The following is a 120581-nucleotide window of genomic DNA, read 5'->3' on the forward strand; positions in this document are numbered from 1 at the left end:
TATTTTATATAAACTCCAGATCTTTATACCATTTAACTATTCACACGTTCAGTTCGATTAGCATAAATGTGCCACTGCCATGTGTCTTTGTGCCTTTTTCAGATTTTAAACAGTTTTTAACATGTATTTGATCATAATGTTCAAATCCTCTTCAACATACAGTATTTCACTTCAACTATAGCACTAAATGTCAACTAGTTCTGCATGCTTTCAAAACACATCCAGACTTTTTCAGTTATAGGCTTATGCTCAAACGTGATCATACAAACATCAAAATGTTCAGCTTTTCAAGAACACGCCTGTTTCCATTCAACCTGTGTGGTATGTACCTGTTATACTTTTTTTCATCCTCCTTCAACTCTAACTGTACATTCACCTACAGACACTGTTTACATTTATATTCAACTTTTTTACTGTTGACAATTTGTGATTAATTGCAGTTCACATGTTACACTTTGTTTGGAAATTTTTCAGCGACACGATTAGTTTGAATGGCAGAATGTTGAGGTTACTTAAGAGTGGATAATAACAAACATGTGTGTGTCTTCCAGCGTGCAGCTACTGGTCCTACCAATCTGCCTGATGTTTTGTTGTTGCTTTTTGTTGCTCTGTTCTTTTCTCTCTCCCCTTTCCACTCACCCCAACCGGTCGAGGCAGATGGCCGTCCACCCTGAGCCTGGTTCTGCTGCCTATGGCTTTGGATTGTTGGGTTCTCTTTATATATCTTTATAATCTTGACTTTATTCTGTAAAGTCCCCTGAAATGACTTTGTTGTGAATTGGCGCTATATAAATAAAGTTGAATTGAATTGAATTGAATTGAACATCGCATCACTGTACTTCCTGCACTTCAAATTTCATGTTAATGATTATTTTTTCTGCTCTTGTTCTGCCAATTTCACAAATTGAACATTAAAAATGAAGAGAAACGTGCTGCCTTTCAGAAAATATGCCTCTCATTATGATTAGACTTGTACCGAACTGACTGAAAGCAATAAACAAGCAGTGACACACCCTCTATTCCCACCTGTGTGCTTGCTTACTGAGTGTATAATGGGATGTAATTGTTTGTAAAATGAACAATAATTGAGCTGAGATATTGCACACCTGCATCTCATTAGCATCTCCTCTGTTAACCCCCTTACTGAAGTCTGATGTTACTTAATCCTCTGAGATGAAAGGATCATTTTCCTTGTAGACCACTCTTTCCAACACATTTTAATTTTGACTTTTTGATAGTTGTAGAGGTGATCTTACTCGAATCTGATGCTCCAGCAAATACTTCACTCCACTAAGCTAAAGTTTGACTTTTTGTTCTATCTCTGACATTTAAATGATAGGAAATCACATTTTGTTTGCCAATAAAGTAATTTTTTTTTCAGTTTTCTGATTTCAGTGAAGGATGTTTAAGCTAGAAGTCCATTGCTCAAATAACTGAGTCAACTGGAAGATCACTGTATTTTTCATCAGAGACTGTTGAAAGGTTCCATCCACCCATCCGTGTTCTTTCACTTATCCAAAATTATACAATGTTACAGATTTAAGGTTTAGCGAAGACAACTTCAGGGTAACATTACGTTAAAAAACAGCTATGTTTTCGGGTTAGGCACAAATACTTTACGGTAAGGTTAAGTTAGAAGACAAATTCCATAAAAACAAAATGCTACAAAAAGTAACAACGACAGACACACATTTGCTTCACATTGTAAAACAATCATCTATAAGGCAAAAAACATCTCGCACTACAGTCAAACCCCGGTCTCCAGTGAAAAAGACCTGTATCTATTTAAGATAACTTAAACAGTTCAGATCTTCTTGTAAATCCGTAAGGTGAATACTTGTTCTCCCAAAAACATTGCAAAGACTCTCACTATAGTATACACACACTATTAAATTAAGATAAGCCAGACTCTCCAAACTAACTATGAATACCAAAGTCTATAGGTGAAAGCCAATAGCTTTCAAATCAAGGACATGGCAAAAAGTTATAGTGTAAAAAACATGACAAAATAAAAACGTGACAGGAGAATCATGACAGTAATTCTGGCCATGACTGAGTGGTAAAAGTGTAAGAATATAAAGTGCCTTCAGTCAGAGTGCTCACACTGACCTCTGTCCACCACAACATTAAAACTAGGTAGTGTTATTGTTGGGATTGATCAGTGTATCATCCGTCCAACATTCTGTGGGTCCAACCCATGATGGACCTATGCACAAGAACACCGATGAGGTCATGAGAAATCCTGTTCAGACCCACCTCAATTAGCTCTTTTCAAAGCAAAAGAGCAACATTTCTGGATGAACCTCATCATTTTTAGTATTAGAAGTTCCATGTATGCTCATGCAGAACAGTAAACAAATCAGGCCAAGTTATCTACGTGCTGCACAAGCAGGAAATCCTGGCATCACCAGTTTATTATATCATCTTAGGATAGAAGAATGATTCAATCTGCCTCACAAGGGGCACCAAAATAAATGTAGTAATATAAGTAATCAATATGAATACTGACAATAGGCCTTGCACCAGAGCATCACAATAATGTAGCAATAATTTCTTATAAATAAATTCTTGTTATAGGGCACCAGGCCATTTATAAGAAATGATCACTCTGTTAAAAATAACAAAATACTTGCAAATTTGCATCGGAATTCCCATTTTCTTGTTAGACAGCATGTTAGGCCATTGGCTTTGGTGCTAATATTTGTCATTCTAAAATCCATTAAACTATGCTAACAATATTTGACAGCAGTATAAACTAACTCACTTCCTTTTCTTGTGTCAATTATCATATGCATTACTTTGAGCTGCCAGCAGTCTGGTGTCTAAATTGCTTGTTATGTCAAACGTTTTAAAAAAAAGACTGTAATTTCTGAGCGAGAATGGCATTGAGGACATTTTTCAAGTCAAAGGGGCAAGACACTGAACAATCAAGTTGTCCCCAGTGTGTGCTGCTAAGTTGTCTCTTTGGATGAAAGCATCAGCAGAATCACTATTATTAAATGCAGTATTTCATGCATATGAAAGTATGAATCATTTTTAACACATTTATTTAGGAGGAGTTCCTCTCCCCACGTTAAGAACTGGTAATTTACAGGAAACGTACTGTACACACACACACACACACACACACACACACACACACACACACACACACACACACACACACACACACACACACACACACACACACAGACTACAGCAACTTTATACAGTAAAAACACTTGCAAGCATTTGCGATTATTTTGCTGTTGCTCTAGAGAGGAATAATTTGGGTTGTGGATTTGTGTCATCAGTTTTACTTCGTTACAAAAGCCTAACACACTGAATATAAATACATCAACATTTCACAGGTGCAGAGAGGGAGGAGACACTATGCGTTTTACTCATGATACCAGTTATAACTATTGGAATCTGCAGGAGATTTTTAATCAAGTTTTTCTGTGTATTATGACTTTTTTTTATAACATATTATGACATAGGTATCTATGTTAACAGGGATTGTTAAATTATGTTTATGAGGTACGTTAAAATGTTTTGGGGAATTTATTGTACTTTATTGTGAAAGCACTTTAAGTTGATGCTTATTCAGACTTTCAGGTAACAGTTACTTTTAATATAATATTTCAAAGGCTCAGAACAGCTGCATCCATGCGTTGGTACCTGTGTCAGCACACTCGGTGGCCCTCCTCACTTCTTTCCTTGCTGCTTCTCAGTATAATGGGCAGACAGAGGAGCCTGGTGTCGGTCAAAGCAATAATGTGCTCTGTGTGGGACACAGCAAGCAACGACAGCTTCTCTCAGGACGGAGATGTGATTATTGGTGGACTTTTCAATGTGCATTTCATACCTTCAGTTATAGAACGGAGCTTCACCAAGCTGCCTCGTTATGAAACTTGTACTGGGTAAAATTAAATCATTATTTATTTTAGTTTGATGCTTGGTGGTGATATTTCTCATTTGATTTAATATCATCTGTACCCTTTTTGTCATGTGGTCTCAGTTTAGATCTGGAGCCACTGAAATATATGTATGCTATGACATTTGCGGTGGAAGAAATCAATCGTAACAGCAGCCTCCTGCCGGGAGTGAAGCTGGGATACCGTATATTTGATTGCTGTGGTCGATACCCGTGGGCTCTGAAAGCTGCAATGTCAATGGTCGGAGGAGACTCACACAGCTGCAGCTTAACTGATTCTACAGCTTATTCTGCAGTCAGCTCTTCACCTCTCTCTGCGGTTTATGAACAACCTGGAGATACAGCGAGTATGATTTGAGATCATGCAGAATGCAATCAGCCTTTACCACCCCTGATATATTCATAGAGGCATAACATTTTATCTTTATTTACTGTTATATCCAATGCTATTATTAGGTGATCGGCCTGTTCCTTTGCTCATTGGTGAATCCTCGTCTACAATAGGGATTATGTTGTCCAGGATCCTGGGGCCTCTGTCTGTACCAGTTGTAAGTTTTTTTTATTGCAGAAATGATTATGATATTTTACACACAGTATTCATAAAATACACTCTCTCATTTATTCAGATCAGCTACATGGCTAGTTGCCCCTGTCTGAGTGACCGGCGTCAGTTTCCTAACTTCTTCAGAACAATCCCAAGTGATATTTACCAAGTACGGGCCATGGCACAGCTCGCTGTACGATTCCAATGGACTTGGATTGGGGCTGTTCATGAAAACAGTGACTATGGTCATTTGGCAATTCAGGTATGTTTTTTTTTTCTGTTTTACTAATACACATGTATTGCCTTTCTTTAATAATAATAAATAATATAATAATACCCATAACAAGATGGAATATGTTGGTATTCACATTTCTATTTAAGGCATTTCAGGAAGAGATTGAGGGGAAAGGAGTGTGTTTGGAGTTCATAGAGTCTGTTCGCAGAGAAACTATTATGAATGATGCCAAACGTGCAGCAGTCACCATTCAAGCCTCAACTGCAAGGGTGGTTATAATCTTTTGCTGGTACACTGATGTAAAGAATTTGTTTCTGGAACTGGCCAAAAGAAATGTGAGCAACTAACTTGGACATAAGTATAGCCTAAGGATATAATGTTTTAAAACAAAATGTCATGTGTGTTTCTTATTGTAAGTTATTACAGTGTTCTATTTCTGTAGGTGACTGACAGACAGTTTGTGGCCAGTGAGGCCTGGAGCACCAGTGAGGATCTTCTCCAAGATGCTGCTATTTCAAAAGTGGCAAGTGGTGTTCTTGGTGTGGCTATTAGGAGTTCAACAATACCTGGATTTGAAAGTTATCTCAGACGTTTGCAGCCAAATCTTCGTCCTAAGGATCAATTCTTAAGAGAATTCTGGGAAACTGAGTTTGGATGCAGTCCTGAAACTACCGAATCATATGAATCGACGTTTTCTTCATCTTCCTCTTCCTCGTCCCCCCTCTGCAGAGGCACAGAGTCTCTGGAGGCAGTGCAGCATCCTTTTACAGACACGTCCCAGCTGAGGGTGTCATATAATGTCTACCTTGCTGTTTATGCTGCAGCCCACGCCCTCCACAGCCTTCTCTCCTGCCCCAACAGTGACAACCCTCCTGGAAACAACTTCTCCACTTGCATCTCTCCCAAAAACATCAAACCCATAGAGGTAACGACAATTATCACTGTTAATAGATATTTATGTAGATAGACATATAGATATTGATCCAGAAGTAAACTCATAAGAGCAAAAAAAGTTAATGTTAGAGAAACTGAATATAGTAAATGCCTTTGTCTTGTTTGTCAAGTTTGAAATGTGATGTTTTTCAATTCTTGCAGTTGCTGAAGCACTTGAACAATGTGAACATCACCACACCACAAGGGGAAATGTTTCATTTTCAAGGAGCTGACATTCCAGCAAAGTATGATCTTGTCAACTGGCAGAACAATCCTGAGGGGACACTGAAACTTGTTTTGGTTGGTCATGTGGATGGGTTTGACATCCAGCTTAATGAGTCAGCTATTCAGTGGAGCACAGGATCCAGTCGGGTATCGATTCAACAAAATGTGGGAAATTATGGACAAATTGCTTTTATCAATGTTAAGAGAAGAGTTTGAGAATATTATTTGTTTTTCATTTAGGTGCCTGTGTCAGTGTGCAGTGAGAGCTGCCCCCCAGGTACCAGGATGGCCAACAGGAAAGGGGAACCAGTCTGCTGCTTTGACTGTATTCAATGTGCTGAAGGGGAGATTAGTAACAAAACTGGTGAGGAAACAGTTCCGCAATATTGCAAATACTGATGTTTAAAACCTTAGTTTTTCCCTTTCTAGTTTATTTTCATTTCCCTTTTTCCACCTCTTTCCTTTTCCAGGTTCCCTTCAATGTGACCGTTGTCCATTAGAGTTCTGGCCCAATGATGAACAAACTTCCTGTGTCCCTCGTCAGCTGGATTTTCTTTCATTTAATGAAACCTTGGGCATTACTCTGACTACAGCAGCTGTGTCTGGTGCCACAGTGACAACAGCTGTGTTTGTGGTGTTTCTCTGCTACCGTCAAACACCTGTGGTAAGAAATCAGTAAATTAACAGAGAGTTTGTTGTATTTAATGGAAAACTTTTATTCAATTGTATTAAGATATTTACCAAAAGTGTGTTCTTGTTTAAATATCTATGTCTCTGTTAACTTATCACTTGCAGGTACGAGCCAACAACTCAGAACTGAGCTTCCTGCTTCTTCTATCACTGAAGCTCTGCTTCCTGTGCTCACTGGTTTTCATTGGACGTCCATCAGTTTGGTCTTGTCGGTTCCAGCAGGCAGCTTTCGGGATCAGCTTTGTACTCTGTGTTTCCTGTATCCTTGTAAAAACCATAGTGGTTCTAGCTGTTTTTCGCTCAGCTCGACCTGGTGCTGAAGCCTTGATGAAGTGGTTTGGTCCAGGCCAACAGAGAGGAAGTATCTGCATCTTCACCTGTATTCAAGTACAAACAGTGTATTAATTCAGTTGTAACATCTTGTTCCATATAAAGGTCACTTTACTTGATAGTAAATAACAACACTGAAATGTGTCTACCTTGCATACAGATTATCATCTGTGCCATATGGCTGTCCCTCAGCCCACCTGTGCCTAAACAAGATCTGGATGTCCATGGCTCAAAGGTCACCCTGGAGTGTGCCACAGCTTCCATGGTGGGATTCTCACTGGTGTTGGGGTACATTGGTCTTCTTGCTTGTACATGTCTCATTCTGGCCTTTCTTGCTCGGAAACTCCCTGATAATTTCAACGAGGCCAAACTGATCACTTTCAGCATGTTGATTTTCTGTGCTGTCTGGGTGGCTTTTGTCCCTGCTTACATTAGCTCTCCTGGGAAGTATGTTGTTGCTGTGGAGGTTTTCGCAATCCTGGCCTCTAGTTATGGTTTATTGTTGTGCATTTTTGCTCCAAAATGTTTTATTATTCTTCTAAGGCCTGAGAAAAATACTAAGAAACACCTGATGACCAGATAATTTTCCTAAGTGACTTGTAACTATGTTAATTTTTTTTTTTTTATCAAATTTGTGGATGCAAGGCTCCCCTTAACTCTTCTTGTGCAGCCTGTCTTGCCTTGTCCAGACATCCTGCAAAAGCTTTTGTGTTTGTTTTAGTAAAAAACAACTTCAAGTCAGTTTCAAGTTTTTGTGTTTCATTAATTAAATGAAAAACAAGTCTCATTTTGCCACAAATAATTATTGCTTACATTAATAAGTAAACAACTCCAAACATTTTTGCTCTTTTTAGCCACAATATGTTAAATTAACAATTGTTCTCCAGGTACAATTTACGTGCACTTAGCAAAGATTAACTAAAATAAAAATAAAAAAAAAATTTTTTTAACCAGGATTTGATGTTTTCAGCTAATAATTGTATTTGTGACTATATTTGGACACTATATGTTCTGCACTTATATAGCGCTTTTCTACCTATTGGAACTCAAAGCACTTTTCACTGCTTCTTATTCACCCATTCACACTCACACACTCACACTCTGATGAGGGAGCTGCTATGCAGCTGGCCGACGCTCGCCGGGAGCAACTAAGTGCATAGCAACTCTTGCTCAAAGACATTTCGACACTTGAGCGGAGGAGCTGGGGCTCGAACCAACAACTGAAGAATTGGTGGACGACCGTAGTCCACTTCAGTTTAACCTTGAGGCCTGACGTCATTATCTCATTCCGCTTCACTGGTGAGTGTTACACAGCCATTAGCTTTGATGCTAATGTTTGCCATTGTAAAACCTATTTAACTATGCTAATAAGATTAGCACTCTATAAAAATATGCTAGCCACAAAGCTAAGATGCCAACAACAAATTCTCACTAACATGCTAAATTCTTTAGCCATATAAAAATATTTTGCCCTTAGTTGATGTCAAGAATATACAAAGACGAGTTTAAGTTGTAAAGCAGCAGTTTGTGGGGATTTGATGCACTAGAATTATGTGTATGCTATGACATTAGTGTTCCCTCAAACACATATGACCTTATAACCCTGGTTCTGGCCTCTTCCTACTCCTTTCCAGTCTTTTTTAAAAATTGGTTTGACTTACAATGAGTGAATTACTGCAATTACACAAACCAGCAAGATTCTTTAGCTCATGAAGTCACTTTCTTCTCGAGGTGCCAAGGGCCAAACACAAACACCAGGTGATTAGACTTTGCTAAATCAGCCTTTAGCCTTAATACCAAACATAAATACAACATTTCACATGCACAGAGGCCGCGGAGGTACTGTGTGCTTTAGTCATAATACAAGTGAAAACAATTGAACTATTGAAATGTTCTATTTTAATCAAGAAAAACTTTTTTCTGTATATTATGCCTTTTCTTTTTGCAGGTATCTATAGTAACAGATATTGTTAAATTGTATGTTGTATGTTTATGAGGTATGTTACAACTTTTTGTTGTACGCAACAACGCATCCATGCATTGGTACCTGTGTCAGCACACCCGGTGGCTCTCCTCACTTCTTTCCTTGCTGCTACTCAGTATAATGGGCAGACAGGACGGAGATGTGATTATTGGTGGAGTTTTTAATGTGCATTTCATACCTTCAGTTATGAAAGCTGCAATGTCAAGAATGGAGCTTCACCAAGCTGCCTCGTTATGAAACTTGTACTGGGTAAAATTAAATCATTATTTATTTTAGTTGGATGTTTGGTGGTGATATTTCTCATATGATGAAATGTCATCTGCACCCTTTTTGTCATGTGGTCTCAGTTTAGATCTGGAGCCACTGAAACATATGTATGCTATGAGATTTGATGGAAGAAATCCATCGTAACAGCAGCCTCCTGCCGGGAGTGAAGCTGGGATACCATGAATTTGATTACTGTGGCCGATACCCGTGGGCTCTGAAAGCTGCAATGTCAATAGTCAGAGGACACTCACACAGCTGCAGCTCCTCACAGACAGCAAGTATGATTTGATATCATTTATTACTGTTTCTATTTGCTGCCAACTGACATGAATACAAAATACAAAGTTTATCCTCTTTTGATTTTATATCTGATGTTGTCATTAGGGGATAAGCCGTTTGCTTTGGTCATTGGCAATACCTCATCCACAAGAAGCATAATATTGTGCAGAATCTTGGGGCCTCTCTCTGTTGTGAGTTCTATTAACTTGGAAAATAAACTTCTGAGCCACTTTTGTTTTCAGACTACATAAAATATGTTATATATGATGATATGTGTTCTCAGATTAGCTACTTGGTTAGTTGCCCCTGTTAAAGTGACCGGCGTCAGTTTCCCAAGTGATATTTACCGAGTACGGGCCATGGCACAGCTGGCTGTACAATTCCAATGGACTTGGATTGGAGCTGTTCTTGAAAACAGTGACTATGGTCATTTGACAATTCAGGTATATATTTTCTATTTTACTAATACCAGTGTGTTGCCATTGTATACAGTAATATGAATGTTTGAATATATTGGTATTGACTTATGTATTTTGGACATTTCAAGAAGAGATTGAGGGAAAAATTATGGTCAAAAGTTTGGCAGCACGGGTTCCACAACATTTGTCATAAACAAAGTTTTGTTTTGGTTTGGACCACAGTACAACATTAAATTTATAAAATCCATTATATGAATACATGGCTAAAATAAAAATATTCAATGTTACCGGTGTAACAGAGAATCCAATCCAACTGGCTAGACAAGGCAAATGGAGCCTGTTTTGGCTCTGCAACACTCTCCTATGTGTTGAAGCAGCAGATAACTTGCTTCTTTGTACGGAGCTACCTCTCAGGCTCCATACAATTAATAATTGCAATTAACATTTAACCACATGTATGTGTAGTTTGAACGTGCATGCTTAGTTTTGAGCCTACGTTGATGTCAGAAAACCCCAAATAAACGAAAAGCCTTTGAGGGTTTTTTATTAATTAAACAAATATGTTCAACACTGTTCAAAGAAACCAATTAAAGCCCAATATTGCCATAACATACCTCTGCTTGCAACTGTACTGGGTCTGTTACTTACAAAATCAGAAACGTGCTTGTAAATGCATTTCTTTTTATTCTCATCTCTAAAGTAGGCTGGGTGCTCACTTCTATGGAGAGTAGCCCCAATTCTAAAATGAAACTATCTCCACTGTGGACTGATAAATATATCTATAAAGTCTTTAAGATTATTTTAAAACCTTTCCAGATACATGCAAATCCAAACTTCTCAGTTGTAGGTGTTTTGAGATCTCTTTTTTGGCAAGACATGGCTCACATCTTGAGATGCTGCTTGTAAATAGCACACTATCAAGTTCCAAATCCATCTCAGATTGAAAGGCTGAACTATTTAAAATGCCTTGGCCAATTTGGCCAGGTGACTGACAGACAGTGGCCTTGGCTTTTGACTCTGTGGACCTCCTCAGCACTGTCCCTGCTCCTCGTGGGGCTTGTGGGCAGACAGCTGGGACTTAAGGTGGGACTGCAGGGTGTTGACACTGTGACTTGTTCTCTGTGGGGTCCATCGAGTAACCAGAGTCTCTTCCAGGATGGAGATGTGATTTTTGGTGGGCTCTTTAATCTTCATTATCAAACTCCAGCTATAGACCACAACTTCACTCAGCTGCTGCATTTCAAACCATGCACTGGGTAAAATGTTGTGAGTGTAGTGTAATAATGACAATACTTGTGGCTTCACAGAATCAATGAAAATCTTGTCTGATGTCACTCTCCTTCTTTCTCTCTTGTGGTCTCAGTTTAGAATACGCTCCCTTGCAGTATATGTATGCTATGGTATTTGCACTGGAAGAAATCAATGATAATCCAAACCTGCTACCAGGTTTAAAGCTGGGCTACCATATGTTTGATTGCTGTGGTCAACCACTGTGGGCTTCCCAGGCAGCACTGTCACTAGCAGGAGGAGAGAGCAGCAGCTGTAATTTAATAAGTGATTCTGGTGAGTTTGGACACAAAAACAGCAAAATGTGAAATAGTAAGTGTTGCATCTTCATTATGACAGAAAAGCAAGATAAAAGGGAACCAAACATTTAAATATTTTTCTTCAAGTCACAATTCATAGAGGTTTCAATGCTGTCATTAGGTGATCATCCTCTTCCACTGATTATTGGTGCAGCTTCATCAATAACATCTGAGATACTCTCCAGAATTTTGGGGCCACTCTCTGTTCCATTAGTGAGTATTGCTTTGAATACACTGTTTGCACTGCTTCTATTATTGGTTTGTGTTATTTGTTATTTATGTCTTTCAGCTTAGTTACTTATCAAGCTGTCCCTGCCTAAGTGACAGAGTCCAGTTCCCTAACTTCTTCAGGACCATCCCCAGTGATATTTACCAAGCCCGAGCCATCGCTCAGCTTGCTATACGTTTCAATTGGACCTGGATTGGAGCGGTAGTAGAAAATAATAGTTACGGCCACACAGCAATAAAGGTATTTCCATTGGTGTTTAAAGTATCTGGTATTGAAGCATTTAACAGAATTTTTTTGTCACTGCTTAAGTATTTCAAACACACTCTCCACTGATGTGCTCATAATTCCACTGTGTTTCTGGATTCCTCTTTCTTTATTCATACATGTCAGATATTTCAGGAGGAGACTCAGGGGGCAGGGGTGTGTCTGGAATTCATAGAGACTCTCAGTCTGGAAAACATTTTAAATGATGCCAAACGAGCAGCACTCACGCTCCAGGCCTCGACTGCAAAAGTGATTCTGGTCTTTACCTGGTATACAAACGTGAGAGAACTGTTTCTGGAACTAGCCAAGATAAATGTGAGAAAATCTTTTCATTGAATATAATAAAATAATATGTAAGAAGCACTTGTTGTAAACATCACAGTGTTTTAAACAAATAACAATTTGTCATCTTTCAATTTATCTATCACCAGGTGACTGACAGACAGTTTGTGGCCAGTGAGGCTTGGAGCACCAGTAGTGATCTTCTCCAACATCCAGTCACTAGAAAAGTGGCAAGTGGTGTTCTTGGTGTTGCCATTAGAAGTTCAACAATTCCGGGATTTGAAAATTATCTCAAAAGTCTGAACCCATTTCATCGTCCAAGTGATGGGTTTTTAAGAGAATTCTGGGAAGTTGAGTTTGGATGCAGTCCTGGTGCCACTAATCTCCATTCATATTCCTCTTCATCCCTCAAATCTCTAACTTCTACAAAGAGGACAAGCCATCCATCAAATATTTCCACTTCACCTCCTGCAGATAAGTCTCTTCAAAAAGCTTCCCTATCAGCCTGCAGTGGGACAGAGTCCCTTGAGAGAGTGCAGAATGTCTTTACTGACGTATCTCAGCTAAGGGTGTCATATAATGTCTACCTTGCTGTTTATGCTGCAGCCCAAGCCCTTCACAGCCTCCTCTCCTGCCCTGCTGACAACAGCTCCACCTGCTCTTCTCCAAAACACATCAAACCCACTGAGGTAAACACATAATAATCACACATTCCCTGAGAGTAATAGTAAAAATACATTGGTGACTAGTGTTATTTTACAACATGAGCTGTTTCAGTAGTTTGATCATTTTACAGTTGTTGCAGCACTTGAACAAAGTGAACTTCACTACACCACAAGGGGAAGAGTTTTACTTCCAAGATGGTGATATTCCAGCAAAATATGACCTGGTTAACTGGCAGAATACTCCTGAGGGGACACTGCAACTTATTTTAGTTGGACATGTTGTTGGCTTTGACATCCACCTTAATGAGTCAGCTATTCAGTGGAGCACAGGATCCAGTCAGGTATCAAACAGGAAAATAATTCAAGTAATGCAAATTTTGATTGATGGATACTTTGCTGTTTAAGTACATTTATTTTGTGTTTGAAAATGTGTATCAATTTTTTAGGTGCCTACTTCAGTTTGCAGTGAGAACTGTCGCCCAGGAACCCGGAAGTCCAACAGGAAAGGGGAACCTGTTTGCTGCTTTGATTGTATCCCATGTGCTGAAGGGGAGATTAGCAATAAAACTGGTGGGAAAATTACAATGTGAAACATCAGAAACCAAAGAGCTTCTAAAACACACTCACAACTACATTAGAATATTTCTGCTTCAAATTATTCTGAACCTTCCATGTACTTACTGTGTCTTTGTCCTTCTCCTGTTTTCTCAAACAGGTTCTCTTTACTGTGACCAGTGTCCATTAGAGTACTGGTCCAATGCAAATCGAACTGCTTGTGTCCCGCGTCAGCTTGACTTTCTTTCCTTTAATGAAACTTTGGGCATTACTCTGACTACAGCAGCTGTGTCTGGAGTTATAATGACAACTGCTGTGTTTGTGGTGTTTCTTTGCTACAGTCGAACACCTGTGGTGAGAACCTAAATGAATTTAACTTAAATTAACCTAATTAATTTTTAACATTTTTAACAAATTCTTATTGTGTCACACTGAACTATAAACTGGACTAAACATGTTGTAGACAAAAGTATATCACTTTTTACTTGTAGGTACGAGCCAACAACTCAGAACTGAGCTTCCTGCTTCTTCTATCACTGAAGCTCTGCTTCCTGTGCTCACTGGTTTTCATTGGACGTCCATCAGTCTGGTCTTGTCGGTTCCAGCAGGCAGCTTTCGGGATCAGCTTTGTTCTTTGTGTTTCCTGTCTCCAAGTGAAAACCATTGTGGTCCTTGCAGCATTTCGCTCAGCTCGGCCTGGTGCTGAAGCCTTAATAAAGTGGTTTGGTCTAGGACAACAGAGAGGAAGTGTCTGTCTTCTTACATGTGTACAGGTACTCTTTAAGTTTTACATACATACAGATGTTTGACTATACTAAATTTTCGATCAATTTAAATGCATTTGTTTTATGCAGATCATCATCTGTGCTGTATGGCTGTCCCTCAGTCCCCCTGTGCCTAAGCAGGATTTGGGTTTCCATGGCTCAAAGGTCACCCTGGAGTGTTCCATGACCTCTGTGGTGGGATTTTCACTAATTCTGGGTTACATTGCTCTGCTGGCCTGCACCTGTCTCATTCTGGCCTTTCTTGCCCGGAAGCTACCTGATAATTTCAATGAGGCCAAACTGATCACCTTCAGCATGTTGATCTTCTGTGCTGTCTGGGTGGCCTTTGTCCCTGCTTACGTCAGCTCTCCGGGGAAATACACAGTTACTGTGGAGGTTTTTGCAATTCTGGCCTCTAGCTATGGCCTTTTGTTCTGTATTTTTGTTCCCAAGTGTTTCATCATTCTTTTAAGACCTGGGAAAAACACTAAGAAACACCTGATGTCCAGGTAGAAAAAGAAAATTAACAGTGCATTCAAAGAACACTTCTGAGCATTACATTAATATGAGCATATGTAAGTCAGTACTGGGCTGTGCAAATTGCAGTAGTTTTTACTACGTTTTCTTACACATTTTTAACCAAACCTCAGATGAATACATTTCTCCTTGTATAAATACACCAAGCTATATACATAATTTGGAAATCAATGTCTTTGACCATTTCGGTAAAAGTTTCTTAACATAGAACTTTTAATAATAAACATCTATATTTGTTTTTCCAACTTGTCATATTTGAAAACATATCTAACCAGAAATAAATTCCGTATCTACTAACATGATTAGCATCTATTCATCCAAGCATTATCCACTGCATATCTGGCGTAGTGTTGTGTTCGCAGTAAGCTAGCGTAGATATCTATCACTCCAGCCACCTTCTCTAGCTCCTCCTGGAGGATCCAGAGATGTTCCCAGACTTAGCTTGGTGCATGCTGAAAGTAACGGTCTGATGAAACCAACAGAACCATATCATCTTCAAAAAGCAGGGACATGTTTCTGAAGTCACCAAATCATTCACTCTCCTCACCTTGGACTTTTTGTAACAAGGGGCAAACTAGCTGAGGCCAACTCCAACTGGCTGACGTGGCAACACAGCCATGTGCATAAATAACTCCATACAGAGACACACAATAAGAGAGTCTAAATTTGACCAGTATGAATCCAGTAAACAAAGTAAGTGACCCAGGGTGATAAAAACAAGGTAACAGGGCATAAGCTGACTTAATATCACTTTTGGCCAGCTTGGGAACAGCAACAATTGGAATGACGATCAACCAGGAGGCAGGTCCAGGGGCAGGCATAATGTCGGCCGACTCCAACACAGGACTGTAACTTGGTAGACAACCCAGAGACAGATTCAGGGACAAGCAGGCTGGCTGGTTCAGGAACAGGCAGAGCTTCAATCAGTCTAAGGACAGATGCAAGAAAAGACTGAAGAACCCATCACCCATCTCTCGCTTCCATTTCTGGCCAAGATGTTTGAACAAGCAGACACCCACATCTGATTCAAAGCTCTGACTCTCACCTAAAGAGCCTTAAAGGTCTACAATCCCTCTCACCTATTGTACTCTGCAAACGGCATGGCAGCTGATGGTCCCTTCACCACACAGCAAAACATCCATAGCAAAGCTCAGTGATGAAATGATGGAACAAGCTATCGAATTCTGCATGCTCATTAGCCTCACCCCCAATATTCAAAAAACTGTTGAATACAAAACTCTTCTGCAACTTTCTCTGCAAAAAATATATCTGTCCTATCTTGCACTCGTCTCTCTAGAACATTTCATTTCATAACAATTTGCTTTATTGAGAAATGTACTTCAAAAGCCACCAGCTGTATATATTGCTCCATTAAGTAGTCCATCTGCACACACAGCATAAAATTAAACCTTTATGTATTCTGGATGTTGGGCTCACCTTCAAACAAATTAATTTATTTCCTTTCCAGTCCACAATAAATATGGATGAATGAATAAACACCCATGAAAAAGTAAGATGAGCGCTCACTCAAACCACATCAAACATAAAGGGCATTAAACTTTTTTTTGTCAACTTTTAATATGAGGCCCTGCACAGCATGCCAACCTCATGCTAAGAGGCAGAGAAGTCCAAAATGACCCAGCACACTCGGCAACAGGTGCTTTTTATTACCTCATCATACCTGTAAACTGGATTATTATCCTAACGTGACCACCTTCACCACATCTATCAGAATAACCTGACTACATCATGAAGCATCTGGAAGGAAGCAGCCTTTCTAGCCACAGCCCTGCACTAGTGCCCAGTAGAGGGGGTACCAACCCAGCCTTCACCACATTTGCTACAGGGTCTGTCTCATCAGCCACCGCCATGCCAGCTACTGTGTCGACGCCTTTGACTCCTTTGGATCTAACGTTGGCCCTCTCCCTTTCAGCCTTCTCTGACCCTGTTGCCACTGCTTAGCTATTCAGTCTGTAATTCTTTTATCTTATCACTCGTTCTTCAGTCTGCCCTTACTCCCACTTTATAAGTCTGCGAGCCCCATGCTGCTCCTCCAGAGAGGGTATGTCTTCGCAGCTAGCCTCTTGCCTGTTGAATGATGTCAGGTCTCAATTACGTTGATTGCCAGGTACAGTACTAGTATTTCTGCACATTCAGCTGGGAGAGCTTATCTCGGAGTAGAAATGGAACGATTGCACTGAAGGCAGAGCTGAAGTCAACAAACGGTATCCTGGCATATGATCTTAGGGAGTCCAGATACTGCACGATGAAATGGAGGGCCATGTAGGGAATCCAGAAGACGGTTTATAATGTCCTTGAGGTGGGTTAAGATTTCATGACCACAGAATTCAGTGCAGTCGGTCTGTAATCATTAAGTCGCATGATCCTCACCTTTTTTGGATGCAATTTTATTTTCATTTTGTGAATTGTGACAGATAATACTTTTGGGAGTTTGTTGGGCACGGGCCATTATAAAGATGAATGGAATTTTACAAAAATGTGGATGGACTTTTTCCAAGGACGTTTTGACATTTGGTTGGAACTAACTGACGTAATCATTTATACGGTAATGAAAAAGGGCGGAAGAACCTATTTACGAAACCAAACACAACCCAAAGACAGACAAAGACACACATTTCTCACCTATCAACACAAAGACTGAGAATCTAAAATTATTTACCTGTTGTTTTACAGCCACTGCTGAGAGAAGTGATTTGGGAATTGTACACGTGTCATCTTGTTTACTTGCTTGCAATAATGCTTACAACTATTATAAAAGCCCACATCAGCTGTTAATCTTTTTAGAGGAGGAGGGGTAGGCCAGACCTGAGATATGTCGCTAGGTGTTGATGCAAGTCATTTATACTGTTTGATAATAAATAGTTGTACTTTTTGAATAATCACTGTGCACGGAACAGTGTTTGTCTTAAGATGAAAATATCAAATTTTTCCTATTGTATTTGACTGCTGTTTGTCTGTGAAACAAGCTACCCAGCAGGATATTTTAAATGTCCAGAACAGCTGCATTCATGCGTTGGTTCTCCTGGCTTTTCACTCTGTGGACATCCTCAGCACCGTCCCTGCTCCTCGTGGGGCTTGTGGGCAGACAGCTGGGACTTAAGGTGGGACTGCAGGGTGTTCAGACTGTTACCTGTTCTCGGTGGGGTCCACCAAGTAACCAGAGTCTCTTCCAGGATGGAGATGTGATTTTTGGTGGGCTCTTTAATCTTCATTATCTTACTCCAGCTATAGACCACGACTTCACTCAGCTGCTGCACTTCAAACCTTGCACTGGGTAATTATGTGACTTGTGAGGTATGACAGTGATCGCTTTTGTTGAAAGAAATAATGAAAATCTTGTCTGATGTCACTCTCCTTCTTTCGCTCTTTGGGTCTCAGTTTAGAATACGCTCCCTTGCAGTATATGTATGCTATGGTATTTGCACTGGAAGAAATCAATGATAACCCAAACCTGCTACCAGGTGTGAAGCTCGGCTACCATATGTTTGATTGCTGTGGCCAACCACCCTGGGCTCCCCAGGCAGCACTGTCACTAGCAGGAGGAGACAGTGTCAGCTGCAATTTATCAGATGATTCTGGTGGGTATTAAGAGGAAATATCCAGAGGGAGGTTTAGTTAGTTGGGTATCACTACTCACAGCAAATAATAGCATAGGAAAATTATATATTATTATGATTTATATTTTTGATTTGTCAATGCTGTTATTAGGTGATCATCCTCTTCCGCTGATTATTGGCCCTGCTTCAACAATAACATCTGAGATACTCTCCAGAATCTTGGGGCCACTCTCTGTACCTGTAGTGAGTATTGCTCTAAATAAACTGTTAACACTGTATTCTTGCTTTTATATGTATCATTTGAGTTTTGAACTGTAAAGGAGTTTACAGTTTTATGCTTAACTTAGAAACTAAAGTGAGCAAAAACATAACACTTGTAAATAGGTCAAAAGCTCTGCACTGTATGTGTATGACCATGTATGCTTCCTAAAATATTGGCATATTTGTATACAAATTGTGTAAAAAGTATTACATTTAAACATTTGTGTGTGTGTGTTTGTGTGGTACACACTTTTATGTCTATCTTTCAGATTAGTTACTCATCAAGCTGCCCTTGCCTAAGTGACAGAGTCCAGTTCCCTAACTTCTTCAGGACCATCCCCAGTGATATTTACCAAGCCCAAGCCATCGCTCAGCTTGCCATACGTTTCAATTGGACCTGGATTGGAGCAGTAGTAGAAAATAATAGTTACGGCCACACAGCAATAAAGGTATTTCCATTGGTGTTTAAACTATCTGGTATTTCCTATCAATATTTGTTAGTGACAAAACTGCAAACATTGTTACACTAAAGGACTAATGTCATGTAAGTATATGAAGCATTTAACAGAAAGTTTGTCACTGCTTAAGTATTTCAAACACACTCTCCACTGATGTGCTCATAATTCCACTGTGTATTGTAACTATGTTTCTGGATTCCTCTTTCTTTATTCATACATGTCAGATATTTCAGGAGGAGACTCAGGGGGCAGGGGTGTGTCTGGAATTCATAGAGACTCTCAGTCTGGAAAACATTTTAAATGATGCCAAACGAGCAGCACTCACGCTCCAGGCCTCGACTGCAAAAGTGATTCTGGTCTTTACCTGGTATACAAACGTGAGAGAACTGTTTCTGGAACTAGCTAAGATAAATGTGAGAAAATCTTTTCATTGAATATAATAAAATAATATGTAAGAAGCACTTGTTGTAAACATCACGGTGTTTTAAACAAATAACAATTTGTCATCTTTCAATTTATCTATCACCAGGTGACTGACAGACAGTTTGTGGCCAGTGAGGCTTGGAGCACCAGTAGTGATCTTCTCCAACATCCAGTCACTAGAAAAGTGGCAAGTGGTGTTCTTGGTGTTGCCATAAGAAGTTCAACAATTCCGGGATTTGAAAATTATCTCAAAAGTCTAAACCCATTTCATCGTCCAAGTGATGGGTTTTTAAGAGAATTCTGGGAAGTTGAGTTTGGATGCAGTCCTGGTGCCACTAATCTCCATTCATATTCCTCTTCATCCCTCAAATCTCTAACTTCTACAAAGAGGACAAGCCATCCATCAAATATTTCCACTTCACCTCCTGCAGATAAGTCTCTTCAAAAAGCTTCCCTATCAGCCTGCAGTGGGACAGAGTCCCTTGAGAGAGTGCAGAATGTCTTTACTGACGTATCTCAGCTAAGGGTGTCATATAATGTCTACCTTGCTGTTTATGCTGCAGCCCACGCCCTTCACAGCCTCCTCTCCTGCCCTGCTGACAACAGCTCCACCTGCTCTTCTCCAGAACACATCAAACCCACCGAGGTAAACACATAATAATCACACATTCCCTGAGAGTAATAGTAAAAATACATTGGTGACTAGTGTTATTTTACAACATGAGCTGTTTCAGTAGTTTGATCATTTTACAGTTGTTGCAGCACTTGAACAAAGTGAACTTCACCACACCACAAGGGGAAGAGTTTTACTTCCAAGATGGTGATATTCCAGCAAAATATGACCTGGTTAACTGGCAGAACACTCCTGAGGGGACACTGCAACTTGTTTTAGTTGGACATGTTGTTGGCTTTGACATCCACCTTAATGAGTCAGCTATTCAGTGGAGCACAGGATCCAGTCAGGTATCAAACAGGAAAATAATTCAAGTAATGCAAATTTTGATTGATGGATACTTTGATGTTTCACTACATTTATTTTGTGTTTGAAAATGCGTGTTAATTTTTTAGGTGCCTACTTCAGTTTGCAGTGAGAACTGTCCCCCAGGAACCCGGAAGTCCAACAGGAAAGGGGAACCTGTTTGCTGCTTTGATTGTATCCCATGTGCTGAAGGGGAGATTAGCAATAAAACTGGTGGGAAAATTACAATGTTAAACATAAGTTACTTTATCAGCTCCCTCTCCCTAAAGGATGCCTTCACTGATTTTGAACTTGCTTTTACATTGCAAATTTGCATTTGACTTCCGTATATCAAAATATATCTGCTTCTAGCTGAAAAATGCCTCGAGATTATATCACTTGAAATGAGCCTGCAGTTCAGATTATGTCATCTTGTTGCTCAGACTTTGGAGTTCGTAATCATGGTCATCCTGGTTTTCCAGAGCTCCCCCACATGACATCATCTGAAAGCCTAATGATGAAACTTTCACCGGGTGACGAGTTTTTCAGCTAGAAACAGAGGAATATTTCAATATAGTGAAGTCAGAGCAAATTTTAAAAGCATTAATGTACATTTACAGACTAAACTAAAGCCATTGAAAGCAAGCTCAAAATTGTTGAAGTTTCCAACAGGAAAGGGGAACCTGTTTGCTGCTTTGATTGTATCCCATGTGCTGAAGGGGAGATTAGCAATAAAACTGGTGGGAAAATTACAATGTTAAACATCAGAAAGCCAACGAGCTTCTAAAACACACTCACAACTACATTAGAATATTTCTGCTTCAAATTATTCTGAACCTTCCATGTACTTACCGTGTCTTCGTCCTTCTCCTCTTTTGTCACACAGGTTCTCTTCACTGTGACCAGTGTCCATTAGAGTACTGGTCCAATGCAAATCAAACTTCCTGTGTCCTTCGTCAGCTTGATTTTCTTTCATTTAATGAAACTTTGGGGATTACTCTGACTACAGCAGCTGTGTCTGGAGCTGTAATGACAACTGCTGTGTTTGTGGTCTTTCTTTGCTACCGTCAAACCCCTGTGGTAAAAATTATTTTAAAATACTTTTTAACATTCTGTGAATTGTGAATTGTGAATTTAAATCTCTGTTTTTCACTTGCAGGTACGAGCCAACAACTCTGAACTGAGCTTTCTGCTTCTTCTATCACTGAAGCTCTGCTTCCTGTGCTCACTGGTTTTCATTGGACGTCCATCAGTCTGGTCTTGTCGGTTCCAGCAGGCAGCTTTTGGCATCAGCTTTGTACTCTGTGTTTCCTGTCTCCAAGTGAAAACCATTGTGGTCCTTGCAGCATTTCGCTCAGCTCGTCCTGGTGCTGAAGCCTTGATTAGATGGTTTGGTCCAGGCCAACAGAGAGGAAGTGTCTGCCTTCTGACATGTGTACAGGTACTTTAATTTTTACTTTCTTACATATGTTTGAGTATACTATGATTTTCATCAGTTTAAATACATTATATTTTAATCCAGATCTTCATCTGTGCAGTATGGTTGTCCCTCAGTCCCCCTGTGCCTAAGCATGATTTGGGTTTCCATGGCTCAAAGGTCACCATGGAGTGTTCCATGGCGTCTGCGGTTGGGTTTTCACTAATTCTGGGCTACATTGGCCTGCTGGCCTGCACCTGTCTCATTCTGGCCTTTCTTGCTCGGAAACTTCCTGATAATTTCAATGAGGCCAAACTGATCACCTTCAGCATGTTGATCTTCTGTGCTGTCTGGGTGGCCTTTGTCCCTGCTTACGTCAGCTCTCCTGGGAAATACACAGTTGCTGTGGAGATTTTTGCAATCTTGGCATCTAGCTATAGTTTACTGCTCTGTGTTTTTGCCCCGAAGTGTTATATCATTATTTTAAGACCAGAGAAAAACACTAAGAAACATCTAATGGCCAGGTCGTAAAGAAAATTAATAATGCTTGCTCAGAAACCGAGTATTTAATTATCAGATACTTTTAGTTAGCTATGTGCTGTAAACATATTAGTTGTATTCTTGTCTGTTTCCAAAAATAAGATAGATCCAAATAAAATACATGCAAAAAATAAATACAATTTTAAAAGTGATTTTTTTTAGTGATGCTCTTATATTGGTTGCATTATTGCTATTTTTTAGAAAACTTTAGCTCGATATCTTTTAGGTTCTTTTTTAAGGGATTTTAATGAATTTACTGTATCAACACACAACTATCCACTGTGCACCTTAATTAAATGGCTTGCAAATGACACCAAACTGCTACAAAACAGCACATATAACTTGGTATGATGCCTGTTATTTAAAAAAGACAGATTACTGTGGCTCATCAATCCTATAGCTCTTTGTAGCTTTTCAGCAATTCATGTTTTATTCTAAGATTGCATTATAGCACTTGTAGCAATTGGATTTGACAATATGAGAAAGTAGAAAGCGGATAAATCATTGGATTAATGTAGAGTGATCGTGAAAAACATCACCAAGCATTTGGTGATAAGTTACTTTATCAGCTCCCTCTCCCTAAAGGATGCCTTCACTGATTTTGAACTTGCTTTTACATTGCAAATTTGCATTTGACTTCCGTATATCAAAATATATCTGCTTCTAGCTGAAAAATGCCTCGAGATTATATCACTTGAAATGAGCCTGCAGTTCAGATTATGTCATCTTGTTGCTCAGACTTTGGAGTTCGTAATCATGGTCATCCTGGTTTTCCAGAGCTCCCCCACATGACATCATCTGAAAGCCTAATGATGAAACTTTCACCGGGTGACGAGTTTTTCAGCTAGAAACAGAGGAATATTTCAATATAGTGAAGTCAGAGCAAATTTTAAAAGCATTAATGTACATTTACAGACTAAACTAAAGCCATTGAAAGCAAGCTCAAAATTGTTGAAGTTGCCCTTTAAGTGTTGAATTATCATTATGTGGAAAAAGACTGAGACTGCTGCAAAATGCAGATGGTCACATAGTTTTCTCACTTAAAGAGAAAAAAGTGACAAGCAAGTGTCAAGCAAACTACGCATCCTCTGAAACTGGTGCTGGCAACAGAGATGCACCAGAATATGAACTGTCTATTGGATGGACGTGTTCCAGCAGTTCAGAGTAAGAAATTAGGGGGTCAGGTGAACACTGTTTATATCTGTATTATTCTAAAAACTTAATCACTATAATATCCTAAAATAACAAGAAAAATTAACTCATACATGAAAATGAGAGATTAGATAATTATCTCGTTGCAAAATAACAGCATAAAAAAAAAATTGCATGTGTGGCTGTTCTCAACTTCTGTAGTGTATCTGTGTGTGTGTGAAAGTATTGAGATAAAAACAAAAAATAAAAAAGGCACATTAAGAATGTAAAAGGATTGCAAAAATAAACAAACATCGTAAAAATAGTAAACATAGGGTCAAGTGACAAACCGCTATACTACTACAACTACAAATAATAATAATATAGAAGGAAACACAAGTAACAGTGATATTATAAGGTATAGGGTTACCAAAATAAAATAAATATACATATACTCTAATATGAGATGCTACCACTAAAAATAAGAACAGGAATATTCAGAGCCAGAGCTCAGATATTCTCCCGCAATAGAGTTAGAGGAGTTAGAGGAATAAATATTTGCACTCCTTGTTACCTCTTCCAGAAATTTTAAATGGGATTTTGGTTAAATGCCTAAAACGCTCTGTAGTTAAGACAAGGTCAAGAAAAAATTCACATTTCATTCTTTGACTTAAAATCCATCAGTAAATAACCTACCTATGGTATTTTTGAGCTTTTACGTGTCACTGTTGCTTAGAGCTTGCTCAAAGGGGAATTGATGGGTTCTCTCTATACATCTTTATATTGACTTTATTCTGTAAAGTGCCTTGAGATAACTTTGTTGTGAATTGGCGCTAGAAGAATGTCAGAATTGAATTGAATTACAAGAGGTGGTTGCTAACAAATGGATAAATTAGACAACAGAGATTATTGGGAACATTAAAATGTAATATAGCTGAACACGGACACTCATCTATCCAGTAGTCTGTCTTTAAACCCTCCTAGACTTTATTACTGGGCTGCACATCTGCTCCCCTATCAGTGTGTGAGTGTGATTTTGAGTGTGAATAGGTAGTAGAAGCAGTGTAAAGCACTTTGAGTACCAATAAGTATAAGTGCAGGCATTTTCCAATTACTAGTGATTACTAGCTAAATCAGATTACGATAAGGGGAAAGGTTTTGTAGAATTGTACTAAATAAAAATGCATAGCTTTTTACTTCTGACATACTATTTAGGCTTTAAAAAACATAAAGTGGTTCTTATCTTTGAATATTTTCTTGCTTATTAAAATATGTATGTATCAGAAACATCTGTTTAGAGCTTATTTTGTCAAAGGAACAAGGGAGATGCTACTTTTCAGGCTGGCCTCCAAAGACCTGCCATCCTTACAGCCCTCTAGAGAGTCCCAGGACTCTAGCACTAATTAATCTTTGTAGCCACTGCTCTCAAACATGTTGGAGCCTCTACCATATCTCCCCCATAACCCTGCACTTCAGCCACCATCCACCAGGTCTGCCTTCTTTGTCCCTCCCTGCTTCTGAGGAAGATCCCAATGTTCTTGTGCTTACACTGTTCACCATTCTTTTCTTTCTGCGGCTGATGTGTGACCATGTGTCAGGTCAAGTCATCCCAACCAGACGTTGTGTCTAGTTGCACCTAAGTAACTACCAGTTTCCAACCCTCAACTCACCCAAGTTCCTATCTCTAGTGCAATCAAGTTAACAATCACCAGCAATTCAGTTTCAGTCCTTCAGTGGTCCCTGTGAAGTCTTTTCAAGTGCCACTTCCTGAGTCAACCTTATCAGTGGCTTCAACCCAGCCTTGACCACATTTGCTCAAGGGCTTCTTTCATTGGCCAATGCCTCACCAGTTCCTTGGTCTACCTCTTTAGCTTTACATCCCACTGGGTTTGCCATCTGTCCTCTCAAAAGTTGTCTTGCCCAGTTATCTCACTGTTTGTTGCCTGTTCTCCAGTCTGCCCTGAATCCCAGTTTAGTCTGTTGGCCTCATGATGCTTATCCAGAGGTAGTCTGCCCACAGCCTCCTCCCCTGTTTTCCTCCCCTGTGATTCAGCTGTTTCTCAGAATGTAAGATATTCTGCTTAAGTTTTTTTTTTTTAGTTTTTACACAGGTTTATTCAATCTAGGCTGGATTCCATTCTGTTTCTGTTTTCCCCATTGTCTTCGGTTAGTGTGACTCTGACTTGGACTATGGAGGTGACTGTTAAACACAGCAGCACTTAGATCAAGGCTTGTAAGTATCACCACAATGGAGTCTGGCTTTTCTCCAAGAGTTTGGCTTTGGCACTGATTAAAAGTTCTTTTGTTTGATTTATGTCTGGTAACTTCTTCAGGACCACTTTGCAATGGGGGACCCTTTTAGAGGCTTTTGCCCCTGAGAACACAACACCTAGAATCATCAGGATACTCAAACCCCATCCACCACGTTAATTAAGGTGGCATTTCACAGAGGAGTAAAGTACAATCAGATTCAGATAAATCAGATTAATTTTTAAGGACCTAGTTGGGACCACTGTTACTAGGTACCTGTATGGCATTGGCACTATTTGGTATGTTGTATCACATACTGCATGTTGACCATGCATATACTTTCTGATAAATTAAAAAAGAACTTTAAAATGGAAAACTAATTATAATAGTGAAAGCCACACACATGCCATCTACTGTATCTACAGTACAAAAAGAATCTGAAATGATGTAGGTGTTATATTCTGTCTCCTGAGACGAGTCATTTGAGCTTGTAACTATGTCTCATCATCTCTACTGGCTTGCACTAGTGCTTTACAACTATGATAAATACCCACCCATCAGCAGTTCAGCTGTTCAGAAGAGGTGGGGTATGCCACAGGTAAAGTATTTAACCAAGTGAAAATGCAGGTCAGTTTTACTATATGAAAATATAATAGTTTTTCTGTTCAAATTATTGTTGTTGTGCCCGGGACACTGATGTGACTTTTTGACTTTTTTCTGTATTTAATTTGTAGTTGCCAGTAAAATAAGCTACTTAACTGGATATACTACACGTATTTTAAATATCCAGAAAAGCTGCATTCATGCGTTGGTTCTCCTGGCTTTTCACTCTGTGGACCTCCTCAGCACTGTCCCTGCTCCTCGTGGGGCTTGTGGGCAGACAGCTGGGACTTAAGGTGGGACTGCAGGGTGTTCAGACTGTGACTTGTTCTCGGTGGGGTCCACCGAGTAACCAGAGTCTCTTCCAGGATGGAGATGTGATTTTTGGTGGGCTCTTTAATCTTCATTACCAAACTCCAGCTATAGATCACGACTTCATAAAGCTGCAGCACTTCAAACCATGCACTGGGTAAAATGTTGTGAATACTGTGGTATGATAATTCTAGTGTAAGAATGCTTAAATAAATCTAGATTAGTACAGGTAGCCTTACCGAATGAATGAAAAAAGACTGATGTTACGCTTGTTCTTTCGCTCTTTGGGTCTCAGTTTAGAATACGCTCCCTTGCAGTATATGTATGCTATGGTGTTTGCACTGGAAGAAATCAATGATAATCCAACACTGCTACCAGGTGTGAAGCTCGGCTACCATATGTTTGATTGCTGTGGCCAATCACCCTGGGCTCCCCAGGCAGCACTGTCACTAGCAGGAGGAGACAGTGTCAGCTGCAATTTATCAGATGATTCTGGTGGGTATGAAGAGGAAAAAAAAGAAAAGGAGAGGTTGTTAGTTTTGTCATTATCATGTTGATGGCAATTAACAGAGGCAAAGCTGTATCTAAAACTTTGCCAAATATGGTTGTAGTGTCAGAATAATATATTTCATCTAATAATTAACATTTGTGTTTCAGTTTTGCCATTAAATAATCACCCTGTTCCCCTGATCATTGGCGGTGCTTCGTCTGTAACGGCAGAGACGCTCTCCAGGATCTTGGGGCCACTCTCTGTACCATTAGTGAGTATTTTCTTTAACATCATAAAGCTGCAATGTAGCATTTGTCTCTATTAGAGACACTATGAGGGCTGCTCACAGTGGTGCTTCAGTTATTTTTTTCTTCTTGTGTAATGTAGATCTAGTTTTGTTCCAAACTGCAGTAAAAACAAAAACTTTTGCAAATGCATATAATAAGTCTGAATTGAAATCTGTTTTAAGACGCCAGCTTCTTCTGAAAATTTGGCCAATTTCAATGTTAACTGTCTCAAATTAACTACAAATGCAAAACTTGTGTGTGTCGTTCAGATTAGTTACTTAGCAAGCTGCTCCTGTCTGAGTGACAGAGTCCAGTATCCTAACTTCTTCAGGACCATCCCCAGTGATACTTACCAAGCCCGAGCAATTGCTCAGCTTGCCATACGCTTCAATTGGACCTGGATTGGAGCAGTGGTAGCAAACAATAATTATGGCCACACAGCAATAAAACAAAATAAATGTAAGCAACTGATATATTCTTTAAACTGATTATTGTAAATGCAATGTGTAACTGAGACATTTTTCTAAAAGCCATAATGCAATGCACATGTATTTTAATATACAATTAATAGTAATTTTAGTCGCTTTCACCAGGTGACTGACAGACAGTTTGTGGCCAGTGAGGCTTGGAGCACCAGTAGTGATCTTCTCCAACATCCAGTCACTAGAAAAGTGGCAAGCGGTGTTCTTGGTGTTGCCATTAAAAGTTCAACAATACCAAGATTTGAAAACTATCTCAAAACTTTGAACCCATTTCATCGTCCCAGTGATGGGTTTTTAAGAGAATTCTGGGAAGTTGAGTTTGGATGCAGTCCTGGTGCCACTAATCTCCATTCATATTCCTCTTCGTCCCTCAAATCTCTAACTTCTACAAAGAGGACAAGCCATCCAGGAAATATTTCCACTTCACCTCCTGCAGATAAGTCTCTTCAAAAAGCTTCCCTATCAGCCTGCAGTGGGACAGAGTCCCTTGAGAGAGTGCAGAATGTCTTTACTGACGTATCTCAGCTAAGGGTGTCATATAATGTCTACCTTGCTGTTTATGCTGCAGCCCACGCCCTTCACAGCCTCCTCTCCTGCCCTGCTGACAACAGCTCCACCTGCTCTTCTCCAAAACACATCAAACCCACTGAGGTAAACACATAATAATCACACATTCCCTGAGAGTAATAGTAAAAATACCTTGGTGACTAGTGTTATTTTACAACATGAGCTGTTTCAGTAGTTTGATCATTTTACAGTTGTTGCAGCACTTGAACAAAGTGAACTTCACCACACCACAAGGGGAAGAGTTTTACTTCCAAGATGGTGATATTCCAGCAAAATATGACCTGGTTAACTGGCAGAACACTCCTGAGGGGACACTGCAACTTGTTTTAGTTGGACATGTTGTTGGCTTTGACATCCACCTTAATGAGTCAGCTATTCAGTGGAGCACAGGATCCAGTCAGGTATCAAACAGGAAAATAATTCAAGTAATGCAAATTTTGATTGATGGATTTATTTTGTGTTTGAAAATGTGAGTACATTTTTTAGGTGCCTACTTCAGTTTGCAGTGAGAACTGTCGCCCAGGATCCCGGAAGTCCAACAGGAAAGGGGAACCTGTTTGCTGCTTTGATTGTATCCCATGTGCTGAAGGGGAGATTAGCAATAAAACTGGTGGGAAAATTACAATGTTAAACATCAGAAAGCCAACGAGCTTCTAAAACACACTCACAACTACATTAGATTATTTCTGCTTCAAATTATTCTGTTTCTTCGTCCTTCTCCTGTTTTCTCACACAGGTTCTCTTTCCTGTGACCAGTGTCCATTAGAGTTCTGGTCCAATGCAAATCGAACTACTTGTGTCCCACGTCAGCTTGATTTTCTTTCCTTTAATGAAACTTTGGGTATTACTCTGACTACAGCAGCTGTGTCTGGAGCTGTAATGACAACTGCTGTGTTTGTGGTGTTTCTTCGATTCTGTCAAACACCTGTGGTGTGTACTAAATTAATGCAAACAAACATTTTTTTTGACAAATATGAATTGGATGTGGACTGTAAAACGGATTGTACCTTAACTGAAGAAATGTATTGGTTAATGTCAGCCATTCAGTGTTTCATTGTTTATATCTTCTTGTTCCATATCACTTTTTGTTTGTAGGTACGAGCCAACAACTCAGAACTGAGCTTCCTGCTTCTTCTATCACTGAAGCTCTGCTTCCTGTGCTCACTGGTTTTCATTGGACGTCCATCAGTCTGGTCTTGTCGGTTCCAGCAGGCAGCTTTTGGGATCAGCTTTGTGCTCTGTGTTTCCTGTCTCCAAGTGAAAACCATTGTGGTCCTCGCAGCATTTCGCTCAGCTCGGCCTGGTGCTGAAGCTTTGATTAAGTGGTTTGGTCCAGTTCAACAGAGAGGAAGTTTTTGCGTTTTTACTTCCATACAGGTACTAATTTTGTATTATTTACATAAGTATAGGAATATTTACATCAGTTTAAATGCATTTTATTTTCATTCAGATCATCATCTGTGCTTTGTGGCTGTCCCACAGTCCCCCTGTGCCTAAGCGTGATCTGGGTTTTCATGGGTCAAAGGTTATCCTGGAGTGTTCCATGGCATCTTTAGTGGGGTTCTCTCTGGTTCTAGGTTACATTGCCCTACTGGCTTTCACCTGTCTTATTCTGGCCTTTCTTGCTCGGAAACTTCCTGATAATTTCAATGAGGCCAAACTGATCACCTTCAGCATGTTGATCTTCTGTGCTGTCTGGGTGGCCTTTGTCCCTGCTTACGTCAGCTCTCCTGGGAAATACACAGTTGCTGTCGAGGTTTTTGCAATCTTGGCTTCTAGTTATGGTTTACTGTTCTGCATTTTTGCTCCCAAGTGCTTTATCATTCTTTTAAGACCTGAGAAAAACACCAAGAAACATCTGATGACCAGATAGTAAATTAATCTACCTGTATCAGCATGATTTAATACATTTAACATTTTATACATTTTTGTACTCTTTCAATTTATGTTGTATTCTGATTAATCAACCTGTGTTCAGTTGCTAATACTGTATTTACACTGTAGTAATGTGTTATAAAATTACTATAGTCTTTTTCTTCCAATTTTGTTAAAATGTGACACAGTACACATGAAAATTTCAGAATAAAATATACATTTCTGACATGTACGATATATTGAAATCAATGTATTTTTTTTTACTTCAGATTTATTTCTGTAATAATTACGATCTACATTGTGACGTTTTTTCAAATGATTATACCTTAACAATTCTATTTTAGTTCAGTGTTTAAAACGTTCAATATTTGTACCAAACCCGAAAAAAGAAACGAGAAATACCAATGTTGACAGATTTAAATAAAAATAAATCAAATAAGTTCAAAGGTTTTGTCTTTCTTCTATGTAAATCTTACCTATGTATTGGTATTGTTTTTTATTGATGCATCTCTTCTAGTTACATTTCTACCAAGCGTAAGACAATTAAGCTCTGTTTTAACAATTTCCTTTCTGTCTGTCTCCTGTGATCCTGGATAAATGCTCACTATAGCACTATATAAAAAGGTGTAAACACACTAAGAGTAAGATAACAGTAAGATAACATATTAACTGGAATACAAAACAAGTCAAGACTTCTATAAATTATTTACAATATATAGTCATTCCGGTTCCTTAAAGTTATGCAAAGGAAAGAAGTTTTTTCTCATGATCGTTATTTTTCTTTATATCTGACTCCTTTATTAAAGAGGAAGGTTTTAAGATTACACTTAAAAGTAGAGAGGATGTCTGCTTCCTGAATCTGAACTGGGAGCTGGTTCCATAGGAGAGGAGCTTGATGGCTAAAGGCTCTGCCTCCCTTTCTACCTTTGGAAAGTCTGGGAACCACAGGTAGGCCTGCATTCTGAGATCAAAGTGGTCTACTGGGATGATATGGAACTATGAGGTCTTTTATATATGATGGAGCCTGACCTCTCAGAGCTTTATATGTAAGAAGCAGAATTTTAAATTCTATTCTAAATTTAATGGGAAGCCAATGGGGAGAAGCTAGTGAAGGTGAAATATGATCTCTCTTGCTAGTTCCAGTCAGCACTCTTGCTGCAGCATTTTGGATTAATTGCAGGCTCTTTAGGGAGTTACTGGGGCATCCTGAAAGTAGGGAATTACAGTAGTCCATCCTAGAGGTAACTAATGTATAGACCAGTTTTTCGGCATCACTTTGAGACAGGATGCTCCTAATTTTGGCAATGTTCCGTAGGTTGAAGAAGGCTGTTCTAGAGATTTGTTTTATATGTAAGGTAAAGGACAAATCCTGATCACAAATAACTCCAAGGTTCCTTGCAGTAGTACTGGAGGCCAGACTTATGCCATCTAGAGTAACAATATGGTTGGACATCATATTTCTGAGATTTTTGGGCCCAAATACTATGACTTCAGTTTTGTCTGAGTTTAGAAGTAAAACACTGTGGGACATCGAGCCTTTCTGTCTTGTAGGCATGCTTGAAGCTTGATTAACTGATTATTTTCATCTGGTTCCATAGATAAATATAGCTGGGTATCATCAGCATAGCAGTGGAAATTTATGGAGTGTTTTCTAATAATGTTGCCTAAAGGAGACATATATAAAGTAAAAAGTATTGGTCCTAACACAGAGACTTGTGGAACTCCATAGCTAACCTTTGTGTGCATGGAGGATTCATCATTAACATGAACAAACTGAAATGTATCAGATAGAAAAGATTTAAACCAACCTAGTGCAGTTCCTTTAATCCCAATTTAATGTTCCCGTCTCTATAATAAAATGTTATGATCAATGGTATCAAATGCAGCACTAAAATCTAACAGAACAAGTATAGAGATGAGTCCATTATCTGAGGCCATGAGAAGATCGTTGGTGACTTTTACCAGTGCTGTTTCTGTACTTTGATGAACTCTAAATCCTGACTGAAAGTCTTCGTACAAATTATCCCTATAAAGGTGTTCACATAGTTGTGCAACTACTTTTTCAAGGATTTTAGAAATAAAGGGGATATTGGATATTGGTCTGTAATTTGCTAAAAAACCTGGGTCAAGACAGGGTTTTTTAAGTAGTGGTTTAATTACAGCTACCTTATAGGCCTGTGGTACATAGCCTGTTTCTAAAGATAGATTGATGATATCTAATAATAAATATCTTCCTTGAGCAGTCTAGTTGGAAGAGGGTCTAGCAGACAGGTTGTTGGTTCAGATAAGGTAATAATTGAAGTTAGCTCAGCGAAATCAATGGGTAAAAACTTTCTAAGAGGGATTGGTGATTCTACCACTGCTGTACGTGAAAATCTATCTGTAATATTTGTAGGGAGGATCTGGTGAATTCTTTCTCTAATAGCTACAATTTTATTCATAAAGAAAGTCATAAAGTCATTGCTGCTCAGAGTTAAAGGAAAACTAGGCTCAACAGAACTATGGCTCTTAGTCAGCCTGGCTACAATGCTGAACAGAAACCGGGGGTTGTTCTTGTTTTCTTCTATTAATGATGAATAATATGCTGTTCTGGCATCACGGAGAGCTTTTTTGTACATTTTTAAACTATTTTTCCAGGCTACATGACGCCACTTCCTTACTAACTTTCGTGTTGCTTGTTTTAAGGTGCGAGTTTGCGAACTATACCATGGAGACCGCCTCTTCTGGTTTACAGACAGAAAAGAGTTGTGCAGAAATATTGTTAAATTATCTGTTTCAATTCCATACGGGCAAGTTCTAAGGTGTGACTAAAACAGTGAGTGGGTTTATTTACATTTTGGGAAAAACTAATTGAATCTAATACTGAATTAAATGCAGTGTTGAGACAGTTACTGTCAGCATCTACATGAATGTTAAAGTCACCCACTTTAATGACTTTATCTGTACTAAGCACTAAATCAGATAGAAAATCAGAAAATTCAAGGGACTGGAGGACGGTACACGATAACAAATAATAGTGGATTTTGAGTTTTCCAGTTGGGTGTGAAAGGCTAAGAGTAAGGCTCTCAAATGAGTTATAACTATGTTTAGGTCTGGGGTTTATTGATAAGCTAGAATGGAAGATTGCTGCTACTCCTCCACCTCGGCCTGTGCTTCTAGGAACATGATAATTATGATGACTTGGGGGGTTGACTCTTTTAGACTGACATATTCTTCCTGCTGCAAACAAGTTTCAGTAAGACAAAATAAATCGAATCGATGATCGCTAGGTAAGTCATTTACTAACAGAGATTTAAAAGACAGAGATCTTCTCTTCTTCTTTTCCTTTCGGCAGTTCCCTTTCAGGAGTCGCCACAGCGAATCATGTGCCTCCATCTAACCCTGTCCTCTGCATCCTCTTCACTCTCACCAACTAACTTCATGTCCTCCTTCACTACATCCATAAATATCCTCTTTGTTCTTCCTCTAGACCTCAGCATCCTTCTACCGATATATTCCCAGTTTCTCCTCTGAACATGTCCAAACCACCTCAATCTGGCGTCTCTGACTTTATCTCCAAAACATCTAACATGAGCTGTCCCTCTGATGTCCTCATTCCTGATCCTGTCCATCCTCGTCACTCCCAAAGAGAACCTTAACATCTTAAGCTCTGCTACCTCCAGCTCTGCCTCCTGTCTTTTCTTCAGTGCCACTGTCTCTAAGCCGAACAACATCTCTGGTCTCACCACCGTCTTGAACACCTTTCCTTTCATTCTCGCTGATACTCTTTTATCACACAACACACCTGACACTTTTCTCCACCTGTTCCAACCTGCCTGCACTCGTCTCTTCACCTCTTTTCCACACTTACCGTTGCTCTGAACCGTTGACCCTAAGTACTTAAAGTCCTGCACCTTCTTCACCTCTGCTCCCTGTAACCTCACCGTTCCACCTGGGTCCCTCTCATTCACACACATGTATTCTGTCTTGCTGCGGCTAAGCTTCATTCCTCTGTTTTCCAGAGCAGACCTCCACCTCTCTAGATTTTCCTCCACCTGCTCCCTGCTCTCACTACAAATCACAATGTCATCTGCAAACATCATAGTCCATGGAGATTCCTGTCTAACCTCATCTGTCAGCCTGTCCATCACAAGAGCAAACAAGAAGGGGCTCAGAGCCGATCCTTGATGCAGACCCACCTCCACCTTGAACTCTTCTGTCACACCTACAGCACACCTCACCACGGTATTACAGCTCTCATACATGTCCTGCACCACTCTAACATACTTCTCTGCCACTCCAGACGTCCTCATACAATACCACAGCTCCTCTCTCTGCACCCTGTCATACGCTTTCTCTAAATCTACGAAGACACAATCCAACTCCCTCTGACCTTCTCTGTACTTCTCCATCAGCATCCTCAAAGCAAATACTGCATCTGTTGTACTCTTTCTAGGCATGAAACCATATTGCTGCTCACAAATGTTCACCTCTGCCCTTAGCCGAGCTTCCACTACTCTTTCCCACAACTTCATTGTGTGGCTCATCAGCTTTATTTCTCTGTAGTTGCCACAGTTCTGCACATCTCCCTTGTTCTTAAAAATTGGTACCAGTACACTTCTCCTCCAGTCCTCAGGCATCCTCTCACTCTCCAAGATCTTGTTAAACAAACTAGTCAGAAACTCTACTGCCATCTCTCCTAGACACTTCCATACCTCCACAGGCATATCATCAGGACCAACTGCCTTTCCACTCTTCATCCTCTTTAATGTCCTCCTCACTTCACTCTTACTGATCTTTGTTACTTCCTGCTCCACACCAGTCACCACTTCTACTCTTTGTTCACTTTCATTTTCCTCATTCATCAACTCTTCAAAGTTCTCCTGACATCTTCCCATCACACTCCTGGCACCTGTCAATACATTTCCCTCCTTATCTTTAATCACACTAACCTGCTGCACATCCTTCCCATTTCTATCTCTTTGTCTGGCCAACCTGTACAAATCCATCTCTCCCTCTTTAGTGTCCAACCTAGCATACAAGTCCTCATATGCTCTTTGTTTGGCCTTTTCCACCTCTACCTTCACCTTACGCTGTATCTCCCTGAACTCCTGCCTACTCTCTTCAGTCCTCTCAGTGTCCCACTTCTTCTTAGCTAACCTCTTTCCCTGTATACACTCCTGAACTTCCTCGTTCCACCACCAAGTCTCCTTGTCCACTTTCCTCTTTCCAGATGACACACCGAGTACCCTCCTACCTGTCTCCTTGATCAAATTAGCTGTAGTGGTCCAGTCATCTGGAAGCACCTCCAAACCACCCAAAGTCTGTCTCAGCTCCTTCCTGAAAACTAAGCGACATTCTTCCTTTTTTCAACTTCCAGCACTTCGTCCTCTGTTCTGCCTTAGTCCTCTTCATCTTCCTCACCACCAGCATTATTTTACACACCACCATCCTGTGTTGTGTGGCTACACTCTCCCTTACCAATGCTTTACAGTCACTGATCTCTTTCAGATTACAACGTCTACACAAGATGTCGTCCACCTGAGTGCTTCTACCTCTGCTCTTATATGTCACCCTATGTTCCTTCCTCTTCTGGAAGAAAGTGTTCACTACAGCCATTTCCATCCTCTTTGCAAAGTCTACCACCATCTGTCCTTCTGCGTTCCTGTCCTGAAGACCAAACCTGCCCATTCACCTACATGCCCATTAAAATCTGCACCAATCACCACTCTCTCACCTGTGGGGATGCTCTGCATCACTTCATCTAACTCACTCCAGAATTTCTCCTTCTCTTCTAACTCACATCCTACCTGTGGGGCATAACCACTAACAACATTGAACATCACCCCTATAATTTCCAGCTTCAGACTCATCAACCTGTCTGATACTCTTTTCACCTCTAGAACATTCCTCACCTACTCCTCTTTCAGGATAACTCCTACTCCATTTCTCTTCCCATCTGACCCATGGTAGAACAACTTGAACCCTGCTTCTAAGCTTCTAGCCTTGCTACCTTTCCACCTGGTCTCCTGGACACACAGTATGTCCACCTTACTTCTCTGCATCATGTCGATCAACTGTCTAGCCTTCCCTGTCATAGTGCCAACATTCAAAGTCCCTACTGTCAATCCTACATTCTTAGCTTTCCTCTTCTCTCTCTGCCTACGAACACACCTTCCTCCTCTCTTTCTTCGTCTTCGACCAACAGTAGTCCAATTTCCACCAGTACCCTGTAGGTCAACAGCACCGTTGCCGGTCGTTGTTGACCTGAAGTCATTGTCACGATTCGCATGTTTGATTTGGCACATGTTTTACGTCGGATGCCCTTCCTACCACAACCCTTTATCCAGACTTGGGACTGGCACAAGAAGAGACTGTCTTGTGCTCCTTTGCGATTGCATTAAAAGAGATCTGATATTTAATAATCCACATTTAATAGTTTTGGGGATTTGTTCTGTAAGAGGAGTAGTCTTAACTTTTATTAGGTTATCATGATTAACTCCTCCTATTGTTGTCTTTACTTTATTTAATTTAGTTGATCGGGGGACAGACACGGTCTCTATAGGTATGTGGGAGTTGTTGGGGGGTGACAGTTGTAGGCTCGACTCTGGATTATCATACTTTTGGTTGTCTAATAACAACCAGTTCTCCAGTTTTCTACCACTATCCAAAGACATGTATGTCAGTTAATTGGTGAGTCTACACTGTGTGAATGTGAGAGTGAATAGTTGTCTTTCTGTGTATTTCTCTCCGTGTCGGCCCTGAGATAGACTAGAGACCTGTCCCGGACGTACCTCTTCTCTTGCCAAATGACAGCTGGGATAGGCTCCAGCCGCTCATCATCGTGAATAGGATAAGTGGTTAAGATAATGGATGGATGTATAGATTATTTCCTACTTGTAAAGGCAAACAAGATGGAAAACACGATATCATGTTCATTTCTTAAAGGATGGATGTTTTCTACTGATGGGGGTTCACTGAATGTATCGGGTTCCCTTTAGATTTTCTTTGCTTGTGCCCTTTAGTCAGCATGAGTCACTCAGTAAATGCTCACAGGAATATTGTGCATTTGTTAACAGTATAGCATTTAATGTTGTTGAGTGCTAGACACAATTAAAACAGGTCAAGAGTGTACAACAAATATATTACACACACACTTCCTATTTCCACCACACACACTGAGCACTTGGGATACAGAGGAGGGATTTAGGCTTGTATTCATGTGTCATCATGTTTACCTGCTTGCAATACTGCTTTACATCTATTATAAAAACCCACATAAACAGTTCATCTGATCAGAGGAAGAGGGGGTATGTCACAGTTGAGATCCTGTCAGTTCCCAAATCAGGTCATTTACAGTATGATGCTTGAATTGTTGATTTGCTAAACAGGTAAGTGTCAGTATTGACTGTTTCCTCCTGTACATACAGTATTTAAATATCAGTTGTCAGTGTACAAGCTACCTAACTGGATATACTGTTCATTCTTTAAATGTGCAGAACAGCTGCATCCATGTGTTGGTTCTCCTGGCTTTTCACTCTGTGGACCTTTAAGGCCCTGTCCCTGCTCCTCGTGGGGCTTGTGGGCAGACAACTGGGACTCAGGGTGGGACTGCACAGCGTTCAGACTGTGACTTGCTCTCGGTGGGGTCCACCGAGTGACGGGAGTCTGTTCCAGGATGGAAATGTAATTATTGGTGGGCTCTTTAATCTTCATTACCAAACTCCAGCTATAGACCAAGACTACACTCAGCTGCCGCACTACAAACCGTGCACTGGGTAAAATTCTGAGATTATTTGCTGTGATAATGACCAAACTGGTGGCTTTGTTCAATCAATGGAAATGCTGACAAATTGTTTTTCTCACTCAAATTGTTTTGTGCTCTCAGTTTAGAATATCCTCCTTTGCAGGGTATGTATGCTATGATGTTTGCATTGGAGGAAATCAATGAGAATCCAACACTGCTACCAGGTTTAAAGCTGGGCTACCATATCTTTGATTACTGTGGCCGACCACCCTGGGCTCCCCAGGCAACACTGTCACTAGCAGGAGGAGACAGTAACACCTGTAATTTAACAGATGATTCTGGTGCGTACGGACAGACAGATGAAAAAAAAAAAGGAGATGTGGCTTGTGTATCTCTGTCAGGCAGATAGTAAACGATGAGAGTGAAATAAATACACAGCTATGTCTAAAAAGAAAGATTAAAACCATTTTCAGTTGTGTACGTTGTATTATTCAAGTAACATTGATGCTGTGTTTCATTTAGATGGTCAGCCTGTTCCCCTGATTATCGGTGCTTCTTCAACAGTAACAGCCGAGATTCTAGCCAGAATCTTGGGGCCACTCTCTGTACCTTTAGTGAGTATTGTTTTAAAAAGTGCACTGTGGTTTTCTATCCTCCTTACTTTCAGGGAGTCTGTGCCTTCTTTAATATCATCTTCTACTCCAAGCACTTCTCTGCTCTCTATCGTTTTATGCTAAATTAAAAGTTGAAGTTTTTTCTTAGGGTATAAAAACAACAACTTTTAAGGAAGAAATGAAAAGGTCTAAATATATAATGTTGTGATTTGTTAGCTTATTTTGTATTGAGAAATTCAATCAGCAAAATAATTTGATAAAACTGATAAGTGGAGAAAAATGTTCTATAGTTGCCTGTGGCCTTTGTGTTATATTGTATTAAATTGTATTATAATACAGTACATCAGTAAATGCACTCCTCTGCTAAAAGTGCAACACCTGTGTGTCTTTAGATGCAGTTTTGTTCCAAACTGCTGTGAACACAAATACTTTTGCAAATGCATATAATAACTCATAATAATAATAACATCATAATACAACATAATAACATCAGCTTCTTCTAAAAATTTCAATGTCTCAAATTAACTACAAAAACAACACTTGTGTGTGTCTTTCAGATTAGTTACTTAGCAAGCTGCCCATGTCTTAGTAACAGAGTGCAGTATCCTAACTTCTTCAGGACCATCCCCAGTGATTTTTACCAAGTCAAAGCCATTGCTCAGCTTGCCATAAGCTTCAATTGGACCTGGATTGGGGCAGTAATTGAAAACCAGAATTATGGCCACACAGCAATAAAGGTATTTTACTTATTTTTGAGTAAAGTATTTTACTCAAAAATTACACTATGAGTAAAAGTGGTAAATGCTTTATTTATTTCAGATATTTCAGGAGGAGACTCAGGGGGCAGGGGTGTGTCTGGCATTCATAGAGATTCTCACCAGGGAAACTATTGTGAGTGATGCCAGACGAGCAGCACTCACAATCCAGGCCTCAACCCCAAGAGTGATTTTGGTCTTTGCCTGGTATACAGATGTTAGGGAACTGTTCCTGCAGCTGGTCAAGATTAATGTGAGAAGATGTAGTAACATTCTATAAGGAGTAAATGCAATATTAAACAGAATCATTTGACTGTATAAGAATTTTGCCCTTTTAAATATAGATTTTGACTGTGCTTGTGTGTACTTGCTGTCACCAGGTGACTGACAGACAGTTTGTGGCCAGTGAGTCTTGGAGCACCAGTGGTGACATTCTTCAAGATCCAGAGACTAGGAAAGTGGCAAGTGGTGTTCTTGGTGTTGCCATTAGAAGTTCAACAATACCAGGATTTGAAAATTATCTCAAAAGTTTGAACCCATTTCATCGTCCAAGTGATGGGTTTTTAAGAGAATTCTGGGAAGTTGAGTTTGGATGCAGTCCTGGTGCCACTAATCTCCATTCATATTCCTCTTCATCCCTCAAATCTCTAACTTCTATAAAGAGGACAAGCCATCCATCAAATACTTCCACTTCACCTCCTGCAGATAAGTCTCTTCAAAAAGCTTCCCTATCAGCCTGCAGTGGGACAGAGTCCCTTGAGAGAGTGCAGAATGTCTTTACTGACGTATCTCAGCTAAGGGTGTCATATAATGTCTACCTTGCTGTTTATGCTGCAGCCCACGCCCTTCACAGCCTCCTCTCCTGCCCTGCTGACAACAGCTCCACCTGCTCTTCTCCAAAACACATCAAACCCACTGAGGTAAACACATAATAATCACACATTCCCTGAGAGTAATAGTAAAAATACCTTGGTGACTAGTGTTATTTTACAACATGAGCTGTTTCAGTAGTTTGATCATTTTACAGTTGTTGCAGCACTTGAACAAAGTGAACTTCACCACACCACAAGGGGAAGAGTTTTACTTCCAAGATGGTGATATTCCAGCAAAATATGACCTGGTTAACTGGCAGAACACTCCTGAGGGGACACTGCAACTTATTTTAGTTGGACATGTTGTTGGCTTTGACATCCACCTTAATGAGTCAGCTATTCAGTGGAGCACAGGATCCAGTCAGGTATCAAACAGGAAAATAATTCAAGTAATGCAAATTTTGATTGATGGATACTTTGATGTTTCACTACATTTATTTTGTGTTTGAAAATGCGTGTTAATTTTTTAGGTGCCTACTTCAGTTTGCAGTGAGAACTGTCCCCCAGGAACCCGGAAATCCAACAGGAAAGGGGAACCTGTTTGCTGCTTTGATTGTATCCCATGTGCTGAAGGGGAGATTAGCAATAAAACTGGTGGGAAAATTACAATGTTAAACATCAGAAACCAAAGAGCTTCTAAAACACACTCACAACTACATTAGAATATTTCTGCTTCAAATTATTCTGTGTCTTCGTCCTTCTCCTGTTTTCTCACACAGGTTCTCTTTACTGTGACCAGTGTCCATTAGAGTTCTGGTCCAATGCAAATCAAACTTCCTGTGTCCTTCGTCAGCTTGATTTTCTTTCCTTTAATGAAACTTTGGGCATTACTCTGACTACAGCAGCTGTGTCTGGAGCTGTAATGACAACTGCTGTGTTTGTGGTGTTTCTTTGCTACCGTCAAACTCCTGTGGTGTGTACAAAAAACATATGTAACCAAATGTGTTGTTCTAGAAATCTTAATTGATTGTTCCCTGTGAAATATAGATTCTAGCTTTACTTGGTTGTTTAATATTCTTGTTGCATATCACTTTTTGTTTGTAGGTACGAGCCAACAACTCAGAACTGAGCTTCCTTCTTCTTCTATCACTGAAGCTCTGCTTCCTGTGCTCACTGGTTTTCATTGGACGTCCATCAGTCTGGTCTTGTCGGTTCCAGCAGGCAGCTTTTGGGATCAGTTTTGTACTTTGCGTTTCCTGTCTTCAAGTGAAAACTATTGTGGTCCTTGCAGCATTTCGCTCAGCTCGTCCTGGTGCTGAAGCCTTGATTAAGTGGTTTGGTCCAGTTCAACAGAGGGGAAGTGTTTGTGTTTTTACTTGTGTACAGGTACTAAAATGTGCTTTAAAAAAGTTTGTGAATATTTACAGGAGTATTGGTAATGTGCAGTTTGCATTATTTAATTACGTTTTATTTCATCCAGATCATCATCTGTGCTGTATGGCTGTCCCTCAGTCCCCCTGTGCCTAAGCGTGATCTGGGTTTTCATGGGTCAAAGGTCACCCTGGAGTGTTCCATGGCATCTTTAGTGGGGTTCTCTCTGGTTCTAGGTTACATTGGCCTGCTGGCTTTCACCTGTCTCATTCTGGCCTTTCTTGCTCGGAAACTCCCTGATAATTTCAATGAGGCCAAACTGATCACCTTCAGCATGTTGATCTTCTGTGCTGTCTGGGTGGCCTTTGTCCCTGCTTACGTCAGCTCTCCTGGGAAATACACGGTTGCTGTCGAGGTTTTTGCAATCTTGGCTTCTAGTTATGGTTTACTGTTCTGCATATTTGCTCCCAAGTGCTTTATCATTCTTTTAAGACCTGAGAAAAACACCAAGAAACATCTGATGACCAGATAGTAAAGTAATCTACCTGTATCAGCATGATTTAATACATTTAACATTTTATACATTTTTGTACTCTTTTTATGTTGTATTATATTAATCAACCTGTGATGGACCTGATGTCCAGATACCATAAAAAAATCATCAATGTACACAATCACTTCACAATAAACAACAATAAACATTTCAAATACTCAAATACTTATTGTTTAGACCCAATTAGTTTTCTTTTCTTTTCTTTTTGATTTCCATTCATTTATTATATTTTTCAGTATTGTATAATGAAATATAATTACAATATAAAAGCAGGATGTATTAACAATTATTAAACCTATGTTGCTAATAGTGTATCTCTATTGGTTAAAGCCATGTTTCTAATTAATAATATTTACAAAACCTTTGACAAAATAAAATAGTTGTCACTGTTTAGTCATTTAGAAATAACAGTATGACAGCAAGTCCCTTTTTAGAGTTTGTCACACTGTCTTATTTTTACCTTTGGATCACAGACTGTAGATTAAGCTTTATCAGAAGACATATCCTATTTAGTGCAGTGACCATGAGACCTCAAAAGATTCCAACTATAGAAAAACCCATGTATTCAGTACACAGAAAACACGAGAGAAACCCAGGCATTCAAGGACGGGCCTCACCGTGTACAAGTAGTTTCTCAAATGTGCGTTTGTGTTTGACTGTACATAGAATAGTCAGTGCCAAATTGATTTTCCTTAAGTACTAGCAAGGCAAGTTGAAACGTTTGCCTGATGTGTTTCCCCTGCTGTCCCTAGATCCTTTTCCACTGCCTATTTAAGGCTGATTTCCAAACTGTAGCATGCTTAAGTGGATTAATGCTGATAGTTGGCAGAGGGTACGGGACCTAAGGTCTCAGGCCAGAGAGGAAAACTTTTATCCTAATCTAATCCTAATCCATTTTATCTTTACTCACAGGCCTGGTCTGATTGGTCAAATGAGGCGAACAGTTTTTACACTCTATAACAACATTGACAATGGAATCCTAGGCTCAGACTCATTCATTGACAGGAGCCATGAATACGTGAATCAAAGATGTAGGTCTCTACCCTGTGGTGAGAGTCAGGACTGCAAGTCTGTACTGCACTGAATGTTAATAAAAGCTTGTGAGGATGAAGCTGAGAGTGTTCACTTTATGACTCAGTAACTGAGAACAGAGCTTTCTACTTCCTCTGCCACTCAAGATCTACTTCCTGTTATAACTTGAAAGTTACTGGATGTTTGTTTTGCCTTTTGTTTTTTTTATGTAATTTGTAATTTGTCGTTACCTTACCCTAAAGTTGTTAAACCTAACAGTGTTTTGTGTGGGTTCCTGTCCCATCAAATGGTTTTAACATTATTTTCACCCATGATGCCAAATACTTTACACTACGCTGAATCACGTGCTGTATTAATGCTTTGTCCAATTTTTATTTTATTTTTTATCTATTTTTTAGATATGTTTATATATGACAAGTGTTTATTAAATTAAGTGGTGTATTAGACATTTAATCACATTAATGGTGTTAACACATCACTAACACAAAGTCTTCCGGTAAACACTTCGCACATATGGTTCAGGTGTTCTAGTTCATCTTGCAGATGGCGGACGCCACCATACCAGCACCAACAGCCGTAGCAATCAGTGAGGCACCCAAGGTAATCAGAGACAAGGCGATGCCCACCACCACAAGCTGTCGGAGATGAAGCCGAACTCTGCGATAATGTTTTGCAGGCTTTTGTTGCGTTTCATCATGAGAAAGTTGCTTACGTTCACGGCCTCTATTTTTCTTTGTCCAAATTTTTATTGCTGCTGGGTTTCCACTTTGTAATACTAAATCATCTGATGGCCATTTCCTGACAAACACAATGACCTGTGTTAGCAATAACAGTCCCTCACAGTTGCAGGTACAGTGAAAAAGACTGCTAAGTCATTAATTCTTTCATGTTAAAGTCACTCACATAAAGTTAGATGAGCAGTTCATAGATTCATTTAAAAGAGCTATTAGTTTTCATAGATCCATGTAGGATTGTAGGGCTTAGCTGGGTGGTGTTTGACACTGATTTTCTCTGTATTCCCCCAAAATCATCCTTGTTGCCTCTGACCTCTCATCTGAACCAGATGATCTGAGTTGGTTCAGGTCCAAATTCAGGTTGATCCATTACCTTCAATTAATTACAGCAAAATGTGTGGAGATTAAATTTTAGAACTGATTCACAGCCAAATTTTAAAAACACATTAATCAAAAGTTTATCATAATCTTCCTTAAGAAAGTTTACTAAAACAACAGTGTGTTTCTGCAGTCATTAAGAGGATGCGTGGCCCTGTTTTTCTGAGAGTCACAGTGGATTAATTTATCAACTAAATGTTAGAAATGAAAATCTAACTCCACTGGGATATCTGTAGTCAACACCCTCCAGGTAAACACAATAGTGTCACTCAGTCATTATGTTCTGCCCTCACCTTTCAGAGATGGGATTAAGGTGCAGTTTCTCCCTGTTTACTTTGGTTTCACCAAGGGCTTTACAGTGGTTATAAATACCCCAAACAGCTATGTTTTGCAGAGAAGGAGGGTGGGACTGTGACACAGTTTAGATACACTGCCATTTGTAAGGGGAAAGTTGTATTTGTTGCAATTATCATCCCTGTCGTTAAAATAATTGTACCTGTAGAAATATAATTTTTTTTCTCCAGTTATATTAACATGAATGTAATCAAATTGAACCATTCCATTTCAGGAACTGTCCAAAATTGTTGATTTTAAATTTCTTATCTTATTTCTGCATGTTCTGCAAATGAAAAATTATCTAAGCGGAAATATTTTACACATTTAAACCGTTGTCAACCACTGCCTCCATGTCTTGGCTCTCCCGGTTTTTCACTGTGTGGACAACTTGCACCACATCCCTATTTTTTGTGGGGCTTGTGGGGAGACAGCTGAGGCTCAGAGTGGGGTTGGAGGTGGTTCAGACTGTGACTTGTTCTCGTTGGAGTACACCAAGTGACCAGGGTCTGTTCCAAGATGGAGATATAATTATCGGTGGGCTCTTTAATCTTTATTACAATCCTCCAACTATAGACCACGACTTTACACAGCTGCCACACTACAAACCTTGCACATGGTAAAACTTTAAACTGCTCTGTTTACAGGGAATACTGTATAATGCATATGCAAATATTTGACATAATAGCTGTTTGTTTTTTCCAACATGCAGTGAAGTGTGTTGTGTTGTTTTCAGTTTAAAATGTAAATTATTATGATAAAATTTGTATTACACATGTTTATCCATTGACAATCCAAAAAGAATATTTTTAAAATTTACTGAGTTGCTTCACAGTCGTACCAAGAAATTGACTGACATTTTTTTTTTGCTTTTTTTCTCTACTTTGATCTCAGTTTGCAAAATCTTCCAATGCAGTATATATATGCTATGATTTTTGCTCTGGAGGAAATCAATCATAGTGCAAATCTGCTACCAGGTGTTAAGCTGGGATACCGTATTCATGACAGTTGTGCCCAACCCCTATGGGCTATACAAGCAGCACTGTCACTGGTTGGAGGAGACAGCACCAGTTGTAATTCAACCATCCTGTCAGACCCTTCTGCTGGGAACAGAGAGGAGATCACAGTAAGAAGAGGTAAGAAGAGCAATGAAAGTTATGACAGCACTTCTGTAATTGAAAGAGAATTAATCAATATTTTAATATAACAAATGATTTTATTTCATTATATTTTAAAATGTCATCAGGTGATCAGCCCGTTCCTTTGATCATTGGTGGTGACTCATCCATAACAGCCCAGATACTTGCCAAAGTCTTGGGGCCACTGTCTGTACCTTTAGTGAGTGATTTTTATTAGAACATATATTCCTTGTATTTGCACCTTTTTTGCCTTTGCACTTGTTATTAGGAGCATATGATCATTCCTACTGTGCTTAAAGCAAAAAAAAAAAAAAAAAAAAAAAAAACTGTATTAAGGTTTATGTATATGAGATTTTAGAATATGTCTAAGTAGTTTTTTGTTTTATTAGTTTTTGTTTGTTTTTTAGGTGAGCTATACAGCAAGCTGCTCCTGTTTAAGTGACAGAGTCCAGTATCCTAACTTCTTCAGGACCATGCCCAGTGATTTTTTCCAAGCTCGAGCCATTGCTCAACTTGCCATACACTTCAATTGGACCTGGATTGGGGCAGTGGCAATAAACACTAATTATGGCATAGAAGGAATAAAGGTGTTTGCTTTAAAATTTGTTTTATGAGATATGTTGTGGCATCTATTAAAAAACAACAACATAACAACAAGATTTAAACAGCTTTCCTTCCTTGAATTCTTTGTCACTTTGAATTATATTTTCTTTTGTTTTACATGGCAGATATTTCAGGAGGTGACTCAGGAAGCAGGAGTGTGTCTGACATTCACAGAGGTTCTCAACAGGGAAAACATAGTGGATGATGCCAGACGAGCCGCACTTACAATCCAGGCCTCGACTGCAAGAGTGATTCTGATCTTTGCCTGGTATACAGATGTGAAGGAATTGTTTCTGCAACTAGCTAAGATTAATGTGAGAAACTTGAATACAAGTGTATTTAAATTGTTAAAACTACATGTATTAAATTACATTTAAATAAATGTCTCTTTGCTATCAACAGGTGACTGACAGACAGTTTCTGGCCAGTGAGGCTTGGAGCACCAGTGGTGACATTCTTCAAGATCCTAAAACTAGAAAAGTGGGAAGTGGTGTTCTCGGGGTTGCAATAAGAAGTTCAACAATACCTGGATTTGAGAGTTATCTAAGAAATTTGAACCCATCTCTTCGTCCTGGTGATAGTTTATTTAAGAAACTTTGGGAAAATGTGTTTGGTTGTAGTCCTTCGGCCACACCAATTTCTTCTTCTGCGCCTTCACTGCCATTACGTGCAAGTGAGCTATCGACTTCTCTGCCACCCTGCAGTGGCACAGAGTCTCTGGAAGGATTGCAGCATCCTTTTACTTACACCTCCCAACTAAGGGTGACTTATAATGTCTACCTTGCTGTTTATGCTGCAGCCCACGCACTTCACAGCCTCCTCTCCTGCCCCAACAGTGACAGCCATGGTGAAAATAACAGCTCCTCCTGCTCCTTTCCCAAAAAAATCGAACCCATAGAGGTAAAAATATTTTACTGTAGCTCTACTGCAACATACAAGACGGAATGTACACTTTCACAACCTCTGCTTGCAAATTCTGCTTGTTATATCTTTAATGGGCAAATTAAGCAGTTATATTTATACATTATACATTTAAACTTATTTTAAGTAACAATTGCCCTTTTGACATTTCCTTGCTTTCAGTTGTTGCGGCACTTGAACAATGTGAACGTTACAACGCCACATGGAGAAACATTTTATTTCCAAGATGGTGATATTCCAGCAAAATATGACCTGGTCAACTGGCAGAACACTCCTGAGGGGACACTACAACTTGTTTTGGTTGGTCGTGTAGATGGCTTTGACATCCATCTTAATGAGACAGCTGTTCAGTGGAACACAGGATCTAATCAGGTGGTTAAAAAAAAAAATCTTGTATTATGGCAATACCACAATGTCTAATGAATTAAATATTTTTTCACAACCAGTTGAGGAAATTACCGCTTACATTTACTTAGGCAGTGTACAATTTGATGTTATGTTACTTATGGACTCCACTACAATTAAGAATTGAATATTATACTTTTCTGCAATACATTTATTTCACAGTTTGAGTTACTTTTTAGATGCAGTTTATAAATGTAAAATGTAATCAACTAAGACATTTTATATCGGGCAGCATTATGGTGGAGTGGTCCACCTGTTGCCTGTGGCCTTTCTGTAAGGAGTTTGGAGCAGTTTGCATATTCTCCCTGCTGGGTTTCCTCCAAGTTCCTCCAGCTTGTGACTCTAAATCCTTGGTTGTCTGTCTCTGTTTAGCCCTGTGACAGATTTATCTTCCTCAATAGGATAGCTGAGATAGGCTCTAACAAGAGGCTCATAAGCTGAAAAAGGACAAGTGATTTAGATTAATGGATGGAAATTCTAATGGTTTTTATTTATTATAAAGAAAACGTAGTGGTGGAGGCCTTACTGCTGCCATTTTAGTGCTATTCCGGCATCCATAGCCCTTAAAAGGATGGATTTCTGGATTAAGTATCTGGGTAAAATTTTGCAAATTTTACAAATGGAGTTAGAGTGTCAGGTGTTAAGAGGTTAAGACGTATATCTTGCTAGTTAAGTAAATTTTAGAGCATGTACTTCAATTTCAGCACTTGCACTTGAGTATTGGGTTTGTTTTTTTCCCCACCTCTGTTCACCAGACATTATGTTTGTCAAAAAATGGTTTATTTTGCTATTTAGGTGCCTGCATCAGTGTGCAGTGAGAGCTGCCCCCCAGGTACCAGGATGGCCAACAGGAAAGGGGAACCAGTCTGCTGCTTCGACTGTATTCAATGTGCTGATGGGGAGATCAGTAACAAATCTGGTGAGAAAATAACCTCCACGATAATGTTGCCATTAATATTTCAATTAGCAATGCAGTTGCAGTACAATACACAAATATTTTAATACAACAATTTTTTGTTCTTCCCTGTTTTTTCTGTGTTCTTCTCCCAGGTTCCCTTCAATGTGAGCGTTGTCCATTAGACTTCTGGTCCAATGCAAATCGAACTGCCTGTGTCCCTCGTCAGCTTGATTTTCTTGCCTTTAATGAAACGTTAGGCATAACTCTGACTACAGTGGCTGTATCTGGTATTGCAGTGACAACAGCTGTGTTTGTGGTGTTTCTTCGCTACCGTCAAACACCTGTGGTGAGAACCAAGTGTAATGCAGAAGAAACTTAACAGTACATTTTTTATGAATCCTTATTGGTTTGCAGATGTTCATTTTTACATTATGATTAAAAATATTACTTTTAAATAATTTAAATGAATTTATTTTGTACTGTTAAGAGGATTTAATACCAATGTTATCCCAATTCTCATTTGTAGGTTCGAGCCAACAACTCAGAACTGAGCTTCCTGCTTCTTCTATCACTGAAGCTCTGCTTCCTGTGCTCACTGGTTTTCATTGGACGTCCATCAGTTTGGTCTTGTCGTTTCCAGCAGGCAGCTTTTGGGATCAGCTTTGTACTTTGTGTTTCCTGTCTCCAAGTGAAAACCATTGTGGTCCTTGCAGCATTTCGCTCAGCTCAGCCTGGTGCTGAAGCTTTGATCAAGTGGTTTGGTCCAGGCCAACAGAGAGGAAGTGTCTGCATTTTTACTTGTGTACAGGTCAGATTTATAGATGCATTTTTTTCAATAACACATGTGTTACTCATAGAATTTTACTCACGTTAAACTGACACTCTGCAATACTTTCTTTCATCAAGGTTCTTATATGTTTTTCCTGGCTATTGCTCAGCCCCCCGTTCCCTCAGCCTGACTTGGAAATTCCAGGATTAAAAGTCACCTTGAAGTGTGCCATGACCTCTGTGGTGGGGTTCTCTTTGGTTTTGGGCTACATTGGCCTGCTGGCCTGTACCTGTCTTATTCTGGCCTTTCTTGCTCGGAAACTTCCTGATAATTTCAATGAGGCCAAATTGATCACCTTCAGCATGTTGATCTTCTGTGCTGTCTGGGTGGCCTTTGTCCCTGCTTATGTCAGCTCTCCTGGGAAATACACAGTTGCTGTGGAGATTTTTGCAATCTTGGCTTCTAGTTATGGTTTACTTTTCTGCATTTTTGCTCCAAAATGTTTCATTATACTTCTGAGACCTGAGAAAAACACTAAAAAACATCTCATGGCCAGATAGCAAAGAAAATAAACAATGCTTGCTTTATTCATAACTTTCCTTAAATCCGTTTATCTGCATACATTTGTTTTTTTTGTAAACTGTAGTACTGTGCCGTGAAGTCTTTCATAACCTTCCTACACTGAGACACATTGTGTACAAAATTTCCAATCATTGGTTTTCACTACTACTATATTACTTAGAAAGAATTGACCTGTCTTAATTCAGGATTTACAACTATTAGTAATGTAACAAATCTTGAAGCGGAAAGAAAAATAAGTGTAGTAAACATAAAATTAAATAAATATAAATTACAGGGTTGTCTTTTTTTTCTTGTGGTAATGTAATATCTTTGGTTGCATCTCTGCCATTTTGAGAAAAACCGCTGGTCTTTTGTAACTGCAGCCTTTACAGACAGTAAAGCCTTTCTGTGTGGAGTTTGCATGTGTTTCCTCTGGGTACTCTGGCTTCCTCCCAAAGTCCAAAGACATGCATGTTTGGTTAAATTGCGACTCGAAATCATCCCTGGGTATGAATGTGAGTGTGAAAAGTTGTCTATTTGTGAATGTCTCTCAGTGTTGGCCCTGGGATAGACTGGCAACCTGTCCAGGGTGTACCTTCATCTTGTACAATAACAGCTGGGACAGGGGCCAGCCACTTGCGACCCTGAACGGAATAAGTGATTAAAGATAATGAATGGGTGGATGCTATTAAGAGATTTGACTTTGGAGAATAATTTATTAGTTGAATCAAAATTCTGTATATTACACCTTCCACCAATGTCATCAAAAAATGGACAAAAATCACAAAACATCATACTCTATAAGGGGACTAGACAAAGAGGCCCACTCCACCCGTCTCTATTAAGTATATTAATCAAAGCCTTAGCAGCAGCCATTCGTGAGAACATAAGTATCTTCATACTTATTAAAGTCATATAATATACCAACAAACATTTTTCCGGAATTTGAAGAATTGAGGAAGCATTTGGAAATAAAAAAAAAAAAGACATATTTGTCTATATAAGCTTTTATAGATGGGTAGCACCTTAGCTAATTTAAAGTTATAGCAGAATAACCCTTTGGAAAGATAAATTACAAATAAACTTAAAAGATTTTAGAATTAATTCAACAGTATTCCTAATTAAGTTAATAGAAAATCAATTAAAATCCTTTAAGAATTTATAGCTTAAAGCATATAAAACAATTATGTCACCACTTCTTTTAACAAAATGTCTGAATTTAATTGAGAATGCATATCCTTCCCATTGTTTAATGTAATGTTGGTACATCTAAAAAGCGACATAATAGGAACATCTCTTCATCTCTTCTACAGTGCACTTATTAAGCTGAAAGTCAGTTAATGGCAAAAGTCAAACTGAAAGAAAATTAATAATACATACACTTTGTCTGTATGTGTGTATGGTACACACCTCCTACACAAACACTGACCCTCTGTAATGATGTAGTTGTTTGAGAAGTGATTTGGGGCTTGTAAGCATGTGTCATATTTTTACTTGCTTGCAATAATGCTTTACATCTATTATAAATACCCACATTAACTGCTCAGCTTCTCAGAGGAGGAGGATGTTTGACACAGTTATATTTATGTCACATCATTTGAAAGTTTTACAGTGAATAAAAGTAGGTGTTTATAGAGGATAGAATTTATGTTGTGCTTTGTCTAGAACAGCTGCATTCATGCGTTGGTTCTCCTGGCTTTTCACTCTGTGGACCTCCTCAGCACTGTCCCTGCTCCTCGTGGGGCTTGTGGGCAGACAGGTGGGACTCCAGGGTGTTGAGACTGTGACTTGTTCTCGGTGGGGTCCACCGAGTAACCAAAGTCTCTTCCAGGATGGAGATGTGATTTTTGGTGGGCTCTTCAATCTTCATTACCAAACTCCAGCTTTAGACCACAACTTCACTCAGCTGCTGCACTTCAAACCATGCACTGGGTAAAATGTTGTGAGTGTAGTAATGACAATACTTGTGGCTTTACAGACTCAATGAAAATCTTTTCTGATGTCACTCTCCTTCTTTCTCTCTTGTGGTCTCAGTTTAGAATACGCTCCCTTGCAGTATATGTATGCTATGGTGTTTGCACTGGATGAAATCAATGATAATCCAACACTGCTACCAGGTTTAAAGCTGGGCTACCATATGTTTGATTGCTGTAGCCGACCGCCATGGGCTCCCCAGGCAGCACTGTCACTAGCAGGAGGAGACAGCGTCAGCTGCAATTTATCAGATGATTCTGGTGGGTATGAAGAGGAAGCAAGTTGTATTTCTCTATCATACTGACAGATGATATCAGCAAAATGGACACAAAATTGTGTTTTAAAAAGATTCAAATGTTTTTATTGCTGTCAAAACATAATTTTACTGATGTTTTAATTCTGCCAATAGATGATCACCCTGTTCCACTGATCATTGGTGCTGTTTCATCTGTAACAGCCGAGATACTCTCCAGAATCCTGGGGCCACTCTCTGTACCTTTAGTAAGTTTTTCTTCAAAATACACGTCAAGCATTACAATGAACCCTTTTTCTGATTATTTTCAGTTTGTCTCTACTTTGTTTTATTTCACTATCTTCACAGTACAGTAGAGTGTAATGTGAGAGAAGATGTAGTTTATGCTTTAAGTTTTCTCTTAGGTCAGAAAAACTATTTCATATGTAAACTGTCTTCAAACAACTACAGATTTACCTTTTGTGTGTGTCTTTCAGATTAGTTACTTAGCAACTTGCTCTTGCCTGAGTGACAGAGTCCAGTTTCCTAACTTCTTCAGGACCATCCCCAGTGATACTTACCAAGCAAGAGCCTTTGCTCAGCTTGCCATACGCTTCAATTGGACCTGGATTGGGGCAGTTATTACTGACAATAATTATGGATTCACAGCAATAAAGGTGTTTCCATTTGTTATATATTATTTACCACCCATAAAATATGTACATTTGGGTTTAAAAGTCGGCATTCACTTATTTTGCAAATTAAAGTGTGAAAAAATTCTCGCTCGAAATATATATATATATATATATATATATATATATATATATATATATATATATATATATATATATATATATTTCACCCACATAAGAGTAAGTGCACATTTGAAAGAGAATTTGTACTAGCTGAATGTGCATTATTTTTCTGCAAGTTTGCATCACTTTCAAAGTTCTTTCAGTGTAAATTGATGAAAAAATAATAACAATGGGCATTAAGGCACAAATGTTCTTTCATCATCACATATTACAAAATGGTCAATGAGTGCAGGAAAAAAGGTGACAGTAAAATCTGTACAAAAGATTACACATCCGTTATAAATTTGCTTACATGAAAAAACATGTACTGTGGATTAAATAGTATTTTAACAAGAGAATTCTAACTTTTGCACCCACCTGTATACATAATCATAAATGCATAAAGAAGAAGGTACAGTTTTTCTTCTTTCTGTGATTGACTTTTACTTGTCAGATATTTCAGGAGGAAACTCAGGGGGCAGGGTTGTGTCTGGAATTCATAGAAACTCTCAACAGGGAAAATATTGTGAGTGATGCCAAGCGAGCAGCACTCACCATCCAGGCCTCGACTGCAAGAGTGATTCTTGTCGTTACCTGGTATACAGATGTGAGAGAGCTGTTTCTGCAACTAGCCAAAATAAATGTAAGCACTTAATGTAATCTTTGAAAGGAATATTGTAAATGCAGTGTGTAACACTTTGGGACTTTGTATGTAACTGGGGCACAAATCATGATGTTTCAAACAATATTTTTAAATTAATTGTAATTTTAATCGCTTTCACCAGGTGACTGACAGACAGTTTGTGGCCAGTGAGGCTTGGAGCACCAGTAGTGATCTTCTCCAACATCCAGTCACTAGAAAAGTGGCAAGTGGTGTTCTTGGTGTTGCCATTAAAAGTTCAACAATACCAGGATTTGAAAACTATCTCAAAAGTCTGAACCCATTTCATCGTCCCAGTGATGGGTTTTTAAGAGAATTCTGGGAAGTTGAGTTTGGATGCAGTCCTGGTGCCACTAATCTCCATTCATATTCCTCTTCATCCCTCAAATCTCTAACTTCTACAAAGAGGACAAGCCATCCATCAAATATTTCCACTTCACCTCCTGCAGATAAGTCTGTCCCACTGCAGGCTGATAGGGAAGCTTTTTGAAGAGAGTCCCTTGAGAGAGTGCACAATGTCTTTACTGACGTATCTCAGCTAAGGGTGTCATATAATGTCTACCTTGCTGTTTATGCTGCAGCCCACGCCCTTCACAGCCTCCTCTCCTGCCCTGCTGACAACAGCTCCACCTGCTCTTCTCCAGAACACATCAAACCCACTGAGGTAAACACATAATAATCACACATTCCCTGAGAGTAATAGTAAAAATACATTGGTGACTAGTGTTATTTTACAACATGAGCTGTTTCAGTAGTTTGATCATTTTACAGTTGTTGCAGCACTTGAACAAAGTGAACTTCACCACACCACAAGGGGAAGAGTTTTACTTCCAAGATGGTGATATTCCAGCACAATATGACCTGGTTAACTGGCAGAACACTCCTGAGGGGACACTGCAACTTGTTTTAGTTGGACATGTTGTTGGCTTTGACCTCCACCTTAATGAGTCAGCTATTCAGTGGAGCACAGGATCCCGTCAGGTATCAAACAGGAAAATAATTCAAGTAATGCAAATTTTGATTGATGGATTTATTTTGTGTTTGAAAATGTGTGTTAATTTTTTAGGTGCCTACTTCAGTTTGCAGTGAGAACTGTCCCCCAGGAACCAGGAAGTCCAACAGGAAAGGGGAACCTGTTTGCTGCTTTGATTGTATCCCATGTGCTGAAGGGGAGATTAGCAATAAAACTGGTGGGGAAATTACAATGTTAAACATCAGAAACTAAAGAGCTTCTAAAACACTCCCATCTTAATCAGAAATTTATTTGCTTTAAACTTATTTGAACTTTCCCATTTAATACTGTTCTTCCACTCAATTCTCTACAATTTTTCTGCTGAATGATCTTTCCTCTACCAGGTTCTCTTCACTGTGATCAATGTCCATTAGAGTTCTGGTCAAATGCAAATCGAACTTCCTGTGTCCTTCGCCAGCTTGATTTTCTTTCCTTTAATGAAACTTTGGGCATTACTCTGACTACAGCAGCTGTGTCTGGTGCCACAGTGACAACAGCTGTTTTTGTTGTGTTTCTTTGCTACCGTCAAAGTCCTGTGGTAAGAATATAATTAATGTTAACACATTTTAACAGCCTTATTGGTGTGCACTGAAAATGTACTACAACTTTAGTGAGCAACACTGTAGGTTAATCTTTATTATTCCCTTTTTGGCGTTTCATCTCTCCTGTACATTGGATTATGATTTAACTCGTACCTTAAACTTTTTACTTGAAGGTACGAGCCAACAACTCAGAACTGAGCTTCCTGCTTCTTCTATCACTGAAGCTCTGCTTCCTGTGCTCACTGGTTTTCATTGGACGTCCATCAGTCTGGTCTTGTCGGTTCCAGCAGGCAGCTTTTGGGATCAGCTTTGTACTTTGTGTTTCCTGTCTCCAAGTGAAAACTATTGTGGTCCTTGCAGCATTTCGCTCAGCTCGTCCTGGTGCTGAAGCCTTGATTAGGTGGTTTGGTCCAGGCCAACAGAGAGGAAGTGTCTGCCTTCTTACTTGTGTACAGGTAATAATACATGCTTTGAAGTTTTTCTTTTTACCTAGTTTGGTTATATTTGCATCAACTTAACTACATTTAATTTTCATTCAGATCATCATCTGTGCTGTGTGGCTGTCCCTCAGTCCCCCTGTGCCTAAGCGTGATCTGGGTTTTCATGGGTCAAAGGTTATCCTGGAGTGTTCCATGGCATCTTTAGTGGGGTTCTCTCTGGTTCTAGGTTACATTGGCCTGCTGGCTTTCACCTGTCTCATTCTGGCCTTTCTTGCTCGGAAACTCCCTGATAATTTCAATGAGGCCAAACTGATCACCTTCAGCATGTTGATTTTCTGTGCTGTCTGGGTGGCCTTGTCCCTGATTACGTCAGCTCTCCTGGGAAATACACAGTTGCTGTGGAGGTTTTTGCTATTTTGGGCTCTAGTTATGGCTTACTGCTGTGCATTTTTGCTCCAAAATGTTTCATTATTCTTTTGAGGCCTGAGAAAAACACAAAGAAGCACCTGATGTCCAGATAGAATTTACTGAATCAGTGCTATCTATTTATCTATTGTATATAAACTCCTTAAATATGAACAATATTTACTGAATTACCAAAGTTTAAATTGTTTTACTGTTTTTTTGTTTCCACTGTGCATTTATTTTCTGCATTTGCTCAGTTCTGTTTTTTCATAGTGTAATTGTTTTTTAAACAGGAAAAATCACTATTATTTAATTGTTTTATAAATGTGCCTGCTAATAATAATAATAATAATAATAATAATAATAATAATAATAATAATAATAATAATAATAATAATAATAATAATAATAATAATAATAATAAATATATATATATATATATATATATATATATATATTATAATTATCTACATCACTTGAAATTATTTATAATTACTGATAATAAAACTCATTTAAAAATAAGCAACACCTGTCTTAAGCTTCAATGTCATTTGAATTTCAATTTATTCATATTTGTACAATGCCAATTCACAACAAAAATAATTTTAAAGCACTGTATATAGTATGGAAAAAACAGATTTACAGAGTGAACCCAACAAATCCCCCTTAAGCAAGCACCAAGGTGATATTAGAAAGGAAAAACTCTAAGAACTGGACTCAGGGTGAGTGGCCTTCTGCCTTCTCCTGTTGTAGTGAATGATAAGTTGCATTTAGATTTAAAAGATGCTGTCAGTTTATCCAAATTTACAAATCTGGGTTTGATCTCATTGCCATGAAGTTGCCAGGGGAGATAGGCAAATAGTATTGTTTGCAGCAGCCTACTGCCCGCCTCCTGAGTGTATCGCTTGTCTGTATCCTAGTGGACAAGGACGGGCTTGCCGCTGTTGCTCTAACCTGTTGTAATTTTTATCTTAGGACTTTTGCTTTATTATGTTCTGATATTCTCACAGACAATTCTTCCACAACGTCATAGGTCAACTCAAAACTCCCATACGAAAGTGCTGCACTTTGTCACCAATCAACAGAAGCTCATTCAATAAAGACATTGTGTACAGTATGCAAGGTAGACTGGAGTGAGGAGCCAGGCATCCTAGTTTTGTAGCTAAACCTCTGCCCTATTATCACACAGCTTAAAGTAAGCTGCATTATTTAGAATCAGTTTTGCCTCACTGCTAGTAGCTGCAAAGCTTAGGGGAATGCCCCTTTATGTGGATGGGGCAAAACACGCACAGCTTGTCCCCTGCCCCGTGTCAAAGTCCCTCCTCTACTGCATTCTACAGGTGGCCTAGGCCTAGCAGTAGGTAGTCATGGGAGTAGTGATAGGCCACCCAAAGATGCTCCCTCAGTCTCCAAAATGTAGTCCACCAGCTGTACACTGGCTGGACTGCTGGTGAGAACAGCAGGCTGGGTGGCCCACAGGATTCTCTCCTATCAACAGATAGCACTTTGCATTGTTCAGCTGCAAAAGAACTATAGTATAAGTGTCGAGGGTGGCCTTGGCATGTAAAAAGGGCTCACCAGTGGTTCAGCGGTGGACCTTTTGTGGACCTTTTTCTAACCCAGGTTCCAGAACTAAAGACTTCAAGCTACACGCACACTGACTTATTTTCTTTAATCACATATTTTAAACCCAATGTTTTGGACATTATGTGTCCAAAAAGGCTAAAAAAGCCTGCACCTTGGGCATTGTTTCAGATTTGATATGCTTCTTGAAGTTCATATAAGCCTCTTTAACCTGCCAGGAAGACCCATTGTCTCAGTGTAAAATATTTGATTCAGTTTGTGTTCTTGTGCTCCCTAGTACGTAGCAGATATGTGGGATGTAATAAGACCAATGATAAATGTTAAAGTACTTGAAGGATCATTCCTAATAACATTTGATATAAAGTGTCTGTATATGAAAATTCTGCATAGATGACACTAATCAAATTCATTTTGAAATCTATCTCTTATTTGACAATAGAAATGATCTGTGTCAAGAAACTAATATGAGTTCACCATTTTCAACAAATTATACATATCTTCAACAATATTGAATTTCTGTTTGTTAACAGAGGGATATCTTATATGAAGAATGTAGGTGAATCAATGGTGTGTGGCTCCACCCTGTGGTGAGAGCCATGACTCCCAGCCAGATCTTCCTAGGGCAATAATACAGACTCCTTATGTCAACGTCAGGCATTCATCATAGTGATAGACCTCATTTACGTAACTTGTTCTTGGTTTAAAATGAATGGCATGTTTTCATCTATCTTCTTCAGCTGCATTTTAGAAGTGAAAATGCAGTCATTGAGTTAGGTAAAAAATAAATACATGTTAGGAGCATACTTAATCATTATTAAAAGCAGAACAACATTATACTTCGTGACAATTAACAAAAGCAATGATAGAAATTGGTGTTCCAATTGAGCTGTATCCTGGTAAACAACCATTACCACTTGGCATTTGGTATATTGTATAGACAAAGGGACTAATTCTTATGCAGTGAGGTTGTTATGATTTTATGCCTCGACCCATAATTGCTTTCTTTGTGTTTCTCTCTGGTCTTACTAGGATTATATAACATTTGGGAGCAAACAGGGCCACTAAAAGGCTGAAACTTGAGGCCAAAATTGCGAATACCTCCACTGCATCTGCATATTTGCCCGGCGAGCTCACATAAGCAGGAACAAAAGCCACCCACACAGCGCAAAACATCAGCATGCTAAAAGTGATGAGTTTGGCCTCATTGAAGTTGTCTGGAAGATTTCTTGCCAGAAATGCAATCAAAAAACTAAGGACAGCAAGTAAGCCAATGTAGCCTAGTAACACTGCAAAACCAACTGTAGACCCAACTACACACTCATACACTATTTTGTCATTGTGGTACTGGGTGTTTTTATGAGGTGCTGGTGAGGCAGAGACAATCCAGGCAATGCAGATGGCAGCTTGAACACAAGTCAAAACCAGAACTGTTCCTCTCTGCTGCACAGCACCAAACCATTTTAGACTGGACCCCACTCCTGGCTTGGAGGCCTTGAACACAGCCAGAACCACCATGGTTTTGACCAGGATGCATGAGATGCAAAGCACAAAGCTGATCCCAAATGCCACGTGTCTTAGCTGGCATGTCCACAGTCTGGGGTGGCCAATGAATAGCAATGAGCAGAGGAAACAAAGTTTAAGAGACACTAACAAGTGGAAACTCAGTTCTGAATTGTTGGCACGTACTATTGGTGTGCTACGATGATAGATAAAGATCCCCAGGACAACAGCACAGATACAAGTGCCCAGCAATGAGGTGGTTGTCAAGCAGATACCCAGTGGCTCATGGTAGGAGAGAAACTCTATGTTCTTTGGAACACAGTTGTCATGGTAAGGACTGGACCAAAAATCCTCTGGACAATTGGTGCACTCTGTGGAGTCTAAGAAAACATGTAAAGTGATAATATACATATATATAACATTTGTAAACTGCAAAGATTAACTATGAACACCAACCAGTCTTGTTGCTGATCATTCCCTCAGAACAAGGAATGCAGTCAAAACAACACACAGGTTCCCCTTTCTTTCTTGCAATGCGAGTACCTGGAGGACAGCTTGTACTACACACTGACAGTGGTGGCTGCAGGAAAAAGAATAATATGTTATTCTTGACCAGTTATAGAAGGAGATATTGCTCTACTATAATGACATTTAAATTAGCCAAAACACACTGTATAGGAAAAATCATCGGTAACCTGTTTAGACTCAAAGTTCCAGAAGATTTTTTGTTCATCAAGAGTGAGTTGTTCACCTTTGAAGGAAAACTTCTTAACCTCACCAACTTTCTGAACTTCAGTCCCTCCACCAGGGAGCCACAGCCAGTTCATGACATCATATAGTGGCAAAACATCACCATTCTCATCAAACAACACTTGATCACCAAATGGTGTCGTAAAGTTCACTTTTCCAAGGTAATACACAAGCTATGAAAAGTAGAATAAAGTTTATAGGAAACAAAAAGGGACAACTTGAAAAAAGATTTCTAAATCCCCTGATAAACACAGTGGTACCTATTAGTAATTTGTTATTAAACTACAAAATAATTACTTTTCCCAGGTAGCACACAAGCTTTGGATACCAGAATAATTCACAGTTTTATCGATCGACACAGCAATCCCAAAATCAGATTGAATACTACAGTCAGTATCATTTTAATTTGTAGATTTAAAACTTTAACAGGCTAAATCTCTGATAATATGACCAGTGATTACAGTTACTCTTATTTGCAATCACCAAGAAGTAATGAAAATTTGTTTAGCCACTATTACTATGTTTAATTTATGATAAAGGATCTCATAGTATTCTGTCTAATCCTGTATTCTAAGTGCTATTTAAAAAAAAACTGACAACAGTTTTGCAAACAGTTAGAGCATATTCTAATATCACACCTGCCATGGCTCCAACTTCTGCAAACTCCCACAGCTGTGCCCACTGAAAGGCCCTGTCCCTGGTTCACAGTGCAGCATGTCATCGAGGGCATACGCCAGAGCATAAACAGCCTTGTAAACATTGTACTCCGGCCGAAGGTTTGAAATGTCCAAGAATTCAGTCTCCACATTCTCTAGATCTTCTTGTCCTGTGCATATTGCTCCCCCAGCTTCCACCCAATCTGCTGGAGATGGTGCAAATCTGCACTGAAATGTGTCTTCCCAAAACTGATTTACCTGAAATATATTTAAAACTTCATGTTATGTACAATACATTATTTGCACAAGTACCAAATCAAACTATGAGAATAAACTCTCACCAAGCTGTTTCCATAGCTGCTGTTGTGTTTCAAGTCTGGACGTATTTGCAATAGAAAGTCCCTGAGCCCAGGTATTTCTCCTCGACGGATGGCAATGCCCAGTGTGCCACCCAGGTACGGCATGAGCTGGGGGGTCTGAAGCACAGTAGCTGTTGTCCAAGCTTCACTAGCAATCCACTGCAGTCCTGTCACATTCTGCCTCACCACCTGTCCATTACATTATACAAACTGATATAGTCTGACCAATAACGTAGATTCGAGTCTCTGAATTGTTTACATTTTACATAGACAATGTCTTGTTTAATTCATGCATACACAGCTTTAAACCCATATTTTCCACACTTCTATAAGCTAAGTCATGAAAATCATCCTGACTGGAGTTTAGTAAATGATTCATTTTAAACAGTACTTGCTGAACCGACACTCAAGTAAATCTAATAGGTCCAAGTTTATAAGTTATTGCAACAAAAGGTTTTTCATTTTGACAAATAAATCACAGTGTATAATTCAAGTGTATAGTTATATTACTTAAAATTATCTTGTAGCATAATCCTAACCTCTTCCATTATGTTAATCATGTGACTTTCATGTGCAAACGCAATGACCACACGAGCTGTGGATTTCTTCATCACATCCACAATCTTCCTTAGTTTATCTGGGTCTTCACCCCACGGCAAAATTTCCAAATAGGCCAGACAACCTTCACCAGACTGACTAAGGTCAGATTGGAAGGAGCGGGCAGCATGGAGTCCATAATCATCATCACTGATAAGCAGACCTGCCCAGGTCCAGCCAAAGTGTTTTAATATCTGAATCACAGCACGAACCTAAGTGAACAGAGAGTGGATGGATTAGTGCTACAAAAATTGGTAAACTAGTTCCATAGTGGACTGTGTTTAATTATTTCCCATCTGCTTTGCAATCTGGGAACATACAACTCTATAAATGACAGAAATATGGTGTGGGGTGAAGAAAACTAATAGGTTTACTTTGTAGTACAAGGGGGTTATACTGGTCTTGGTTAATATATATATATATATATATATATATATATATATATATATATATATATATATATATATATATATATATATATATATAAAATACATACATTCTTTATTTTATGCATTTTTAATTTACCATTAAATTTTCACCTGGAATGCATCACTTGGAATCGTCCTAAAGAAGGATGGAAACTTTTGGCGTTCACTAAGGCAGGAACATGTGGCAAAAAAGCTTACCTGCAAAAAACACAAACTGTGCATCCTAAAAACATTCATTGCATTTATACGGTCTTTCAGCTTATTTAGGTTAAAAAATTAAGTTTATAAGGCAGAAAAATAATGATTAAAAAAAATCAATAGATGACATAAAAAACTTACCATAGGTACTCTGTACAAACCCAAGACAGAGGAGATGGCGATACATCGTGTAGAGGAAGAATCACCCACGATCCCTATGACTGGAGGGGTTCCTACACAAGTCTCATCTAATACAACCTGCTCCTCTTGACCACTGACTAACGACAAAGCTGCACGAAATCCAATTCCTAATTGGAGGCAGTTATCGTACAGACTGTATCCCAGTGTGACATTAGGCAGCAGCTTGGTGTTTCTGTTGATCTCATCAATAGCAAAAGCCATGGTCTGGGCTTGCCTGAATCCTAGAACATCAAAACTAACACATAATACCTCTGTTTACTTTCAAAAATACCAGTTATGATTGATACAGCTGAACAAATCATGTGCATTTTGCACAGCTAGCAATTATGCAAACATGTAATTGCATCCAATAGTCGAAGCCAAATGGAAATAATAAAGCACACTATGCAAAAAAACTACATTTTTAAATGCTATCTGATTATCAACGATCTACAACTTAGACTCATTGTCGCTACCCTGACAGACTCACCCATGGCACATAGGCTGTTGTGGTTCTGAGGTAAAAGACAGGTCAGGAAAAACAGAAAAAAAGTGGATTTCAAATAACCCCCCCAGAATCACATCTCCCGTCTTGTGCATTCCATTTAGATAAAATTGTCTCCATAACCAGCAGGAGGAAGAATAAAGAGAGGACACAAAGGAAAGGTAAGACAACAACATGAACAAAAAGTTGGCATCTAAAAATGTGCACATGACTTTTTTCAGTTCAGTCTTTTCCTGATCTAAGTCATCGAGTTTCATAGCTTTGTCACTCACTTATATTGATGTGCAGTATTGTTAAATTTGGCAAACTGCCTATCAGGGCAGAAGAAGCTATAGGGGCAGGGCTTCAAATGTATTTCATTTGACACAGTTTTTTGTTCTAATAAGACATTTGGACTTCTTGCATTTTGAATAAAAGGACACCAAAGTTGTGGGTGACCATGGTGATTGAAAGAAGTAAAACACACACACACACACACACACACACACACAAACCCTGCACCTAGCAAAACCCCCAAAACAAAACATTTTCTGGCATTTTTGCACCCCGGCAAATGAGCCACAGAGAAAGAAGTAAAGAAAAGAACCAAACTTTGATGTGCAATTATTCATATGAATTGCGTGTTGTTTTTTAAAACTATTCTCAATTGCTCATATTATTTAAAGTTCACTATACATTGATTTATAACATGATTTCTCGTGATAGATTTGTCCTGTAGAATGCTGATTACTCTAGCTTAACAAGGATTCTAAACCTTTTTCTTATAATATGAGCAAAGGCTCCAGACAACAGCAAAATAGAAAAAACAGGGGACTGGAGGAGACTGATTTGAGCTGCTACACATGGAAGACTGAATCTACCTTCATTATTCTGGGGAGCTTGAGTTTTACAAAGGACTGGTTAAAGGTGCCAGTTTATCGGGCAGTTAGTTTTTTTAGGTTCTACTTGGTGGATATTTTGGTTCAGAAAATCTGACCTTGATTGTAGATGTGGACCAGAGTTCTCAGTTGGTCAGCCAGCCCTTTGTTTCTGTCAGGAGTCCTAAGCAGAGCAACACTGGTCTCTCTTGCAGCGATGGAAACCCACGCAAGCACGAGCAGAAAATACAAACCTGGAATCTTCTTGCTGTGAGCACACCTTTGCAAATCATTTTGGAGTGTTTGAGATAGAACACATTAAATACTTAAACTGGCTAAGACTTTGTTGAGTGTTATGTTTGTTTGCATGATAGAAATGGTTAAGTCAAAATACGTGACAAAAAAGTTGAGAGATCATTGATTTTCCCAAATAAAGAAAATTATACAAAATTTATATGTCATTATTTGATGCTCTGGGTCGATAACATATTGAGATACATCTTGTCCAAACATTTTGGGTTAAATTGTGCTGAACACAATCATACATTTTAAAAAGCTGTAGTCAAACTGAATGTTGTACTGCAAGTCAGAGCACAAAAAAAATATATTTTTCCTGCAATATTTAATTATTCTGAAAATGTATTATTGATATTTGGTTTCAAACATTTCAGTATATATTGTTACTGGACTGGCTCCACACTCTTATCATACTCCAAGTACATCCACTGTGCACATTCCAGCTTTCCCAGCTATGATCTACAACTCTTGATCACTATATTTTTGGTGCTTTACTTAGCTTACCATCCTTATGAAATGATAATAAGTGAGTTTAAAACTCTAAAGCTCTAAATATTACTAATCAAGCAGAATTAATTTAGAATTAATATAGAATAAATATTTGCTATGTCCAATTTTCCTTTATGGAGTTTTTCAATTGAAGCTGAAAAAGAACTAGCTGCCATCACTATCAGTATGTTTATGTTACTACCACCCAAAATGATCACAACCCTTTATATTGGCCTATTTTTCACAGGGCTAATTATCAAAAACATTTACTCAAACAATAATAGATGCTGATGTTTTGGGGTTTTTTAATTAGAAATTGTTTATAAATTACTGCCTCTTTGTAAGACCCTTTCACTATGACTGTGTTAATCTATTGAAAATCTGTATTTGAAACAGCTTTTTATATTTTGGTGATATATTAGAACTAGGGAGTGTATCTTTAAATCTGCATAATGTTTAAGTCAAAAGTGAGTGCATAATATAACCCAAATAGTCTGAATAATGTATTCAAAGAGAATTTTTAATTGGGTATAATGTCAACTTATTACTATAACAGCAATAATATAATTGAAACACACAAGTTTTATGGTGGTACATGGCCTTCAAGAAAAAAAAATTAAAGACCGTTTCTCGTAATTACAAGATACGCATCTCTTAATTTTACGGTTCTCATAAATTATAAGTGCTCATAATTACAAAGTTACAGTTCTCATAATTTTGAAATCCGGATTTCGTATTTACAAGATTATGATTTAGGGATCTTATAAATATGAGATTGTTTCAGAACCTGCCTTAGAAAAATGATGTTTTCACAGTAGTTCAATGACAAGTTTCCAATACTTGCAAAACTCCATAGTGAAACAGACCTGTCAATAGATACTTCAGTGGACTTAGGAGCCTAAAATGTAAATTTTAAAGGATATATACTGAGCCTCGCTTAAGGCTATTAAGCAATTTGCATCCAACAATTTGAATATCCATATACATGGCAGCACGGAACTTCCTGTTTCCTGTTTAATATGGTCACACAAGTGAATTCTTTGAAAATGAAACACACAAATTAAGTCTTCAAATCGCCTGAATAAAATAGAGAATTAAGGACTACATTAGATTATCCTAAACCATGACACATTGTCGTCTCAGATAGTGCCAAATGAATAATCACTATAACTTTTCTACACATCTTAACCTCCGGATCTTAAGAAACGATTAAACATTAAATGTTCCTTTGTGAGAAGAGAAACAGCAAGTGTTTATTGCAAGAGATACAGAAAGTTGCACTGTGGGCTTCAACTTGGCCTCTTTTTTTGCCTATATTGTTACATTAATATAATAATAATAATTAATAATGGTTAATTTTCGCTTTGTGCTGTTGGAAGTTCAGATAACTCACTGATTTCTTGGTATTATTGAAAGAAAATTAAATAATCATGATTCTTAGCGAAGTTCTGAGATGTAGCCTTCGTATTCTTGCCTCAGAAGAAACGTACAATATATGCTGTAAATTGAAGCTCGCTTTACAGCCTTTTTGTTGAAATTTTGGAAAACTAAGCCCAAATTAAATTATCAATTGACTGTTCTGTTTTACTATAGAGTTGTGGAAGTATTGAAAACTGTCACTTAATTTCTGTGATACGGCAGGTTCTGAAACATTCTCATATTTAACTCATTTAATTATGAGAGCCAGATCTTGTAAATACGAGAAATATAACTTGTAAATACGAGATCCGTAGTTCTGTTTTGATCTTGTAATTACGAGATAAGGTCCCTAATTTATTTATTTATTTTTAGCAACGTGCCGCCGTAAAGATTAAATGTAAGAACATAAAATTTTATAAAACATGTAATAGGTATTAGCTTTTCTTTCCTAACTACTGAACATTACTCTTACAATTAAAAAAATTTACTGACTTAATTGTATAAAACAATTTATATAAAACAAATTAATAGATCGTGGATATGTGGATTCTGTGCAATAGTTTATGACTTGTTGTCTCGACCCATAATTGCTCTCTTTGTATTTCTCTCTGGTCTTAGCAGGATTATGTAACACTTAGGGCCAAACAGCGCCATCAAGAGGCCAAAACTAGAGGCCAGGATGGCAAATACCTCCACTGCATCTGCATATTTGCCTGGGGAACTTACATAAGCAGGGACAAAAGCCACCCACACAGCGCAGAATATCAGCATGCTGAAAGTGATGAGTTTGGCCTCATTGAAACTGTCTGGAAGATTCCTTGCCAGAAATGCTAATAGAAAACTGAGGACAGCCAGTAAGCCAATGTAGCCAAGTAGCACAGAAAAACCTATGGTGGACCCAACTACACACTCATACACTATCTTGTCATTGTAGTACTGGGTGTTTTTATGAGGTGCTGGTGAGGCAGAGACAATCCAGGCAGTGCAGATTGCAGCTTGAACACAAGTCAAAACCAGAACTGTTCCTCTTTGCTGCACAGCACCAAACCACTTCAAACTGGCCTCACCTCCTGGCGTGGAGGCTTTGAACACAACCAGAACCACCATGGTTTTCACCAAGATACATGAGATACAAAGCACAAAGCTGATGCCAAATGCTGCATGTCTTAACTGGCAGGTCCATGGTCTGGGATGACCAATAAACAACAATGAACACAGAAAACATAGTTTAAGTGACAGCAGTAGCTGGAAACTGAGTTCTGAATTGTTAGCACGTACAACAGGTGTTTGGCGGTAATGGATGAAGATCCCCAGGACAACAGCACAAATAAAAGTGCCCATTAATGAGGTGGTTGTCAAGCAGATGCCCAGTGGTTCATTGTAGGAAAGAAACTCTATATTCTTAGGAACACAGTTGTCACGCTGGGGACTGGACCAGAAATCCTCTGGGCAGCTGGTGCACTCCATGGAGTCTGTAAAAAACAGGGAAAGTGTTGAGCTACTTCAGCCCAGTAAACCTGCATAATCACCAGATTGTTTCATACTAACATAATCCCTAATTGCTGTTAGTTTATTTAGCAGGTTGCAAGAATCTTAATATTTTACAGATGCATTCAGTATAAACAGGTGACAATTTCCTCCAAATGTTCTGCTCTTGCAGCCAAATATCAATTTGTAATGACTAAATAATTATTATACTTATATTTATAAGTAGACATTTACAGCATTTCGTTTAGGTCAGAAAAAATGTGGCCAAATTTAGATTTTCATATTGGATATATTAATATTGTTATGGATTGTGTCTTTATATAATGGTCCAAAAAAGGAATGATTAACACAAACCAGTTTTATTGCTGACCATTCCTTCAGAACAAGGAATGCAGTCAAAGCAACACACAGGTTTTCCTTTCTTTGTAGCCATGCGGGTACCTGGAGGACAGCTCTCACTGCACACTGACCGGGGAGGCTGTAATAAGAAAATTAATATCTAATAATCTACAGTGCCCATCAAACTGCATTTAAATGGGCCAATATACAGGAGTCTGAAAAATCATAAGTTACCTCTCTCGATTCGAAATTCCAGAAGATTTTCTCTTCATTCAGAGTGAGTTGTTCACTTTTGAAGGGCAACTTTTTCACTTCACCCACATTCTGAACTTCAGTTCTTCCATCAGGGAGCCACAGCCAGTTCATGATGTCATATATTGGCAAAGCATCACCATTCTCATCAAATAACACTTGATCACCAAATGGTGTAGTAAAGTTCACTTTTCCCAGGTAATACACAAGCTATGAAAAGTAGAATAAAGATTATAGGAAACCAAAAGGGACGACTTGAAAAAAGATTTCTAAAGAGCATGGTAAACACAGTGGTACCTATTAGTATTTTGTTATTAAACTACAAAATAATGCATCCATTACTCTTCTGTACTTATGGCATGAACAATTATTTTATTTTGCTGTTAAGCATTTAACAAAAATCCCAATGCTTTTTGCCTTTTCCTATACATTTAATGCTCCACAAGAAATTCTAAAACATTGGATTAGGTTCTATGAACAAGTACAGTGTAAACATATATCACACCTGCCACAGCTCAAATCTCTGCAAACTCCCACAGCTGTGCTCACTGAAAGGCCCCGTCCCTGGTTCACAGTGCAGCATGTCATCGAGGGCATACGCCAGAGCATAAACAGCCTTGTAAACATTGTACTCGGGCCGAAGGTTTGAAATGTCCAAGAATTCAGTCTCCACATTCTCTAGATGTTCTTGTCCTGTGCATAGTGCTCCCCCAGCTTCCACCCAACCTGCTGGAGGTGGAGCAAATCTGCACTGAAATGTGTCTTCCCAAAACTGATTTACCTAAAATGTATTGAAAATAAGATGGTAACACAACAAGAGTAAATTATTCTTCTAAGTACAAAAACAAATTGCAAGGATGAACTCACCAAGCTGTTTTCGTGGCTGTTGTTGTGCTGCAGGTCAGGACGTGTTTGTAACAGAAAGTCTCTGAGCCCAGGAATTTCCCCACGACGGATGGCAATGCCCAGTGTCCCACCCAGGTACGGCATGAGCTGGGGGGTCTGAAGCACAGCAGCCGATGTCCAAGCTTCACTGGCAATCCACTGCAGTCCTGTCACATTCTGCCTCACCACCTGTGCATTACATTATAATAACTGATACTGTCACGCCACAAAAGTAGATTATTTTTAGTCTAAACAGTCAATATCTTGTTTAACTTATTGTTTTAGTGAAATGGTGAGGAATATTATGCAAATCATCTTAACTGGAGTTCAATATTTAACTGAGTAACTGATCTTACTCTTAAAAAATGCTAGCAGCACTTGTGACAAATACAATATACAATACAGTATATAATTATAAGTTACAGGATGAACTTCTCATTAAACCTCTTCCATGAGGTTAATCATGTGACTCTCATGCGCAAACACAATGACCACGCGAGCTGTGGATTTCTTCATCATATCCACAATCCTCTTTACTTCTGCTGGATTTTCACCCCACGGCAAAATTTCCAAATAGGCCAGACAACCTCCACCAGACTGACTCAGGTCAGATTGGAAGGAGCGGGCAGCAAAGAGTCCATAATCATCATCACTAATGAGCAGACCTGCCCAGGTCCAGCCAAAGTGTTTAAGTATCTGAATCACAGCACGAACCTAAGTGAACAGAGAGTGGAGCGATTTGTGCGCAAGTCTACAATATTCACTGCAAAACCTGTTATACTAGTTCCACATCCTTTGCACTGTGTTTAACATTTTTATATTATTATTATTTTATTTTGTTTTATTTTTGCAGTTTTACCTGAAATGTATCACTTGGGATTGTTCTAAAGAAAGATGGAAACTTTTGACGATCACTTAGGCAGGAACATGTGGCAAAATAACTCACCTGTGAAAAACAGAAACATTCACAGCCCTTCTGGGTCTTTCAAAATTTTAAGTGTGGCTGCTATTTACAAGTGAAAATCTCACAATGAAAGACTTACCATAGGTACTTTGTACAAACCTAAGACCGAGGAGATGGCAATACAACGTGTAGAGGAAGAATCACCCACAATCCCTATGACTGGAGGGGTTCCTACACAAGTCTCATCTAATACAACCTGCTCCTCTTGACCACTGACTAATGACAAAGCTGCACGAAACCCAACTCCCAGTTGGAGGCAGTTATCATACAGACTGTATCCCAGAGTCACATTAGGCAGCAGCTTGGAGTTTCTGTTGATCTCATCAATAGCAAAGGCCATGGTTTTGGCTTTCCTAAATCCTAGAACATCAAAACTAAAACAAAATAATACTTACTACAACTCAACATCACCTTAGCATGTACAACCATGACACAAAATACAGCTTTTGATTACGACAATACCTAAACAAAATAACAACCAAAATAAACTTGAATCAAAGAACAAAATCAAGGACCATGGAAAAAAGCAATATACGTTATATGTTATAAGTAGGATTTGAAATTTGATAATACATGATTATCAGTAAGACAAATTTTCTTTCACACACTCACCCATGGCAGGTCAGCTGTGGTGGCTCAGAAGTGAAAGACAAGACAGGATCTGTGGAAAAGAAGTGAATTTGAAACAGCCCACCAAAAATCACATCTCCGGTTTTGTGCATCCCATTAAGATGGAACTGTCCCTGTAACCGGCAGGATGAGGAATAAAGAGGAGAGGACACAACAGAGGAGAAGTAGCAAAAGAATAACATGAGCAAGAGCAGGTTCGTGTTTAAAAATGCCCACATGACCTTTTTCCAGTTTACCCGTCTTCAAAGCATAGTTTAATCCAATTTATTGCTAAATCTCCACCTTATATTGATTTGCAGTATCGTTGAAACTTGCACACCCCTCCCGGCCAGAGAAAATGTAGGGGCAGGGCCTAATATGACTGAATATGGCTGAATTCATTTTTGCACCATCTAACATACTTGCAGATGCAAATATCCCATTTCAACCATGCATGTCTGCATACATTACAGTTAGGGTACATTAATTAGGTAATTCAGTCATTATTTTTAAGTAACAGCCAAGCAGTAGTAAACTAATGCAATTACCAGTTAATTATGTTGGCCATATTAAGTAAGGTATTAACTCATACATCAATTTATTGATTCTGTTTAGTTTTGGTTCTGTTAGCATTATTTAATACAATTATAGACATTAAATGAAATGGAATATATTTCTGTTAAAACATGGCCACAATGGCCACAGTCAATGTGACATCCAGGACTATCCAAACCAAAAACCATGGATGACTAAGGAAGTACAGGATCTGCTCAAGGCAATTCAGCCTTCAGATCAGGGGACAGAGTCCAGTACAACCAGACAAGGGGTATCAAGGCTGGAAAGGCAGAGTACAAGAGATAAATGGAGGCTCAAAACAATTTATTCTGGCAGCATACAGTATACACACAATCAACTGTAACGGAGCTACATCTGAGAATGCTGGCACTGACCCCTTACTGGCAGAGGAATAAACCTTCCCTTTGCCCATTTGGGGTGGAAAAGCTCCAAATTGCCACACAAGTCCTCCTAACATTCAACCCCCGAGCCCTAACTCTCCAGGAACACCAGGTAAGACACCTCCTTGAGAAGGTCAACCTGAAGAAAACAGTCAGCCTGGATGGAGTAATAGGTAGTAAAAGTCTGTGCCAAGCAGTTGGCAGGTGTCCTCACCAGAATTTTTAACCTCTCCTTGACACAAGCAACAACCCCTCCCTGCCTCAAGTAAGCAACAATAGTCCCAGTTTGAAAAAAAATGCCATAAACAAGCTAAATTACTACAGACCCATTACATTAATACCAGTTGTCAAGTGCTTTGAAAGACTTTTGGCTCAGCTCATCAAAGACCTCCTCCCACCCATATTCAACCCCCACCAGTTTGTATCTTTGTTGACAGCAGTTCTGCCTTTAACACAAATATTCATCAAAGGCCACAAATAGACAAACTGCTTTGGCCTTCCATTCCGCCACATGTACTCGGTTCAAAGACTTGGACCCCACTGATCCTCCATATGCACACTCACACTGGTACCCAGGGATGTGTATTGTGTTATCTCCAGTACATGCTGTGCACTTAAGACTGTACACCCACTCACTCAGAATGGTGTGGCAGGAACACTTAAAGTTAAATACATCTAAAACCAAGATGGTGATACATCAAGAGAACTGAACCACTTCCTCTCCTCATCAATGGCGGCTGAGAGGGTCCAGACCTTCAAGTCAGTATCAGGACTCACATCTCAGAGGACGTTTCCTGGTCAGTGAATATGGGCAATTGCACCAAAAAAACATCTGGAGCTGAAGCTGCTGGTGTCCTTCTACGGCACCACCATCAAGACGGTGTTGGTGTACCGCATCAATGTGTGCTACACCAGCTGCTCTGCTACTGCCTGGAAAGCGCTGCAGAGGGTCGTTGGGTTGGCAGAGAAAATCACAGGCTGCCAACTGCCCTCCTTCCAGGACATTTCCTGAGTTGGGAGAATCCTTAAAGACAATTATCATTCTGCCAATCACCTATTCTCTCTACTGCCCTCTAGGAAACAATACAGTAGTACAAGGAGATTCAAAAACAATTTCTTCCCGTGGGCCATCAGATGTAAAAAAATATAAATCACAAATCTTGTATTAGTAAATATCCCTACTTAAACATAATGTCCATTTAATAGTGTATACTGTAATAATTACTTAATAATAATTAACTGCATGTTTTAGAAGCTTTTTATGTCCCTTGCTGCAAACATGTGTTCCTTATAGGCAAAGACATTAGGCAAATAAACAGGCATAACCATTGTTAATGCATATTTTTCACTTTATTAACCGTTTGTGTAAACATGCTTTAACATACCAATAACCATAATGATACATTTGACAATGATCACATAACATTAACCATGATAAAACATTTATTATTGCTCTTTATGACTTTATTACAAAGCTAAAAACATGTATTCATCATATAAAATAATAATAATAAATAACAATAATACATAAGTGTTGACAAAGTGTTATTTAACCAACATAAATAACCATGTGCTAATGCCCTTTATTACCTTTGTTAGATTCAAATAAGCACAGAGGTGAAAAACATTACAGAAAGATTTTAAAATAGAAATCAACTCATAATAATAATAATAATAATAATAATAATAATAATAATAATAATAATAATAATGTCAACATCACTAAGAATTTTAAATTAGGAAGTGAGGTAGCACAACAGACTTCTCTATCATTCTTTTCAAAGACTGCTGAAAGTGATGAAAATAAATTTCTAAAACATGTAGCATAAAGACTTTTTGAATGACTTGACTTTAAAAGGGAACCGTTTACCAGTAGTAAAGAACAAAACTGGATGTCTGATCAGAGACAAATACGTGGGAAGAACCTTTGGACTGAAATGAAAGTGAGTGAATCCACCTACTCTGCTAAAATATTGGCTTGACCAAAACTCCTAAAAAAAAGTAATGCAGCATGGAATATGTGGGTAAGCATACTTTAGTTAATGGTAGACCTTTATTTTTGCTGCTTAGCTGTGTCCATGATTAACTTGTATTCCTCACAGTCCACATCACCCTTCTGTGAAAATATTTGGAGTGATTTGGGCCATTATGTGCATTTTCGCCCTTTGACTTTTTTTCTGAATTCTTTTCTGTATAAATATGTTTTAGATGTTTTGTGCATGTCCAAATAGGCAGCTTCCACAGTAGTTCTTTTATGATGTCAGCTATAAGTGCTTGTTCATGTAAATATCCAGCCTGTAAGAGGAAGTGTTTAACTATGTAAAGAGTTTTACTGGAAAGATCTGTGTGGATGGCTGCCATGGTCAGAAAAGAACTGGCAGTGAACCACTTACGACTTGGCTTTGATGTCCCACTACAAACCAGTTGAAACATCTTTAGCTCAAAGCGAACTAACGTTAAAGAAGAAACACAAAATCCAACTCCTAGTTGGAGGCAGCTATCATACAGACTGCATCTCACATTATGCAGCCACTTGTAGTTTCTGTCGAGCTCATTAAAATCAAAGGAAACGGACTGGGCTTGCCCAAAACCTAGAACATCAAAACTAACACAAAATATCACTAATTGCAAGAAAAAGTATAAAATAAATCACTAATCATGGAAATGTGTACAAATTTGTTGGTAGCTTTGGTATTAAAAAAAAAACTTTCATTCTGAAATAACTTGACCTTAAAATAGGCACTTAGCATCCATCAATGTTCATTTAGTATTCAATAAACATTAACTGTATATTAACTCAATATTAACTGAATAAATAACACAATAAAACAACTAAAAAGGACCTGGACAAACATGAAAGGACCCCTAACCAAATATGTTGGTTTGGAAGCAACAACTGCAAATAACGTGACTTATGTACAATAGTAGAGACAGACTCAGCTCCTCACATAGATCTTCCATAGGATGCAGGTCCACTCCTCAAAGAAGGCCATTTCAGAATATTCAAAAGGTTTGTTTTTAACCAATTTGGAGGCTTTTGGCAGTGTAGCTTTAGCCATTGTCTTGTTGGAGGACCCATGACCTGTAACTACGACAGAGCTTTTTGATGCTGCTATTTGTCCAGCATTTCTGGACAAGTTGGGACTATTTGTCGCTCTGTGTCAATGCATCCATAGGCAGACACAACATAGCAGTGCAAAACATGACCGACACTCGTCCATATTTCACAGTGTTCTTAAGTTTTTCATTTAGTCTCCTGGTAGCATCCTGACTCGTCAGTATTACATTAGTAATATTAGCAAATTCCAGTTGTTGTTCTTGTTTTTTTTGTTTTTTTTTAACTCAAGAAGGGAGTCAATTTGGGTCATTTTCCAATTAGCTCATTGTCACTCAATAGCAAGAGATGGTGTGGTCAGATACTGATTTACCCTTATCAAGGATTTGAGTTTGTATCTCATTTGAAGTTAACCCTTGTTAATTGTCTACCATTCGCAATATCCCTGGATATGGATATAACAACAAAGTGAGGATTTATTAGCATTGTATGTATGTTCTGCTATGATCTTTTATAACAGGTAAAAACTATATCTGTAGTAATAGTATAACAAAGACTTAAGAAAGACTTTCTACAACAACAAAATACAACAAATTACTATATGTAAAAAAACAGTGAAGGTAGCATGTTTTTCTTTGTGTTGGATTTTCTTAAGTTGGTCTTTTATGCTGTTGTACTCTACTGAGCAGCTTTCTGACTTTAGCCAGAAGAAGCTCTCTAAACTTGTCACCCATGAAAAAGTAAAAGGCGGGGTTAATAACACTGTGCATGAATGCCAGTGGTCGAGTTGTTATGTACATGATCTCTATGTATTTAATTTTACAGGGTTGCATCGCTACCCAGGATTCCTGGGATACTATTCGGACATTTCTCATCACATGGTAGGGGGTATACAGTACCAGAAACATGGCTGCAGTTGTTGCAACAACCCTGAGAGGCCGCTTGTATGATGTTGTTCTGTGCTGTATAGACCTTTCCTGAGTTTTGAGCAGATGAGAAATTGTATAATAGAAACCACAAAGTGCAAGCAGAGGGAGAATGTAACCAGTCAATGTTAGGCCTGAGCTGTAGCCTAATAAATTGAAATTTCCCTTTAGGCTGGCGAAATCCTTGCAGCGACTCCAGTTATTATTCTGCAGGTCCTGCACCATTAGCGCTATCATTGGAGCCACTTCCACATTGACTGCTAACCAGCTCAGTCCTGTCAAAATCAGGGCTGTTTTCAGCCTCAGCAGGTAGTGATTCCGTGTTGGATACTTTATGAGCAGGAAGCGGTCCATGCTAAGCCAAACCATGAAGAGTATTGAAGAGTAAAGATTGACATGTAGGACATAGCGGTTGAGAACACAAAAAAAGGGCATTGTTTCTGATTGGTTATTTGCATATAGGTAAGAGAGACGGGGCAGTGTGCAGAGGAAAATAAGGTCAGAGACTGACAGGTTGAAGAGGTAAATATTGTAGCTATGCCACTCCGGCAAACAAAATATATAACCAAGTACAACCAAAAGGTTGCCAGGGAAACCAATGCAGAATTCGATGGCATAGGATGGTGACAGATAGTACTTCTCCGGCGCAACATTCAACTCTGTACAATTTGGCTCCTAGAGAGAAGAGAGGACGAGACAGCACAAAATGAAAAAACAGATAAGGCAAAGATGAGAAGGAAGTAAATGGTAGAGGAATTAAGAAAGAAAGAAACGCGTGAGTACTGATGGGAACAAAGTAAAAGCTTAAAATCTGAAGTATTTAAAAAAAATGCAACGTGAGGAGCACAGCAACTGTTGTGAAAGGAGATGGATGTTACATGATACCCAGCAACAGGCGGCTCAGCTATATCCACAAAGACTGAAGCTATTGTTGGTAATTTAGTAAGGTGATCTAGAAAGGAATCGTCATTATGGTCTTTTTATCATGAACTTTTTTAAGTATGCTCTTAGCTTATTTGATGACAGTTATTGTAGCCATAGCCACATGAGTACAAATCCTATACATCAGGCAAATGTAACTGCATTTTTGCTGAACAAATCTTTTAAATCCGAACTGGGAAAAATAACAACATTTGCTGATTTGTGTAGTGCCCTTTTAAAGACACTGTTCAGCAACAATTCCATAAAAATGGATATTAGGTTCCTGACCAAAGACATTTAGCATAATGTGAGTATGTGATGGTGTAAAACTTACCATGGTGTCGTTGTTCTAGTAGTTGCTCTTAGCGCTAATAGAAAGTACAACAATGAGTGGGTGCAGCAACAACCTCACCACTGGAAACAGTGCACACTGCACAACAGACAATATTTCCACACAGCAATAAAACCAACTGTGGCATCATAAAAGAGTGCGCAATAGTTTTAGACAGAGTTTTAACAGAATAGGCTGTTAAAATATAGTTAAATAATAAATAAAGTCATCCAGTTACTAAAATTTGTTTTATAAGGCCTCTTCCAATTCTATTTCTATTTTACATTTTATTTTAAGTAACCAATGGCATCTTTCTCTACTGACTTCAGCTGCTTAGCACAGTTTACTGTACAACCCTACAACATTTCTTGCGTGACTATAGATACTACAGAAGCCCTGCTACAGTTTAAACTATGTACATACAGCACAGTTAACAGTGAAAATATTTTTACCCCTTTCCTAATTTTATTCTGAAGTCATACACACAGTCCCCTTAGCTGAAGAATACAGCTGCTATCAAGCAAAAAAACAAAAACAAAAAATTAATAACAGCAAAGAAAAAAAAAGGAGGTAGAGTAATTACCTGGAAACACAGCTGTCAGTTCATGTGGAATAACAACTGTATAGATGGACATAATGACAGCTCCCCGGAAATGAGGCTACAATAAACAAGTGCAGTACGGTGCAGTAAGGCCCTAAACCCTGCCCCCACCATGTTAACAAATGGGACACTAGCCAAACTAATAAAATTGAACATCAAGTAAACTTGTCCAAAAAGTGGTTTAAGCCATTTAGGTAGATGTTGTTGTACTGACATCTAAAGTTAAGTGTTAATTATTTTCACAAGTTATTTGTTAATATAGAGGTGGGGTGTGCCTCTGCATGATTAACAGGTAATGTTGGAAGCACCAGACGACCAGAGTGAACAAAGCAGCACTTGAAAGGGGAACTAATTCATTTTCATTTTCATTTGCTTATTCATAACAAACCAACCATATAAAGCAGTGGACTGTTGCCAGAAGGGTCTGCTTCTTCGTACTACATGTGGTAAAGATAAAGGCATGGTTATTTGTAAAGTACAGTACATAGAGCCAAAGTGCTTTGGATTTTAAAAAATATAAAAACATCAAACAATAAAAAAAGCAATGAAGTGACAAAACATTATACAGTGGCTATAAGTAGTAATCAGGCTGCACTTTTTGATTCGCATTTTTTTTTATTTGGCATGTGTTTTCCTTTGGATTCCCTTCCTGCCATAACCCTCTGCATATATCTAGACTTAGGACTAGCACAAATAGACACTGGCTTGTTCCCCCTTGCAGTTGCACTTTTACTTAACTATTTATTCATTCACATCACTGAAATATAGTCGATTTCATTTGTTTTTGACAGACGTTTACAACACATCTCAGTAATAACAGGGTAATAGTTGGGTAATATTTTAGAAGTAACAAAGTATTATCTATAGCAGTTAATTATACTTTTTTAAAAAGGTAATGTAATGATAATAATAATAATAATAATAATAATAATAATAATAATAATAATAATAATAATAATGCAGTAAAATGTAAAATGATTATGTTAATATAAAAATAAGATTTATATTATGTAATTATTAAATTAATAACCACATATCAGCTTGGAAAAGCAAAACATATATTTAATGTAGGGAATAGGAGGCCATAGAAACATGGGAACTAATCGCCCAGAGTTAGAGTAATTACCTGGAAACAATTGCCGTTGTTCCTGTGTAATAACCACAAAAGACACTGCAAAATGCAAACGCCTTGATTCTATTTGGTAATACTTCGTATGGTAACGTACTGGTAAAGATGGACAACATGACATCAACATGATCATCAGAAGTAAAGCCACCTTAAGCCACAGTTGCACACGGTGTAAAAAATCTGTATTTAGTTGGGCACAAAGGTTTGTATCCTCTTATTTGAAATGTCTAAAAGAGTAAAATAAATATTTTTTCCCCCTCAATACATTGTTATTACATATTATTCATCAGGATACTTAAATGCACTACAAATGTTTTTTCACGGGCAGCATGGTGGGTAAGTGTTTAGCGCTGTGGTTAATACGAAGCTATTGTTGTTGCTGTTACTACTGATCAGTAATGTAAAGTGCTACTAAGTTTATTTAGGTTGTTATATAATTATTTATAAATAGCTGATTTAAGGAAAAAAACTACATGTACAGCTTACATCACTGAGCATATGCTGATATATTTCACATTAATATTTTTTTTTTTCCTAACTGGGACTAATAAATATTTGGACTTACATTTTTTTTTTTATATTATGAACGTCTGTTTAATGTAAACCATTGTTGCACAACATTTATTTATATTACGCTTTTCTACCTATTGGCACTCAAAGTGCTTTACACTGCTTCTCATTCACACTCACAATCACACACACACACACTCACACACTGATGGGGGAGCTGCTGTGCAGCTGGACAACATTAACCGGGAGCAACTAAGTTGGGGTTCAGTGTCTTACTCAAGGACACTTCGACATGTGACCGAAGGAGCCAGGGATTGAACCAATGACTGTGAGATTGGTGGACAACTGTTCTACCTTCCTGCGCAACCGTCACCTTGGTGGCCTTGTACTTAGAGAGGCAAGCCAGTACCAGTCTTAGTTCAATCCCTGAACTGCCAGGATAAAATCTGGGTGGGACAAGTGAAAAAGCAACACCCATCCTTCCCTAATCAAAGCCACTGTGGTGCCCTTGACCAAGGCCTTAAACCCTAACTGCTCAAGTGGAGCTACTCAGTGGCCACATGTCAGGCTGTGGTTGTACTGGGCAGCTTAGAGGCCTTGACCAATCATTGTAGTTAGTATTTTAGAAAAACATAGATCTATAGACTATAATTTTGTTTCTTTATTTACTTTGCCAATTTAGGGCACAAAAACTTCAACCTTTTTTTTTAGTCTTATAATCAAGAATTATAAAGTACTTAGGCGTTAGCGGCATTATACAATAAAATGATAGAGTTTTTTTTTTTTTTGATTGAAAGACATATTAATCTTCATTGTACTGCTGACATGGACAAATTCGGTTCCCTTACAGCTTGATAAAACAATGCTTCATATCTGCTGAAAAATTATTATATTAAAAGCATTTGTCTCATATATACCTGCATGTCTTGGTTATGCCATAGAGTGACGCAAGGCACGAAAAGACAAATTATTACGAATTGTAATTAAAAGAATATTCTAAATCACAATTGACAGATTTGTTGGGATTCCTAGAAAATATTATAGATAATTAGATCATAGCGTTGAGAAGCAAACCCCGCTTGATGAAAATCAACCAATGATTGAACAGACATAGTGTGAATGGTACCCAGACAGCAAGAAAACCTCCTAAGAGAATAGTTAAACTTGGTCAAGGTTGAAGTACATCAGTGTCTGATCACCCCATCTGTCGCTTTTTGGGCCTTTGCTGCTATGTAGACAGTATATGTATCTTTCCTCACTGACAAGGCTTTAAGATTAATTTTATCTTGTTTTTTGTCATGGAAAGATACCAACAAACTTGTCCCAATCTGTACATGTTGCAAAATTACAGATAAATAAAACCAGCTAAATAGCAGTTACCATTGTATTACCTAATTGCATATAAAAATAAAAGCACAGTGTGCAAGAAAACGATGTCCCTAATACACAGCATTTTGTTTTGCACAAACACTAAATGCAGGTATTTCTGGGTATCAAATTAACAGGACTGATAGTCATCAACCTCACAGACTCACCCATGGTAGATGGAACAGTTGTTTCCAGTAGGAGGAGGAATAAAGAGAGGGGGACACAAAGGGAATGTACGACAACAACAAAAACAATAAGCTGGCATCTAAAAATGCAAGTTCCTAAATCTGAGTTCTGTGCCCCCTTCTTTTGTTTTGCAATATGGTCTGATCTTAAAAACCGCCCATCAGGGCAGAAGAAGAAGAAGGGGCATGGCCTAAATTTCATTTAATATCAGAGATGTATTTATTCATTTACTTTTGTACTGAGGCGTTATAAATAATGCATGTTCAGTATCAGATGAACATGCACATAGCAGCAGCTCTCCCGTGAAATACGTTTCTAATTTTTTTAAGTTGAAGCTGTCAGAAAGGTGATAAATCTGCTACTCTACTACTGTTTATTTAGTATAGAGGCTACAGTAGGTGGTGAATGTGTGTGTGTATTCAATTTTTGTTATACTATAAATGATCGTATTCAAATTATTAGTCTTTATTAGAATAAAACTTAGAATAATCAGAAATATGTACACAGAGAATAACGAAAATAGAAATACTAAACAGTAAAAATATTGCTTTTGTAGGCTGATACATTGTTGGTGTGATCCTTGCACTTTTCTTGAACTCTACTGTGCCAAAAATAGGAGTGAAAGTGAAACACCAAAACAATTGTCAAAATCTGATGAGGGGTTCTTAGAGGTTTATATAGTTAAGACACCAGAGGAAGTCAACTCAGCATCTGGCAGCCTCATCTGGATGCAAAGTTTTTCCAACCACAGTTTGAAAAAGCTTGCGGAATAATAGAAGCCAAGAAAAGACTTTATCTGATGGTGAACAGGCTGAGCTATGCAAAATTTCACAAAGATTAGATTGGATATCAGTGAGTATTATAGAAGTGAGAAATTGTAAAGTGAGGAATTGAAGTTTGACATTTTTTATGGACAATATGTGTGAAGATGAGTTGGAGAGAGGTGGAAGAATTAATGCTTGCTGGTCTTAGTAAGACAATGTTGGTGAGGGTTTCAAAATTTATGGGATCATTGCAGCAATATAAGTTATCAATATTAGTATTTTAATAGGCCTTGCACAGGGCATCCAATTAAAATAACAAACATGCACATATTATATATACACAAATATTAAGCGATTAATTAACCACACAGTGTCAGATAATGATGTTTCCTAAGCGGTCAAATTTTTATGTCTTTTGGCGTAACAGATTGGTGCCAGAGGTGCTCTTTGGCGTTACTATTGGATGCTCCAGGAGTGCTAGTATTCGATGCCATTAGAAACTACTTCAGGGTAAGGTTACGTTAAGCGACAACATGGGTTAAGGATAGGCACAAAAAATTCCGGTTAAGTTATTATTACAAACTTTTTTTGTCCTTTCTTGTGAGTTCAGAGTCCCCACAGCGGATCACTGTCTGCATGTTGATTTAGCACATTTTTTATGCTGGATGCCCTTCCTGACGCAACCCTCCCCAATTTCTACCGGGCTTTGACCGGCACTGCACACCTGGGGCTGGGCTGTTATATTACAAGATAAATTACATTAAAGAAAAGACCCTGCAACAAACAGTGACAATGTCACAAACGTACTTCCTCCTTACTATAGCAACCATGTGTGCCAAGGACTAAGCTTAATGATGTCACAAAAGGCTCAGTGATCCAAGATCAAACAAGTACTTTTTATAAAATTAAAACAAAATAAAATATTGAGAGATATTTCCTAACCACTGTATGGTCAGGAACGTTTAATGATCAATAGAATGCAATAAAACCTAAAATCATCTAATGACAACAAAACAAAGCAATTATTCTTCAAAGTAACCAATAGGAATAGGTTTGTCACTGATAACCCTTAGTGGTCCGAATCATGTGAGAGAGATTACCAACATCATGTGATGTAATAGTCTTTGATATTAAGAGAACATTTCAAATGATTACAAACTTTAAAATAGAGCAGAGGTCAGAATAGTCAAATTAATGGTTCAATGATGGAAAACCATCAGTACCACTTGGCGGTGCTGTGGTTCCATCAAAAACATACAAAATTTTGCAATAAATGATCATTGTGGTTTTTCATTACAATTATATTAGACTTATCTTTATCGCTTATGGGAATTTTATCCAGGTCTTGTGACACTTTTGGCATTAGACAGATTCTGGACATGTATATTTAAAAAAAAACAACAAAAAAAAAAAAAACAGTTTCCATTGGTAAACAGGTTATGGTTTACGATCAACGCTGGCTTTTTTCAAAGTGAGAGTCTCTTTGGGTTTAATCGTAATTAAATTAAAAGTGTCACAATCCTGTTCCCTGAGTTTAGTTTGTCCCCATTTCCCCCAGCTTCACTTCCTTTTCCAAGCATTTATTTTGTAGCCCTTCAGCCTACATCCAGTCTTTAGTGCTCCCTACCTGTCATCAGCCCTGATTATTTTCACGTGTCCCTGTCTACTTTACCCGGCTTTCCCCCTCAGTTCCCTGCCAGTTCCTCTTTGTGGTTATGTTGCATACCTCTGGACAGCAAGCACCAGGATCATTTCCCTGTTTGGATTCCTGTTTTCTTGTTCTGCCTGTTCCCTTTATTTGTACCCGTCTGGTGACCTTTGTTTTGCATTTGATTTAATTATTTGTTTATCCCTTTATTGTTCTGTCCAGTCCCTGCTTTGCACACCTTTTATTTTATTGTCTAATCAGTATTCTGTCATTTATTATGTGTGCACCTATCAAGGTTTAAGATTTATAGTTTTGGTTTAGTCTTTTGTCTCTATTGCTTGTGTTTTCCTGTCCTCCGAGTGGAGCCATTTTCTTTTTTCCATTCCTAATTCCCTACAATAAAAACGCTTTTATTTTAAAACCTCCTCTTGCCGTCTCCTTACTTGGGTCCTTAAAACCTAATTCGCGATCTGTGAAAATAAAGACCCTGTTTCATCTTACAGCAAGTATTGATGATTTAAAGTTAGAAAGACAGGGGTCCAACATGTATGTGCATTCAAGACAGAAGAGTCTAAGTTCAAGTTAAGGAGATATTAAAGTGTTTAAAGCCCTGGAAAAGGAGACATGTCTCAAAGAAAGAGACTTGAATATCATAGAGGCAGTTCGCCAGGATAAGCCTACAGTCATGGCCAAAAATTACGACACCATTGCAACTCTTTCAGAAAATAAAACCCTTCTCTCAGAAAATTCTTGCAGTTGCAAATGTTTTGATATTCAGGTTTAATTTTTTCCTTTGTTTGCATTGGAACAACACACACACACAAAAAAACTGTAGACAAGTCAAATCTGATACAATTCCAGACAGTCACCAAATATGTAGTGGAAGAAATATTGGCACCCTTAATGTAATATTTGGTAGCACCCCCTTTGGAAAACCACTTTTTTTGTAACCATTTTTGAGTACTTTTTGAAGTGTGTTTCAGGTCAGTGTCCTCCTGGAAGACCCATGACCTCTTGTGGAGACACAGCTTTCTGACACTGTGTTGACTCTATGTTGTGTCCCAAAATTCTTTGGTAATAATCAGATCTTTGTCTCATCTGTCCACACGACGTTCTCCCAGAAAGATCGTGGTTGTGTCACATAAGTTTTGGCAAACTCCAATCTTGCTTTTTTGTTTTTGTGTCAGCAGTAGTGTCCTCCTGGGTGTCCTGGCATCCCTTTTCAATTCAGATGATGACGGATAGTGTGAGCTGACACTGTTGACACAGATTCAAGCTGATCTGTGTCTGCAGATATTGCACACAGGAACATTCTGGAGTTTCCCACAGTTTTTTCTCTCAAATTAACAGACACCTCTTTACACTTCTTTCTTGTTTCCATGGGCTCAGTGGGAAACAACACAAAGGTTGAGTCAACTTTTCTCCATTTTAACTGGTTGCAAGTGTGATTACTATATTGCCCACACCTGTTACTTGGCACAGGTGTGTCCTAATACAAACTACAGGAGCATCAAGTATTTCTTACAATTTTGACAAGGTGCCAATCATTTTGTCCAGTCCTCTTTTCAGCTCTGTATGAATTTTTATGAAGTTTGACTTTTCTCTGTTTTTTTTTGTTTGTTTGTTTGCTTTGGTCGTTGTTCCAGTGCAAACATAAACAATAAACACGTGAACATCAAAATATTTGCAACTGGAACAATTTTTTGAGACAAGTGTTGCATTTTCTTGCAAGCGTGCCGATATTTTTAGGCATTACTGTCAAATGTCAAAAGAAGGACTCTGAAGTTTAATATTTAATATTTCAAATTGAATAGAAAATTACTCAATTAAACTTCAACACAGTCTTTCAGAAAAAATCCAATATGTGTTAAGTGCAAAGGGAAGTCACACTGAATACTGACTATTGCCCGTAGGAGCGGCTTTGTTCTAAATTAGCTTTTTTTGCAGTGGGCCTAGCAACACAGCACATACAAATATAAAGGTGAAAAAAGGAAACGCGCTGCAAATGAAGATTTTGATAAACATTTAAAAATATATAGTTTTCATGTAAACAAGAGATCTGATATCAACAACATAGTGTCAATAAATGGATTTTTCAAAGGGGAATTTTTTTTTTTATCTATACCCTGATTAGTGCCTTTTACCAATCATTTTACATAATTAATTGGAATGTTCTTTTGTCTTCATTGTCTTGTTGGGGCCAAGACACTGATTTACTATGGTCAAAGGCAACATTATCATTTAAATGCTTTATACTTAAATTGCATCATGAAACAATAATGATAAAGTATTTCAACAAACAAGATTACATTTGATGAAAATACTCTTACTTTGTATCAGCCCTTCCTTTTTATTGACATTGTTTTCTGCATGTATTTTTGTATTTTCTATAGAGAAAACATTTTGAATGTTTTTTAATAAATTCTGTACAATTTTTTTTATGACTTGTTCCCTCGACCCATAATTGCTCTCTTTGTGTTTCTCTCTGGTCTCACCAAGATTATGTAACATTTGGGTCCAAACAGCGCCATCAAGAGGCCAAAACTAGAGGCCAGGATGGCAAATACCTCCACTGCATCTGCATATTTACCCGGTGAGTTGACATAAGCAGGAACAAAAGCCACCCACACAGCGCAGAATATCAACATGCTAAACGTGATTAATTTGGCTTCATTAAAACTGTCTGGAAGATTCCTTGCCAAAAATGCTAATAGAAAACTGAGGACAGCCAGTAAGCCAATGTAGCCAAGTAGCACAGAAAAACCTATAGTGGACCCAACAACACACTCATATACTATTTTGTCATTGTGGTATTGAGTGTTTTTATGAGGTGTTGGTGAGGCAGAGACAATCCAGGCAGTGCAGATTGCAGCTTGAACACAAGTCAGAACCAGAACTGTTCCTCTCTGCTGAACAGTGCCAAACCACTTCAGACTTGCTCCACCTCCTGGCTTGGAGGCCTTAAACACAGCCAGAACCACCATGGTTTTCACTAAGATACACGAGACACAAAGCACAAAGCTGATGCCAAATGCTGCATGTCTCAGCTGGCATGTCCACAGTCTTGGCCGTCCAATAAATAGTAGTGAACAGAGGAAACAAAGTTTAAGCGACACCAGTAGCTGGAAACTAAGTTCTGAATTGTTGGCACGTACAATAGGTGTTCTGTGGTGATAGATAAATATCCCTAAGACAACAACACAGACTAACGTGCCCAGCAGTGAGGCGATTGTCAAACAGATGCCAAGAGGCTCATTGTAGGAGAGAAACTCTGTTTTCTTAGGAACACAGTGGTCACGCTGGGGGCTTGACCAGAAATCCTCTGGACAACTGATGCACTCTGTGGAATCTGTAAAAAAATAGGGAAGTTGTTTAGATGCAGTGGAGTCCAATAGCCTGCGACCCCAACAAAAATCTAATTTTAGCATATAAACCTCATTACCATTATCAGAATATTAGGACTACATATAGGACAACACTTACGAAGTTGTAATATATAGAACGAAACAGAAAAATTTAAGATTCGTCAGTACTCTTAGAGAAAACAAATGTAGCAAATTTGTTCAAGGAATGTAGAATGTCACCTCTTTCTTAGGGAAGGAACTGGAGCAATTGCCAGAGGCAGAGCAATACTACTCTCCTTTCGGTTTATCCCGTGAGTTCAGGGTCGCTACAGCGGCTCATTGTCCGCATGTTGATTTGGCACAGTTTTTACGCCGGATGCCCTTCCTGACGCAACTCTCCCCTATTTCTACCGGGCTTGGACCGGCACTGCACAGCTGGGGAGAGGAATGGGCTGGCCCTGGGCAAGGTTCAGTACCTTGCCCAGGGACACTTCGACATATAGCCAGGGCCAGGGATCAAAACAATCACCCTATGGTCCGTGGACAACTGCCTTTACCAACTGAGCTATAGCCGCCCAGAGGCAGAGCAATACCAACTAGATATTGTTGGGCTTACATCTACATATAGCACTGGCTCTAGAACCACTTGCCCAGAGTGAAAGGCATCGGGCAGGTGTAGGAAAATTCACAAGGCCCTGGATGAGTGCTGCTGAGTTCTCTATTTGACTGAAGGTTACTTAGGGGAGAACTCTGGCAGTTGTTTATGCACTAAACAGCACTTCGGAGTATTTGGTCCTCATGAAGACCTTGGGTGTGGTCCTTGAGAAGGAGCCAACTGGGGACTCCAGGGTTCTGCAGGGAGACCTCAATGGACCACGTCGGCAATGATGGAGAAACCTGGAGGGTAGTGATTTGGAGGAACAGCCTGTCTGGTCTGAACCTGAGTGGTGCTTTGTTATTGGAATTCTGTGTTAGTCATGGGTTTGCTATAACAAACACTAGGTCAATGATTGACTTTATGGTTGTATCATCGGATCAGAAGGTAGTTGTTGCCTGCCGTGGCGTCAACCTGAGGACTTGGTAATGGACGCAGGCTAAAGAAAGAGGCCTTTAGGGCATAGAACCCAGGCAGCATGTCCTCTGAAAAAGGGGCAGAATACGAATACGAAGGAGACCCTTCATCCATATTGCTGGCAGAGGTAGTTAAAGAGCTCCTTGGCTGCAAGTCACCAGGTGAGGATTAGATTTGCCTTGAGATGATGAAAGCTCTGCATATTGTACTGTTGTTTTGATTGATATGTAATATGGAGGACCATTACAGTGCCTGTGGACTGGTAAAATGGGGTGGTGGTTGCCATTTTTTTAAAAAGGGGAACTGAGGGTGTGCTCCACTTATCTGGGTAACACATTATTCAGCCCCCCTGTAAAAGCCTATGCCAGGGTGCTGGAAAGGAGGATTTGATCGATTGTCAAACCTCAGATACAGGAGGAGCAATGTGGATGCTGCTCTGGCCATGGAACAGCAGACCAAATCTTTACCAATGCAATACTACTGGAGGGGTCATGGGAATATGCCCATCCAATGTACATGTGTTTTGTGGCCTTGGAGAAGGCTTATGACCATGTTCCTTGGGGGTTTCTGCAGTAGGTATTGAAGCTGTGATGCGGGTCAACACCTCTAAGGCCTTGGTAATGTCGGAAAATGGTCAAAACCTTTGACTAAAATGACTAAAAGAATAAGACTGCAAATACAAGTGGTCAAAATTAATTTCCTCCAAAGTGTTACCAGGCTGGATGGATAATGGATGGATGGATGTATCTTTGTGGAAATTTCTTAACTATTTCTTGATGAAAGGATGTTTAAACTACAATGTTTAAAACATGAAGACCAACCAGTCTCATTGCTGATCTTTCCCTCAGAACAGGGAATGCAGTCAAAACAGCAAACAGGCTGCCCCTTCTTTCTGGCCATACGAGTACCTGGAGGACAGCTCTCACTGCACACTGACCGCGGTGGCTGTAGGGAGAAATAAAATGTTATTCTACACTGCTTTACAAAGCTATAATTATTGATCTGCCAAAAACATTACCCTGAAAAATCAGAAGTAACCTCTTTTAATTTAAAATTCCAGAAGATTTTCTCTTCGTCCAGTGTGAGTTGTTCACTTTTGAAAGGCAACTTCTTCACTTCACCCACATTCTGAACTTCAATTCTTCCATCAGGGAGCCACAGCCAGTTCATGATGTCATATATCGGTAATACGTCACCATTGTCGTCAAATGACACTGCATCACCAAATGTTGTTGTGAAGTTGACCCTTTCCAAGTAATACAAGAGCTATGAGGGATATAGGAAACCAAATAATAAAAACTACATTCTTTTTTAAATACCTAATAGTGAATACTTAAACCGCATACTACACTTACAAACATTGTGAACTTATGAACAAGACACTACAAGTTCCAACAATGTATTTCCTTGCCACTAACAGCATGCAGCATTTTCAAAATATTTCTAATGAAAATAAGCTTTAGAACTTAATGTGTGGATGTGCTATCGAAACCTCCCTTGACACAAACTAATTTAACAATACTGACAGTATTGTTAAATACTAGAGCAAAAGAGCAAAGATTTTTGCTTAAGAAGTAATTTTGTTTTGCGTTTTTATTTCATAAAGATGACTACCCAAAGGGCTGAGCAGAGTGTGGAGGAGAAAAAGTAAAGCTGTATTGAAGTAGGGAGATGGAGAGCTGCGAAGACCAGAAAGGACTGATTGTGTTCGAAAGACTGTAAAGGCCTCTGAAACAAATCACACTACATAAATAAAATTTGATTTTATTTTGTGCTATTAGTGAAAATCCCTTCAAATATGGGTTATATGTACAAACTCCACTTCCAGAAAAAAATGTTATTTCTTCTAAAAGAAGAAGAAATGTCATAGTAAAGAAAAATACAACTAAATTGGTGCAAAGGTTTGCATGTAAATTAAGGAAAAATGTACTTTAATTAATTTCTGATGAAAGAACATTTGAATAAGCTAACTGTACTAACTGTATTGGTTATGTCACGGGAAAGATGTTTTAGTCTTTTTGCCATTTCAAAATAACAGGATGCAAATGTTTGCGCCCAAATGTGCCATCCCCCCTCAAGAGGGTTGAGTGGAAGAATGTTAAGTGGATTTTATCTTGCAGCTTCAGACTAACCAGGTAGCAGTAAAGCGCAGGGATAGTTTGAAAGTAACCAAGACATCAGAATTAAAGAATATCCCACAAACAGAGAAAAATCACTGGACTCAGTCATATAAACAGCTGTAAAAGGATTTCAAACCTGCCATGGCTCTAATTTCTGCAAACTCCCACAGCTGTGCCCACTGAAAGGTCCTAGCTCGGATTCACACTGTAGCATGGCATCAAGGCCATATGCCAGAGCATAAACAGCCTTGTAAATATTGTACTCAGGCCGAAGGTTTGAAACATCCAATAATTCACTCTCCACATTCTCTAGATCTTCTTGTCCTGTGCAAAGTGCTCCCCCAGTTTCCACCCAGCCTGCTGGAGGTGGTGCAAATTTACACTGAAATGTGTGTTCCCAAAATTGATTCACCTGAAATATATTCAAAACTGCATGTTATACACAGTGGCAATACATTATTTGAGCAAAAACTAAATGACTTTTCAAGGATGAACAAACCAAGCTGTTTTCGTGGCTGTTGTTGTGCTGCAGGTCAGGACGCGTTTGTAACAGAAAGTCTCTGAAACCAGGAATTTCCCCACGACGGATGGCAATGCCAAGTGTGCCACCCAGGTACGGCATGAGCTGGGGGGTCTGAAGCACAGCAGCCGATGTCCAAGCTTCACTGGCAATCCACTGCAGTCCTGTCACATTCTGCCTCACCACCTGTGCATTACATTACACTTAAGATAGAAATTAATACTTTCATGCCACTGAAGTAAATTCTAGTCTTCAGAGTCAGTGTCTTGTTTTATTCATTTATCAGCTAATGCAGTCATTATTATTATTATTTTACACATTATTATGATAAAAATTAAGCTGGAGTTTATTCAGATATGAATGATATCCGTCTCAAATGGTTCTATCAAAGTTTATAACATTTACAGACAAATAAGTTTTTATTCATTCCAATATTAATTACTATTTTTGGAAAGAAAGATGAATTGTTACTGTCAAAAATGGAGCAGTAAAGGGAGCAGTGTAATAGAAAGTTCAATCCAACCTCTTTGATGATGTTAATCATGAGACTATCGTGTGCAAATGCAATGACAACACGAGCTGTGGATTTCTTCATCACATCCACAATCCTCCTTAGTTCTGCTGGATTTTCACCCCATGGCAATATTTCCAAATAGGCCAGACAACCTTCACCAGACTGACTCAGGTCAGATTGGAAGGAGCGGGCAGCATGGAGTCCATAATCATCATTACTAATGAGCAGACCTGCCCAGGTCCAGCCAAAGTGTTTTAGAATTTGAATCACAGCACGAACCTAAGTTAACAGAGAGTGGAGCGATTTGTGGCTACAAATATTCCCTGGAAAACTGTTATTCTAGTTCCAAAGTACATTATGTTATACGTTTCTATTTCACTTTGTAATCTGATACTATACAACTATACTCCATCACAATGTGAGAATTAATACCAGAAAAAATATATACTTTGCACTACGTACATATATAATATATGCAATTTTAGATTTTTATTGTTTTACCTGAAACGCATCACTTGGAATCGTCCTAAAAAAGGATGGAAACCTTTTCCGGTCACTTAGGCAGGAACATGTGGCAAAATAACTGACCTGTGAAAAACACAGACTGGACATTTTAAGAAACATTCAAAACTTAAGTATTCATTTAAAAGAAATCTAAAACATCTAATTTAAGCAACTGAAGTCAAAATGGTAAACTTACCATAGGTACTCTGTACAAACCTACAACAGAGGAGATGGCAATACAATGTGTAGAGGAAGAATCACCCACAATCCCTATGACTGGAGGGGTTCCTACACAAGTCTCATCTAATACAACCTGCTCCTCTTGACCACTGACTAATGACAAAGCTGCACGAAACCCAATTCCTAGTTGGACACAATGATCATACAGACTGTATCCCAGAGTGACATTAGGCAGCAGCTTGGATTTTCTGTTGATCTCATCAATAGCAAAGGCCATGGTCTGGGCTCTCCTGAATCCTACAACATCAAAACTAAAACAAAATAAAACTCATTGCAATTGTGAAATACAACATTACATGATTTCTAAAAAAACAATTCCCAACCATATTACAACAATAAGAAAAATATTAACAAATAACTTGACTGAATGACTAAATCAAAGAGACAGTGCAAAAGGTATTTTGTTTTAAATGGTAAGTATAAAATTTGTAATTCCTTTAGAGTAACAACTGCTCATCAATACGACTTTTTTTGACTGACAGACTCACCCATGGCAGGTAGGCTGTTGTGGCTCTGATTTAAAAGACACATCAGGATACGTGGAAAAGAAATGAATTTGAAACAGCCCACCGAGAATCACATCTCCCGTTTTGTGCATCCCATTAAGATGAAACTGTCCCTGTAACCGGCAGGAGGAAAAAGGAGGGGAGGAGAAAACAGAGAAAAAGTAGCAACAGAATAACATGAGCAGGTTGGTTTTTAAAAATGCCAACATGGCTGTTTTGCAGTTCACCTGTCTTCAGAACATAGTGTCATTCAAGTTTCATTGTTATATCGTCTCCTTTTATTGACTTGCAGTATTATTTGCTGTTGCATGCCACACCTCCGAGCCATTAGACCAATCCATTAGGAACCAAATGTATGTGGGTTTTAAACTAAATTATTTATTAGTATTACATTTTATAATCTTAACTTTCTTTGAATAAAGTATAATTTGCATTGTCATATACAGTATTTTCTATGTAGTTCATATTATTCATAATAACACATACTGCACATGCATACTTTGCATTTGTAACAGTATTAGACTGTTATGATACTACAGTTTTTTAAATATTTTTTTCTCAATAATCTACAATCAGTTACCTATAACGACCAATAAAAGCAGATTATTAGAAATCTTTGTAAATTTATTTTAAAAAACAGAACTTTCACATATACGTGTTTAGACCCTTTGCCTAGTACTTTGTTAAAGCACAAACAACCACAGGAAATACACTCACCTAATTAGTTTTGATTGTTTTCACCTAGTTACTCTTGATAGTTCCCCTGTTCATTTAAACTCAAGTCTGCCCACACTGGGGTGTATGTTCATCTGTTATGTCATGGAAAATATCTGCTGTTTGGACTCTTGTTTGGACTCTTGATTGTTGGACTCTGGTTCCCTTTGTATTAATCTAAATTTGGGATTATTTTATGTGTGGTCATCATACCCTGTTTAGTTTGTTGTTCATTTATACTTGCTTCGTTGGTGCTTGCTTGTATGACGTGACAAGCTTTGCACACCTGAATTGGGGGATCTTTACAAATCCTCTCAAGCTCAGACAGGTTGGATGGGGACTTTTTCAGATAAATCCAGAGATGTTAAATATGTTGTCCCTAAGCCACTTTGTGTTGTCTTGGCTTTGTGCTTGGGATTGCTGCCATGTTGGAACATGAACCTTTGGCACCTCAGTCTGAGGTCCTAAAAACTGTGTAACAGGTATTCACTGGGCATATCTTTGAACTTTACTACATTCAGCTTTCCCTAAACCATTAAGTTTCCTACTGCTGAAAAACACCCACACAGCATGATGCTGCCACCACCATGCTTCACTGTAGGGATAATATTGGTCAAATGATGAGCAGTACCTAGTTTCCTACAGACATAATGTTTAGAATTGAGGCCAGAATATTTCAATCTTGGTTTCATCAGATCAGAGGAACTTGTTTCTCACAGTCAGATTCCTTCAGGTGTTTTTTTTTGCAAACACTAAGCGGGCTTTCATGTGTCTGGGGAGAAGCTTGTGTTTTGACCCTCTGCCATAAACCCCAGATTGGTGGAGGGCTGCAGTGATGGTTTGTCCTTCTGGATCTTTGTTCCATCTCCACACAGAATCTCTGGAGCTCAATCAGAATGACCATTGGGTTCTTAGTCACCTTTCTTACTAAAGCCCTCCTCGTCCATTGCTCAGTTTGGGTCGGCGCCCACCTCTTGGAAAAGTCCTGGTCTTGCCTTACTTCTTCCATTTGAGAATAATGGGGGGCACTGTGCTGTTGGGAAATTGCATTGTAGAATTGTTGTTTTTTTTTAGCCTTCCCCTGACTGCCTTGCAATAATCCAATGTCTGAGCTCCGTAGGCAGTTCCTGTGACCTCATGGCTTTTGCTACAGTATGCATCATCAGCTGTACAGCTTTTTATAGAGAAGGGTGTGCTTTTTCAAATCATGTCCAATCAATTTACCAGATGGACTCAGGTCAAGGTGTAGAAACACCTCAGCAACAATCTGGAGAAATGGGAGGAACCTGAACCTGAACCTGAACCTGAGTTCAAACCTGAAGTTTCAATGTTGTCAGTTCTGAATAGTTATGTATATGTGATATTTTAGTATTTCTATTTTATTTTAATACATTTTCCTTTTAAAAAATAAATTCATATAAACAACTGTAGTATCAGGGTGCTACATGGCAAAACTTAGAAAAGCTCACCAAATGGAGGATATAATACGGTCTAGATCTTGGCTACTGGACTGGGAGCCTATACCCGAAGTACTGGCCTCCTTAGGGGCCTTCAGGGCCAAGTATGGACAGGTACAACCTCCCCTAGCCCAGGATTACTCACCTGTCCACGTCCTGGTCCCCTCTGAGCCAGCCTTTGGTCCTGGGTTGAGAAATACTCCCTCTTCCCCCGCTCCTGTCTCTGAGCGGGCCAACACCACCTCCGGTCCTGCACCTGCTCCTGCTCGACCAGTTCCTGTCTTCGAGTAAGCCGACACCTCCTCCGCTCCTGCTTCTGTCACCGAGCGGGTCGACGCTGCCTCCGGCTCTGTTCTTGGTCCTGTTCCTGTCTCTGAGCGGCTCGACGCCGCCTCCAGCTCTGGTCCCAGTCTTGCACCTGTATCTGTCGCCAGCCCAGCTCCTGACTCAGATCCTGCTCTGGCACCTGCCTCCGGGTCGCTCAACGCTTTGCCCGGTCTTGAATCAGATCCTGCTCTGGCAGCTGCCTCCGGGTCCATCGATGCCTCGTCCGGTCCTGTTCTGTTCCCATTCGAGTGTCCGGGTTGGCTGAGGTCCGGCCGGGTTCTGTTACTGTTGGAGTCTCCGGGTCGTCCGAGGTCAGGCTTGATTTAGTTCTTGCTCCAGGTTGGCTGAGATCTGGCCTGGTTCTGTTCCTGGCTCTGGGTCAGCCGAGGTCCAGTCTGGTCCTGTTACTGATCTGGTCCCTGCCTCCAGGCAAGCTGAAACCCGGTCTGATCCTGATCCTGCTCCTGACCCCAGGTCGGCTGACATCTCACCTTTTGCTGGGACTGAGCTGGTTGTCACCCCTCTCCTGGAAGTGGCCATCGCATCCCCTTTTGTCCAGCTGACCGTGGGTCAGCCGGGTACGGATTTCTCTTGGGTCCACGTTAAAACTAATCCTGACAGTAGTAGCACCTACTTTCTGGAACAATCTTTCACTATAACTGCATCTCGCCCTAGATTTAATGTCTTCTAAATCAGAACTCAAAAACACACCTGAGCAGTGGAGCAGTAAGACACCACAACTGTCAATTAAAAATCACTACAAGGAGATCACCTTCCATGTTATCCAGTCTCCTCAGCTACCATTAATTATCAGTGCCACTTGGCTACAAAGACACAATCCTCACATTGACTGGCAAACATGCTGACTTTTGAAGTGGGGACTCACCTGCTCTTCCTAATTTCTGCATGCAGCCACTGATCTTCCTGGTCCCTCCCAGAAGAAGAGCCATGAAGAACATTTCTCCCAGTTATCTAGACGTGATGGAATATTTCAGTATAACCAAAGTGATTTGTCCTCCCCCTCATAGACCCTACGATTGCAGAATCAACTTGCTTCCTGGATTTATGCCATTAGCAGCAGCCCTCATCAGATTATGCTCATGTTCTGTGGAATTGGATTTCTTTTTCATAAGCAAGAAGGATGTTTCTGCCCTTACACAGATTATAGAGGACTTAACCAACATTGTTCTTCTTCTTTTCCTTTCGGCTGTTTCCTTTCAGGAGTCGCCACAACGAATCATGTGCCTCCATCTAACCCTGTCCTCTGCATCCTCTGCTCTCACACCAACTAACTTCATGTTCTCTCACTAAATCCATAAATCTCCTCTTTGGTCTTCCTCTAGACCTCCTGTCTGGCAGCTCCAACCTGAGTATCCTTTCACAGTCTCTTCTCTGAACATGTCAAACCACCTCAGTCTCCACTCCAGATGTCCTTATACAACACCACAGCTCCTCTCTCTGCACCGTGTCATACGCTTTCTCTAAATCTACGAAGACACAATGCAACTCCTCATGACCTTCTCTGTACTTCTCCATCAGCATCCTCAAAGCAAATACTGCATCTGTTGTACTCTTTCTAGGCATGAAACCATATTGCTGCTCCTCTTCCACCTGGTCTCCTGGACACATAGTATATCCACCTTCCTTATGTGCATCATCTCAATCAACTCTCTAGCCTTCCCTGTCATAGTCCCAACATTCAAGTCCCTACTGTCAGTCCTACATTCTTAGCTTTCCTCTTCTCTCTCTGGATTCATGAAGGCATGCCTACGAACATGCCTTCCTTTTTCGACTTCGACCAACAGTAGTCCAATTTCCACCTGTACCCTTTAGGTCAACACACTGGTGGCGGTGGTTGTAAACCCGGGCCCGGGCGTAAAAAAAAACAAAACATAAAAACTCAGTATTAGTATTTGCACACAAGAATTAATTAAATGAGATTGATTTTTAAAAAACTTTATTTGGTGTCAGCCCTTCTTTCACAAGAAGTTTCACATTTCTGCCTGTTTCTGTATTCTGTAGAAGCAGATTACATAGTGTTTTATGAAATTCAATGCAATATTTTATGACTTGTCTCGACCCATGATTGCTCTCTTTGTGTTTCTCTCTGGTCTTAGCAGGATTATGTAACACTTAGGGCCAAACAGCGCCACCAAGAGGCCAAAACTAGAGGCCAGGATAGCAAATACCTCCACTGCATCTGCATATTTGCCTGGGGAACTTACATAAGCAGGGACAAAAGCCACCCACACAGCGCAGAATATTAGCATGCTGAATGTGATGAGTTTGGCCTCATTGAAACTGTCTGGAAGATTCCTTGCCAGAAATGCTAATAGAAAACTGAGGACAGCCAGTAAGCCAATGTAGCCAAGTAGCACAGAAAAACCTATGGTGGACCCAACAACACACTCATACACTATCTTGTCATTGTAGTACTGGGTGTTTTTATGAGGTGTTGGTGAGGCAGAGACAATCCAGGCAGTGCAGATTGCTGCTTGAACACAAGTCAGAACCAGAACTGTTCCTCTCTGCTGCACAGCACCAAACCACTTCAAACTGGCCTCACCTCCTGGCGTGGAGGCCTTGAACACAGCCAGAACCACCATGGTTTTCACCAGGATGCATGAGACACAAAGCACAAAGCTGATGCCAAATGCTGCATGTCTTAACTGGCAGGTCCATGGTCTGGGACGACCAATAAACAACAATGAACACAGAAAACATAGTTTAAGTGAAAGCAGTAACTGAAAACTGAGTTCTGAATTGTTAGCACGTACAATAGGTGTTTGGCGGTAATGGATGAAGATCCCCAGGACAACAGCACAAATAAAAGTTCCCAATAATGAGGTGGTTGCAAAGCAGATGCCCAGTGGCTCATTGTAAGAAAGAAACTCTATATTTTTAGGAACACAGTGCTCATGCTCGGGACTGGACCAGAAATCCTCTGGGCAGCTGGTGCACTCCATGGAGTCTGTAAAAAATAGGAAGGTTTTAAAATGCAGTGGAGTAAAAGCATGTGATCACATGTAAAGTCCGATATAGAAACTAAAAATATTATCTGAAGGTATTTACAGTTCATTCGAAAAGTATGAACGTTTTTCACATTTTGTTATGGTGCAGCCTTATTTCAAAATTGAATATCTTCACAGGCAGAGATCAGCCAAGTTTTGTTCACTAAGAAGTTTTACTGCAGGGCTGCCAACAGTAGTGAAAATGGCTTCAGCAGAATCAAAACTCAATGTCAACAAGCAAAAGATCATACCAATGTCAAAGCGAAACAGTAAAATCTAATTTAGATACATGTTGATTTTAAACAAAAGTGCAAGGGAATGTGTCCTTTCAGCTTATCCCGTGGTTTCAGGGTCGCCACAGCGGATCATTGTCCGCATGTTGATTTGGCACAGTTTTTACGCCGGATGCCCTTCCTGACTCAACCCTCCCCAATTTCTACCGGGCTTGAACCGGCACTTTAATGATTAAAAACATTTTAATCATGCTGCTGGATAAAGGAATGTCTGTGTGTGTGTTTATGCCTGTGCACACACACATGCCTGTATATGCACGGCCAACGTGAAGAAGTTTATCCGATATTTTGTGTATAATTATCATTTATAGCTTCTTCCCAAGGGATAGTACAGAAGAAGGGGAACTTTGATAAAATTGCAAGTTAAGTTGCATTTGCAATATTTCATGTAGAAGAAAATTTGCAATAATAATTTCATGAACACCAACCAGTCTTATTGCTGATCTTTCCCTCAGAACAAGGAATGCAGTCAAAACAACACACAGGTTCCCCCTTCTTTCCGGCCATCCTGGTACCTGGAGGACAGCTTTCGCTACACACTGACCGGGGAGGCTGTAGTAATAACATTTTAAATTAACACTGGTATAATGAAATTTAAATTCAGCAAAAATGCATTGCACAGGAATCTGAAACATCAGAAGTAACCTTCTTTGAAAGAAAATTCCAGAAGATTTTGTCTTCGTCCAGAGTGAGTTGTTCACTTTTGAAGGGCAACTTCTTAACTTCACCCACATTCTGAACTTCAGTTCTTCCATCAGGGAGCCACTGCCAGTTCATGATGTCATATATTGGTAAAGCGTCACCATTCTCATCAAACAACACTTCATCACCATACGGTGTAGTGAAGTTGACTTTTTCCAAGTAATACACAAGCTATAAAAAGCAGAATAAAAGTTATGGGAAACCAAAAGTGACAAGATTAAAAAGTATTCTAATAACCATAGTGAACACAGTTCTACCTTGTATTCACCAATTAAATTATATAACTAGGAAGAAATAAATTATTATTTTTCATAGTAAAAACATTTACCTAATGACAACATAAGTCATCGCCTTGTAACTGCCATCTTGTGATTGATGCATCTGTTACTACTGAAAGAACTGCTACATGCTCAATTTATTGATACATACTGTATAAATTAATACCACACCTGCCAAGGCTCCAACCTCTGCAATCTCCCACAGCTGTGCCCACTGAAAGGTCCTCTCCCTGGCACACACTGTAGCATGGCATCAAGAGCATATGCCAGAGCATAAACAGCCTTGTAAACATTATACTCTGATCGAAGGTTTGAAATGTCCAAGAACTCAGTCTCCACATTCTCAAGACCCTCCTGTCCCATGCATAATGGCACCTCAGCTTCAACCCACCTAGCTAGAGGTGATTCAAAGTTACACTGAAATGTGTGTTCCCAAAACTGATTCACCTGAAATATATTCAAAACTGCATGTTATACACAGTGGCAATACATTATTCGCAAAGAAGCTAAATGACTTTTCAAGGATGAACTCACCAAGCTGTTTTCGTGGCTGTTGTTGTGCTGCAGGTCAGGACGTGTTTGTAACAGAAAGTCTCTGAGCCCAGGAATTTCCCCACGACGGATGGCAATGCCAAGTGTGCCACCCAGGTACGGCATGAGCTGGGGGGTCTGAAGCACAGCAGCAGATGTCCAAGCTTCACTGGCAATCCACTGCAGTCCTGTCACATTCTGCCTCACCACCTGTCCATTACATTATAATAAACATATAAATCGATACTTTCATGCCACTAAAGCAGAATCTAATCTTTCTAGTCTTCACAGTCACTGTGCTCTTTTACTTATTCATACACATGGGCAATCTTAAGTTTGATTTCTTCAATAATTATCTGTTTGTAGTAAACAATTAATTCTTACAGTTTTATTATATTATTTTTTATTAATATTAACCTATAATATTAATAGAACTTCTTAACCTCTTCCATGATGTTAATCATGTGACTCTCATGTGCAAAAACAATGACTACGCGAGCTGTGGATTTCTTCATCACGTCCACAATCCTCTTTACTTCTGTTGGATTTTTACCCCACGGCAAAATTTCCAAATAGGCCAGACAACCTCCACCAGACTGACTCAGGTCAGATTGGAAGGAGCGGGCAGCATAGAGTCCATAATCATCATCACTAATGAGCAGACCTGCCCAGGTCCAGCCAAAGTGTTTTAGTATCTGAATCACAGCACGAACCTAAGTGAACAGAGAGTTGAGCGATTTGTGCACAGGCTACAATCATATTTGGAAAAGATTTTAAACTGGTTGTACAGTAGACAATGTTTACTAATTCCTATTAAAACACCTTAAGTTACACAGTCAATGTGAAGTATGATATCCTAAAAAAAAAATTAATTGCAGTACAAGAAAGTTGCTTTTAATGTTTTTCTTTTTTTTTTTGTTTGAGTTTTACCTGAAAGGCATCGCTTGGGATCGTCCTAAAGAATGATGGGTACTTTTGACGGTCACTTAAGCACGAACATGTGGCAAAATAACTCACCTGTAAAAATAGACTGGATATTTTTATGCACATTTAATGCTTTAGAAAGATATGTCAACATTATAATGGGGGCTGTTTCATGTTTACACTGGTTTTTAAAATCTGAAATAGATAGATAGGAAGGAAAAACTTACCATAGGTACTTTGTACAAACCTAAGACCGAGGAGATGGCAATACAACGTGTAGAGGAAGAATCACCCACAATCCCTATGACTGGAGGGGTTCCTACACAAGTCTCATCTAATACAACCTGCTCCTCTTGACCACTGACTAATGACAAAGCTGCACGAAACCCAACTCCTAGTTGGAGGCAGTTATCATACAGACTGTATCCCAGAGTCACATTAGGCAGCAGCTCGGAGTTTCTGTTGATCTCATCAATGGCAAAAACCATGGTCTGGGCTTGTCTGAATCCTAGAACATCAAAACTAACACAAAATACAACTAAATGCAATTGAAAAACACAATGACTTTGCAAATATGTTCATGATGAGCAACTAAACATTCTAGAACCAACAATGTCAGTGGAAAATAATAATAATAAATGCAACAACCACAATGAACTAAAAAAATTATTCTATAAATAAAACAAGGTGACTATGTAAGAATTATATTTTAAGTAACAAATATACTTTAAAATTAATTTAGCAACTAATCCAGTGAGTCAGTTCCAGTCAGACTCACCCATGACAAGTTGGCCATGGTGGCTCTGAGGTAAAAGACAAGTCAGGATCAGTAGAGAAGAAGTGAATTTGAAAAAGCCCACCTAGGATCACATCTCCAGTTTTGTGCATACCATTAAGATGAAATCGTCCCTGTAACAGGCAGGAGGAGGAATAAAGGGGGGAGGACAAAACAGAGGAAAACATGAGCAAGAGCAACTTGGTATTTAAAAATGCCAGCATGACTTATGTTCAGTTTTCCCTCCTCAGAGTCTAGTCTTTAAGTTGTATTGCTACATCACCTCCTTTTATAGACTTGTAATATTGTTTTATCTTGCACAACACCGCTCTGAGCCCGAGGGTATGTTGGGGCAGGGCATAAAATGCATTTGAGATTGGTCTTTTACAGGTGCAGAATTATCGTGGGAACTAAAGTTTCACAGGTCGTAAGGTCATGTTACCATCCTTTTCAACCCAAATTAAAGTCCATTACAACAGGTAACACTGTTTCACTGTTTTCACACCCAGTATCAAACTTGCTTACTCACCTTTTGCTCCTCAGCAAGACATCCTGTCTCTGGCTCCACAAAGAAGTGTGTAGCTAGATATAAACCTTAAACCTACCTACATCTGAACATTTGCTTCCTAGCAGCGAACCCACGGAAACCAGCACAGATGATCCATCTAAAGGACTTAAAAGACATGGAAGACAAAAGGACAAATTGACAAGAACTTGCTAATTAGACTCCTGACCACATTGTGTGAAGATTGATTTGCATTTACTCATCTCTTTGTTCTTTGTGTAAACCCAGCTGTTGAGCGAAATGTATAAAAGGCTGAACAACCTACACAGAAGTCTCAAGCTCATTTGTCCCACACAAATTCACCAAAACTATCCAATTGTGCCTTTTGCCTCTTAACTTGCATAACAGTTTTTGCTGTGACAAAAGGTATTTACTTTGATTATTCTTTTCCTTTTTTTTTAGACTTTTTGTGCCAATTTTTTAATTAAGCACGTGACAAAATGTACAGCATGCAACTGAAATGTACTTTTGTTGCTCTCATCTTTGGACTCTGCATACTGTCTGACATGATTCCTGTGTAGGTGGTTATAAAGGTGAATGGGGTTAAGTTGGTTGTGGCCACAGGTGTAGTGATGCCAGAACACACAACAGATTAGAAATATTTGCATAATCTGTCTGAAATTAATTTACATATTTTTTTAAAAGGCAAGCATTTGTAACACAGAAGAACCAACAAAAACACTCGGCCCTTCTTTTGGCGGCGGTCTTATTACTTCCTTCAAGCTCGGGCCCTCTACCAGAGGCCTAGGAACATGAGGGCCTGGGAATGTTGTTTCTGGAATCTGCTGGAGACACTCTCCCAGTATAGGAGTCACAGCCCCCAGTGTTCCTAATATTATGGGTACCACTTGTGTCTTCACCTTCTACATCTTTTCTAACTCCTTTTTCAGCTTTTGGTATTTCTCAAGTTTCTCGTGTTCCTTCTTCCTGATGTTGCTATCACTTTGGATTGCTACATGTACCACCACAGCCTTGATCTTCTGTTTTTTTACAACTACATTGTCGGGTTGTTTGGCTATTACAAGTTTGTCAGTCTGTATCTGAAATTGCCACACGATCTTAGCTCTGTCATTCTCCACCACCTTTGGAGGTGTGTCATATTTTGACTTTGGGACTTCCAGCCCGTACTCGGTACAGATGTTTCGGTACACTATGCCAGCCACTTGGTTATGGCGATGTATGCCCTGCCTGCTAGCATCTTGCACCCCGCTGTTATGTGCTTGATTGTCTCAGATGCATCTTTGCACAGCCTGCACCTGGAGTCCTCCCTGGTACAGTAGACCCCAGCCTCTATTGATTGGTACAGTAGGTCGCAAGTTCATTAGGGTGTGGTCAACATCCAGTGTGGTCCTGACTTGCCTGCCTCGTTGCTAATCATACTTCCACACAACAATTACACCGGCTCGGACACTGCCCATGTCAACAAGGTCCACGACAGGTGTTGGGGAACCAGGACAGACATCCCTTTGACATATAACATGAGTTAACTTAGGTTAACTAAGCAGCGCGCCTAATGTGTTCATCTTCGTTGGAGTCATCAGAAGTTAACTTGCTAGCTTACAGGCTACAAATAATCAGCTAACTCAGACAAAACATTTTCTGTAGTAAACTGATAAAAGCATTGTCAGTGCTAACTTGTGAAATTTAGATGCAAAGAAAGTTGGACAAATGTACTATAAATCACTACGGTGTATTACTGAGAATATGCAAATTCCACACAGAAAGGCCACGGGCCGGGACGGCCGTGGCGCAAACCTGCAACCTTCTAGCTGCAGCGCAAAACACTCCACCACTTTGCTGACCGCAGATACCCCCAGAAGCCAATAATTGGCAGGGCACAGTTGGTGACACGCTAGACCGAGGGACTGTAAAATGTTATATTGTATACATTGTATGGATAGTTCAAAATGATGGATAAAAATTGATTTCATTTTAACTTTAATGATAATCATGTTCATTCACTTTTTATTAAAATGTATTTACTGATGTGATTTTATCTGATGAATAAAAAAGTGCATCATATCAAGACAGAAAATAGAGACCTATTTGGCTGCAGCTTATGAGATAATAGGTGACAGCATGTAAAGGCCCATAGTGAACTTTTATTGTTCGGCGATTAACAATCCTTGTGGACAGCATCAGTCATTTCTGTAAATACCCCAAAACAACATATTTTAATATTGTATTGACAAAAATTACTGTAGCCCGTTTGTGGACACTGTAAAGCAACGTCGACATTACATACGTCCACAAAGTATGTTTAGTCCATCTTTCAAGAAAATAATGATATTTTTAAGCCTAGACAGGATGTTTTTGTTCCTAAATCTAACTGCATCATTACATTGTAAAATCATAAAGTGATATTTGATATCAGCTTGACAGTGTGAACAGTTTCATGAAAACTGATAATTAACAAAGAATTTTGGGGCGCAACGTAGTGGCCAGTGACAGAAAGCTGCGTCTCCACCAGAGGTCATGGGTCTTCCAGGAGGACAATGACCTGAAACACCTTTTTCCAAAGTGGGTGCTACCAAATATTATGTTAAAGATGCCAATTATTTTGTCCAGAACAATTTTTGGGTTCATTGTGGAATTGTATCACATTTGACTATCTTCTCTGTTTTTTTGTGTTGTTCCAACAAAAATAAATGAATAAACGTGAATACCAAAATATTTAAAACTCCAACAATTTTTTGAGAGAGGGGTTGCATTTTCTGACAGAATTGTAAGGATGTTAATATTTTTGGCCATGACTGTATCGTCTGTCACAAAGTAAACTAATTTGTGTCATATCAGAGGTTAGGAACTTCTATGGTCTTGATTTTTATTGCTAATTTAATTTCCCTGTTGTGACTCGACCCATAATTGCTCTCTTTGTATTTCTTTCTGGTCTTAGCAGAATTATGTAACATTTGGGTCCAAACAGCGCCACCAAGAGGCCAAAAGTTGAGACGAGGATGGCAAATACCTCCACAGCATCTGCATATTTGCCTGGGGAACTTACATAAGCAGGTACAAAAGCCACCCACACAGCGCAGAATATCAGCATGCTGAACGTGATGAGTTTGGCCTCATTGAAACTGTCTGGAAGATTCCTTGCCAGAAATGCTAATAGAAAACTGAGGACAGCCAGTAAGCCAATGTAGCCAAGAAGCACAGAAAAACCAACTGTTGATCCAACAACACACTCATATACTATTTTGTCATTGTGGTATTGAGTGTTTTTATAAGGTGCTGGTGAGGCAGAGACAATCCAGGCAGTGCAGATTGCAGCTTGAACACAAGTCAGAACCAGAACTGTTCCTCTCTGCTGAACAGTGCCAAACCACTTCAGACTGGCTCCACCTCCTGGCTTGGAGGCCTTGAAAACAGCCAGAACAACCAGCGTTTTTACCAAGATACATGAGACACAAAGCACGAAGCTGATCCCAAATGCTGCATGTCTCAGCTGGCATGTCCACAGTCTGGGCCGTCCAATAAATAGTAGCGAACAGAGGAAACAAAGTTTAAGTGACAGCAGTAGCTGGAAACTCAGCTCTGAATTGTTGGCACGTACAATAGGTGTTTGCCGGTGATAGATGAAAATCCCCAGGACGACAACACAGACAAACGTGCCCAGCAGTGAGGCGATTGTCAAACAGATGCCCAAAGGCTCATTGTAGGAGAGAAACTCTGTTTCCTTAGGAACACAGTGGTCACGTTGGGGACTGGACCAGAAATCCTCTGGACAACTGATGCACTCTGTGGAATCTGTAAAAAAATAGGGAAATTGTTTAGATGCAGTGGAGTTGAATAGCCCCACGGTAAATCTAACTTTGTCATGTAAACCTCAACATTGTCAGAAAGTTTAAGGACAAGAAAGACAAACAGTTGTCATTTATAGCATTGAACATATTTACACTTTTACATTTTTTTTCACTTTTATCCCTTCCTTTAAAAAAATTGTTCTTATACACCTCAGATGAATTGTATCTACTCAACAAAGGCTTGTCAATCAACTTGGTATTGTTGTTTACAAATTGTTATAAATATGGCTTTGCCTCAAATTACTAGTTCAACTTGTCTGACTATAGCATAGTGATGCAGGAATGATGACATCAGGACTATATTAAAAACGGTCAGAAATGAAATTGCTCTTCTAGGCAGAAAGGGGGTTTCTTGGCAAACAATATTTTTTTTTGCAAACTTTGTATCTTTCCTTTTCTATTTTTTTGTTGAACTTGTGTTTAAACTGCACTATTTAAAACTAAACACCAACCAGTCTCATTGCTGATCTTTCCCTCAGAACAGGGAATGCAGTCAAAGCAGCACACAGGCTGCCCCTTCTTTCTGGCCATACGAGTACCTGGAGGACAGCTCTCACTGCACACTGACCGCGGTGGCTTGAAGGAGAAATAAAATGTTATTCTACACTGCTTTGCAACAATCAAAATAATTATTGATCTGCCAAAAATATTACCCTGAAAAATCAGAAGTAACCTCTTTTAATTTAAAATTCCAGAAGATTTTCCCTTCGTCCAGTGTGAGTTGTTCACTTTTGAAAGGCAACTTCTTCACTTCACCCACATTCTGAACTTCAGTTCTTCCATCAGGGAGCCACAGCCAGTTCATGATGTCATATATCGGTAATACATCACCATTCTCGTCAAATGACACTGCATCACCAAATGTTGTTGTGAAGTTGACCCTTTCCAAGTAATACACGAGCTATGACAATCAGAATATCAGAAATTAGTTTAAATCTTTTTTTAATAACCATGATGAACAGAATGGCACCTAATAGTGAATAATTAAACTGCCATGAAGTTTTGAAAGACACTAAAAATTCCAACAATGAATTTCACTTGATGTGCTATCGAAGCCTCCCATGATAAAGACTCCTTGAACAACACTGATATTGATGCAGAGAAATTTACTTCTAAAAGTTTTTGAGTGAGGTTCATTCTTCTAATTATTCAGAGAACAGCGTGATTTCTGCTTTAATAGTAAAGACTGTAAAGGTGACTGAGACACTGTGTCCAGGAAGCACTGAGTAGTGCACGGATAGTTTATAGGTAAGCAGGACACCAGACCTGGAAGACTGGAACTCTGGAGCCCACCCCTGACCTAAAGACTATCCCACAAATAGAGAAAAATCACTGGACTCAGTCATAGAAACAGCTGTAAAAGGATTTCAAACCTGCCATGGCTCTAATTTCTGCAAACTCCCACAGCTGTGCCCACTGAAAGGTCCTAGCTCGGATTCACACTGTAGCATGGCATCAAGGCCATATGCCAGAGCATAAACAGCCTTGTAAATATTGTACTCAGGCCGAAGGTTTGAAACATCCAATAAATCACTCTCCACATTCTCTAGATCTTCTTGTCCTGTGCAAAGTGCTCCCTCAGTTTCCACCCAACCTGCTGGAGGTGGTGCAAATTTACACTGAAATGTGTCTTCCCAAAATTGATTCACCTGAAATATATTCAAAACTGCATGTTATACACAGTGGCAATACAATATTTGCGCAAAAACTAAATGACATTTCAAGGATGAACAAACCAAGCTGTTTTCGTGGCTGTTGTTGTGCTGCATGTCAGGACGCGTTTGTAACAGAAAGTCTCTGAAACCAGGAATTTCCCCATGACGGATGGCAATGCCAAGTGTGCCACCCAGGTACGGCATGAGCTGGGGGGTCTGAAGCACAGCAGCCGATGTCCAAGCTTCACTGGCAATCCACTGCAGTCCTGTCACATTCTGCCTCACCACCTGTGCATTACATTACACTTAAGATAGAAATTAATACTTTCATACCACCAAAGTAAATTCTAGTCTTCACAGTCAGTGTCTTGTTTTATTCATTTATGCGTAAAGGGAGCAGTATAATAGAAAGTTCAATCCAACCTCTTTGATGATGTTAATCATGAGACTATCGTGTGCAAATGCAATAACAACACGAGCTGTGGATTTCTTCATCACATCCACTATCCTCCTTAGTTCTGCTGGATTTTCACCCCATGGTAAAATTTCCAAATAGGCCAGACACCCTTCACCAGATTGACTGAGTTCAGATTGGAAGGAGCGGGCAGCATGGAGTCCATAATCATCATTGCTAATGAGCAGACCTGCCCAGGTCCAGCCAAAGTGTTTTAGTATCTGAATCACAGCACGAACCTAAGTGAACAGAGAGTGGAGCGATTTGTGGCTACAAATATTCCCTGGAAAACTGTTATACTAGTTCCAAAGTACATTATGTTATACGTTTCTATTTCACTTTGTAATCTGATACTATACAACTATACTCCATCCCAATGTGAGAAGTAATACCATAAAAATATATATACTTTGTACAACTTACATGTATTTCTTGAACTTCTTAAAATAGTATATAATATATGCAATTTTAGATTTTTATTGTTTTACCTGAAACGCATCACTTGGAATCGTCCTAAAAAAGGATGGAAACCTTTTGCGGTCACTTAGGCAGGAACATGTGGCAAAATAACTGACCTGTGAAAAACACAGACTGGACATTTTAAGAAACATTCAAAACTTAAGTATTCATTTAAAAGAAATGTGAAAGATCCAAATTAAGCAACTGAGGTCAAAATGGAAAACTTACCATTGGTATTCTGTACAAACCTACAACAGAGGAGATGGCAATACAATGTGTAGAGGAAGAATCACCCACAATCCCTATGACTGGAGGGGTTCCTACACAAGTCTCATCTAATACAACCTGGTCCTCTTGACCACTGACTAATGACAAAGCTGCACGAAACCCAACTCCTAGTTGGAGGCAGTTGTCATACAGACTGTATCCCAGAGTCACATTAGGCAGCAGCTTGGAGTTTCTGTTAATCTCATCAATAGCAAAGGCCATGGTCTGGGCTCTCCTGAATCCTATGACATCAAAACTAATAGAAAATACAACTCATTGCATTTGAAAAATACAACACAACATTCATTTTGACACACAATTACAGGTTTTGGATAAAAATAACCAACTATAGTAACAACTTCTTTTGACTGACAGACTCACCCATGGCAGGTAGGCTGTTGTGGCTCTGAGTTAAAAGACACATCAGGATACGTGGAAAAGAAATGAATTTGAAACACCCCACCGAGAATCACATCTCCCGTTTTGTGCATCCCATTAAGATGAAACTGTCCCTGTAACCGGCAGGAGGAAAAAGGAGTGGAGGAGAAAACAGAGAAAAAGTAGCAACAGAATAACATGAGCAGGTTGGTTTTTAAAAATGCCAACATGGCTGTTTTGCAGTTCACCTGTCTTCAGAACATAGTGTCATTCAAGTTTCACTGTTATATTGTCTCTTTTTATTGACTTGCAGTATTATTTGGTGTTGCATGCCACACCCCCGAGCTAGAGAAATATGAGGGGAAGGACCTAAAATGCATTTCATTATGATTTATTGTGTGATGTAATACAGATACACAAAAGCAGGTGCACATAAATACCATACCGGATGTAACACCACCTCCCTTTTACTCGAGTAAAATACAGCAGGACTAATCAGACAGTTCATTAACAATATCCAATTTGAATTCTGCAGTGTTATAAAGAGGGCCAATGTGCGGTCCCTACATAAATATGCCCTTCAGACTCACTAACACTTTAGCTGTGTTTCAGAACTTGGTCAGTCTTTCTCTTGGAAACAGTATTAATACATTTGTCAACATGATAATCTTCAAATACGTCCAAATTGTTGTTTAGTGCGCTCTCCAGATCCACTTTTATTTGGAGGCAGAGAAGTGGATCTTTCACTCACCCACCCTCTTCTTACTGCGCTTTATCCTCTCTCAACATTAAGATGGAACCGGCTAGGTGAAAGCCCAAATTTGCTCACTCCAGAAAACAGGAGACAACTGCAACAGTTCATGGGCTTTGCCACTATCTAACGGTGCCTCATAAAGGACTAAAGTTCCATTGCTGAACCTGTGTTGGTCCCTACATAAATATGGATGTCCAGGCTACAGTTGAATGAAAAAGTTTTTATCCTCTTATGTTTAAATAATGAGATCAGGAAAACAGCTTTTAGAAGACAGCAAAATGATATTGCAAAATGGAATAAAAGTCTAAATCACCATAGCATAGTCTTCACAAATTGGATTGTTTTGGAAAAGCACACAGGAAGCCATGGCTTATGTCTAGACACGAGGCAGGATTTTGTCGTCTGATGAGACCACATAAGTCCAATTTTTGGCAACATTTGCCTTCAATTAATCCAAAATGCTGCAGCAAGAGTGCTGACTGGATTAGGAAAGAGAGATCATATTTCACCTTCACTAGCTTCTCTCCATTGGCTTCCCATTAAATCTAGAATAGAGTTCAAAACCCCCCTCTTTACATACAAAGCTCTTAATGGTCAAGCTCCATCATATTTAAAAGATTTCATAGTTCTGTATTGCCCGATTAGACCACTTCGATCCCAGAATACAGGCCTACTTGTAGTTCCCAGAGTTTGCAAAAGTAGAATGGGAGGCGGAGCCTTTAGCTATCAAGCTCCTCTCCTGTGGAACCAGCTTCCAATCCAAATTCGGGGGACAGACACCCTCTCTACTTTTAAGACTAGGCTTAAAAACTTCCTTTTTGATAAAGCTTATAGTTAATATTGCTCACTCAACCTAAACTAGCTCCTAATTAGGATGCTATAGGTTTAGAGTGTTGGGGGTCTCCCGCAAGTGCAATGAGCTCCCCCTCCTTTTTTCCTCTATACATTTATTTGTCACCACTGTATGCTATTAATTTTGTGTCCTACCAACCTGTACAATGCTTTGTTGTTGCTTTTTTGTTGTTTTGTTGTTGCTTTTGTTGTTGTTTTGTTGTTGCTTTTCGTTGCTCTGTTCTTTTCTCCCTCCACTTTCCACTCACCCCAACCGGTAAAGGCAGATGGCTCCCCACCCTAAGCCTGGTTCTGCTGGAGCTTTCTCCCATTAAAGGGAGTTTTTTCTCTCCACTGTTGCCTAGGGCTTGCTCAAGGGGGATTTGTCGGGTTGCTTCTACATAATTGTTTTGTCTGGACTTTATTTTGTAAAGTGCCTTGAGATGACTTTGTTGTAAATTGGCGCTATATAAATAAAGTTGAATTGAATTGAATTGAAAAGGTGTATGTGGCAAAAACAAACTGCTTATGAGGAACAGAACAACATTCCCACAGTGAAGCATGGTAAAGGCTGGATGTTTAGGGGGTGTAGTGCTACATCAGGCACAGGGACTCTGTGGAAAGTGGAAAGAAGATTGAATGGAACCCAATATCAGAAGCTGTTGAATCAAAGCCTTTTACCATTAGTCAAAAAGCTAATAATGAAGATGCAGTGGATCCTGCAACAAGATAATAATCCAATGGTTTAAAAAGTTTCCAGGACCTGAGGAGCATGTACCATCTTGTACAAATCCAAGAGGCGGGGCTGAGTGGAAGACACCACCAACACCCTGGTGGATCACTTTGAGCATTTGGTTATGCCCTTCAGACTCACTAACACTTTAGCTGTGTTTCAGAACTTGGTCAGTCTTTTTCTGGGAAACAGTATTAATACATTTGTCAACATGATAATCTTCAAATACGTCCAAAGTGTTGTTTAGTGCGCTCTCCAGAACCACTTTTATTTGGAGGCAGAAAAGTGGATCTTTCACTCACCCACCCTCTTCTTACTGCGCTTTATCCTCTCTCAACATTAAGATGGAACCGGCTAGGTGAAAGCCCAAATTGGCCCACTCCAGAAAACAGGAGACAACAGCAACAGTTCATGGGCTTTGCCACTATCTAACGGTGCCTCATAAAGGACTAAAGCTCCATTGGTGAACCTCTCCAACACGGAACCTTATTTAAAAGTAAGCTCACCTGGACACCTGAAGCAGTACAAGTTTCTAAACAGGAACTTTTCACCCATCTTGCCTCGACAGTTAATGGTCAATTAACTGGGGTTATTTCAAACTCAGGAGTTGTATTTTCTCAATGTGCAGAGAATGACAACTACATCCTCTCATGTGCAATATTCTCCCTTTGACTTTCTCCTCTATAAACACATCATAATAATCTGGGGTATCTCTGGTAAACTGAGCATCTAAATCCCTGCTAAGGTCATTAGGCATTATTCTTTAATTGCTTCCACCTCTCTCTCTCCTTCTGCACTCGGTCAAGGAACAGCTAGGCTGATGCCTTGTCCCCCTTTTTTTGACCCACCCAAAGGAAAAGAAAGACCGGGAGTCACTAGAATGGATATTAAAGAAGAAGTGCTCCAGCCCCATCTGCCTGCCCACCTAACCACCTCCAACAGTACCATGTTTCCCACCTATCTTGTCATCCCGGTATGTCGTGCTCATTGTGCAGTCCAACAACATTTCTGGTGGCCTAGTGTCAGATCAGACATTTGGAAGTGTGTGTCAGCTTGCCTCCAGAACCCCCACTCATCTCCTCCATCCTCTGCCCAGTATCGAAAAGGTCTAACGTCTCGCTAGATTTGGTTACTCCCTTTCTCCAAAAATGCTGTAGTTCTCATTATGTTTGATAGATTCTTTTAAATAGCACATTTCAATACATTTCTCAAACTCCCACCTGAGATTGCCGAAATCCAGGTCAAGCACATCTTCTGTCTCCATGTCCTCCCCTACAACATCGACTTTGACAATGGTGCATAGTTTACAGACAAGTTTTGGGCAGAATTTTGTAGGTTTCTCTGTAGGCATCTCCATTAGTCTGTCCTTGGGTTTCTGTCCACAGTCTAATGGACAGAATTACAGACTAAATTCGAATCCAGAGACCTAACCCTGCTTCCTCTGCTCCTGAGTTTCCTCATCATAAGCCACAGGTTTGACCCCCTTCTAGTCAGTTTATACCTACCAACCCTCGCTATTTGACGTCATGAACCTGGAGCAGCAATGCTATTTACTAAAGATGCCACTTGTCCTGTAGGAGAGCTCATCGAACGTTAAATTAATTAGTCCAAGGCTATAAAAACCTTGGCCAATGAACACCATGCACTACCACCCAGATAACAAGTGGGAATGAAAAGCAGAGAGCTGGCTTGGGTTAGTTATTTACTCCATAGCAGTCAGTTTGTGGGTCCCAATGCTCATGCAAGATCCACCTGATCTTCAGGGTCTCTCATGTGAAACCTGTTTTCCAGAGCACCCTTAGGCACACCTCCAGAACACCACTACCTCCCCCCTAGGTAATATGTTTAATTTGTTTCTCGTTGTCTTGACTGCCTTTATTTACCTTGCTTTCCCTCAGTTATCCTGCGAGATTACCCTGTTTAAAATAAATGAGGTAGCCACACCTCTTTGGACACACCATGCGGCCAATCATGTGGAAGGACAGACTGGGCTCATACCACTATGTAAAAGAAGGAAGAGGCACAGACATGTTATTGTGTTAAGACTTTGGCATTTATTTGATTTGTTTACTGTGGTTCTGTGTTGAGTTGTTCATTTAAAGGTATGATTAAAATGTTAAGCAATAGTAACTGTATATTTTTCTGTAAAATTTAAAAAAAATAAGGCTTTTTTAAAAACACTGAATAAACTATTGCTTACCGACACACAAACCATTCATTATTGCTAAATTAGTCTAAAAGTTAATGCACTGATTGATGAAGAGCCATTTGGAAGACATTTGGGAGCCAAGATAAAAGAGCAAAATCTTTAAAGAGAGTCAGACCTACCATCACTACTACCCACTGTGTCCTAAATAATAAACAGTAAATTTATCACCTTTCTGACAGTTGCACCCTACAAACTGAGAAATTATAACATTGTAAAAGTAGAATTCATGGCAGAGCTGCTGTTTTGGATTATATTAGATTGTACAGGTGTACCTAATAAAGTGGCCAGTGAGCGTAAGTGTAACTTTGTTTTCAACACACATGTAAATTTATTCCAGAAATGTACATGTTCTTCCACAAATAATAGTAGAAAAGAAACTACCAATGAAGAATTTATTTGTTTATTCAGTAGAAGATCTTGATTTAATGTTTTTACCTGTCACATGATTTAGGTGGAACTTCAACTTAACCTTTTCAGATAACACAGGCTGATCGAGACAAAATTGGTAAAATTGTTAATCAACTAAATGGTTCAAAGGCTAAAGATGTACTTGTTGTGAGCAAAACGTTGTTTTTTATGAACACAGTGCAAAAATGATAGCAATTGTGGCTATATACAGAGAGAGATATGTAGGAAAATTGAGTGTTTTGCAATTAACAGCCGAGCCGAGGGTCAGTAATACAAACATGTTTGTAATGAGTTAGGGAGAAATAGAGGAGACTGAGCAATTAAAAAACTGCAGGTATCAAATTATTAAATTACGATTATGTCATTGTTGTCGTTGTAATCTTTAAATCAGTGTAACTTACACAAGGACAAAGGTAACAAAAAGAACAATATACAGTGCTTCATACTTTTATTGCACCATGGAAAAAACACAAAAACCCATTATTAGCAATCCCACACATAAGAGTTAATTAAAGGAGGTTTATTAAGACAGGAAAAAACAAAACAAACAAAAAAAAACCTTGGTGTCAGCCCTTGCTTCACAATAAGTTAACATTACTGTTATTACATTTCATGTTTCTGCCTGTATTTGTGTATCTCTACAGGCACAATATATAGTGTTTTATCAAATTTAATGCAATATTTTATGAAGTGTTGTCTCGACCCATAATTGCTCTCTTTGTGTTTCTCTCAGGTCTCAGCAAGATTATGTAACATTTGGGTCCAAACAGGGCTATCAAGATGCCAAAACTAGAGGCCAGGATGGCAAATACCTCCACTGCATCTGCATATTTGCCTGGTGAGCTGATGTAAGCAGGAACAAAAGCCACCCACACAGCACAGAATATCAACATGCTGAACGTGATTAATTTGGCTTCATTAAAACTGTCTGGAAGATTCCTTGCCAAAAATGCTAATAGAAAACTGAGGACAGCCAGTAAGCCAATGTAGCCAAGTAGCACAGAAAAACCTATGGTGGACCCAACAACACACTCATACACTATCTTGTCATTATAGTACTGGGTGTTTTTATGAGGTGTTGGTGAGGCAGAGACAATCCAGGCAGTGCAGATTGCAGCTTGAACACAAGTCAGAACCAGAACTGTTCCTCTCTGCTGAACAGTGCCAAACCACTTCAGACTGGCTCCACCTCCTGGCTTGGAGGCCTTGAAAACAGCCAGAACAACCAGCGTTTTCACCAAGATACATGAGACACAAAGCACGAAGCTGATCCCAAATGCTGCATGTCTCAGCTGGCATGTCCACAGTCTGGGCCAGCCAATAAATAGTAGTGAACAGAGGAAACAAAGTTTAAGCGACACCAGTAGCTGGAAACTCAGTTCTGAATTGTTGGCACGTACAATAGGTGTTCTGTGGTGATAGATAAATATCCCTAGGACAACAACACAGACTAACGTGCCCAGCAGTGAGGCGATTGTCAAACAGATGCCAAGAGGCTCATTGTAGGAGAGAAACTCTGTTTTCTTAGGAACACAGTGGTCACGTTGGGGGCTTGACCAGAAATCCTCTGCACAACTGGTGCACTCTGTGGAATCTGTTAAAATACAAACAAAACATATAAACAAAAAAAGGCAATTTTGAGCATATATATACATTTGGTTGTATATATATCTATAGATATATCCCTGTATATATCTATATCCCTGTATGTAACACCTATACAGAAATTTCAGCTCATCTTGCATTTAACAGTTTCACAAAAGAAAATCGTATTTTCTTTTGAAGCCCACTCAAAGAGTGCATGCATGTCATGTCTATGTTATATATCCAAGCTACAATGTAAAACTGAACACAAACCAGTCCTATTGCTGATCTTTCCCTCAGAACAGGAAATGCAGTCAAAACAGCAAACAGGTTCCCCCTTTTTTCTGGCCATGCGGGTACCTGGAGGACAGCTCTCACTGCATACTGACCGGGGAGGCTAGGGAGAGTAGATGTAGTTATTCTACAGTACTTTATGCTACTATAATTAGATATTCATCTGCCAAAAGATGAGCCTGAAAAGTGAGAAATAACCTCTTTAAATTTAAAGTTCCAGAAGATTTTGTCTTCATCAAGTATAAGTTCTTCCTTGTTGAAAGATAACTTTTTAACCTCGCCCACATTCTGAACTTTAGCTCTTCCATCAGGGAGCTGGTGCCAGTTCATGATATCATAAATTGGTAATATATCACCATTGCCATCAAATGACACTTCATCACCAAATGGTGTGGTAAAGTTGACCTTTTCCAAGTAATACAGGAGCTATTATAATCAGAAAAAGATAAAAACCAAGATAATGAATGAAATAATTCTCATAATTAGAACATTTTAAGTGGTCTGCTTATATTGTGCCTTTATCCAAAATTCTTTCAAGTCACCCCTTCACGCTGGTGACAGCAGCTGACATGCAAGATGGTCGTCTGATTCACCTGGAGCCACTAAGGGCTTCAGCTTCTTGCCAAATGACACTTTAAAAAGTAGCTAGGAGGAACTGGGAAATCACTACAGTGTTTTACTGTAAGTTATTATGCAGCGTGGTTGGGTGTGTATTTTATTGTACTTTCCATATCTTAAACATAGCGGTTTTATGATGCATACATTTTTGCCTAGGGCCTCAACAGACTCAGGATCACCACTGCTTGTGCATAATGTCATGTCTCCTCTCAGCTGCTTTCTCAGCACTGTATGCCTAAAAAGGTTGACGATGCAACTATCCATATCTACCCCGATATGTAGAATACCTACCAGCAAAAATAAAACAACCTCAGCACTGTCTTTTTAAAGCCTATCTTTGTTCCCTTGCCATTATATGTATGTTCGTTTTCTCATAGTTCTTAAATTATTGATCTTTTTATTCAGATTTGACATTTTTGAATAACTCAGAATTGCTTTATAGGAATTGGGCTATATAAAACTGACTTGTGATTGATTGATTAACATCCCAAATAAAATACATAAACACCAGATTTGGCCATACCACAAAAAGGTGGAGTGTAAATTGATATCACACCTGCCATGCCTCTTGTCGTTGCAAACTGCCACAGCTGTTCCCACTGAAAGGTCCTTGCCCTGGTTCACACCGCAGCATGTCATCAAAAGCATACGCCAGAGCATACACAGCCTTGTAAACATTGTACTCGGGCCGAAGGTTTGAAATGTCCAGGAATTCAGACTCCACATTCTCTAGATCTTCATGTCCTGTGCATATTGCTCCTCCACTTTCCACCCAACCTGCTGGAGGTGGAGCCAATCTACACTGAAATGTGTGTTCCCAAAACTGATTTACCTAAAATATTTATAAAATTACATGTCAAACGCAAGGGCGTTTTTCATTCAAATACCAAATCAGATTCCAAGGTAAATTCTTACCAAGCTCTTTCCAATGCTACTGTTTTGGGGAAGGTCAGGATGTATTCGTAAAAGGAAATCCCTGAGTCCTGGAATTTCCCCTCGTCGGATGGCAGTGCCCAGTGTGCCATCCAGATACGGCATGAGCTGGGGGGTCTGAAGCACAGCAGCCGATGTCCAAGCTTCAGTGGCAATCCACTGCAGTCCTGTCACATTCTGCCTCACCACCTGTGCAATTCATTACACTTAAGATAGAAATTAATACTTTCATGCCACTGAAGTAAATTGTAGTCTTCACAGTCAGTGTCTTGTTTTATTCATTTATGCGCTAATGTAGTCATTTATTATAAACATTGTTATGAGAAAAATGAAGCTAGAGTTTATTCAGACATGAGTGATATCCATCTCAAATGCTCCTAGCAAAGTTTATAACAATTACAGAACAATAAGTTTTTATTCATTCCATTATTAATTACTATTTTTGGAAAGAAAGATGACTTGTTACTTTAAAAAATGGAGCAATATAATAGAAAGTTAAATCCAACCAGCCAGTTCAATCCAACCTCTTTGATGATGTTAATCATGAGACTATCGTGTGCAAATCCAATGACAACACGAGCTGTGGATTTCTTCATCACATCCACTATCCTCCTTAGTTCTGCTGGATTTTCACCCCATGGCAAAATTTCCAAATAGGCCAGACACCCTTCGCCAGACTGACTGAGTTCAGATTGGAAGGAGCGGGCAGCATGTAGTCCATAATCATCATTACTAATGAGCAGACCTGCCCAGGTCCAGCCAAAGTGTTTTAGTATCTGAATCACAGCACGAACCTAAGTTAACAGAGAGTGGAGTGATTTGTGGCTACAAATATTCACTGGAAAACTGTTATACTAGTTCCAAAGTAAAATATGTTATACGTTTCTATTTCACTTTGTAATCTGATACTATACAACTATACTCCATCACAATGTGAGAAGTAATACCAGAAAAAATATATACTTTGCACTACGTACATATATAATATATGCAATTTTAGATTTTTATTGTTTTACCTGAAACGCATCACTTGGAATCGTCCTAAAAAAGGATGGAAACCTTTTCCGGTCACTTAGGCAGGAACATGTGGCAAAATAACTGACCTGTTAAAAACCCAGACTGGACATTTTAAGAAACATTCAAAACTTAAGTATTCATTTAAAAGAAATGTGAAAGATCCAAATTAAGCAACTGAGGTCAAAATGGAAAACTTACCATTGGTACTCTGTACAAACCTACAACAGAGGAGATGGCAATACAATGTGTAGAGGAAGCATCACCCACAATCCCTATGACTGGAGGGGTTCCTACACAAGTCTCATCTAATACAACCTGCTCCTCTTGACCACTGACTAATGACAAAGCTGCACGAAACCCAACTCCTAGTTGGAGGCAGTTATCATACAGACTGTATCCCAGAGTCACATTGGGCAGCAGCTTGGAGTTTCTGTTAATCTCATCAATAGCAAAGGCCATGGTCTGGGCTCTCCTGAATCCTACAACATCAAAACTAATAGAAAATACAACTCATTGCATTTGAAAAATACAACACAAAATTCATTTTGACACACAACTGCAGGTTTTGTATAAAAATAACCAACTATAGTAACAACTAAAATAAAACTTGACTTAATGACTAAATCGAAGAGAAGTATTTTGTTTTAAATGATAATTTTAAAATTTTTAATTCCTTTAGAGTAACAACTGCTTATCAGTACGACTTCTTTTGACTGACAGACTCACCCATGGCAGGTAGGCTGTTGTGGCTTTGAGTTAAAAGACACATCAGGATACGTGGAAAAGAAATGAATTTGAAACACCCCACCGAGAATCACATCTCCCGTTTTGTGCATCCCATTAAGATGAAACTGTCCCTGTAACCGGCAGGAGGAAAAAGGAGGGGAGGAGAAAACAGAGAAAAAGTAGCAACAGAATAACATGAGCAGGTTGGTTTTTAAAAATGCCAACATGGCTGTTTTGAAGTTCACCTGTCTTCAGAACATAGTGTCATTCAAGTTTCATTGCTATATCGTCTCTTTTTATTGACTTGCAGTATTATTTGGTGTTGCATGCCACACCTCCGAACCAGAGAAATATGAGGGGAAGGACCTAAAATGCATTTCATTATGATTTATTGTGTGATGTAATACAGATACACAAAAGCAGGTGCACAGAAACACCATACTAGATGTAACACGACCTCCCTTTTACTCGAGTAAAAGACAGCAGGACTAATCAGACAGTTCATTAACAATATCCAATCTGAATTCTGCAGTGTTATAAAGAGGGCCAATGTGTGGTCCCTACATAAATATGGATGTCCAGGCTACATTCGAATGAAAAAGTTTTTATTCTCTTATGTTGAAATAATGGGATCAGGAAAACAGCTTTTACAAGACAGCAAAATTACATTGCAAAATGGAATAAAAGTGTAAAACAGTATAGCATAGTCTTCACAAATTGGAAAAGCACACAGGAAGCCATTGCTTATTTCTAGACACGAGACAGGATTTTGTCGGCTGATGAGACCACATAAGTCCAATTTTTGGTAACAATTTGGAGAGGTGTATGTGGCAAGAAGGAAACTGCTTATGAGGAACAGAACAACATTCCCACAGTGAAGCATGGTAAAGGCTGGATGTTTAGGGGGTGTAGGGCTACATCAGGCATATGGACTCTGTGGAAAGTGGAAAGAAGATTGAAAGCAACCCAATATCAGAAGCTGTTGAATCAAAGCCTTTTACCATTAGTCAAAAAGCTAATAATGAAGATGCAGTTGATCCTGCAACAAGATAATAATCCAATGGTTCAAAAAGTCTCCAGGACCTGAGGAGCATGTACCATCTTGTACAAATCCAAGAAGGGGGGTGAGTGGAAGACACCACCAACACCCTGGTGGATCACTTTGAGCATTTGGTTATGCCCTTCGGACTCACTTCAGCTGTGTTTCAGAACTTGGTCGGTCTTCCAGCTCTCTCTCCTTCTGCCCTGGGTCCAAGAACAGCTAGGCTGATGCCTTGTCCCCCTGTTTGACCCAACCAAAGGAAAAGAAAGACTTATGTGGGTCTGGGAGTCACTAGAATTGATATTAAGACGTGCTCCAGCCCCATCTGCCTGCCCACCTAACCATCTCCAACAGTACCATGGTTTCCACCTGTCTTGTCATCCCGGTATTTCCTGCACATTTTGTGGTCCAACAATATTTCTGGTGGCCTAGTGTCAGATGAGACATTTGGAAGTGTGTGTCAGCTTGCCTCCAGAACCCCCACTCGTGTTCTCCATCCTCTGCCTAGTACCGAAAGGTCTCACATCTCACTAGATTTGGTTACTCCCTTTCTCCAAAAATGCTGTATTTCTCACTATGTTTGATAGATTCTCTTAAATAGCACATTTTAATCAATTTCTCAAACTCCCACCTGAGATTGCCGAAATCCTGGTCAAGCACATCTTCTGTCTCCATGTCCTCCCCTACAACATCGACTTTGACAATGGTGCCTAGTTTACAGACAAGTTTTGGGCAGAATTTTGTAGGTTTCTCTGCATCTCCATTAGTCTGTCCTTAGGTTTCTGTCCACAATCTAATAGACAGAATTACAAACTAAATTAGAATCTAGAGACCGAACCCTGCATCCTCTGCTCCTGAGTTTCCTCATCATGGGCCACTCTGTCCCTCTCTGCCCGATCGTCTTTCATACCCTCCGAGTGACAAGTCTGTCTCTGGTCCTGAAATAATTTACTTTTAAGGTCTAGTTCGAGTTCCCAGTCTGGTTATTCTGTTTAGAGATTTCTTGCTATCATTCGAGTGTCTAAGTTTTGTTTGCTACTTTGTTATCTCCCTGCATGGTGACAGTGTCCCAGAGGATGCCGGTTTCATTCAGTTTCCTACAAGCAATTTTGTACACTTTTCAAGTTAGTTACTTGCCTAATGAATTACTCATTTTTTGAAGAAAGTCTTGTGCTAACCTTTTGACAGGGTCTGAGTTTTGTCTGAGGTCTGACTTGTACTTTGTTTGGGTTTTTTCCTGTTTGCCCTCCTGGTTTCTGTCAGCCGCC

General features: G+C 39.2%; 13 protein-coding genes and 1 pseudogene across 13 annotated transcripts; 7 read left to right on the forward strand and 7 right to left on the reverse strand.

The window, feature by feature from the left end:
• Positions 1-3717: 3717 nt before the first annotated feature.
• Positions 3718-7456, forward strand: LOC137129158 (extracellular calcium-sensing receptor-like). Its single transcript, XM_067508080.1, has 11 exons — positions 3718-3902; positions 4001-4189; positions 4377-4464; positions 4543-4722; positions 4842-5030; positions 5138-5620; positions 5791-6000; positions 6094-6217; positions 6324-6517; positions 6649-6930; positions 7034-7456. Exons 1-11 carry the CDS (start codon positions 3718-3720, stop codon positions 7454-7456), a joined length of 2547 nt encoding a protein of 848 aa, XP_067364181.1.
• A 1792-nt stretch (positions 7457-9248) lies between these two features.
• On the forward strand, positions 9249-14680 carry LOC137129159 (extracellular calcium-sensing receptor-like). Its single transcript, XM_067508081.1, has 13 exons — positions 9249-9402; positions 10856-11078; positions 11186-11364; positions 11530-11621; positions 11698-11877; positions 12028-12216; positions 12333-12555; positions 12658-12872; positions 12980-13189; positions 13295-13418; positions 13564-13757; positions 13895-14176; positions 14258-14680. The coding sequence occupies exons 1-13, from the start codon at positions 9249-9251 to the stop codon at positions 14678-14680; spliced, it is 2688 nt and encodes an 895-aa protein (XP_067364182.1).
• A 2842-nt stretch (positions 14681-17522) lies between these two features.
• On the forward strand, positions 17523-22330 carry LOC137129161 (extracellular calcium-sensing receptor-like). Its single transcript, XM_067508084.1, has 12 exons — positions 17523-17999; positions 18104-18303; positions 18434-18516; positions 18813-18992; positions 19226-19414; positions 19531-19750; positions 19841-20070; positions 20178-20387; positions 20493-20616; positions 21269-21462; positions 21542-21823; positions 21905-22330. Exons 1-12 carry the CDS (start codon positions 17713-17715, stop codon positions 22328-22330), a joined length of 2625 nt encoding a protein of 874 aa, XP_067364185.1. The 5' UTR covers positions 17523-17712.
• Positions 22331-26216: 3886 nt separating this feature from the next.
• On the forward strand, positions 26217-30331 carry LOC137129163 (extracellular calcium-sensing receptor-like). Its single transcript, XM_067508086.1, has 9 exons — positions 26217-26307; positions 26567-26789; positions 26928-27127; positions 27290-27393; positions 28650-28859; positions 28945-29068; positions 29195-29388; positions 29554-29835; positions 29909-30331. Exons 1-9 carry the CDS (start codon positions 26217-26219, stop codon positions 30329-30331), a joined length of 1851 nt encoding a protein of 616 aa, XP_067364187.1.
• A 3260-nt stretch (positions 30332-33591) lies between these two features.
• Positions 33592-42143, forward strand: LOC137129164 (extracellular calcium-sensing receptor-like). The gene is made up of 12 exons (XM_067508087.1): positions 33592-33602; positions 38201-38400; positions 38582-38673; positions 39231-39410; positions 39493-39681; positions 39809-40031; positions 40134-40348; positions 40456-40665; positions 40771-40894; positions 41020-41213; positions 41345-41626; positions 41721-42143. Exons 1-12 carry the CDS (start codon positions 33592-33594, stop codon positions 42141-42143), a joined length of 2343 nt encoding a protein of 780 aa, XP_067364188.1.
• Positions 42144-44720: 2577 nt separating this feature from the next.
• LOC137129129 (extracellular calcium-sensing receptor-like) lies at positions 44721-50085 on the forward strand. Its single transcript, XM_067508016.1, has 11 exons — positions 44721-45260; positions 45536-45777; positions 45888-45970; positions 46188-46367; positions 46509-46697; positions 46786-47283; positions 47467-47676; positions 48505-48628; positions 48760-48953; positions 49134-49415; positions 49514-50085. The coding sequence occupies exons 1-11, from the start codon at positions 44995-44997 to the stop codon at positions 49934-49936; spliced, it is 2691 nt and encodes an 896-aa protein (XP_067364117.1). The 5' UTR covers positions 44721-44994; the 3' UTR covers positions 49937-50085.
• Positions 50086-51615: 1530 nt separating this feature from the next.
• Positions 51616-56113, forward strand: LOC137129165 (extracellular calcium-sensing receptor-like; annotated as a pseudogene).
• Positions 56114-58444: 2331 nt separating this feature from the next.
• LOC137128977 (extracellular calcium-sensing receptor-like) lies at positions 58445-62963 on the reverse strand. The gene is made up of 9 exons (XM_067507715.1): positions 62740-62963; positions 62211-62505; positions 61983-62069; positions 61386-61655; positions 60829-61035; positions 60470-60745; positions 59777-60004; positions 59538-59661; positions 58445-59461 (listed from the first exon to the last, which is right to left on the reverse strand). Exons 1-9 carry the CDS (start codon positions 62961-62963, stop codon positions 58551-58553), a joined length of 2622 nt encoding a protein of 873 aa, XP_067363816.1. The 3' UTR covers positions 58445-58550.
• A 2040-nt stretch (positions 62964-65003) lies between these two features.
• LOC137129533 (extracellular calcium-sensing receptor-like) lies at positions 65004-70466 on the reverse strand. Its single transcript, XM_067508800.1, has 9 exons — positions 70357-70466; positions 69824-70118; positions 69640-69726; positions 69225-69494; positions 68763-68969; positions 68401-68676; positions 67878-68105; positions 67659-67782; positions 65004-67288 (listed from the first exon to the last, which is right to left on the reverse strand). The coding sequence occupies exons 1-9, from the start codon at positions 70464-70466 to the stop codon at positions 66378-66380; spliced, it is 2508 nt and encodes an 835-aa protein (XP_067364901.1). The 3' UTR covers positions 65004-66377.
• Positions 70467-72893: 2427 nt separating this feature from the next.
• On the reverse strand, positions 72894-77185 carry LOC137129534 (succinate receptor 1-like). The gene is made up of 3 exons (XM_067508801.1): positions 77126-77185; positions 76546-76579; positions 72894-75965 (listed from the first exon to the last, which is right to left on the reverse strand). The coding sequence occupies exons 2-3, from the start codon at positions 76546-76548 to the stop codon at positions 75015-75017; spliced, it is 954 nt and encodes a 317-aa protein (XP_067364902.1). The 5' UTR covers positions 76549-76579; positions 77126-77185; the 3' UTR covers positions 72894-75014.
• An 8001-nt stretch (positions 77186-85186) lies between these two features.
• Positions 85187-91660, reverse strand: LOC137129029 (extracellular calcium-sensing receptor-like). The gene is made up of 9 exons (XM_067507813.1): positions 91551-91660; positions 91019-91313; positions 90820-90906; positions 90328-90597; positions 89784-89990; positions 89421-89696; positions 88203-88430; positions 87986-88109; positions 85187-86097 (listed from the first exon to the last, which is right to left on the reverse strand). Exons 1-9 carry the CDS (start codon positions 91658-91660, stop codon positions 85187-85189), a joined length of 2508 nt encoding a protein of 835 aa, XP_067363914.1.
• Positions 91661-96038: 4378 nt separating this feature from the next.
• LOC137128968 (extracellular calcium-sensing receptor-like) lies at positions 96039-100742 on the reverse strand. Its single transcript, XM_067507704.1, has 9 exons — positions 100584-100742; positions 100033-100327; positions 99812-99898; positions 99325-99594; positions 98885-99091; positions 98522-98797; positions 98016-98243; positions 97799-97922; positions 96039-97037 (listed from the first exon to the last, which is right to left on the reverse strand). Exons 1-9 carry the CDS (start codon positions 100691-100693, stop codon positions 96130-96132), a joined length of 2505 nt encoding a protein of 834 aa, XP_067363805.1. The 5' UTR covers positions 100694-100742; the 3' UTR covers positions 96039-96129.
• A 3233-nt stretch (positions 100743-103975) lies between these two features.
• LOC137129170 (extracellular calcium-sensing receptor-like) lies at positions 103976-108277 on the reverse strand. Its single transcript, XM_067508096.1, has 9 exons — positions 108168-108277; positions 107748-108042; positions 107549-107635; positions 107030-107299; positions 106688-106894; positions 106325-106600; positions 105625-105852; positions 105404-105527; positions 103976-104895 (listed from the first exon to the last, which is right to left on the reverse strand). Exons 1-9 carry the CDS (start codon positions 108275-108277, stop codon positions 103976-103978), a joined length of 2517 nt encoding a protein of 838 aa, XP_067364197.1.
• Positions 108278-113782: 5505 nt separating this feature from the next.
• LOC137129171 (extracellular calcium-sensing receptor-like) lies at positions 113783-118429 on the reverse strand. The gene is made up of 9 exons (XM_067508097.1): positions 118272-118429; positions 117744-118038; positions 117545-117631; positions 117053-117322; positions 116511-116717; positions 116152-116427; positions 115176-115403; positions 114957-115080; positions 113783-114693 (listed from the first exon to the last, which is right to left on the reverse strand). The coding sequence occupies exons 1-9, from the start codon at positions 118379-118381 to the stop codon at positions 113783-113785; spliced, it is 2508 nt and encodes an 835-aa protein (XP_067364198.1). The 5' UTR covers positions 118382-118429.
• Between the last annotated feature and the right edge of the window lie 2152 nt (positions 118430-120581).

The sequence above is a fragment of the Channa argus genome, chromosome 6 (assembly GCF_033026475.1).
Source record: "Channa argus isolate prfri chromosome 6, Channa argus male v1.0, whole genome shotgun sequence".
Lineage (NCBI taxonomy): Eukaryota > Metazoa > Chordata > Actinopteri > Anabantiformes > Channidae > Channa > Channa argus.

Excerpts from the sequence above, each read along its gene's own strand:
- LOC137128968 (XM_067507704.1), bottom strand. The coding sequence starts at position 100,693 with ATGCACAAAACTGGAGATGTGATCCTAGGTGGGCTTTTTCAAATTCAC. Across the intron at positions 98,798-98,884 it reads ACAGCCACGAAAACAGCTTG|GTGAATCAGTTTTGGGAACA; the intron begins GTGAGTTCATCC and ends AATATATTTCAG. Across the intron at positions 97,923-98,015 it reads GGAATTTTCTTTCAAAGAAG|CCTCCCCGGTCAGTGTGTAG; the intron begins GTTACTTCTGAT and ends TTATTACTACAG.
- LOC137129158 (XM_067508080.1), top strand. The coding sequence starts at position 3,718 with ATGGGCAGACAGAGGAGCCTGGTGTCGGTCAAAGCAATAATGTGCTCT. Across the intron at positions 4,190-4,376 it reads TCACACAGCTGCAGCTTAAC|TCGGCCTGTTCCTTTGCTCA; the intron begins TGATTCTACAGC and ends ATTATTAGGTGA. Across the intron at positions 5,621-5,790 it reads AAAACATCAAACCCATAGAG|TTGCTGAAGCACTTGAACAA; the intron begins GTAACGACAATT and ends CAATTCTTGCAG.
- LOC137129171 (XM_067508097.1), bottom strand. The coding sequence starts at position 118,381 with ATGCACAAAACGGGAGATGTGATTCTCGGTGGGGTGTTTCAAATTCAT. Across the intron at positions 116,718-117,052 it reads TGATTAACATCATCAAAGAG|GTGGTGAGGCAGAATGTGAC; the intron begins GTTGGATTGAAC and ends TGAATTGCACAG. Across the intron at positions 115,404-116,151 it reads AACGACAAGAGGCATGGCAG|CTCCTGTATTACTTGGAAAA; the intron begins GTGTGATATCAA and ends TGATTATAATAG.
- LOC137129163 (XM_067508086.1), top strand. The coding sequence starts at position 26,217 with ATGTCTCATCATCTCTACTGGCTTGCACTAGTGCTTTACAACTATGAT. Across the intron at positions 27,128-27,289 it reads CAATTTATCAGATGATTCTG|TTTTGCCATTAAATAATCAC; the intron begins GTGGGTATGAAG and ends TTTGTGTTTCAG. Across the intron at positions 27,394-28,649 it reads GGCCACTCTCTGTACCATTA|TTGTTGCAGCACTTGAACAA; the intron begins GTGAGTATTTTC and ends ATCATTTTACAG.
- LOC137129159 (XM_067508081.1), top strand. The coding sequence starts at position 9,249 with ATGGAAGAAATCCATCGTAACAGCAGCCTCCTGCCGGGAGTGAAGCTG. Across the intron at positions 11,878-12,027 it reads ACGGCCACACAGCAATAAAG|ATATTTCAGGAGGAGACTCA; the intron begins GTATTTCCATTG and ends CATACATGTCAG. Across the intron at positions 13,419-13,563 it reads GGAGATTAGCAATAAAACTG|GTTCTCTTTACTGTGACCAG; the intron begins GTGGGAAAATTA and ends TTTCTCAAACAG.
- LOC137129170 (XM_067508096.1), bottom strand. The coding sequence starts at position 108,277 with ATGCACAAAACGGGAGATGTGATTCTCGGTGGGGTGTTTCAAATTCAT. Across the intron at positions 108,043-108,167 it reads CAACAGCCTACCTGCCATGG|TTTTGATGTCATAGGATTCA; the intron begins GTGAGTCTGTCA and ends ATTTTCTATTAG. Across the intron at positions 105,528-105,624 it reads GGAATTTTAAATTAAAAGAG|CCACCGCGGTCAGTGTGCAG; the intron begins GTTACTTCTGAT and ends TTCTCCTTCAAG.
- LOC137129533 (XM_067508800.1), bottom strand. The coding sequence starts at position 70,466 with ATGCACAAAACCGGAGATGTGATTTTTGGTGGGCTGTTTCAAATTCAC. Across the intron at positions 69,727-69,823 it reads GTTTGTACAAAGTACCTATG|GTGAGTTATTTTGCCACATG; the intron begins GTAAGTCTTTCA and ends TGTTTTTCACAG. Across the intron at positions 68,106-68,400 it reads AGAGATTTGAGCTGTGGCAG|CTTGTGTATTACCTGGGAAA; the intron begins GTGTGATATATG and ends TACTTTTCATAG.
- LOC137128977 (XM_067507715.1), bottom strand. The coding sequence starts at position 62,963 with ATGTGCACATTTTTAGATGCCAACTTTTTGTTCATGTTGTTGTCTTAC. Across the intron at positions 61,036-61,385 it reads TGATTAACATAATGGAAGAG|GTGGTGAGGCAGAATGTGAC; the intron begins GTTAGGATTATG and ends TGTAATGGACAG. Across the intron at positions 60,746-60,828 it reads GCAGCTATGGAAACAGCTTG|GTAAATCAGTTTTGGGAAGA; the intron begins GTGAGAGTTTAT and ends AATATATTTCAG.
- LOC137129161 (XM_067508084.1), top strand. The coding sequence starts at position 17,713 with ATGTCCAGAACAGCTGCATTCATGCGTTGGTTCTCCTGGCTTTTCACT. Across the intron at positions 18,517-18,812 it reads GAATCTTGGGGCCACTCTCT|ATTAGTTACTCATCAAGCTG; the intron begins GTACCTGTAGTG and ends TCTATCTTTCAG. Across the intron at positions 20,617-21,268 it reads GGAGATTAGCAATAAAACTG|GTTCTCTTCACTGTGACCAG; the intron begins GTGGGAAAATTA and ends TTTGTCACACAG.
- LOC137129129 (XM_067508016.1), top strand. The coding sequence starts at position 44,995 with ATGTCTTGGCTCTCCCGGTTTTTCACTGTGTGGACAACTTGCACCACA. Across the intron at positions 45,261-45,535 it reads CACTACAAACCTTGCACATG|TTTGCAAAATCTTCCAATGC; the intron begins GTAAAACTTTAA and ends CTTTGATCTCAG. Across the intron at positions 49,416-49,513 it reads GCATTTTTACTTGTGTACAG|GTTCTTATATGTTTTTCCTG; the intron begins GTCAGATTTATA and ends TCTTTCATCAAG.
- LOC137129029 (XM_067507813.1), bottom strand. The coding sequence starts at position 91,660 with ATGCACAAAACGGGAGATGTGATTCTCGGTGGGCTGTTTCAAATTCAT. Across the intron at positions 91,314-91,550 it reads CAACAGCCTACCTGCCATGG|TTTTGATGTTGTAGGATTCA; the intron begins GTGAGTCTGTCA and ends ATTTTGTTTTAG. Across the intron at positions 88,110-88,202 it reads GGAATTTTAAATTAAAAGAG|CCACCGCGGTCAGTGTGCAG; the intron begins GTTACTTCTGAT and ends TTCTCCCTACAG.
- LOC137129164 (XM_067508087.1), top strand. Across the intron at positions 39,682-39,808 it reads TGCAGCTGGTCAAGATTAAT|GTGACTGACAGACAGTTTGT; the intron begins GTGAGAAGATGT and ends TGCTGTCACCAG. Across the intron at positions 40,666-40,770 it reads GGAGCACAGGATCCAGTCAG|GTGCCTACTTCAGTTTGCAG; the intron begins GTATCAAACAGG and ends TTAATTTTTTAG.